Source organism: Crinia signifera, chromosome 11 (genome assembly GCF_055691185.1).
Source record: "Crinia signifera chromosome 11, ASM5569118v1, whole genome shotgun sequence".
NCBI lineage: Eukaryota > Metazoa > Chordata > Amphibia > Anura > Myobatrachidae > Crinia > Crinia signifera.
This window is the reverse complement of record NC_139227.1, coordinates 116320708-116456493: the sequence shown is the minus strand read 5'-3', so window position 1 is coordinate 116456493 and position 135786 is coordinate 116320708. Positions and strand designations below refer to the sequence as shown.

Genomic DNA, 135786 nt, shown 5'->3' with positions numbered 1-135786 from the left:
CTGTATCACAGTCCGCGGGGAGGGGACAGTCGGAGCTGGGGAGCACCACGTTTTATGGGCCTCGCCGTGAAACCGCTGAGCGTTTCCTGGAGGTGCAGGAAGGCGGAGGGCGGGCGGCTCACATCACATGACGTTAGTGCCCCCGCCCCCTCTTCGGCGAACTCCAATGGAAATAAAAGTCAGTTTAGACTGAATATTATTTCCGAAGGGGAGAGAAATCAATTGATGGTTGGTGACCATCGAATGATTTTTGTCCCCTTTGGCTGCATGCGTGGGGATGTGTTTGAACTTTCCCTCATGTGGTACCGAGGAGATTCGGTGGCGGAAGGGGGTGGCGAGCGTTTAAAGATCCTGGGTTATATAGAGAACAAAGTAAGTTCAAAGTTCTTGAAAAATGGGAAAAATATTGAGGCGAGAAGACGGCTAAAATGAGCTAAAAGTAGAATAAAGATTAAAATATATATATATATATTTAAACACCGCGTAAGAATAGTTGGATGTAATTTGTATCTAAATTCTAAGCACAAAGGCAATAGAGCAACAGATTGCGTTTTGCTACCTACTGAATGTAGTTTTCTGCAAATGTGAATAGGTGCCAAATGTGGATCGATACTTTGCATTTAACAGGCAGATGTGCCAGATTTACTACAAGACCCAAATATACAGCCCACGCGAATAAGCCTTCCCAGAGTAGAATCAAATATTCATTTTTTAAATGAGTGTCCAGTACACCGTAATCCTGCTATTAGATCAGGCACAGCAGTTATGTTATATTTGCATAATTGGGTGTGTCTTCGAGGCATCTGGGACCAGATTGGACAAGGGGACTGAGCACCACCAAGGACTATGTGAGCATAGTGTGAATGTGTACAATATTGTGTTTATATACACACTGAACAATATAATTAACGCTAGAGTACAGTAACGTCAGCTAAAAATCTCATCGCATCCCCCTGGAATATTGCGGCATGCGATGCGATGCAATCCGATTTTTAATTGTCATGCCATGAGATGTGATGGGTGCTTACAATGAGATGTAACCCCCAGTATCCACGCCATCCCAAAGTGTGGCGAGTGGCGGCGGTACGCGTCCTCCGACCTTTTCATAACCCCACTATCCACGTCAACGTGGAGTTGATTTTAGATAGTGTGGCGAGCCTGAAGCGTGGTGAGCGTAGCGAGCCCCATGAGGGGACGCGGAATACATGTGAAGTAATCTGCGTCCCCTTATGGGGCTCGCCACGCTTCGGGCTCAGTGGCTCGCTGCGCTCGCCACACTATCTAGAATCAACTCCATGCCGACGTGGATAGTGGGGGTATGAAAAGGTCGGAGGACGCGTACCGCCGCCGCTCGCCACGCTTCTGGATGACGTGGATACTCGGGGTTACATCTCATTATAAGCACCCATCACATCTCATGGCATGGGTGCTTGTACAATTAAAAATCGCATTGCATCCCAGTCGGTGGCTTGTGTTGCTATGCGATATTTAATTGTACAAGCATCGCACACCACTAAATAAGGTACACGATGGCATGCGATGGGCGCCGTGCTAGGAAACAAGTACCGAAAAATCTGCGGTATGTAATCTGTGCTTCTTTTTCTTTTATTAAATATAGTGTAATTTCCTCGTCAAAAGTGATGAAATATCACATTTATCAGCTTTGTTTCCTTCGATGACATTAGTGAGAATATATTTCATTACTTTAAAAGTTTTCCGAGGTCTTTCTGTTCTCCCAGCTGGTGAGGTCCCAGGAAGGATGAGTTACAGAAACAGCGCAGAAGGGTAACTAGCAGGTGTGCCACTCATTAAGGGAACCAATGTACAGCGCCTCGCTTCATTATGCCATGCTGTGGGTGAAATGCCAGCTCCGTGTGTGGGTGTTTGTTCCATCTTTGCATTTCTGTTGATGGACAGCTATTAATGAACTCAAGAATTTAATTAAAATGCTGGACCATTACAATGTGGCATAAAACCAGACACTTGTATGTACAGTACAAGAGGGACAGAGAAATTTGTGAATACTATCCTGTAACGTTTATTTTGGGGGTAACTTTTTAAGAAATTTCCCCGTGCTCTACCAGTGGCGTGCGGTGGGGGGCTGTATGTGCTCTTTACCAGGGCCTGGAGGGTCCCAGATCCCCGGGAGAATCAATGGTTTGTCATTACCCTTTAGGTACTTCTGTAAGACACAGCCACTATCATACCAACACTATCGGCAGCATGGTGGCTGAATGGTTAGCATTTCTCAGGTCGTGAGTTTAATTACCAAAGATCACGGTTGTGGAGTTTGTATGTTTTCCCCATGTTTACATGTATTTCCTTCAGGTGTTCCCACACTCTAAAACAATATACTGGTAAGATAACTGGGTATATGTGAGCTTGTAATGTTAGGGAATTTAGAATATAAACTCCAATATGGCAGGGACCGGGAAAAGAAAGAGAACACATTTGGTGGATAGTGATACAATAAACAAATTGAATGGCACAATGCCACCTGATCCACTTGTGCCAGGACTGATGTCCCTCATACTTGCCCAGCCCAGCTTCTACTGGCATTACCTCTGCCATCAGGACCACTTCTGCTAGTGCAACTTCTCCCTTGAACCGCCCGGCAGTTTCCCCGGTGTCTCGTAGGCAGTCCTTTTGCATATGATGTAATGTATGTGATCCCAGCCAAGCCAGCCAAAGGTTGCCCGATCAGACACATCTATTGCCCTTTCTGATCTTCAGGTTCGATTTCTAGGCATGATTAGTCAAAATTGAATGAGAAGAGCCCAAATCACACTATTGTATAGGCACCTTTAGAGCTACAATCTTTATCCCAGAGATGTATCTGCTCCGTGGGTGCTCAGTCCTGAGCATAGTTGCCTACCCTCCTGCATTCTGCAGGAGACTCCCTGAAATAACAGCAATCTCCCTCTCTCCCTCATTAGTCTATCAATCTCCCTCATTTTACCTGGCCCACACTACACTGTTACATTTTCGGGGGAAAAAGGAATGAGAGACAGATACATTTACATTGAGTCATCAGCACCATTTCCCAGCACTTTACCAAGTATAGTATCTCTTACTAACTGCTTTGGGCTCATCTACATTTGGATATAAGTCATTTTAAAAGATTCCTCTCAGATGTAGCAGTACACACCCACGCTTCTAGGTGCCACGTTCACAATCTCTACATATATGGAACTAGACACGCCTGTTGGGTGGAGCACAGATACCTCAACTGGGACAACCAAACCGGATCACAATATGGATCTCTCGACCGAGGATATCATTTTGAGGCTCAGCAAAATAAAAACTAACAAATCACCAGGGCCAGATGGTATACATCCTAGGGTACTAATGGAGTTAAGGGAGGAACTAGCGACCCCTCTTTATTGCATTTTTGAAAATTCACTATCAACAGGTATGGTACCAAAAGACTGGAGAATAGCAGAGGTAGTGCCAATATTTAAAAAAGGTAAAAGGGATGACCCTGCAAATTACAGGCCTGTGAGTTTAACATCAATAGTGGGTAAAATATTTGAAGGAATTTTAAGGGATGGTATCCTGGAATACTTAGACCTTCATAGTTTACTTAGTATTAACCAACATGGGTTTGTGAAAAATCGTTCCTGCCAGACAAATTTACTGGGCTTCTAAGAGGATGTCAGCAAAAACCTTGATAATGGAAACGCAGTAGATGTGGTCTTCCTTGATTTTGCAAAAGCTTTTGATACAGTACCACACAAGAGGTTGATAAATAAAATGGTGGACCTGGGACTAGGTGCAAATATCTGTAGATGGGTAGGGAACTGGCTGTGTAATAGAGAACAAAGAGTGGTTGTGAACAGTGCAGTATCAACTATGATACCAGTACTAAGTGGAGTGCCACAGGGTTCGGTACTGGGGCCCATCTTGTTTAACATTTATATTAACGATATCGGGATGGGGATTCTCAGCGATGTATCCATCTTTGCTGATGACACAAAACTGAGTAGAGTTATTGAATCAACAGAAGATGTGAACATACTTCAGAATGATCTTAACAAACTAGATGAGTGGGCTAAAAAGTGGAAGATGAGGTTCAATGTGGATAAATGCAAGGTTATGCATCTTGGGAGACGTAACCAGTGTGCAAGTTACAACCTAAGCGGGGAGGCATTAGGTACTTCAGCACTTGAAAAGGATCTAGGAGTCCATATAGATAATAAGCTGGGGTGCAGTGTTCAATGTCACATTGCAACAAAAAAGGCCAACAGAATTCTAGCATGTATTAAAAGGGGCATGGAAACTAGGGACTCAAAAGTAATTATGCCACTGTACAAGGCATTGGTTAGACCACACCTTGAATATGGAGTACAGTTCTGGGCCCCACACTATAAAAAGGACATCATGGAATTGGAAAAAAAACCAAAGAAGAGCAACAAAGCTTATTAGGGGAATGGAGAATTTAAGCTATGAGGAGAGATTAAGCAAGCTAGGACTATTTACACTAGAGAAGAGACGTTTAAGGGGGGACATGCTCAACATGTACAAATATATCAGGGGCCAATATAAGGAACTCTCAAGCACTCTTTTTACTGCAAGAAAGGAAACTAGGACACGAGGGCACGAATTTAGATTAGAGGAAAGAAAATTTCGTTCCCTCAAAAGAAAAAATTTCTTTACGGTCAGAGCAATCAAACTTTGAAACTCTCTTCCTGGAGAGGTGGTGTTGGCAGATACAATAAATACGTTCAAAATAAGGTTGGACAAGCATTTATTGGATAAAAATATCCAGGGGTACTAATAAGAACCATATTCTGTCTTTTACAAGGGATAAGCTATTAAAACGTAGGTTGAACTAGATGGACGCAAGTCTTTATTCAGCCTTATCTACTATGTAACTATATGTAACTATGACACGCCCCCTCAATGGGGTGCTTTGCAAAATTATATTACCAACTATAATCTCCCTGAAACTAGTTTTCAAAAGTAGGCAAGTATGGTCCTGATTACATTACTGGTCAACTCATGCCTCATCCTACCACTCTTAAGGAAATGGGCAAGCAGAACAAATTAGCCAAACCTTGGAGCAGTATCTCAGGACTTCTGCTAATCGTCAACAAGACAACTGGCTCGACGACTTATTTACTGCTACAAATTACTTGGAATTAGTCCGCCTACCAAATACATTGCTTTGCCAAATACATCCATGGGTTGCCCTACTTTCTGCACTGGATGTATTTAGCCAGCCATTGTGGAATCTCAGGGACTTCATGAGACGCATAGGACTACAAAAGCCCTCACATTCTTCTAAATCTCTTATGGGTAAGGTATAATCTGCTCCATATCTACCTCCATCGGCACATATACCTGCCCACCCCAGGATGGACTATTCAGAATCCTGCAAAGATAGATCTCCAACATTTCCTACTCGTTCAAAGATCTATTCTGAATGTCCAACTTCAACTATTGCCACATATCGGATCCATCCAGCTTTCCATGCATCCAACCAAAAAGTTCAGCACCAAGACCTCCAAAAGATCCACAATCCATTTCTGTCTGAGAACATCGTGAGTACACTGGGAAAGACGTCTTGGGTACCTGCAAAGTCAAGGTCCAGTTCCAACAATGGTTAAATGGAAAGGTTACAATCTATGATGTCCATGTTCCACCACTCACTGCAGCCATAATGCCCATTACACAGGTGGCATGGAGGAAGGGATCCACCAGTTCATTTTGTCGCAGCTTGGCCGATTACAAAATCTATGGGCAAAGTCTCCTAAAGACCCGCTGTTAGTCATGGTTTGGAAACGCTGAGGCCTTGTTCTTCTTTATAAGACAGCTTTCTAGTAGAATGTCTTTCCAGAACGACCTTCTATAGACCAGTATTCCTGTATCATTATATGTAATACCTGCATAGGTTTGCAGTGATTCTGGCGTATGGCCTTTTAGCTATGCACCGCTACCTTTCAGGCTGGTTAAATCTTTCACAGAACAATCATTCAGCGACATAGGGCCTGATTCAGGTTCACTCTCAAAGCACATTTTGTGGCTGATTCTGGTTCATACGCAGTGAACCAAATACGGCCCCTGACCCGATAGTCAGGGTTTGCGTATGCACAAGCCCCAACTGCTAACGGTTGCGGTTCGCAGCTGAAAGGGAGGGACAGGGGCAGTCTGGGGCAGTGGCGGTGCAGGGCCATGGGAACACCCAGGAAAACACTGGGCCAGCAGCCACATGACGTCAGCCACCTGCCCTGCCTTCTTCCCGGCGGCCACAAGTCTGCAACCATCAAATGATTTATCCTGCTGCGGGCACATGCGAGGGGATACGGCAGTGGCAGGGCGGCGTCAAGGGACTCAGTAAGCTGCGAGCACTGCAGGTGGGGCAGATGTAACATGTGCAGAGAGAGATTTGGGTGGAGTTTGTACTTCAAACTGATATCTATAAGGAAGTGTAGAAATAAAGCAGCCAGTATTTACTCTGCGCAGAAACAAAATAACTCACCCAAATCTTACTCTCTCTGCACATGTAACATCTGCCCCCCCCCCCCCTGCAGTGCACATGGTTTTGTCCATAAGCAAATAAAATGTGCTTTGCAGGTGAACCTGAATCACCCCCTAAGTATCGGTCTTCCCAGCTGTGAATCCTACAGTTCTCTGCAGCCACGTCCTCTACCACCACAGGTAATGATAATATAATTTATATTGCTTGACACTCGCTATAGATCTCTGTCTCATACTCGAGTGCACCAGTTTAATATCTTGGTACAAAATGTTCTCCGTATTTTTTTAATATCTGACAACGCAAATAATGAATCTTCTGCCGCGGTAGTTCACCAGTTTCTTTATTCCAGGATTTACGGTGTTGTCCGGCCTTGGCAGCTGTAGAGAAAGTTCCTGCGCTTGTTTAGATTATATATGGGAAACATTGGGAATTTACAGTCATTTTTGCGCTTTCTGTGAGGTAATTCACATTATATTCTATTACTTGCCTATGACATATTAGATTGAGCTTCATGTACAAGCAAAAGGGGGTTTGTAAATGACCAGCGGCCGCGCGTATCGTTAATGATATTGACCGTACACACAGGACGATATGCATGCAATATTGATATCATCAGTGTTCTCCATGGATGCCGGACGGCTCCCCGACAGTCAGTACTCCGACGTCAGAATCCCGACTGCTCCCTCGTGGGGTTCCATGACCCCTATAGAGGGAGAATACCGTGCCCGCAGAGTGGCGAGCGCAGCGAGCCTGCAAGGGGGCTTCATTGCGCTCCCCCCGCTGTGCAGTCGGGATTCCGATGTCGGAGAAATGACTGTCGGTGTGTCATACCACACCCGTTCTCTGCAGGGTTGAATTTTGCCCAGCAAGAGATGCCCTGCCACCCGGCACTCTCACCAATGAGACCTTGCTGCAGGTGGACGCTGATTCCGGACGGACCGCCCAATGGGAAGATCATGTGACTGTGACGGCCGAGCTAAGCCGACATCAGTGCCACATGATCTTTCAAAGGGTCTTGCAAGGTCAGTGTGGTGTGAGGCACGTGGCCTATCACAGAGCAGGGTTGTGTCAGAATGGAGGACGGTGATCCCTCCCCCCTGAGTAATAGCCAGGGTGTGCTGTTCAATTTTTGCAGATGGACAAAACCATGTGCACTGCAGGTGGGGCTGATGTAACATGTGCAGAGAGTTAAATTTGGGTGAGTTATTTTGATTCTGTGCAGAGTAAATACTGGCTGTATCCTTACACTGCAATTTAGATTTACTGCGGTCCATCAAGTCCCTGGTTCCTCTCCGTTATACAGAACTTGTTTGAACTTTATAAAACACAAACTCTCCCACGGCATAATACAGACATATATATACGGTGCTCGTGCTATTTCCTACATATAAATGATTAGCATAACACGTAGCGTGTTATGCTAATCATTTATATGTAGGAAATAGCATGTAGGAAACAGATGCCAGGCAATGTTATTATCAGTAGATTGGCTTATTACATAGTATTCTTCCCAGGAGGAAACACAAAATGTTGCACAAACTTATTTTGTACTCGGATCCTGACAGCTGGTTGTAATAATATTTAATTTCCTTTTAATGAAATCCTTAAAACCATCGCCCGCTCTATGGCGTGCTAACTTATCATGATCATAATATGGGAGGGGCTACATGTATGTGAGCCGGTGCTGCTGGATAAACGCAGCTCCGGACTTAAGCAAATAGTAACTATCTCACCTTACTACTGCCGAACAGAACCGGAGGCACAGGAGGGGTCATTCATGCGCGGTCATTCCTGTACTATTTTGCTCAAAGTACCAGTTATTGGTATTGTGCACATGCACAGGACCAGTTCCGGGCATGCGTGAACAGATTCTGCGATATCTGAAGCAGGATAGCGGCAGACTGTCAGTGACTGGCAGTCTGCGACCGGTGGGGACAGGCCACGGATCTCCATCATAGAACCGAGATTTCCTGGCCGCTGCGTCGAATGGTTTGGGCAGCACCATGGGTGCTGTAAGCAGGGCAGGCGACAGGGGGGGTCAAGGGGGACACCTGTACCGGGCCCCAAGCTTGTGAGGGGCCCAAAATTCTGAAGGGCTGTAAGCATAGCTGCGGCAGTGCAGTGCCTAGAAATGGTTTATAAAGGCACCCACCTGGGTTCCTTTAAGGGTACTTATCCAGACACCCCTCCAGTATTAGTGAATATTAATTGTGTCTTTTGTGATAATAAAAAACACATTCAATAAGCGGTATACTAAAAATGTTCTGCTCAAGGGGGCGTGGTTAGGGGGCCCCAGAGATATCAGTGTACCGGGCCCCAAGATTTCTGTTGCCGGCCCTGGCTGTAAGCCGTCCAATGGTGAGGAGCACGGATCTCCAATGAACAATAGATTTCCTGGTCACTGCGACGGATGGCTTGGGCAGCACCATGGGTGCTGTAAGCCGCCCAATGGGGACGAGCACAGATCTCCATCATAGGACCAAGATTTCCTGGCCGCTGTGACGGATGGCTTGAGCATAGGTGCTATACACCGTCCAATGGTGATTGACCTTGATGCTGTATCCTAAAACACAGGTGTGATCACTGCTGCTACAGGAGGCGCTTGCTTGAAATAGATGCCTCCTGCTGCATAACCCTACAGCGCTGCTACTGGACCGCACCTGAATTAGGCTAAGTATGTCCATTTTGCACACAGTGGAGCAATAATTTGCCACTAGACAACGCCGCGCTGAGCAATATCAGTAACTGGTTTGCAATCGCACACGCACAGAGGATTATTATGAGAAATGAGTGACAGGACATCAGCATTTGGGGGAGGTTACGGTTTATGGGCGTGGCCAAAGTTACCCATTGTAAATTTGCTCACAGCTGGAGAGCTGCTTTGTGTGCAATAGCACAGACTCCGGAAGCTGATAACCGACCAATCTGCATCCAATGTTTCTGCTTCTGTATGTGAGATGCCGGCGGTAGGCGTCAGTCATTAGTGTATTCTTGTAGTTGTACGGTGAGCTAAATCGGATCTGCGTGTGCAATTGCCTACAGCTCTCAATCAGGTGCAATGATCACAAGGCTGATCTCTCATCCAGCACATTACAGGTTTTAGTAGTAAACATATTAATATATATAATAAGACTGACCAATGAGGATGTAGCAGATGATCATGATTAAATCACAGTAGTGAATCTCCACCTCAACTCCCCCCCAGGATGCGGTCATTTGGTCTACAGCATGATGGTCGACAGTCATTAGGTCGACATGGGAAAAGGTCGACATGGTTCTAGGTCGAAAGTTCATTAGTTCGACAGGTTATTAGTTCAATATTGTCTAGGTCGACAGTCAAAAGGTCGACATTGGGTTTTTCACTAGTTTTTTTGAGCCAACTTGTGCCGACAGGTGGCATTTCATGCCCTACCATCCACTAGGGCATGGTGGGAGAATAAAATAGTGTGCTGAGCGCAGCGAGGCACCGTGCCCGATGCATTGCGAGCACTTTAAACTGTGTCCATCTCGACTTTGTTGACATTCAGGTAAACAGTGAAAAACCCCATGTCGACCTTTTCACTGTTGACTTAAACATTGTCGAACGAACGACCTGTCGAACTAATGACCTTTCCACCTAGAAACATGTCGACCGTTTCCCATGTCGACCTAATGGTGTCGACCTAATGACTGTAGACCATCATGCTGTAGACCAAATGATCCCAACCCCTCTTCCCCAACAGGTCATGTTTCAGAAGCAAGTCCAATAATTACTGACCCAGCAACATGGATTATCTCACCTGTGCATGATTAAAGCGATCTAAAAAACATGACCTGCTGCGGTTACTTGATCAGTGAAGTTGAGCAGCATTAACTGATGTGGACAAATCAAGCAGGAGAACCCCCATATTATTACCTAGCAACGCTGAAGACTAGAAGCTGTTTATACAGGACAATAGCGGAAGTCTGTCATCCAAACATGCGTTCCAACGGCCGGAAGTGGGGCGCGGCGTGCGTTCCAACGGCCGAAAGTGGGGCGCAATTTGCCGATAATCATATACTATGAAGAAGAATCTCCTTTGTATGTTAGGGAAATTAAATTCATATATTAAAAACTAGCTCTTATATTTCTAATTTATGTAAATATACAAATGATTAATATTCTGACTTTGACCAGTTGGGTAATTGAATGCTAACGTATGACGCACTTCCTGTTTGATGGTATATGAACAATGACCCTGCAACAAGTGCTATACCTTTGAAAAAGTTGTCAGCAGATGATGAAATGCGTCAGTAAGCAGCTTACACTACAGGACATTGGCCTTAATGATACCCGCATGGAACCAGCTCCCCATTGGATGAAAACAACTGCCATCACACTCCAAGACACTGGGACACCGGGACACCACCACCTGCTTATTATTTGGACCGTCTTCTGCCAAACAGGGACACACTACTCCTATGCGGCAAACCAAACCAAGACATGTTTCTGGATACCCACTTAAACCCCTTTTCCACTAGCCTAAATATCCCGGGTTTTTGCACGGGAGCGCACAAAACCCGGATTTTAGGCAGGTGGAAACGCTCATTAAAGAAATAACCCAGGTCATGAGACTTGGCATTTCTACCCAGGTAGCGACCAGGGTTGAACACAGGTTCAACCTGGGTCACCAGGGCCGGCGCCACCACTAGGCAAATCTAGGCATTTGCCTAGGGCGCTGGCCACTGGAGGGCACTGGTTCGCCCCCCCTTGCCGCCCGGGTACCTGTCCTGCGGCGTATATGTGCGTAAAAGCTGGCGGCGGGGGGTCCCTGCAGTCAATAAGAAATAACGCACTATCTGCCGGGCTATGCGGAAGCGCTTCTGTTTTGGAAACACTGGCCGCACGCTGATTGGCTGAGATTCAGCCAATCAGCGTGCGCCGTGCGGCCAGTGTTTCCAAAACAGAAGCGCTTCCGCATAGCCCAGCGGATAGCGCTCGTTATTTCTTATTGACTGCAGGCACAATAGGAACAATCAGGACACTCTGAGGGTAGCATTCAATGCCGAGGGGGCTAAACGGCGGGGATTGCAGAAAATCAGCGATCCTCGCTATTTAACCCCCTCGCTGGCTACTCACCCTATTATACATTCCCGGGAAATCCTCGCTGGATTCCCCCAAACAGCAAGACCCACGGCTAATGCAGGGAGCCCGCTGCATTTAGCCATGGGTCTCGCTGCTTCTGCGGCCGCATACAGAGATTCCAGCTCGCTCCAAAAACGGAGCAAGGGGGAATCAGCGTATGCAGGAGGGGGGGGGGGGGGGGGGGGTGTCAGGGGAATACTGACCAGACGAGCGGTGACAGCGAATAGGCAGCCCTGCTTGCGGTTACCGCTCACCCCCGGCATTGAATACTACCCTTTTACTGTCCTTGACAGTTTTTACTGCGTTTATTTAATATGCCTGAAATGCAATTATTCAAATTATAATAGTGATTTTATATTTGCATTTTAATTATATCTGATTTACTGTATACTAAATAAATACCATTTCTTATTTAATTGTAATACCCAATTGATCACATGAATTAATAGGGATACACCACTTTTTTCCCCACTTGTTTCTAACCTGATAGGGAACCGACCCTCCCTATTGTGTGCAGCTTCACAAAGCACCCAGCCAGGCAGGATTGATACGAAATCCCGACCGCCGGAATCCCGACAAGGGGGAGACGTGCTCGCCACGCAGCAGGCCCGGTGCCTCACTACGCTAATTTATTCTCCCTCTATGGGTGTCGCGGACATCCACAGAGAGAGAAAGTGTTGGTATTTCGGCGGTCGGGATTTTGAACGCCGGGAGTATAACTGCATCCCAGCCAGGCACCTGCTTTTACCACTCGGTAATGTTTCTTGCAAACTACAACAGGATCATGGGGAATCTGGTGCAAAGGGAGAGAGGTGTAAGTAAGGCAGGAAATGTGTACTTATTTAATACTAGTTAGCCAGCTCAAAGCTAATGCTTCGAAAGCTAGTCTGCTACCTTGTACAAACATGCAAACACTTGCCTCTGTATTTGTGCATGTGTGAGAGAAGGATGTAGTTTCACTCACTGCCAGCAGATGGCAGTGTTTCCCAGACACTAGACATATCTCCCTCTGTTTGCGTCAGCATGCCCATTATACTGTTCTAGGATTGAGGAATGACTTATAATAGATTCTTATACAGTAGCACCTGTCCCCATAGGAAGTGTTCCGGAGTCTGGAGCGCTGTCCAGCTAACTGCTCGATATCCATAAAAACTTCAGTTCCAGACAAGCAAATCAGCCTCCCTAGTCCTAATTGCCTAACCACATGCGACAGGACTACTGATCTGAGAGGCAGGAGGATAATGGTCTCTGGTCATTACCCAACCACACGAAGTACTAACCAGCCAGAGCTGTCCAATGTAGCCACAAATCCTATAGGAATACTTGAAACGTGAACAGCATCAATATTATGACTACAAAAACCGAGATCTATCCCAAATTGCTACCCGAAGGTATGGTCCAATTAGGCGTTTGCTTTCACTTTTTTTGACCTGCACTAAGAAAATTCCAATGGGTGACTGCATTATTCACCATCGCGTCACTCCCTTGCATGACCGTTCCCCAATGTGTAGAGCGCAGGTCTAGCTAGCTTAGCACATCGCTCTGTATAACTTACTTCCGTCTCAGGAGAGACAGGAGGCACGTACACAGAGACGGTAACCATGGGGGTGTATTATGCGATTGCCTAGCTGCTGCAAGATAAAATAAGTGCGTGTATTTCTGGGAAAAACAGTGGTATAAATATAAATGCAGAGTAGGACACACTCATTTACTGTAATGACAGTCAGTGTCTGCAGGGTTCTGATTATACAAGGGTGTTTTAATACAGCCTATGGGAATTCTAACTGCAGCTCCAGGCATCTCTCCAAGAGGGAGGGAGCCCATTGGAGTGAATGGAGCAGATCGGTTAATTTACAGTTTTGCTTCCAGCAACAGGAAATATAAACATTTTAAATGACTGCACATTTCGTTTTCCCTGTATCACGCCAATGTCTTGTCACTACAAGACAAGTATAGAAGCAGGTGGTGAGAGGGAGGGACACCTGTACAAATCAGCAGCGAGATGGTATAAGGCAGTGGGATTCAACATGTGACCCTCTAGCTGCTGTGGAACTACACATTCAAGCATGCCTTGACCTAATAGCAAAACCGTTACAGGGAACGATGGGGGATGTAGTTCTACCGCAGCTGGAGGGCCAATCAGAAATATAGCAGTTACTGTACATGACATTGGCCTGAATTCATCTGGTCTTTATCAAGGGAACAGTAGATACAACAGCAGGGTTCCCAAACTTTTCTGAATCCCAGCGCCTTGGAGCAGAAGTATTTTTGTTCATGCCTATGCCAAACATTTGACAATTATAATTTTTTTTAAATAAATGAAGTAAATTGCATTTATATGTCATCCCTAGGGTTCGTTATGTCGTGATGGTAAGGAAGGAAGCCACAAAGCACTGACTTGGTCTATTACATTCAGTAGCGTTTTTTACCTATGCGTAAGCCTATGACAGCCCTGCAGCCCTCCCTAAAATCCACCAGTGAGACTGCACTGGCCTCGCTGGGACGGGCAGTGACTTCCGACCTGACAGTCACCCAAGGTAGTCCCATAAAAATGGGTTGTGCCCCTTTCCACCGCCGAGGTTAAGAGCAGCCACTGATTACATTGACCATAAATTGTTTGAATTGGTCCTGGACCACCAACCCAGCGCACCCCCTGCAGGTGAAGTACCGCCTAGAGCCACGGTAGACAGTTTTGGAGCCACTGAACAACAGTTTTTCTAGCTTGCGCTTTTCCGCCATGTGTATACAGTATATCACACAGCAGAGCTTGATTTTATTTTTCTTCCTCTTTCCTGGGCCACCACACAGCTGTGTCCTCCATACTAGATTTGACATTGTATCCAGCTATGTATCAAATAGAAACTATGAGTGCGTGGCTGAGAACCCCAGAACGACACAAAGAAAGCGGAAATTTGCCGCAATTCTGTTAACAAGTAAATCAGGGGCATTTGACAGTGGAAAATAAAATTTGAAGTTTGTACAAAGAATCAGCAAAGGGAGCTAACTGAGGCCCTTCCTACAACGGGTATGGGTCATTAGGTCAACATGGACAGATGGATGGCGTGTGAAAAGGTTGACACAATGTCAACCTTTTTCATGCATCAACCTTTTCCATGTATCGACCAATAGTGGTTGAGGAAATGCAGTCTTCCCATACCTTCCCTCACTACAACATGCAGCCTTCCCCAGCTTTACCTCGCCTTCCCCCACTACACCATGCAGCCTTCCCCAGCTTTTCCTCGCCTTCCCCCACTACAACATGCAGCCTTCCCCAGCTTTCCCTCACCACAACATGCAGCCTTCCCCAGCTTTCCCTCACTACAAGTCAGCCTTCCCCAGCTTTCCCTCACCTTCCCCCACTACACCATGCAGCCTTCCGCAGCTTTCCATCACCTTCCCTCACTACACCATGCAGCCTTCCCCAGCTTCCCCCACTACACCATGCAGCCTTCCCCAGCTTTTCCTCACCTTCCCCCACTACAACATGCAGCCTTCCCCAGCTTTTCCTCACCTTCCCTCACTAAAATATGCAGCCTTCCCCAGCTTTCCCTCACATCACCATGCAGCCTTCCCCAACTTTTCCTCACCTTCCCCCACTACAACATGCAGCCTTCCCTCACTACAACATGCAGCCTTCCCCAGCTTTCCCTCACTACACCATGCAGCTTTTCCTCACCTTCCCCACTACACCATGCAGCCTTCCCCAGCTTTTCCTCACCTTCCCTCACTACAACACGCAGCCTTCTCCAGATTTTTCTCACCTTTCCCAACATGCAGCCTTCCCCAACTTCTCTTACCTTCCCTCACTACAACATGCAGCTTTTCCTCACCTTCCCTCACCACAACATGCAGCCTTCCCCAGCTTTCCCTTACCTTCCCTCACTACAACATGCAGCCTTCCCCAGCTTTTCATCACCTTCCATCACTACAACATGCAGCTTTCCCTCACCTTTCCCACTACAACATGCAGCCTTCCCCATCTTTCCCTTACCTTCCCTCACTACAACATGCAGCCTTCCCCAGCTTTTCATCACCTTCCCTCACTACAACATGCAGCTTTCCCTCACCTTTCCCACTACAACATGCAGCCTTCCCCATCTTTCCCTTACCTTCCCTCACTACAACATGCAGCCTTCCCCAGCTTTTCATCACCTTCCCTCACTACAACATGCAGCTTTCCCTCACCTTTCCCACTACAACATGCAGCCTTCCCCAGCTTTCCCTTACCTTCCCTCACTACAATATGCAGCCTTGCGTCACTGTCTAGAAGTTTAGGCAAGGTAACAGGCTGACTATGATTATACCAGTATCTTACACTCCTCACTCACAGAAAACATCCATTTTTATAAAACTATGAAGCCTTTTAACATAATGTGTTCTTTATATAAAGCAATTACATAGACTCCCACTCGAGAGGAAACAAAGACATTGCTCGGCACCCTGTAAAGGCCTGCACAAAATACAAAGGCAAGATCTCAGTTACACATATAGAAAATATACAGTAAGCTTCCCACCACGCCAAGAAGCCACTGCCCACCTGGTCCTGATACAATAACCCTCCATAAAAACACGCACCTATGGTAAGCTACCCGCATTGCATGTATCTTGTCAAGCAAAATAATGAAGCACAACCAAATCTGTCTGGGTTAATATAGAATTTGAGGGCAGATGAGCCTGTACTGCAATGAAGGCGAGATTACAAGCTGTCAGAACAAATAAAATAGGTGTCGTGTAATCCTATAAATCCAAGAACGTTACAACTGGATTACACACAGGTAGAAAATAATCAGAAAACTGAGTCTGCTGGTGGACATGGGTCCCCGAGATTGAAACCAGAGCAACAGATACGGACACCGTCACCTTTCCCCAAAAAATACCCTCAAGCAGGTGCAGTTTTCTAGCTATGAGACAGACATCTGATACAAAAGGAAGGTTTGCCAGACTAGTAATGAGGTTGTGAAAGGAACCCTACAGATCTATTTCAATATGCTGTGCTGAGCCTACATAACTATTTGCTGGGAGAGAATAATGACATTTGTATGAGCTTTAGGGGCTATTCTAGGGTAACAGATTATGGATTGGGTGGGATGTCCTCTGGCTTGCGGCTAGATTTAAAGTGGCAATCAGTTCTAGGGCTTGCTTTGTCTTCTAACAGATTGCGGCTTTAAAAACTTAACTGCAAACTCAAATCCTGCCTGTTCCATAACCTCGGAACCCATTACAAATACCTCTGGATCTCACATTCAATGACTTGTAGGCGTTTCACTGGTTACACAGACAATTCTTTCAATGATATTCACAACAACGACCATTGATAATGATATTTTAATGCATATCGTTCAGTGCAGTGGTTCTTAAACTGAGGGCCCCAAAGTGGATAGCGCCCTATTCAGAAGGGGGTCGCGACTCCCTGTTGCTGACCGTCAGGACGATGGCTTCTCTAACCTCTCATTCAGTGATCCAAGAAGTCTCCACACTGCTGCGGTACATGTGCCGTCTGCTGTCCACACATGTGGCGACCGTTCTGTGGTAACTTGCTGAGGTCCCGTCATATTTTCTTTAATTGTCTAACATGGTTCAAAAGCAAACTAGTTTGAGAACCCTGGGTTTAGTGTGTACACGCTATATCGTTCACAATTTGCGCTCCCATGGGTCATTAGCAACCCCCTCTGTCATCTGTACATGCAGATAAATCCTGACTATCAACGACAGCATGCTTCTTGACATGGCCAATGAACGATATCATTTGTAAAACTGTTTAGTGTGTATGTACTGTTTGTCTGGGAGGTCCAGCCAGTTCATGGGAATTCGTTGATATTTTTGGCAGTGTTGTCTAATATGTACCCAGCGTAGGACACTGACATGATAGTAGGCATCTTTCCGCTGTCACCCACGAAATTACAAAAAGCTTTGAAGCTAATGATTTTGACATACTCTGACAACCGGAGGCTGGCAATGAATGCTGGAACTTGTAGTTCCACAAGCTGTATACATCTGTTTAGGCAGGCGACCTATGGCGCTGCAGCTGCTGTGCAACTACACATCCCAGCATGCCCTGCTATAGTTTTGTAGCCCAATTATTCTAAAACGGAGTCAGGGCATCCACAGGTTGACCATCCCATCTATTATCATGAAAATTATTTTTCTTTTAGTATGTACAGCATTACATTGGTAGCAGACTAAAATTACAATATAATGTATTCTTAATATCAGTTCCTATACTAAATAAACACATTAAAAAAAGTGGTCCCTCTGCTGCTCCCAACGAGTTTGAAATTGAATGCGGCTCATGTGCCAAATCAAAGCAGCTGATTGGACAAGACAGCCAACCAATGACAGCCATCCACAGAGGAGCACAGTTGTGCTAATTAGGGGGGGTGGGGGTAATAACACTAAAAGTATATATTTGATGGCGATCTAATTTAATGCAAACAGAAGGATAATGGTAAGGTCGGTTTAAAACTGGGTAAAGCACTGATGAGAACTACAGTTACATTTCCATAGAATCCCAGTAAAATATTCCATGAGAAGAGTCTTGCTGGGCCCAGCTAATGTCCCATAGTAGAAACAACCGGGGACACACCATAGAAATTGACAAAAAGTGGTGTTTCTGGTATCACACTGGCCATGGAAAGAATCAATACATGAGTAAAACACTTCCTTTAGAAGCAAATACTCCAAGGTGAATGCATATTGTACAGTTAGAGCGGTCTGGTTTATTTCTTCCTGTAACATAAAGTGAATGGTCCATACACAACAAGCACTGATCGATGCCATTGCGGGGTCTACGCATAGTACTGCAAATTGGCCTTTTTCTTCGCTTGGACTTCTAATATGCCCTCCATGTAGTCCTCATGCGTCAGTTCAGTGGCCCCTCTGCGCAGAGCAATCATTCCCTGTAATGAATCAGAGACATGATGTTCAGAAACCAGTGACATACCGATAGACGCAGTGTGATCCTGCAACCTACACATCAATACGTCCCTGTCCCTGTGTGCCGACGGTCACAAACCGAGATCTAAACCACGCCAATTATTACACTGATTTGAGGGTAAAGAAAATGCTACTGGGTTTTCCTGCATCAGATGACAATTTCATTGGCTTGTAAATGCCCCAAAACCAACAAGGAGCAGTTGCAAGAGGATATCAACGATATAGAATGAAACAAAGGCTCATCTGAAGGTGGATCTGTCACTGAGGGGCAGATTTATTAAGCTTGGAGAAGAGATAACCTGGAGATAAAGCGGAGAAAAGGTAAAAGGAGATAAAGCACCAGCCAATCAACTCCCAACTGTCTTTTTGAAACACAGCTGATTGGCTGGTGCTTTATCTCCTTTTACCTTTTCTCCGCTTTATCTCCAGTTTATCTCTTCTCCAAGCTTAATAAATCTGCCCCACAGTCACATAAATGGGCGTAGCGGCCCTTATTTCCAAACAGCATATGCGATAAGAAAGATCAGGTAGTAAACGGAACCTGGACGAGTTACTAATCACATTGTGTACAGTATTATCTATCATTTTGTTGCTAAGGCCCCCCATACACTAGGGCGACTTGTCCTAAGGACAAGTCAGCCCCGATTTCCCCTGAGCTTCCCGGGCAGCTCTCCCACAGAGCTTGATAAGTTTTGGCACTTGATGTGCCATTTTTTACATGTGATAAATCGGATGCGATTTATCACATGTAAAAATCTGGGGGGAGGCATCAGGAGCAGGCTGGCAGTGGGTACCTGTCCGGGGAGCGGCAGGAGCAGGGACTAGTCCGGGGAGCGGCACAAGGTGTAGCGGGAGGCAGGGAGCGGGGACCGCGGCGCAGATGCTGAGCAGAGACCGGGGGCGCTGCGGGAGAATAGAAGGAAATCCTATTCAAAAGACCGGGCGGACGCTGATTGGCTGAGCTCCCCGGACAGGTACCCACTCTGGGAGTCAGGAGTCTGGGAGACCGGTACCCACAACCATCCGCTGCCTGCCGCTCCCCGGACCAGTCCCTGCTCCTGCCGCTCCCCGGACAGGTACCCACTCTGGGAGTCAGGAGTCTGGGAGACAGGTACCCACAACCATCTGCTGCCTGCCGCTACACCTTGTGCCGCTCCCCGGACCAGTCCCTGCTCCTGCCGCTCCCCGGACAGGTACCCACTCCCAGCCTGCTCCTGATGCCCCCCCCCCCAGACGACTGCACATGATTAATCTTATGTGCAGACCGTCAGACATCTGGATCTGATCCGATGCGCACGGGACCGCGCATCGGATCAGATCAGATGTCATACCCTACACAATTTGGCCAATTTCACCCGATTTCTCGGTCCAATCCTCCAGAATAGGGTGAAATCGGGGCCAAATCGCGTAGTGTATGGGGGCCTTAAGACAAAGAGCAGTGAAAGATTTAAGGCCCATACACACTGGGCGACTTTGAGCTGAAAGTCGCTCAAAACAACAAGTTTGAGCGGCTTTCAGCTCAAAGCCGCCCAGTGTGTATGGCTCCTGCATCATCGCCGCGAAAGCCGTTTATCTGCTGGTTATACCCCCAAAGTGGTTATACCAGCAGATGAGCGGCTTTCAGGAAGGCTTTGCATAGCGCTCCGCATCCTCCCCCCCTCCTCCATCGGTGCCGGGCAGGGGGAAAGCCGCTCAGTGTGTATGAGCTCAACGTCTTTCCCCGCAGCGATGAACGCTATCCATACACGTTGGGCATAGATGCCGGTGTGTATGGACCTTAAGAGACCCCCATAAAGAGAATGGCATATATACACTTTGAATGGAAATCACAAATATTTAATTGTATGCAGACCAACGTGGTCTCGCATCGCTTAGGAAAACCCCTGAAGACACGTACGGCAACACCTGACACAACCAAACGCTTTCAGAGAGATGCTGTCATGAAGATGTCAAATGTTCTTAACCCTCCAAGTGCCAATGGTGCTGTAAGCGATGCTCAAAATATCAGCTACAAATGCCAGCGGCGCGCACAGCGACTGGTCTTTAAGCATAAAATAATACAGCAATGCGAATTAAATGAAGCTTAGTTAAATATTACACGCAAATAAAACAAAGAACAGTCTCTGAGCGGCGCCTGCATATGTACTGGATATTTTGAGGATTTTGCAGCAATGTTGGACCTCAAAGGGTTAATATAAAGTGACAGCATGTCGGTGGTATGTAAAACATGTGCTCTAGTGATAGATAAGAGACCTATTTACAACTTCTACAGACACAAGTGACGGAGGGAGACGGAGGAAGAAGAGAGCAGTAACTGCAAAACCACACACGCAAACCAAACACCCGTTTCTGCGGGTATAAGTCGACAACAGGAAGGTAGTCATTCATTAGGTCGACGTGCATAAAGGTCGACACCTCTGAAGGTGGACATGGGTCAGGCCGACAGGGTCATTAGGTCAACACAAGCATTAGGTCGACAGTCAAAAGCTCGACATTGGGGTTTTCACTTTTTTTCGTTTCCCGAATGTCGACAAAGTCGAACTGGACACTAACGTTGCACTGCTGCGCTCTCCATGCTTTGGGCACGGTGCCTCGCTGCGCTCCGCACACTATTTTATTCTCGCACCACGCCGTAGTGGATGACAGGGCATGAAATACTGCCTGCCGGCTCAAAAAAAATAGTGAAAACCCCATGTCGACCTAATGACCCTGTCGACCTAACCCTATGTCGACTTTCAGAGGTGTCAACCTTCATGCACGTTGACCTTCCTCTTTTCGACATAGTGACCGTATACCGTTTCGGCATCATTTTTTACAAATGTACCTTCTATATAGCCCTTTAAAAACACGGTACTTGTGAGTTATCTGGGCGCCCGATTTCTAAATCGGGTCGGATCGGGCACATCGCATCGCATCGCATGCGACCATCGGATGCGATGCGATGACCCGATTTTTCCATAGGAATCAATGTTAAAATGGACTGAGTCCATTTTAACATGGAATTCAATGGGAAAAAGGGGTCCTTTTCATACCCCTACTATCCAAGTGGGCATGGAGTTGGATATAAACCTGTGGCGAGCGTAGCGAGCCACCGAAGCGTGGCGAGCGTAGCAAACCCCGCGAGGGGACACAGAATACGCTTCGCTCGCCACGCTTCGGGCTCGGTGGCTCGCTACGCTCGCCACAGGTTTATATCCAACTCCATGCCCACTTGGATAGTAGGGGTATGAAAAGGACCCCTTTTTCCCATTGAATTCCATGTTAAAATGGACTCCGTCCATTTTAACATTGATTCCTATGGAAAAATCGGGTCATCGCATCCGATGGTCGCATGCGATGCGATATCGCATCGCATCTGATTGTATGCCTTAACTTAAGGCATACAATCAAAAAATCGGGCACCCAGATAACTCATAAGTACCAAAAACACAGATGAGAGGCCACGTTCAACAAATGCTTAATCCGCTATTCACCACCATACTCACCGCCTCCACACATACGGCTTTACACTGCGCCCCGTTAAAGTCATCAGTGCAGCGAGCAAGCTCCTCATAGTTGACGTCAGGGCTGTAGGAGATAGAAAGAAATAGTTATATACGTCGCTGCTGTTTGAATTAAAGGATTTATCAGTATCGGAGTTCAAAGTATTCTGCTAAAGGAAGAAAACGCACACTTCAAAATGGAAACCAAATCACATCACACCTATCCTTTGCCAACCGGCTATGCCCCCCAAAGGCGTTATTATTGAATGTGAGGATCGCACATTGCAATTGGCACAGGACCTCTGGGAGGTGACAACGCCTTATGGTAGTGGTTCCCAAAAACCACTGCCATCTAAATAATCAGAGTTGGTCCTGGACCACCAACCCAAGAGGCACCCCCCTGCCAGTATCCGGGGGCACCCCAGGTGCCACGGCACACAATTTAGGAACCACTGCCTTATGGGGAAGAGATGACGAGGCTCAACATTCTACTCAGCAGCACCATACCTACACCTTGGTAAAGGCAGAATACACATTTTCTATAAACATCTTAGAATACTCATACTAGACACAAAACGTAGCTTACAGAAATCATACACAAACTACAATGTTGTCATATCAGGAAGAGCGTGAAAGATGACAGCGGTCAACAAGCCGCATCAACAACCAGCGCCACCACCTGGCCCAAGTAATCTGTTTCACAGCGTAACATACCTGACATTCATCTTGCGGGAGTGGATTTGCATGATCCGGGCTCGGGCCTCCTCATTGGGCATGGGGAATTCAATCTTACGATCCAGACGTCCTGAACGGAGCAGCGCAGGATCCAGAATGTCGACACGGTTTGTAGCAGCAATTACCTGCGCAACAAGACGGGAGGACAGGTAATGAACCCCTGATAGACCGGTCACTTATACAACAAAAAAAAAAATTAGAAGTGGTATAATGGACGAAGGTTAAAAAAAAAAAAATTCTGTACCTTAACTTGGGTGTTGGGCTGAAAGCCATCTAGCTGATTTAGAAGCTCCAACATAGTCCTCTGTACCTCCCTGTCTCCGGCCTTCTCACTGTCAAATCTGAAAGATAAAGTCGACCAAAATGAGTGCCAACATCTGAGAGAGATGTGCAAAAATATCAGCTAAAAACGCCAGCGGCGCTCACATTTGTTATATAAATTCAAATAAAAATTGTTGTGTAAAAAAAGATTAGATTTCCTATATAAAAGGTAACATTACAGGTCATTATGATGATTACAAATGTTTGCCTGGCAATTTTCACATCTATTTTTTTAAAATTCACTCGGCGCTCAGAGGGTTAAAGGAATGAAATTCTATCAGAGATAAAGTATATGCATTTTTGATGACATGAAGTGTTGTTCTCAGACAGTTGTTTGCTTCTATCACCCAAAGGCTCCCCCTTCCACTCGATCCGAAAAACTGACCTTTTTGTTCCAATGGCATCTAGTTCGTCAATAAAAATGATGGATGGCGCCTTCTCCTTGGCCAGTGCGAATGCGTCCCGGACAAGCTTGGCTCCGTCTCCGATGAACATCTGAACTAGCTGGGGTCCAGCAAGCTTCAGGAAAGTGGCCTGAAAGAAGATGCATTAATCTTCAACTATTCCTGCCCCCCCCATTGCTCACCCTCTCTCCACCCTCATGACCTACCTTCGTCTGTGCAGCACATGCTCTGGCCAAGAGCGTCTTCCCAGTCCCAGGAGGCCCATACATGAGGACACCTTTAGGGGGCTGAATTCCCAAATTCTCAAACTTCTCCTTGTGGTTCATGGGTAGAACAATGGCTTCTACCAGCTAAATGGAATCAAGAGTTTGGACACGATGAAACGATACAGAGAACATCAAAAACCCATCCATGTAATACAATATAAATGACCTAATTCCCACCTCCTGGATCTGTTTATCTAGACCTCCGATATCGCTGTACTGCTCAGTAGGCCTTTCATCCACCTCCATAGCCTTAACACGGGAATCATATTCTGTGGGAAGGGTCTCCAAAATCAGGTAGGAGTCCTTGTTCACACCCTGGCAGGGACAAAGGTCACAAGTTAGCATGATTTTCACATCACCATCGAGTCAACAAAAACACTTAGGGGTACCGCCGCTATTCCCGCCGGGCAGAACGAGCCAGACTTTAGAAGCTGTCGGGCCCGTTCTGCCGATAATGGCCGTGGATAGTCGCGATCCCGGCGCCGCAGATCGACAATCTACGTCCGTTTTCGTGGCCACGTCCCCTTTGTGCCGATCAGCAGGCAGAACATTGAATCCCACCTGTCGTTCAGCTGTTGATCAAAACGTAAACAGGCCAGGATTGCGGGAGGTATCGACAGCCGTGATCATAGGTTGAATACCCCCCTTAGGGCGGTATTAGCAGGTGCGCCTATTCAATGATGCCGTTTCCGTATTGAATGCCCCCTTAAATACGGGTCCTAAATATGGAATTTTCTACGTAGGCATGCATCTAGTTTTGGGTTTAATTGCAGTTTGCCTTTAGAACGGACACTATCAGTACTCACCACAAGATCACCGGGCTTCAGCTTTTCTGCATCAACCAAACCAATCACTGGCAGGAAGTATGTCTGGAGAGGAGAAAGGCATTACTGGAGTGCTCGGGTATGTAGCTAGGCAACTGCATAATCACAGGTCATAGTACGGAACGGCTACACTTGTATCACTTCATACAATAGCAACAATACCATGCCGGTTCTGTAGTAACAATGGCATAATCTAGAGATTACTCATGCGTGCCGACATAGGGCAAAAAGGAATATGGGTTCTGTTTTACGCTAATCCAAATTATGTGTCCCTGTGGCAGAATCCTTCAAGTATCTCAGCCCCTAATGGTATATAACCCATATTACACATGGAACGACATAAAACTAATGGGGCCTGCACACGTAGCGATACACCGGCATTTTCTAAGCGTTTTTTTACTTAACCACATCGCTCAGAAAATGCACTGACATCACTGTGTGTGTGTGTAGGGGTGATAGCGATGCGCGGCGCTATCTCCCGGTGATTAAAAGCCAGCATAGTGGTTATTAAATCGGTCGGGGACAGTTTTCTAACCGGAGAACACAGGCCCTGACAGATCGCTGGCACATCGATATGCAGCGCTGTGTGCTGATTGATCTGGCATCGCTTATCTGCACACATCGCTACGTGTGTAGGCTCCATAAGAAACCAGCACTGTTCGAGCACAGGTCAGATGAACCAATTAAAAACATCTGTAAAAAGAATAGACAACATGAAAGACCCAATCAAAAACCAGCTCTTTCCAGGAAAGGATAAATAACTGTATTTAAGTTTGCAATAATTATTAATACAAATAAAAGCAGGATTAGATTTTTTGTAAAGTACTACTTCCGTTCTCATTCCTATAGTACAAACACATGTGGAAATGTACGGAGCCTTGCATGGTATTACCTGTCGGGTGGATGTTTTTATAACGGCACATTTTCCTTTCCTCTGGGAGTCTAGGTCGATATTGGCGCCATCTTCCTCCTGGTCATTGGGATCGACATCTAGCAGCTGAAAAATGAAATGGGAAAATCAGCCCATGCCCCACTGGCTGATATGTAATGCTACAACTTGCTGCAGCCTATGGAATTACTGCTGAGCTGTTTGTAGTAGCCAAACAACATATCTCCAGATCTACAGCAGTCAGTGTAGAGCACAGGTTCTCAAAGTCGGTCCTCAGGACCCCACACGGTGCATGTTTTGCAGGTCTCCTCACAGAATCAAGTGAAATAATTAGCTCCCACTGTGGTTCTTTAAAAACGTGTCAGTGAGCAATGAATGCACCTGCCGGGTGACATGAAAAACGTGAATGTGTGGGATCCTGAGGACCGAGTGTGAGACTAATGAGTGACCAGTATTATTGTAGAGGTAAGTAAAAAACCAAACCCTACCCTAAACCTACAGAAGTACCATCACAGCTAAAAGGACACCTTCAAAGATCTCAAATGAAGGAGCTAAATAAATCATCTAGGAAACCGGCTTTAATACCTGCAACCCTATTTCCTGGAACTAGTCACCCATTCGGCCAAGTCTCTGGTCTTGGCTGAATGGGAGATTGCAGTTGTAGGTGTTGCACAATATTCCCAGCCAGGGCACTAGGATTATACTGCTGTACAAGCCTGGAAACAAACACTGACAAATGACATAATAATGCCCAATTCCGTTAGTACATAAACAATGGACACATTCTAGTTTATGTCAATCTCTGTCATTACTGTGTAGGACGGAATGCAGTATTTTACAGTGGAACTGAAAATAAGGGGTGATTCTGGCTGTTTTTCAAAAGCAAACTCCTTCTTTAATGGGCAAAACCATGTGCACTGCAGGTGGGGCAGATGTAACGTGCAGAGAGTTACATTTTGAGGGGGGGAGGTTATTTTGTTTCTGTGCAGAGTAAATGCTGGCTACTTTATTACAGTGCAATTAAGATTTCAGTTTGAACACACCCCACCTAAACCTACCTCTCTCTGCACATGTTACATCTGCCCCACCCGCTGTGCAGCATGGTTTTGTCCATTAAAGATGGAGTTTGCTTTTGCAAGCCAACCTGAATCATCCCCATACTGCATATTCCTAAAAGTCCAAAGCAATTCCCCCATTGGTTAAAGACTCACCACCGTTAAGAGCATGGGGGCAGATGTATTAAGCATGGAGTAGAGATAAAGTGGAAGGAGATAACACACCAGCCAATCAGCTGTGTTTGAAATATGACAGTTGGGAGTTGATTGGCTGGCGCATTATCTCCTTCCACTTTATCTCTTCGCCAGGCTTAATACATCTGCCCAATGTATAGAACACAAAACCTCCATATTTTCGAATACACATTGGGCCTGATTCAGTCGCCGACCATTGAATGGATTCTCTCCCCTTCGGAAATTAAACTCAGTCTAAACTGAGTTTTATTTCTGTTGGTGTCTGCCGAAGATGGGGATAGCGCCGTATGGCAGCAACTAATTTAATGCGGAGTTGTTCCTTAGTGACAAAAGGAATGACAATAAAACCGCTCAGCACATCTTACCTCTATGACGTTGGAAACCAGGTAGGGCAGAGTTTTATTCACTTTGATTTTCTCGCTGTTTTCCTTGATTTTATCTTTCATTGCCTGCAGCTCATGTGTCACCCGCAGAACCTCACTCTTCATGATCTGAAGTCACAAAACGCATGCAGACCTTTACAGTTATAACATTGTGACTGTATTGAGGGTAGATATACAATTATATGGGATTCACACAAACATTACAATTGTATGGGCCATCAAACGTGGACATAATTTAAAATATTACAGATGACATTAAGATTGGCTACATAGTGAAGGTTGTTGCACTTGATCACCTATTTCAGGCTAGAGAAGAGACTGCAGTGTCGTCCTATTGGGATTTCACAGAAAAAGGTCTCCCTCTACAATTATCACAGGTCTGCTTATTGATGGAGATGAACAGATTCATAGAACTTGTGTTACAACATGTAGATTATTTATAATCATTAGCATTTTACAGGGCATGAAGCTGGTTGGGGGCGTGTATGTGAATTTAATGTATTAGGAGACTACATTTAGCTCTCACCTTTATTTCACTGTCCAAGAGTCGGGTCCGTTGAATGATCTCTTCTGTGGACATCTTCAGGACTTCTTGTCCTACTCCATCCTGCTGTTTAATGATAGGCCAAGAGTAAACACCAAGTACAAACTGGTCTCACTTATCAAAATCAACCAACGTTACATCCTAATCATCTTCATTTGTTAGAAATACTAGAACAAATTACTTGCAGGAACAGAGTAACATCATTTACTCAGTAAGAAGTCGGACATTGAGATCATAATAATGTACAATACGTTGGGGATATTCAGCCAACCAAGCCTAGTGTTACGTTTGAACACTAGATAGGAATAATTTCCAGGTTACCCTCATAAGGCCAAGCTAAATTAGAGAGATATTTATTGAGTCCGTTTATTTATAAAGCCATAAAATACTGCATTGTGCGATGTTCTCAGGAATTAAGTCAGCAGCTTGGACCTCAAGTTCTAGTTCGGATTTAAGGCGCTCTCTACTTCAGCACAGGTGAGTTGCAAGCAAAGTGGCTAAAGTTACCAGCAGCCGCAGAGGACAGATCTACTGCCTTATAGATAGGGGAGACGGATGGGCTTAGGCAGCGGTGCGGAAGAATGTGCCACCCACTGATTTTACCCCAACTCATGGCTAGGTGCAAGAAACAGGCTTCCCTTCTCCAAACGCATCACTTAAGCTGCCCACACACAAATCCAAATCGGATCCAATCCGATATCCATCCAATTTCCTTTGAAATCCAAAACACTGCTGTCAGACAGAGAGAGAGAGGCCGGCGGCAGGCAGGCAGGAGATTTCAAATAAATAGGGCAGTCGCTGATTGGCTGAGAGAGCTCTGATCAGCGGCCACCCTACTCAGTTGAAATCTACTGCCCACTGCTGGCCTCTTTCTCTCTCTCTTTCTGTCATCCAGCGGAAAGATGGCCATCGACACTATTGCCAACGATGATGATAGTATACTGCCATCGATGGACGTTTGCACTATGTGGTGTATGACAGTCAATGGTTTAAACCAGGCATGTCCAACGTTGGCCCTCCAGATGTTTTGAAACTACACATCCCAGCATGCTTTGCAATAGTTTTAGCATTCTCTAATAGCAAAACTGTGGCAAAGCATGCTGGGATGTGTAGTTTCAAAACATCTGGAGGGCCAACGTTGGACATGCCTAGTTTAAACTATCGATGGTCATCCCTTTTATTTGAGTGACTGGCGTGTGTGCCAATCAGAACCTGGGGAAAAGGCTTTATGGGTGTCGGACGGAGCTATGTCTTGGTGAAGAAAAAAATGGCATTTCGGTTATGCTTGGACATCGACAGATGTCATAAACCATAATGATTTTGCGGTGGTGGGCATAAGTGCAGTGACGGGATGCGGTGCGGGGGGAGATGCCGGTGCCAGGGCATTGCCACATTGTTCATTGGGCCTACACATGGAAGGATGAGGCCATGATCCTGCACGACGGGTCATTCATCTTTCCGCCTGCTGAAGAGATCAGCAGGCTTGATGAACGACCTGCGGGCACCCACACCGGATCGTCATCAAGCCCACACATGGTAAGTTTTAAAACGATTGTTCATTCTGATCCATCAGAAAGAATCATATCGTTTAAAGAACACCTTACTGTGTGTGGAAACCTTAAGAATCGCACAGAGCTTTAGATGCATGCCCACAAGTCACGGTGGTTCCATGCAATGGAATTATCGCCACCCAAAACATCCAATTTCATGGAAAGACAGATCCGTCAAGTTCTGGCAGAAATGGATGCATATACACAATAATGTGTAAGGCCACATCTGTGCACGTGCTGTATGCAAAACGCACCATTTGCGCCATGCAGAGAGCAACGTCCGACTCAGACAGGCCCTAAATAAACACCTTAGTCATTTCAATTTAACCATGTGTTCAACATCAATAAAATCAGGACTGTCTGGAGGACAGAGCTTAAGAACCACTGAGTCAAGCAGCAGCAGGACACACATAAAAAATAAATAAAAAATAAATAAAAAGATGAATAATGTTCAAAATATTCAACAAAAACATGAAATAAATCATATTCTCACTTTATTTATAAAGTGCTACAAAATCCCATCTCCAGACCGTGTGCTACAAACCATACAAAACTAATGCTGTGTACACACGGGGGCGATAGGGGCTGAAATCGCTGGGAATATGGTCGCTGAGCGACCATATTGCCAGTGATTGGAGTGTGCACCAGCGATAAATTGCCGGGTGCGCGCTCCCGTTTTCAGCCCCTGAATGGTCGCTGGTCGGAGGAGCATGCTCCTCCGACCAGCGACATCCCCTGCCTCTTCACCCAGCAGTGTTTAAATTTTCATCTGCGACCATCTCTGGTCGCAGATGAAAACGGGACATGGGGCAATATGATTGCTGAGCAATATATTGCCAGCGAACATATTGCCCTGTGTGTACGCACCTTAACACACACACACACACTAGATTTTGCAGCACAGGAAGCCTGCGCAGGGATTATCAGAGCAGGGAGAAGGAAATAGTGGATAATTAAATCACCCACTCATTTTCTGAGTGTGGAAAGTTCTGTGGCACCCTCCACATCGGTGTTAACGCCCTGTATACACTATACGATATGCGGCAACACCGATATTGTAAATGATATTGACGATGCAGCGAAATGAACAACCCTCGGGGAAACACTGAGCGATATCGTTCAGCGATGTCACCGGGACCCCCGGCCGAACATGCAGTCACTGACAATACTGTTTGATTGAACTGCATGTTCGGACGATCGGGGTCACTGATGTAGTAGTGGGTACACACTGAATGATATGCATGATGATTTTGGTAATCATCTTGCATATCGTTAGTGAAACCCAGCTTTACATTATAAAAGGGGATATCTATAAGCCTTGGAGAGCGATAAAGTGGAGAGAGATAAAGTATCGCCCAGTCAGCACCTAACTCATGGTTGTGCTTGGAAAATGAGTCAGGACCTGATTGGTTGGTATTTTATCTCTCTCCCCAGATAGATAGATAGATAGATCAGCCAGTGTGTCTTTAAGTGACAGGCTCCTATAGTCTCCCATAGGGGCTGACCAGTACCACTTAACCCCCTGACCAGTAAGAGATCCCAGTCAATAGCAGGCAGCCCCAGTCCCCCCTGCACCCCGCATCCTCTGCCCCCAATCTCCCCGGTCATTGTCTCTCACCTCGGTCTCATCCCACACGGACGCCATGTTTATTCCCTCTCACACACAGGCCGGGTGAGTTCGCACTTCCACCGCCGGAAGCAGAGGGACTGACACATTCAGCGCTCGCCGGGCTTCCGGCCTCACCTGCAAAATCTTCCGCCGCCCTGTTGTGTGTGTGTCATACCGGAGCTTTGCTTCCCACGTGACCGGGACAATGCTGACGGCTGCTGTTGTCATGGCGGCCATTTTGAGTCAGGGCAAGAAGGCATGGTGGCGCTGTATTTAGTAGTGTATGTGAGTAGATAGGGGGCACAGTCAGGGTTGGCTACCTGACCCTCTCCTTTAGGGAGAAAATGCTCTGTTCCTGGGCTTCCCTGGTAATGTAGGATTGCCAGCACCTGTGGGGAGCTAGATAAGAAAGGTGTTTCACCACAGGTGATGCATGCCTCCCAACAGTCCCGAAAACCGCGGGAATGTCACGGTTTTCTGGGACATTCCCGCGTCACTCCTGCGTCCAGCAGTGTCCCGTGGGGTGGGGGGCTGTTGGGAGTCCCCCTGTCAGCTGCTGGGTAGCGGGGAATAAATACCTCCCAACATGACCCTCTCCAGGAGGGACAAAATGCTCTGCTTCTGGATTTAACTCTTCATATAGGATTGCCATCACCTGTGTAGAAACACCTTTCTTATCAATTAACCTGTTTAAAACAGGTGATAGCAATCATACATTAAGAGGGCAGTGCAGGAATAGAGCAATATGTCCCACCTGGAGAGGGTCATGTTGGGAGGTATGCATCTAATCCCGCAGCCAGGGGGGCTGAGGGCATGGCTAGAGGCCCCACGTGCCGCCCCCCCCCCCCCCCCCCCCCCCCCCGAAATTAGCTCCCCCTCCAAAAAAAATGGTACTTGTGAATTTTCACGGCGCCAGCATGGCGTCTGAGTCCCCTTGCGGGGCTCGCTTCGCTCGGCCACACTGCGGGCTCGGTGGCTCGCTACACTCGCCACGCTATTTAAGATCAAGGTACTCTTTACCTAGCACGGCGCCCACGATCTTGATCGTGGGCATCGTGAGGTAAAAAATCGCGTCGGTCGCGTCGTATGCGGGCTAAAGATGCCCGGACGCGACGCGACCGACGCGATGTCCACGATTTCCCCATTGAAAACCATGTTAAACATGGACATCGATGGCCCACGATTTGCCATAGGAATCAATGTTAAAAGGCCCGATGGACACGATTTTCATGTTAAATGGCTGAATGGACCCGATTTTACCATAGGAAACAATGTTAAATGGGCCTTAGAGCCCAAATAGTTACCCTGAACTCTAAAATGGCCCCCCCAATTGTTTACGCCACCCCACGATCAACGTCAACCCGAAGCGTGGCGAGCGGCGGCGGTACGCGTCCTCCGACCTTTTCATACCCCCACTATCCACGTCGGCGTGGAGTTGAGAATAGAATAGTGTGGCGAGCCACCGAGCCCGAAGCGTGGCGAGGGGACGCGGATACCTTCACAGGTAAACGCGTCCCTTCGCGGGCTGTACAGGTGTCCGCGTCGCCATGGACACCTGTGAAGCCCGCGAGGGGACGCGTATAGCTGTGAAGGTATCCGCGTCCCCTCGCGGGGCTCGCTGCGCTCGCCACACTATTCTATTCTCAACTCCACGCCGACGTGGATAGTGGGGGTATGAAAAGGTCGGAGGACGCGTACCGCCGCCCCTCGCGGGCTCGCTGCGCTCGCCACGCTTCGGGTTGACGTTGATCGTGGGGTGGCGTAAACAATTGGGGGGGCCATTTCAGAGTTCAGGGTAACTATTTGGGCTCTAAGGCCCATTTAACATTGTTTCCTATGGCCACATCGGGTCCATTGAGGCATTTAACAGTAAAATCGCGTCGGTCGGGCCATTTAACATTGATTGCTATGGGAAATCGGGAGCATCGCGTCGCGGGCATCGCGGGTACATTTATGGCCGGCCGCGACGCGACCGACGCGATTTACATGTTTAACATGGGTTTCAATGGGAAATCGCGGGCATCGCGTCGGTCGCGTCGCGGCCAGACATAAATGTACCCGCGATGCCTGCGATGGGCGCCGTGATAGGTAAAGAGTACCAAGATCAACTCCATGCCAACATGGATAGTGGAGGTATGAACTATCCATGTTGGCATGGAGTTAAGTTACTTTTTTTTTTGGACATATTTCGTGGCGAGCGTACACCCGGAAGTAGCGGCGCCGTGAAACTACACAAGTACCAAAAAAATTACTCTGGCACCAGTACTCAGGAACTCTGGAATTCTAATACCAGTACTCTGGAACTCTGGCACCGGTACTGTGAAACTCTGGCACCAGTACTCTGGAACCTTTACTCTGTAACTCTGGCACCAGTACTCTGTAACTCTGGCACCAGTACTCTGGAACTCTGGCACCAGTACTCTGGAACTCTGCCACCGGTACTCAGGAACTATGGAATTCTAATACCAGTACTCCTGCACCTGTACTCTGTAACTCTGGCACCGGTACTCTGGAACTCTGGCACCAGTACTCAGAAACTCTGACACCGGTACTCTGGAACTCTCGCGCCGGTACTCTGAAACTTTGGCGCCGGTACTCTGGGACTCTGACACCGGTACTCTGGAACTCTGGCATCGGTACTCAGGAACTCTGGAATTCTAATACCAGTACTCTCGAACTCTGGCACCGTAACTCTGGCAACGGTACTCTGGAACTCTGGCACCGGTATTCTGGCACTGGGACTCTGGAACTCTGGCATCGGTACTTCGGGAACTCTGGCATCGTTGCTCAGGAACTCTGGAATTCTAATCCCAGTACTCTGGAACTCTGGCACCAGTACTCTGGAACTCTGGCACCTGTACTCTGGAACTCTGGCACCTGTACTCTGGAACTCTGGCACCAGTACTCTGGAACTCTGACACCTGTACTCTGGAACTCTGGCACCAGTACACAGGAACTCTGGCACCGGTACTCTGGAACTCTGACACAAGACGCTTTACTGTTTCACAACACTGAGGTCATGGTGGGTTTGTTTCCCACCATGACCCTAAGGGCTATTTCACACAATCCGGCTCCTGCCAGGCGGCGAAACCCCGCACGGCCAAATGCTGTGCCGCACACAGTGGTTGTTAATGGGCACTATTGTGTCCATACATGCGGGATGGCCAGGGCCCGGCCGCCCCCGTTGCTGCCGGATCCCACCACTGGAAGGGTCGGCTGCCGGGCTGTGGCTAGCTCTACCATTGTAAACTACTGTGTGCTTCCTGGCTGTGCGGGGTTTCACCGCCCGTCAGGAGCCGGAGCGTGTGAAATAGCCCTAACTAAGGGCGTTTTACAAGCTATTGAAGCAGTAAATAGATGCTCTGCCTTTTTTAACCTGTCAGTTTACTATTTGTCCTATACTTCATTTTATGTAGTTCGATGTTAGGCAGCCATGAATGGAAATACTTGGCACTTGCCTGGTGATCGACATTTTTGGTTGACTGCGCTTCCCTGCCATGTACTTATATTTGGACGTTATACCACAATGTGGGAGTCATCTAGTAATATGCTGTCAGCTCAGACGTTCAGTAACGCATTACAGCAAACCGCGTATGACAGCCTCTGTAATGGACAACCTGGTACTTTTTAGGATGCCCACAAGGGGGCAGCACATTACTTTTGCAAAGTATCAGGACAATATTATTAGCTCTGAGCGAGTACATGGGCCTGATTCAGACCTGGTAGCACAAGTTACAGGGAGTACAGAGCACATGTTACATTACACATGCCGACCATCGGTTGATTTCTCCTGCCATCGGAAATAAGTCAGTCTCAACTGTCTTTTTTATTTCCTTCGGTGTCTGCCAAAGAGGTGGCGGGTGCTGACGTCCTGTGACATCATACACCCACCCCCGGCAGGCATCTGCCCGCCTGCGTTCCCATGGGCAGAATTAGCTCCGTTCCGAATGGTAATGAATCAGGCCCTTTATTTGTACAGAAGTTACTTAGAGTCATTTATTTTAAATATAGATATCTGAATAATTTAATTATTAGTAATATAATATTAAAGGGACCCAGGTCGCCTTAGAGTCTAGGCACTGCTCACCTTCATCACCCCCCTCCCCTGCTCTCTACCCCTCCCCATTGTTTTGTCCACAGTTACCGTGTTCCCAACAACACATTCCTCCTCCTCTGTCCCATCGAGCTAGCAGTGGCAGCCATTGGGATCTGCATGTTGAAGGGGCATAACTATTATTTTGAAACAAAGCAGATTTATTTTTAAAAAGCATCTTTCCAGGGAGTGTAGACATTTAGGCACCCAGACCTGTCCAGAAACAGGCATGGGTAAAAACCAGAACCAGACAGTACCCCAGAACGCCAGGGAGCGGAGGGGGGGAGAGAATAAAGCCTGCCTGCTTGGTCCCGGCATGTGGCAAAAACCGGAACGGTCCAGACCACATGGAATACGTCCTAACATTGATGAATGGGAAGGAGGGAAGCCTCCGGAGCATGTCTGAAATTTTGGGGTCGTGGCTTCGCGGCAAGGTCTATTGCCTGGAGGCCACACCCCTGTTTTTGCTGCTTTGGGGGCATAGCTAGTGGCTCTGGGAGCAGCTGGCCGTCGGGCTGCATGAATAGACGCATGCGCACAGCGCCTATTCACAGGAGACATGGGGGGACTCCCCCCTTGCCGCGGGACACTGCCAACCCCATGACGGACGCGGGAACTTTTTTTGGGACTCTTGTCCTTGTTCGGTTCCGGTTTTTACTACCATTGTTGCTGCAGTGTCAGTGGAGTCAGTGGCGGTTTACCCACAGGGCGATAAGGGTGGTCGCCCCAGGGCCCCACACCCACCACCCCACTGCTGCGGCAGTGGGGGGTGCCAGGCAGTGGGGCGGGCAGCGGGTCCCTGCGGTGTATGTGAAGTCCGTCATGGAGTCCCTGTGGCGGATGGGAACTAGTTGTTCTCATCCGCTGCAGGGGATCCCTGTGGTGGATATAAAGTCAGCGGTGGGGTCCCTGCGGCGGATGGGAACAAATAGTTCCTATCTGCTGCAGGGACCCCGCCACTGACTTCACATCTGCCGCAGGAACCCAGCGCAGCATGGACCACGCTGCCCCGATCCCGCAATACTAGGTACTGTCGGGGGATGGGCGGTGTGTGCTTGCAATCAGGCCAGGGGGTTGTCCAGGGCCCCAACAAACCTTAATCCAGCCCTGAGCAGAATTCTTATAAGATAGGAGGTACAACTATTATTCATGAAATTAATGTTACACAAGCAAAAAGCAAACTCCTTTAATGGACAAAACCTTGCTGCACTGCAGGTGGGGCAGATGTAACATGTGCACAGAGAGTTAGATTTGGGTGGAGTTTGTACATCAAACTGATATCTATATTGCAGTGTAAAAATAAAGCAGTCAGTATTTGCCCTGCACAGAAACAAAATAACTCACCCAAATCTAACTCTCTCTCTCTGCACGTGTTACATCAGCCCCCCTGCAGTGCAGCATGGTTTTGTCCATTAAAGAGTTTGCTTTTGCAAACCAACCAGAATCAGGTGCTATGTTTCTTGGCTCTGGGTCAAACGAAAAATATAAAAGATAAAAATAGTATCCGAAATTGGGCTAAATGTCCCACCTCCTATTATACCCATCTTCACTTTCCATGTCACTGCTCACCAATTAGTAGCCCACCCCCTGCTCCCACTATATAATGACAGGTAAAGAGAGATCAGATCATTATACTTCACCTATCCGCCACAATGGAACTGCCCCTCCTTCTGGTCAGTGTCACCCTTGCAGGGATGTGCGCAGCGAACCCTCACCAGGTATGGTGTCCTCTGCATTCTGAGTACAGAGACTCGTACCTGGGACAGGCTAGGAGGGTGGGCACTGGGCAGCCTCTGATAGGGTACGAGATGGTTTGGTGTCAAGGACTCATCAGTGAGATACTTTCTGCTGTGTACAGATAACGGACTTCTTCATTTTCTTTACATTACAGAACCTTCAGGAGAGAACCATTGGGTCAGGTTAGTGATGTTTCTTTTCTGTCTGGATTGTTAACATAACGTTGACGTCATTTAAACAATGTCTTCTGTATGACAGGTCGAGCAGATCCCAAAAATGATATCTTCAGTGACATATTATCTTCAAACCAAGGTATATACAGTAACACAAGATACAAATGTATTACTGTTATTGGAGAGGGGATTGCGGGCGTACAGTAAAAGTGTGTATATGCACCAGCTGTTTTCTTAAATGATATGATATGCGCGATAACAACATATCGTAACGTTATATGTCATTATATATATCGTTAATGGAGTTCTCTTACACAGATGCCCCCACCCTCCGGCATCAACAAGTGCGTATGCAATCGCCAATGCCGGCTACCCTGCAGGCAGTAACAATTTCCTGCTGGGTACACATCATCTAATGCAGTGGTTCCCAACCTGGGGGTACACAGCAGACCGGTCGGGGGTACTTGAAAATAACATTGGTAATGGAGGAAGTAGAGGGAGAAGTCTCCCGTTGCCATGGAGATGAACCACGTTGCATCAGCTTCGGTTCAGTCTTCAGCGTCTCCTCTTGCTTTTGCCTGACCAACAATCCACTGGGCGCTACCCGCGCTGCCCTCAGCAATCACCTGCCAACCATGTTGTACTGCAGATGGGGCTGATTAACATGTGCAAGGAAATTTACATTTTGGCGGATTATATATTTTCTGTGCAGGGTAAATACTGTCCACTTTTGCATGTAGCCCACAAATGTTAGAAAGCTGTATTTTTACACTGAAATTTATATTTAATACCCCCCCCCCCCCCCCCAATTCTAAATCCATCTGCACATGTTATATAATCATCCCCACCTGCAGTACAATATCGTATATCCCAGTTATCCCCTTTTTTTGCTTTCCTCTGAATCAGGTCTAATGTTCAGAGTTTCATATACATGGTCCTTTTAAACTTCAGCTTTTTTATTTTTGCAATTCTGAATCAGGCCCTCTGACCGCCTGCTTATAGTGTATGTAGACTAATTATTGTGTCGTGTTTTTTCTTTTCCAACCAGGCAGCTCCCGCTTTATGTTACAAGGAGACATTGCTGTCAAAAAGAACAGGAACGCTGTGGTCTGCAGGGGGAAATCTTGTCTCTGGCCGAAATCGGGAGATGGTGTGGTCCGTGTGCCTTACACCCTGTCTAACAACTACAGTATGTCCCTGTACATCCCTCCCAATCGCTGGGGAGGGAAATCCGTCAATCACATTGTGCAGGAGTGCTACTTACAAACTCATTACGCAGCGTTCCTTATTTTGGAAGCACTGCGGCACACATCACATGCTTACAGTGGCAATTATTTAAAAGACCAACCCGGTTACTATTACAGAGGAATTTCGCTTTAAAATATCTTTATCATTACACACAAATGGGGTAATTCAGGTTGGCTCATAAGCAGCGTAAATTTGCTGCTTCCGATCGGGTAAGCGCCTCCCGCCGGGCGAGGGAACGCCCGCCCCCCTGCGCCGAGCAAACAAAAACAGACAAAAAATCATTCGATGGTCACCGACCATCGAATGATTTTTCGTCTGCTTGTTATTGTAGGAACGCCCAGGAAACGCTGGGCACCCCCATGCGCCAGCCCCCTATCCGCCCACTGCATGCTCCCCTCTGTGCCAGCGCCTCGGCCACTGTGATAGTCCCCGAAGGCGTTCGCTCTGCCCTGCACATGCATATATTCGCCGATACGCATGCGCAGAGCCGCAACATCGGTCCCTGCAGCAAATTCGCTGCCGGTTGATTGATGCTGAATCAGGCCCAAAGAGTGACCCAATGGGCGCAGACTCAATGCTCTTTCTTTCTGGATAGCAATAACACTGTAGCTACAAGGGGCTTATTCAGATCTGATCACATGGCTATGGATTTGCTTGCCGGGGCGTTAATTGCACCACTGCGCATGTGTACAGCCCGCAGTAAGCCTGCTGGTGGCCGTCCTGCTATATAATCCAGCGTATTTTATCATCGCTGCCCATACGCAAGTTGAGTGACAGGAAGACGGCGTTTGTGGGTGGTAACCGGACCATTTTCTGGGAGATTTCACTGTGGCCGGGCGGGGACTCTGCATATTATCAGCCGTCTCATCAGGTCTGATTAACCCCCTAGGTACCGCAAGATTATGGACATTGGGCCTAGTTAATGTTGTATGACTGCGAGTTATTAGCCGCTGCCCAGACAGAAAGAAAACCCCGCCCCCTGTAAATTTGCAATGAAATGCGTACGGATCGCTAATCACCATCCACTCGCAGATCCATACACAATTCCTGAAACATCGAAAGGTTTTCTCAGTCTGTGCAACTGTGTCTTCCACTCATCCAGTAATCTACGACAGAGTCCGGCTGATCAAGGCCGGTGCTGACATCACAGATCCTCCCTTTAAATGATTGGGTTCCTCTGCGTTTTTTTCAGATATTCCCAGAAAAGGGGCGGTTACCACATTTTCCAGGGCACTCCAATTAAATGCCAGCATGCCACCTCCAAACGCCCGGAGACTTTCACTCAACTTGTGAACGGCCATCGCTGGCTGTGATCGCACCGTGCAAATGCTTAGGCCAATAGGAAAATAGTCAGTACAGATTCTCCCAAAACTGTGTGTTATAATCTGCCACAGCTATGCCCCCAAGACAGACAAGCCTGGAACCAGGTACCCACCAGCCTGTCCACCACTACCATCTGAACTTCTGGGCAGAAGAAGAAATCCAAAACTATGTCATGTGGTTAACAAAGAGCTCACTAATAATGCCACTTTACAGGTCATTGGTATGCCTCATCTGGAATACTGTGTCCAGTTCTGGAGACCATGGGGCCCATTTATCAAACCATTTTTGCGGCTAAATCCCCGAAAACGCACGTTTTCGGGGTTTAGCTGCAAATACTAAGTATCCCCTAAATGTATCATAGAGGGACTGCAGCAGAAATCTCCGATCCCTGCTGCGATCCTCCCTGCAGCGCCGCCGGCCGCAACCCCCCATAGGTTTCTATGGGGGATGCGAAGCTGCCCGATGTATCAACATCGGGCAGCCCGGCTTCGCACCCCTGGGCTATCGCCATTCTGGGATGGCGATAGCCCATTGTAGCCTATGGCTACACATCGCACTGCCGAGCAGGGCAGTGCGGTCACATGGGTCGCGGGGGGTCAGCGCATAACCGCGCATGCGCTGACCCGGCTTCCGGCTTAGCACTTCGCAGGGACAGGCTCCTTTCGGAGCCCTGTGCCCGTGCCAGGGATGATACATCCCAGTGATCTGATCGCATTTTACAATGCGATCCTGGGCGGTAATATTCCACCCAGATCGCATTGTAAATGCGATCATGATAAATGTGCCGTCCCCATATCTCCAGAAGGATATAAATACATTGGAGACTGTACAAAGAAGGGCAACTAAAATGGTGCATGGCCTACATCACAAAACGTACCAGGAAAGACTAAAAGATCTTAACATGTATAGTTTGGAGCAGAGAAGGGAAAGGGGGGAAATGATAGAAATCTTCAAACATATCAAGGGTTTTAAGATAGTAAGGGAGGGAAATTTTCTTCAAAGGAAAAGTAGTAATAGAACACGAGGACATGCACTGAAACTGGAGGGAGGAAGGTTCAGGGGAAATGTTAGAAAGAATTACTTCACAGAAAGGGTAGTGGATAAGTGGAATAGCCTCCCATCAGAGGTGGTAGAGGCTAAGACAGTAGAACAATTTAAACATGCTTGGGATAGGCATATGAATATCCTTACAAAGAAATAAGGATTAAAAAAGGGTTGAGATTACATGAAGGGTAAAAAAAGGGGCAGACTAGATGGGCCAAATGGTTCTTATCTGCCGTCACATTCTATGTTTCTATGAGACTACTACTGAGTCCGAGATCCAAACCCAGGAGGGACTGATGACCGTACCGTTAGTCCTGAGGTTTTTTTTTAAAGATAGGGTTGAATAACCTTGAGGAGCAGCTGCGCTTACCCTCTCTCCACGGTGGTCTGTGACTCAGGCGTAATTGTCCTGCCATCTGCATTCTTCTGGTAATGTCTGTAATTGGATTATGTAGCGTTACGCACTAACATTCCAAACATTAATATGACACATACTGTATATTCCAGGGATATAAGGGACCTTTATTAAGTCATATGGCAGGGAAGTGACATCCAAACATATGAGACACAACCCTGTAACAAACAAAAAAAAAATATCTAAGTACTGAATAGCAATCTCATAGCCTATGTGATAAAAATCTATCGCTGTTTCTCACCTCTACGGGGGGAATTCAGTTGTTGTGCACACCAATGGCCACTAGATGGCACCTGACAGAGCATTTCAGTGCTGCTCGGTTTGGGCATGCAGCCGCCGGCCATGACATTACCTGTATTTTGTGTTGCAGCATCTGAGGAAAAGGAGGTGATCCGAGCCGCCATGGAGGAGGTGAGCGCTCTGACGTGTATACGGTACATTCCACGCAACGCGGAACCCGATTACCTGAGGATCCAGCCCTTTCCTGGGTGAGTACATGGCTCATCACTGGAATCCTAATGATTCCAGTGATGTACAGATATCAGATGACCAGGAACTTGTCGCCATGGAGATAAATAATGACTGTTTTCTCAGATAAATAATTATGTATTCTCATAATGGCCCCGTTTACGAATGTGCGGGTCTGCGGGTCAAATATGCGTATAGACACACTTGTATCACACTCGCCGAGGCTCATGGCACGCTGCATTCCTACTGGACTAGACCACTGATTTTAGGCACCACTACTTGCATGAAAACTAACCAAAAGGAAACAGACGCTAAATCCGCATGCAAATATTTATATGTATTTAATTCACTGTAAATAAAATGCATTTGTCTATTAGGTCCTCGGTTTAGAATATTGCACTGTTACTATTTTAGCAAATGGTAGACACCTCTGCTGCCCCTTCTCCAATTAGTGACTGCAGGCTGCTTACTCCTTCATGTTAATGCAACTATCCACCCCCCTATATGAGTCCTGCCATTGGGCGGTAGGGCCTGGCCGCCCACTCTTTTTCTGTCCGCAGCTATCATCAATAGATTGTATCCTGACTACAAAAGATCTGCCTGAGACAGTTGTCCAATCTCCATCCGCACAACGGATTCACTACACTCCCACGGCACTCTTACTAGACTACTTCCATGGGGAACATCGATGGTTATTAACCATCGGCTACTGATGGCCGTCGTTGCCTTTGCCATCGATAATGTCACACTATTCACTGGATGACCATCAATGTTTTTACCTATCGATGGTCATCCATTGTCTTTCACTGATTGGCCTGTAGTCCAATCAAAACACAGGGACAGGGCTTCACGGGTGTCAGGGGAGGAGCTATGCTCTGCGTCCCAGCCCCTTAGCTATGCTCTGTGTACCATCTGGTTCTCCCCCATCGATGGCAAAGCTATTCTACATCGGCCATAAACCATCAATTATTTTGTATCATCGATGGTCGATGGCCATCCCTAATCTTAGGCTGAATAGCGTCTATAATGCTGGATTTCTGTTCATGCAGAAAGATGTGTAAATCGTTCATTAGTTAACTGGCGACAGTACTAGGGACAGATACATAATGACCATTCTTAGAGTTAACAGCTGAAAACATGAGTGCGCAGACTGCGTGTTCCCAGTGTGGGCAGTGATAGCGATGATGCCCAGCGATGACAAAGGCTCCTTCTCTCTAATTGGGTTCAGTACTCGGCCCTTTCATTCCGCGCGCTTCATTAAACACCATTCTACTTTCATAACAGTAAATTGGCCGCAGGCAATGGCGGGTAGATTATTTTAATCATTGTATCAAAGAGATGGATATCTGATGGCAGTGTGTCGCTGTAGTGCAGATAATATAGCCCAGTGTCTCTGCTTTATCACAATGACTACATACAATATGTCTCATCGTGACAAAGGCGTAATGCAGCACTCCAGTATGTTCTAACACAATCACCAACTGTCACTGTCGTCCGGGAACAATCCCAGCTTTTATACCGGATGGTTTTCAAATGTTCCTAATTGTTAATAATAACACAGTACAAACCCTAATAATCTGCAGCTAAGAAGGAAAATAATTATTTACTGTAAGCTGCGGCCGATTCAGACTCGTTCGTAGCGGGACAAATTCGTCCCCGTCCCTGGTGGTTGGGGTTTGCAAACCCTGAATGGCTTTGGCGAATTTCACACTCGCTGGGCTGTTTGCTCCATAGTGGGAGATATGGGGGGTGGACAGGGGAACACCCAGCGGTATTTTTTGGACCCGTGCGGACTCATGGGAGGGGATGTGTAAGCGTACGGACAATGCAGGTGTCTTCGGTCCATTTCCGGGGTGGTTCTCGGTGGCTGCATAACATCACTCGTCACGTGTTATCTGTATTGTTAATGTTATTGTTATATTATTATATGTATAGTTATCTGTGTTATTGTTCTATGTATATTTACAGTAGCTATGTTATTATTATATATATATATATAGTTAGTTATGTTTTTGTTCTATGTATTGTTAGCTTGTTACAAATTTTAAATGGTTCTCCAGATAATCAGTTTCATACTTCCCAACAGTCCCCTTTACAACAGGACCGTCCCAGTAATTGAAGACTGACCAGTGTGTAACTACCGAGGGTGCAGGGGGTGCAGCTGCTATGGGGCCCGGACTGTCCGGGGCATGAGGGTACTTTGCTATGGGGCCCATGAGGTTCTGGTTACACCCCTGCTGCTGACCCTCTTACACATCGCAGTGTTCCATGCAGGGCCGTCTTAACAATCTACTGGGCCCCTGGGCAAAATAATTTTTAGGGCCCCCCTCCACCCACCTATGTGCAGCAGCAGAGGAGGGCTGGGAGTTGTGTGGCGGGGATCCGGGCAGCAGCTGTCAGCGGCATCTGTCTAGGCGACTCATCGGTGGCGGCGGTGATCCAGGCAGCAGGGGGGGGGGGCTGGGAGCTTGATGTAGCGGTTGTCCGTCCAGGCAGCTCGCTAAGAACTTGATGTAGCGCTATTTGCTGCCGGGCAGGAAGCGCTGCAGATTTTGAAAAGACTGGCCGGACACTGATTGGCTGAGCATCCGGCCAATCAACGTCCGGCCAGAATTTTCAGAATCAGCAGCGCTTCCCGCCCGGCGGCAAATAGCGCTACAGCAAGGTCTGAGTCACCACTGCCTGTATGGACAACGCTGACAGCTGCTGCCCGGAGCATCCCCGACATATGCCGCCCAGATTGCTACATCAAGATCCCAGCCCCCCGCTGCCTGGATCACCGCCGCCACCGCTGAGTCGCCGCTGACAGCCGCTGACTGCATCCCAGCCGCCCACCGCCATTCCCCAGAGCAGTGCCGTCTTCCCCAGTGGGCTGGGCCCCTACAATCCTTGGGCCCCTGGGCAACTGCCCATTCAGCCCAATGGGAAAGACGGCCCTGGTTCCATGCAGTTCCTGTAATGTTTCACAAGACAGGAGGTGATTGGCTGGAGCATCGTTTAACATTTGTGACGAGTGGTAACAAGAATATAACTCATTGTTATATCTGCCCGATAGTTAGTGACTCTTGTAGCTCCTGATATAGGGGGTTATTTAGTAAGGATCTCAAAAGCAAGATCTCTCTTATTTGATGGGCAAAACCATGTGCACTGCAGGTGGGGCAGATGTAACACGTGCAGAGAGAGTTCAAATCTACTTGTGCGACTTTGGCCATTTCATCTAATTCCGAGGCATCGGGCAGAGGAATCAGATGAAAAGGGCCCAAATCCCATGTGCTTATCCCCCAATTCCGATACAATGTGCTGTGACTGTCGAAGCCAGTGACTGTCAGTGCTGCACCAAGGATATATCGGAGAAGTCGCAGTAGTGGATGTGGGGGGGGGGGGCTTTAGATTTGGGTGAGGTATTTTATTACTGTGCAGGGTAAATACTGACTGCTTTATTTATATTTCAGTTTGTAATTTAGATTTCAATTTGAACACACCCCACCCAAATCTAACTCTCTCTGCACATGTTACATCTGCCCCACCTGCGGTGCAGCATGGATTTGCCCATTAAAGGTTACTGAATCGCCTCCATAATCCGGACTGCTTTGTTCCCTGTGATAAATGAGGCTGTCTGGTAGACACGTGTAGCATCGGATCAGTAATAGGTGCACCTGGTGCTGGTATCACATTTATCTCTCATACATAGGTGCTGGTCGTACGTTGGACGTGTGGGGGGTGCACAGGACCTTTCCCTCATGAAAACAGGGTGCCTGCATTGGGGTATAATACAACATGAGCTTCTTCATGCCCTGGGATTCCAACACGAGCAGTGTCGCAGTGACCGAGACAAGTACATTCGCATTAACTGGGGAAACATCAGCCAAGGTGCAAACACACTTGTGTCATTACTGTCAGCTTGTAGGTTATTGTGCAGATATTCCTGCTCTGTGCTGCAATAATGCTGCTGAGACAGAACGCAAACTGTGTCGTGTATATGTTATGGTAGTTACTGTCAGCTTGTAGGTTCTTGTGCAGATATTCCTGCTCTGTGCTGTAATAATGCTGCTGAGACAGAACGCAAACTGTGTCGTGTATATGCTATGGTAGTTACTGTCAGCTTGTAGGTTATTGTGCAGATATTCCTGCTCTGTGCTGCAATAATGCTTCTGAGACAGAACGCAAACTGTGTCGTGTATATGCTATGGTAGTTACTGTCAGCTTGTAGGTTATTGTGCAGATATTCCTGCTCTGTGCTGCAATAATGCTTCTGAGACAGAACGCAAACTGTGTCGTGTATATGCTATGGTAGTTACTGTCAGCTTGTAGGTTATTGTGCAGATATTCCTGCTCTGTGCTGCAATAATGCTTCTGAGACAGAACGCAAACTGTGTTGTGTATATGCTATGGTAGTTACTGGCAGCTTGTAGGTTATTGTGCAGATATTCCTGCTCTGTGCTGCAATAATGCTTCTGAGACAGAACGCAAACTGTGTCGTGTATATGCTATGGTAGTTACTGTCAGCTTGTAGGTTATTGTGCAGATATTCCTGCTCTGTGCTGCAATAATGCTTCTGAGACAGAACGCAAACTGTGTCGTGTATATGTTATGGTAGTTACTGTCAGCTTGTAGGTTCTTGTGCAGATATTCCTGCTCTGTGCTGTAATAATGCTGCTGAGACAGAACGCAAACTGTGTCGTGTATATGTTATGGTAGTTACTGTCAGCTTGTAGGTTCTTGTGCAGATATTCCTGCTCTGTGCTGTAATAATGCTGCTGAGACAGAACGCAAACTGTGTCGTGTATATGCTATGGTAGTTACTGTCAGCTTGTAGGTTATTGTGCAGATATTCCTGCTCTGTGCTGCAATAATGCTTCTGAGACAGAACGCAAACTGTGTCGTGTATATGCTATGGTAGTTACTGTCAGCTTGTAGGTTATTGTGCAGATATTCCTGCTCTGTGCTGCAATAATGCTTCTGAGACAGAACGCAAACTGTGTCGTGTATATGCTATGGTAGTTACTGTCAGCTTGTAGGTTATTGTGCAGATATTCCTGCTCTGTGCTGCAATAATGCTTCTGAGACAGAACGCAAACTGTGTTGTGTATATGCTATGGTAGTTACTGGCAGCTTGTAGGTTATTGTGCAGATATTCCTGCTCTGTGCTGCAATAATGCTTCTGAGACAGAACACAAACGGTGTCGTGTATATGCTATGGTAGTTACTGGCAGCTTGTAGGTTCTTGTGCAGATATTCCTGCTCTGTGCTGCAATAATGCTGCTGAGACAGAACGCAAACTGTGTCGTGTATATGCTATGGTAGTTACTGGCAGCTTGTAGGTTCTTGTGCAGATATTCCTGCTCTGTGCTGTAATAATGCTGCTGAGACAGAACGCAAACTGTGTCGTGTATATGCTATGGTAGTTACTGTCAGCTTGTAGGTTCTTGTGCAGATATTCCTGCTCTGTGCTGCAATAATGCTTCTGAGACAGAACGCAAACTGTGTCGTGTATATGCTATGGTAGTTACTGTCAGCTTGTAGGTTCTTGTGCAGATATTCCTGCACTGTGCTGTAATAATGCTGCTGAGACAGAACGCAAACTGTGTCGTGTATATGCTATGGTAGTTACTGTCAGCTTGTAGGTTATTGTGCAGATATTCCTGCTCTGTGCTGCAATAATGCTTCTGAGACAGAACGCAAACTGTGTCGTGTATATGCTATGGTAGTTACTGGCAGCTTGTAGGTTCTTGTGCAGATATTCCTGCTCTGTGCTGTAATAATGCTGCTGAGACAGAACGCAAACTGTGTCGTGTATATGCTATGGTAGTTACTGTCAGCTTGTAGGTTCTTGTTCAGATATTCCTGCTCTGTGCTGTAATAATGCTGCTGAGACAGAACGCAAACGGTGTCGTGTATATGCTATGGTAGTTACTGGCAGCTTGTAAGTTCTTGTGCAGATATTCCTGCTCTGTGCTGCAATAATGCTTCTGAGACACAACGCAAACTGTGTCGTGTATATGCTATGGTAGTTACTGTCAGCTTGTAGGTTATTGTGCAGATATTCCTGCTCTGTGCTGCAATAATGCTTCTGAGACAGAACGCAAACTGTGTCGTGTATATGCTATGGTAGTTACTGTCAGCTTGTAGGTTCTTGTGCAGATATTCCTGCTCTGTGCTGCAATAATGCTGCTGAGACAGAACGCAAACTGTGTCGTGTATATGCTATGGTAGTTACTGGCAGCTTGTAGGTTATTGTGCAGATATTCCTGCTCTGTGCTGTAATAATGCTGCTGAGACAGAACGCAAACTGTGTCGTGTATATGCTATGGTAGTTACTGTCAGCTTGTAGGTTCTTGTGCAGATATTCCTGCTCTGTGCTGTAATAATGCTGCTGAGACAGAACGCAAACTGTGTCGTGTATATGCTATGGTAGTTACTGGCAGCTTGTAGGTTCTTGTGCAGATATTCCTGCTCTGTGCTGCAATAATGCTTCTGAGACAGAACGCAAACTGTGTCGTGTATATGCTATGGTAGTTACTGTCAGCTTGTAGGTTCTTGTGCAGATATTCCTGCTCTGTGCTGCAATAATGCTGCTGAGACAGAACGCAAACTGTGTCGTGTATATGTTATGGTAGTTACTGGCAGCTTGTAGGTTCCTGTGCAGATATTCCTGCTCTGTGCTGCAATAATGCTTCTGAGACAGAACGCAAACTGTGTCGTGTATATGCTATGGTAGTTACTGTCAGCTTGTAGGTTCTTGTGCAGATATTCCTGCTCTGTGCTGTAATAATGCTGCTGAGACAGAACGCAAACTGTGTCGTGTATATGCTATGGTAGTTACTGTCAGCTTGTAGGTTCTTGTGCAGATATTCCTGCTCTGTGCTGTAATAATGCTGCTGAGACAGAACGCAAACTGTGTCGTGTATATGCTATGGTAGTTACTGGCAGCTTGTAGGTTCTTGTGCAGATATTCCTGCTCTGTGCTGTAATAATGCTGCTGAGACAGAACGCAAACTGTGTCGTGTATATGCTATGGTAGTTACTGGCAGCTTGTAGGTTATTGTGCAGATATTCCTGCTCTGTGCTGTAATAATGCTGCTGAGACAGAACGCAAACTGTGTCGTGTATATGCTATGGTAGTTACTGGCAGCTTGTAGGTTCTTGTGCAGATATTCCTGCTCTGTGCTGTAATAATGCTGCTGAGACAGAACACAAACTGTGTCGTGTATATGCTATGGTAGTTACTGTCAGCTTGTAGGTTCTTGTGCAGATATTCCTGCTCTGTGCTGTAATAATGCTGCTGAGACAGAACGCAAACTGTGTCGTGTATATGCTATGGTAGTTACTGTCAGTTTGTAGGTTCTTGTGCAGATATTCCTGCTCTGTGCTGCAATAATGCTGCTGAGACAGAACGCAAACTGTGTCGTGTATATGCTATGGTAGTTACTGTCAGCTTGTAGGTTCTTGTGCAGATATTCCTGCTCTGTGCTGCAATAATGCTGCTGAGACAGAACGCAAACTGTGCCGTGTATATGCTATGGTAGTTACTGTCAGCTTGTAGGTTATTGTGCAGATATTCCTGCTCTGTGCTGTAATAATGCTGCTGAGACAGAACGCAAACTGTGTCGTGTATATGCTATGGTAGTTACTGGCAGCTTGTAGGTTCTTGTGCAGATATTCCTGCTCTGTGCTGCAATAATGCTGCTGAGACAGAACGCAAACTGTGTCGTGTATATGCTATGGTAGTTACTGTCAGCTTGTAGGTTCTTGTGCAGATATTCCTGCTCTGTGCTGCAATAATGCTGCTGAGACAGAACGCAAACTGTGTCGTGTATATGCTATGGTAGTTACTGTCAGCTTGTAGGTTCTTGTGCAGATATTCCTGCTCTGTGCTGCAATAATGCTGCTGAGACAGAATGCAAACTGTGTCGTGTATATGCTATGGTAGTTACTGGCAGCTTGTAGGTTCTTGTGCAGATATTCCTGATCTGTGCTGCAATAATGCTGCTGAGACAGAACGCAAACGGTGTCGTGTATATGCTATGGTAGTTACTGTCTGCCCATCGCAGCAGGTACCGTATGTAACCGGGTGTGCATCGTTTTATCGACCATACTTCGGTCGACAGTCATTAGGTCGACACTGTTGGGTCGACAGGTGGGAAGGTCGACAGGGTTCTAGGTCGACATGGGTCAAGGTCGACAGGTGTCTAGGTCGACATGAGACAAGGTCGACATGGGTTTAGGTCGACATATGCGTTAGGTTGACGTGGGTTAGGTCGACATGTTTTTTTCACTGTTTTTTTACCCGAATGTTGACACAGTCGACATGGACACAGTTGGAAGTCAACAGCAGCCCCTTCGGGCACAGTATTTTATTCTCCCACCGCACCCTAGTGGGCGTGTCGCACATGGACCTGTCGGCACTTGTCGGCTAAAAGAACTGTGAAAAAACCCATGTAGACCTAACGACACATCAACCTAACCCATGTCGACCTAACGCATATGGCGACCTAAACCCATGTCAACCTTGTCCCATGTCGACCTAGACACTTGTCGACTTTGACCCATGTCGACATATAACCCAGTCGACCTTCCCACATTTCGACCGTACGGTGTCGACCTAATGATTGTCCACCTAAATGCTGTCGACAATACGACCGTATGTCATGTAAACATGGGGGTAGATGTATGAAGCAGTGATAAGGGAGGAGAAGTGATAAAGTGCCTGGTACTGTATCACCGGCCAATCCGCTCCTGACTGTTAAGTTACTGGTTGAGTTTATAAAGGGACAGTCGGGAGCTGACTGGCCGGTAATAAAGTACCAGGCACTTTATCACTTCTCCTCCCTTATCACTGCTTCATACATCTACCCCCAAGATCCTGATTCAGCCCTGATTTGGCTGCAAATGACTGATGTTTTTTTTTTTATTGACAAGCTGCATATCTGCGGTGTTTTGGGGTCATGCCCAAACCAGCGTCTTCCTCTTCGGTGGCGGATTACTGGCTTCGGCAGCCTAGCTGTGGCAGTCACCCTGAGCTGCCAGATAGTTCCTCGGATGTCCGATGGTAACAGCCATCAGCGCCATGTTGATCCGATGCTGCGTCCTTAAACACGCGCAGCGGACCTGGGAAGTTAGCAGTGGTCGTCCTTTTGCAAAATAAACGCCATCTGCATCATTGGCCATGCACTCAGATCCACTCAGATCTACTTAGATCCACTGCTAGGGAAGACGCAGCACCAAGCAGGACTGCATGCGCCCCCTGTACCAGGCCCTCATCATTACTGTAAATCATTACAGCTAATGCCGGGATAGAGCAGATTATTAGAAGTGGATTGGCGCCTCTGTAATGTTTAGAGAAATAGACACAACATTATTTTTGTAATGACAAGCTGTATATGTATAGTATATGTATTAGTATATGTGCCGGCTTCCCCTTCCCCTCCCAAGCAGTCTTTATTTATGGGTGCCAGACGGGGTCCCGACAGGCATTTACCTAACACACAGACAGCCTGGTTCCCGACGGCCGTCGGCTATTTTCCCTCGTGGACCCCCATAGAGGGAGAATAGAATAGGTGGCTCGCGTAGCCTGCAAAGGGCTTAGTTGCACTCACCATGCTGTCTGAGTCCGGCCAGTCGGGATCCCGACTGTCGGACCCCTGTACCACACCCTTATTTATGTAATATGCCTGTGTACTGCAGTCCGAATCCCCTTGTATAACGCTGCCGCACCCATTCTAGGGGATTTACATAAATGGGCGTGCCTTCACCATTTGTGACCAATAGAGCGCAGCTTTTGTCATCAAACCTGTACTTACACAAGGCAACTAAGTCAGGCTTAAATGGCGTGTCTGGATCACATCGGGGCCTATTGGAGGGATGAGCGGATAATTGCCCACACAGACTGACTCGGGTCATCCAGTCATACCCAGACGTGACCCGAAGTTTAACCCTCTGAGTGCCAAGTGGATTTTTTTCAAAATAGGTGTGAAAATTGCCACGCAAACATATTTTATTCATCATAATAACATGTAATTACCTTATATAGGAAATATATTTTTTTTTACACAACATTTTTTTATTTGAATTGATATAATAAATGTGAGGGACGCTGACATTTTTAGCAGATAATTTGCTCAAAGAGATGTTGGCACTCAAAGGGTTAATCAGAAAATGCTTCATAACCGCTAGGGCCAAACAACGTGCCCCGATTTCTGGCCAATTACAGATATCAGTAAAGGTGGCCATACACACGCAGATTTATCTGCAGATCTGTCTGGTTGGACCAAAAACATGGTTATGGATGAGAGCAAATGACAGTTGACCATTTGCGTGGAAATGCTGGAAAACTGACAAACTGTCACTCATCCATAACCATGTTTTTGTTCCAACCAGTAAGATAAATCTTACTAGTGTATGGGCACCTTAAGTCTATGTTCCAGCACTGAATCTGTTCCAACGAAAATGATACACAATTATTCCAGTAGTCCGTTGTTGACGTCCGTTTTATCTGGTGATTATCATTCCTGGTATGGATGTCCCCTATACGTATAATAATAAACCACGTCTCTGTCATTTTCCATCATTTGTTTCCAATCGTTGTGATCTTTCCTCATAGACAAAGAACGGAATTTCTACAAAATGAGCACCCAAAACCTAGGAGTGCCCTATGATTACCTGTCGGTTTTGCACTACGGCAAGTAAGTTACTGATCTCCTATTGGTTCAATAATGGTCACTGGGCCTTTGTTAGCAAAGCAAAAACAAAAAAACACACAGACTTGGAAAAAAAAACGTGCTGCACTGCAGGTGGGGCAGATGTAACATGTGCAGAGAGAGACATATTTGGGTGTGTTCAAACTGAAATCTATAAAAATATAAAGCTGCCAGTATTTACCCTGCACAGAATCTGATAGGTTGCTATGGTTACATCACCACTTTTTAGATTTAGAAGCTTTAGTAAATGTATGCCTTATTGTCTATACCACTCAGCCATGTATCGGTCACAACCATTTTGCCGGGTTACACCGATTTGCCACGTTTCCCGGCTGGACACTGTTGTCATCGCTGCAATACACAGACCATCTCCATCTCTATATATTGTGCTTGCTGTAGATTCGCCTTCGCGAGTGACGCTGGGAAGCCGACCCTTGAGCCTACCGGGGACCCGCAGGCTGTGATTGGTCAGCGCGTTGGGTTAAGTTCTATGGATGTAGTGAAGATAAAGAAACTCTTCCAGTGCAGTTAAGTTGTGGGAGCATTTGTAATATTGTGTGATTACAGGCCCCATATACTATGCGATTTGGGCCTGATTTCACCCGATTCCGTCGGATCGGGCCGAGAAATTGTGCAAATTCACCCCTAATAGCACGTGTCCCGTGCGAATCGGAGCTGGAGATTATACATACTCCGGGTCGGACTTCTCCCGGTGGCGGGGAAAGGGGACCACATGCGATATATCACATGCAGAAGTATCGCGTTGGATCCTGCCGCCTGGGGCGGGTCCGGGAGGCTGAAGGGGGAATGGATGTTACTTCTCTGAGGAGAGAGGACGCATAGTGTATGGGCACCTTAAGACTTGTAATATATACCCGGGTGAATAGATCCCGCTAAATCCTACAACGCAAGTCACATGGTGTACAGAGGAGGTCTGAATCTTCTATCCTAATAGAAGATTACAGCTTGCACCAGTGGCGGAACTTGTGGGTGGTGAGCCCAGGTGCAAAAATATAATTTGGGCCCCTCCTCCACCCCAACCCAAGTTCACAATATGCAACACGGCAGTGGGTAGCAGGGGAGGCAGAGTGTGACAAGGAAAAACAGTGGGTGACAGGTGCAGCTGTGGGCCCTGGCGCAATGCACCCACTGCACCAATGATAGTTCCAACTCTGGCTTGCACTGTTGCCACCATGTGTGGCAATAAATTGTTATGATGTTGGAAGTCCCTACTTTTAATTCCCCATTTTCACTTTATAATCACCACTGTAAACATTTTGATCATGCCAACATGCTGTGTTTGGTGTCCGTGTAGGCAGGGCCACCCAGACTTTTGCCGTTCCCGTTACAGGAGAGGGGTGTGACCAGACAGGGAGCATGCCCACACCAGCTCAGGAAAGCATTTACTGTGAACATTTACCATGCAGCAGCAGCCGAGGATGGTGTGGCACTGCCCTGCCTCCATGACCAGCTGGGGTGGGTGCTTAATACTTGCCACACTGACCTCTCAGCAGCCGCACACACACACAGTGGCTGATGATGATAATTTACTGGCGAATCAGTGGTCAGATAATAAGAGAACATGTTTCCATCCAGATGTCTGCAGTTACCTGTTACCAGACGCTCAGGGCACATTCTCATGGGAGTCCAAACAGCATCCAAACATTTCCACATGTGTGTGGCTGATCCGTGTTCCGGAGGGCAAGGTACCGGGATATATGTTGGGGGGCGGGGGCAAGGGCTAGTGGAATTAAGGGCCTAATTCTAAATCACTTGGAACGGGGCAATTTTGGCCCCGTTCCGATGTGTTGGGGCTTGTGCATGCAACGAACAGCTTTGGCAAGTTACACACACACCGGGCCATTTGTTGTGGGGAGAGAGGGAGTGCCGGGGCCGGTGACGGTGCTGGACTATGAAAACGCTGGGAGTTCCCATGGGAGCTCAGATGGGCCGATGCCCGCCGGGGGCAAGTGGCTGACGTCAAAGGATGTCAGCCGCCCGGCCCATCTTCATCCTAGCGCTCGTAAATAAAAGTCAGTTGAGACGTAGCCTTCCTCTCATAGACCCTCCTCCTCCTCTTCAGGTCTTCCTGCAATTTGAATCGTTCGCTGTCCAGTCTTCTCCAGGCTGTGCGCAGGGTTCAGTTACTGTGTATGACGGAATTCGCACAAACTCCCCTGTTCTACTCCAGAAGACCTGCGGAAATGTGCGTCCACTGGGGCAAGTGGCCTCTGGGAACCTGCTGAGGCTAGAATTAGACAGCAGAGGGATTGGAATCGACTTTAAGGCCATATACAATTCCGGTGAGTACAAGCTGTGCCCCAATTGGCCTTATATCGCATAACTGTGTATCCCTATACTGGTAGTGATCCCTGCTGTGTTCATGTAAACCAGGCTTTAAAATGTTATCCGTTCACTGTAACATAAACCACCCTGACCCCCTATCACACTAATAGATTAAATGAAATCCACATAGTTGTAATTACATAATCCCCGGCAGGGCGGCCTAATTGAAGTTATTGGGCCAACTCCATCTTTGCGGATCTTCTTATATACAATCCCATAGAAAACTGGCATCCGGACTGCCTAACCCTCCCACAGCTTAACCCTAACCCTCCCCTCCCACAGCCTAACCCAGTGGTAGCCAACCCTAGCCCTCGAGAGCTAACAACAGGTCACATTTTTCAGACAACCTAGCTGCTGCACAGCTGCACTCATTAATCACTGACACATTTTAAAAGATACACAGATGGAGCTAATTAGCTCACTTGTGATTCTGTGAGGAGACCTGCAAAACATGCACTGTTGGTAGCTCTCGAGGACTAGGGTTGGCAACCTCAGGCCTAACCTTAACCCTCCCTCTTGCAGACTAAACTTAACCCTCCCCTCCCACATCCTAATCCCCCTGCATACAATTTATATTGCCAATTACTGCCAAGGTTTAGGCTTCAGGGCCACCTAGGAACCTGCCTAGGGCCCAGCAGGTTCCATGGGGCCTCATAAAGATATCCTGGTTATCCGAAACATTCCCAGAGGAGCATTGCGCCACTACGGTATGATGTCCTGACATCACACGGACCCGCCCACCCTCAAAAAGTCCCTTTGATGTTGTTTGATCTAGCAATCCCAGAATGCACCGCTGCTCCCACGCTTCCTAAGAGAGATTTCCCGAAACCTTACTTGGCGCCAACTCCAGCGGCACCAGGAAGGGCTTCCATCCCAGCACACTCTGTTGGGCCGGCGCTGTGTCCCTCTCCCAGCGCTCCAGGCAGCAGCCTATTGGTTAATTAGGCCCTGCACCTTTTATTATTATTAATTATATGTCTTTTCTCCATTCCAGTAAATTGTGGGACAACTTTAACCAACACAACTGGAAACTTCTCATCGCCAGGATTTCCTGCTAAATACCCCAACTCTGTTAACTGCGTCTGGGTCCTATCAGCACCTGCTAGGAACAAGGTAAGTACCAGGGAATTGCACGTGGTTCTTCGTAGAGCTTTAAATAGGGGATATAAATGGAGACTCACACAATGGTAAATGACGGCTTGCGGAGGATTACAGTTCTCCGAGAAGCAGGTCGATATGTATTATTGCACATACGGACATGGGGTATGCCCATATGTAAGTGATAGTGTTTATCAGATTTGGGATTTCAGTGTGACCTCTGTATAATGACCAGTGGTGTCAGGTGTGTAATAGTTGTGTATAGTATGTGACCTCTGTATAGTGATCATTGGAACTCAGATTTGTGAGATCAGTGTGACATGAGTATATTTGTAATTGCAAATCAGGATTGTTTGACCTGTGTATAGGGATACATGTGTATAACATGTGTGTGATATCAGTGTGACCTGTGTATAGTAATCAGTGTGTATCAGGTGTGTGATATCGGTGTGACCTGTGTATAGGGATCAGTGTGTACCAGGTGTGGGATATTGGTATGACCTGTGTATAGTGATCAGTGTGCACCAGGTGTGTGATATCGGTGTGACCTGTGTATAGTGATCAGTGTGTACCAGGTGTGGGATATTGGTGTGACCTGTGTATAGTGATCAGTGTGTATCAGGTGTGTGATATCGGTGTGACCTGTGTATAGTGATCAGTGTGTACCAGGTGTGTGATATCGGTGTGACCTGTGTATAGTGATCAGTGTGTACCAGGTGTGTGATATCGGTGTGACCTGTGTATAGTGATCAGTGTGTACCAGGTGTGGGATATTGGTGTGACCTGTGTATAGTGATCAGCGTGTGTATCAGGTAATAATGTTGTGGGTATGTATATAATAAATCCCCAGACCAGCATCCTGCCTAAGACTCTCTGTTACGGTGTCTGTGGTTCCAGATCAGGCTCCGCGTCACCCCGTTCCGCCTGGAATCGTCACCAAACTGCTCTTATGATTATTTTCTGCTTCGTGATGGTCACAGACAGAGGAAGAAATGTGGCCTTCTTCCCACACTGGATTTTACATCGACTTCCCGTTCCCTACTGGTGTATTTTCACAGTGACTCCTCCGTGCAGGAAAAGGGCTTCTTGGCCACTTACTCTTTCAGTAAGTTTCTTAGTCGCAGACAGAAGTATATTCGATGAGACACTGACAGGAGGACAAATTGTTTTGTTTCCTGGACCTCATAAACCACCCTAGGACAGGCAGCCTAAGGTTAGACTTACTGCAGTCGCAGAGGTGCATTCATCAATGCAATGTTCATGTGCAACTGCAAATCATGGCAGGGGTGGTATGCAGGCAAGGGTGTGGTATGCAGGCAAGGGTGTGGTATGCAGGCAAGGGTGTAGTAGGCAGGCGTGTGGTTGGCAGACAGGGGTGTGGTAGGCAGACAGGGGATTGGTATGCAGGCAGGGGATTGGTATGCAGGCAGGGGGTGGTATGCAGGCGGGGAGTGGTATGCAGGCAAGGGTGTGGTATGCAGGCAGGCAGGGGGGGTGGTATGCAGGCAGGGGAGGGGTGGTATTCAGGCGGGGGGGTGGGGGGGGTGGTATGCAGCCAGGGGATTGGAATGCAGCCAGGGGGTGGTATGCAGGCAGGGGGTGTCATGCAGGCAGGGGGTGGTATGCAGGCAGGGGGGTGGTATGCAGGAGGGAGGTGGTATGCAGTTGGGGGTGGCATGCAGGCAGGGGGTGGTATGCAGGCAGGGGGATGGTATGCAGCTGGGGGCGGTATGCAGGCAGGGGGTTGTATGCAGGCAGGGGGAGGTATGCAGAGAGGGGTGGTATGCAGGCGGGGGTTGGTATGCAGGCAGGGGGTTGTATGCAAGCAGGGGGTGGTATGCAGCTGGGGGGTTGTATGCAGACAGGGGGGTGGTATGCAGGCAGGGGGGTGGTATGCAGCTGGGGGGCGGTATGCAGCTGGGGGGCGGTATGCAGGCAGGGGGTTGTATGCAGGCAGGGGGAGGTATGCAGAGAGGGGTGGTATGCAGGCGGGGGTTGGTATGCAGGCAGGGGGTTGTATGCAAGCAGGGGGTGGTATGCAGCTGGGGGGTTGTATGCAGACAGGGGGGTGGTATGCAGGCAGGGGGGTGGTATGCAGGCAGGGGGGTGGCATGCAGGCAGGGGGGTGGCATGCAGGCAGGGGGGTGGTATGCAGGCAGGGGGTAGTATGCAGGCAGGGGGAGGTAAGCAGAGAGGGGGTGGTATGCAGGTGGGGGTTGGTATGCAGGCAGGGGGTTGTATGCAGGCAGGGGGTGGTATGTAGCTGGGGGGTTGTATGCAGACAGGGGGGTGGTATGGTGGTATGCAGGCAGGGGGGTGGTATGCAGGCAGGGGGTGGTATGCAGCTGGGGGGTGGTATGCAGGCAGGGGGGTGGTATGCAGCTGGGGGGCGGTATGCAGGCAGGGGGTTGTATGCAGGCAGGGGGAGGTATGCAGAGAGGGGTGGTATGCAGGCGGGGGTTGGTATGCAGGCAGGGGGTTGTATGCAAGCAGGGGGTGGTATGCAGCTGGGGGGTTGTATGCAGACAGGGGGGTGGTATGCAGGCAGGAGGTGGTATGCAGGCAGGGGGTGGTATGCAGGCAGGGGTGGTATGCAGGCAGGGGGTGGTATGCAGGCAGGGGGGTGGCATGCAGGCAGGGGGGTGGCATGCAGGCAGGGGGGTGGTATGCAGGCAGGGGGTAGTATGCAGGCAGGGGGAGGTAAGCAGAGAGGGGGTGGTATGCAGGTGGGGGTTGGTATGCAGGCAGGGGGTTGTATGCAGGCAGGGGGTGGTATGTAGCTGGGGGGTTGTATGCAGACAGGGGGGTGGTATGGTGGTATGCAGGCAGGGGGGTGGTATGCAGGCAGGGGGTGGTATGCAGCTGGGGGGTGGTATGCAGGCAGGGGGGTGGTATGCAGGCAGGGGGGTGGCATGCAGGCAGGGGGGGTGGCATGCAGGCCGGGGGTGGTATGCATCTCCTCCTGCATTTGCATTGTTAAGAATCGCATATGATAAGCTGCTGCGAGCATTGATGGCTATAGTGCAATTTTTATAGTAACATTATTTTGTACAAAGCCATTTTTGGGTTAGTTCTGCAGATATAATACACAGCAAGCGCTGTACACAGTATCTCATTTCCCCCTTTGATCACACAGGAACATAAATCACCAGCAGTAAAATAATGATAGATAATTGCATCATGGAATATTGCCAGTCCGACTACTGTCAGCTTAAAGTGGATGTGTCATGCAGTTCTGGAAAATGTAACATTAATAATACAGTCTGTGTAGAAGCCAATTGCAGCTATTAGCACACATACCGCCGTTCTCTCATGTCTGCTTCATTGTGCTATAAGACTCAGAGTCGTAGGAAAAGTGTCTGCAGCTCTGCTCTTTTTGCACTGTGCATGCGTCCGAAGCAAAAATGCCATCTATACGGAGCTGCAGAAATCTGCGGGTTCTTCAGGGTAGAATAGAACTCAGACAGCTAAATAATTGGCTAATTTAATGCTGGCGCAGAGGAAGCGATACAGCTGCGGAATGTATATAATTATCGGTGCAGCGGGCAGTGATGCACAGGTGACAGGCCTGCTTTGCAGCTATGTAATATTCCCGCTAAATCAATACCCCTCAAATAATAATAATATGCTTTGTACATTACTGCTATTAATTTTCACTTCATACTAGACTGACATTAACGGAGTTTAATGTCTACTCTTAGATGTTTTGTAAATGCACTTAGCACAAGAGATCGGGCACCAAACGGACAATAACAAGAAATCTGTCTCCTAACTGTCTGATACTGGTGCGACAGTCCTGACCCTTGGATCTCATAATGGTTATATAAGTATATACATATTCATAAGGGTCACAGGTTTTTATCAGGTAACTACAAAGTACAATTTAAGCTACAAGGGTGTAGCTACCATAGGTGCAGGGAGTGCAGCTGCTATGGGGCCCAGAGCTGAGAGGGGCCACCTTCCCTGTCACAGTTACATGTTTTATATACAGGGGTGCAGCTGCTATGGGCCCAGAGCTGAGAGGGGCCACCTTCCCTGTCACAGTTATATATGTTATATACAGGGGTATAGCTACCATAGGTGCAGGGGGTGCAGCTGCTATGGGGCCCAGAGCTGAGAGAGGCCACCTTCCCTGTCACAGTTACATGTGTTATATACAGGCTGTAGCTACCATAGGTGCAGGGGGTGCAGCTGCTATGGGGTCCAGAGCTCAGAGAAGCCACCTTCCCTGTCACAGTTACATGTGTTATATACAGGGGTGTAGCTACCATAGGTGCAGGGGGTGCAGCTGCTATGGGGCCCAGAGCTGGGAGGGGCCACCTTCCCTGTCACAGTTACATGTGTTATATACAGGGGTGTAACTACTATAAGTGTAGGGTGTGCAGCTGCTATAGGGCCCAGAGCTGAGAGGGGCCACCTTCCCTGTTACATGTGTTATATACAAGGGTGGAGCTACCATAGGGCCATTAAATGAGTATAGTTATACTGTATTACCCCCCCCCCCCCCCCCTTTTCAGGCATAAGCCTAAACACAGGTTTTTGTACGTGTATCAACCTTGGTCCGCCTTATGACTGAAAGGTACTAGCCAGGCTGACAGTCCTGCGTCCACGACCCGGCTTGATGACCCACCTCAGGTCTGAAAGGTGCAACCTAGGTCTTGATGATCAGGGTCTCACCTAAAAGGAATTGGATTGGCCGGGGACAGTAGCACTTGGAGATAGCACCATCTCCATGAGAGACCCAGGTCACTGGAAGACCAAAGTGCGGTAGGAAGTGTGACAACCCGATATAACATGGGTTGTCACCCATATGTAACTAGGGTAGCCCCGGGTTAACTCATGGTCTGTGTCCCGGGAACAAGCCGCATTGAAAACAATACAATAAAATATTTTAGAAGCTTATTAGACTAAAATATATTTGTAATAAATCTGTCTGTAGAAAACGTTCTAGTAACAAGGAATACTAAAACTCATGACAAATGTGAAATGGTGTCACACATGGTAAGTTATTGCAATATTTAGTTTCAAAGTGTTCCCCATTTCTATTCATTCAGTAATTATCGTGAGAAGCTGAAACACCCGTTTACCTGTCTTGTATCAATAGGGGCTGAGCTAACAATAAATATTCTATTTGATCCCTACAGCTCCCGTATCAGAAAGAGCCTCGGTGAATAAAGGCGTCCCACAATGACCTGCTTCAGTTCACCAGTGACAGCACATGTATTCTCCTCGCTGGTCAGCAGATGGCGCTATGGACTCTGCACATTGGCCTCAGTACAATAGGCAAATAATCAGATGTTACAGATGTTAATCTTGTCTGATCTGAACAGCCATTCAGTCTTATGTTACAATTCTCTCCTAACAAACTAACTAACCACGCTTGTAGAAAGTGAATACATGTAAACGGCAACATTGATCAGTGCGAAATAAAATTGAATTTAAATTCTATCTGTTATCATATAACTGGACATCATTATTTCAGCCAAATCTACTATTCTAGATATTCAAAAACAAGATATATTGAAATGTGAAGCTGGTGTCAAAACAACAGGGACTTGCACCAGTGAGTCATTGTAACAGAACACTAAACTGCGAGGACTGTACATACTGAGAGTAAGGGCTGGGGTTGCATAAAAACGTGCATTTCTGGTGGACCTCCACCATCGATGGCAGAGCGATATTTTCGTAGACATAGAAGTAACAATTCCTTTATCGGTGAACCTCCATCTCTGCAGGACAAACAGGAATATCCATCAACTAGTTAAAAGCCTGTCAAAATGACAGCTGCTGCCTGCCATGTAATTTCATTGTGAGCTGTGACAGTTTTTACTTTCACTTCAAGCTGTGACAGTTTTAGCCCACAAACTCTCTAACCCCCCCCCCCATCCCTATCTGCTCCTAGCTCCAGTCTCTGTCTTCACAGCTCCCTCGCTAGTTATCCAGCAAGTTTGAAACAGATTATTGTCAGTGCAATAATTGCTTTTACTTTCTGTTATGACATCTCAGCACACAGAGGAGTAATTTGGTTCATTGAGTGGCATCATATGGTCAGTGGCGAGACTTCATCTCATAGAGGAGAGGAGTAGATAGATAATTTATAGTCACTTGACATGCTATCATGTCATCGATGCTAAGTACCGATAACACCATCGATGGAGACCATCAAAGGTTAACTCATTGGTGGTCGTTCCTACCATTAGGTGAGACAGTATAAGGTCTGTGTGTGCTTTCCCAGTGGAGATTGACATGTGATTGGTCTATACGGGGACAGAGAGGTGGCAAGTGGGTACTAGTCACCTGGACCCGAGCTTGTTGGGTGGGTCTGGCAGGGGGAGACATTGTTTGAGAGGGATGAATGCCCCCCCCCCTCCCTCCTTCCCCCCTGTGCAGCCTCTGGTGCCCTTACGCATTTGTTTTTCTAGGAGCTGTGGCTACTTCCCCTAGACTTGGTCTTGCAGTACCCAGGCCCATGGCTGCTCTTGGCGGCCCTGCTGGTCTACAATGGATACACTCATTTGTGTGTTTTTCGACCCTTTAAGTAAACCCGTGAAAATAAACAAGAGAGCAATGAACATGCAGGCATGGAGCGCTGCTTTTATACAGAAACACCAAAACAAAACAAGTCGTACTGTATTTACAGAGGGAGGTAGGTTCATTGAAATGAAAGTCTCCTTGCAAGAGATCTGGATACACGGAACAGCCTCGCAGTAATGCGTGTGAGGACAACAAACAGTTATACCGTCCACAAACCCCGTAGTAGCATGGAATAAATCAGACATGAGCCAATCGTTTCTGTCCGTTTCAGGTTCCGTAGACATGTGGTCATCTGGCTGACCAGACTGTAATCCCTCCCCTTCCTAGGAGAAGCAGAGTCCATATTGATCCATTATGTAGGCAGGATAACACTGTTGTTACATAAAAGTAACAACAACGAGGACAGTTTACTGCAGCAACCACACATTACAGTGCAGAAGATTACTGAGAAATGAAGTGGTTGAAACAGAGAAAAATATTATACCAGTCATACCATACTAAGCTGGTTTTCCACGCACCTCATGCTGGGACTTGTAGTTCAACAGCAATAGGCACACCATGGACTAGCTAAGCCACATATATAGAACCGAGTTCTTGCATTTGGAAAGCAGAGTTTTATAAAAATGTAATCAAGCGCTTTCTCCATCCAGACGTTACTGTTATTAGACTGCCTTGAAGTATAAAATAGACTTAAAAAATTAAATGAAAATAAAATAATCTAGCCCTGCTCATACATGTTGCAGTGTATCCGACCACTTCCCATGTCACGTACATGTCACACGTGACAGAGCCATGTCAGCTGCAGTGAGCACCTAGCGTCTTAGTCCGTAGACCACACACGCCTGGGAACCAAGACCACTCATGAGAACATTTGTCCAGCTGCTCCTTTCCCAACTGGTCCTGGAATACAGGGCAATACTGTATCGCTTCCACCCGGAGCACCTGTCCCTCACACAAAGCCTGGTTTCACAGAAGAGCGTCGGCAGTTAGGACAACCGCGGGAGCCGTTGGTTTGGAGACACCTAGAATAGAATAGGGATAGGGATTATTCTAATAATAGTCCAAGGCATTTCCACCCTCGGGTTACTTTATTTGCTGCCCATCCATCTTGCAGCTTTTCCATAGTTTTACCACTCAATGGCGGCATTCCGATATTTTCCGCCATCGAATGGTAAACATTTGATGGTCCCGCCCCCTTGTGGCCATGCAGCAGTGATTTAGGCCCTTCCGGCCAGCCATGCTGAAGATATTTGCGCATACGCAAATCATATGAATACTTTTTTTTTCTATCGAATACTATTGATGCGATGGTCACTGATCATCGCATTGAAAGATTTGATGCTGGATGCCCAGCCATCATTTGATGGCGGTGGGCTTCCGATGTCCATCCCTAGTATGCTGCCCATGGCTTTATATCATCCTGCACTGCACAGTCATTCACTTTGGTTAACTGTCGGGGTCCGGGATCTGGGATCCTAGCAACAGCTGTATTAATACCGCTACTAGTTCCCATCCGCCGCAGGGACCCTGCTGCTGACCGCATATCCACTGCTGGGACCCCGCTGCCGTGGCCCATGCCGTGGGTGCTCCTTTACTAGTTTCCATGGGTGCTTGGGCCCCGGAGCACCCATGGTTTCTAGCAATATCTAAAGCCCTACACACACGGGGAGATTTCAGCCATTATCGCTGGCTAAAGGGTCAATGAACGACCATATCGCCAGTGTGTGTTTCTGTGTTGTGGGAGATACAGTAGATCACTATGAGCGCGCTCCCGCAGCCAGCCCTTAATGGTCGCTGGTCGCAGGAACACGCTCCTCCGATTATGGCTACAAATTGCTGGTCGCTGGTGCACAATGCACTGTGCAGCACCTGACTACACCTGTGCAGCACCTGACTACACCTGTGCACCACCTGACTACACCTGTGCACCACCTGACTACACCTGTGCACCACCTGACTACACCTGTGCACCACCTGACTACACCTGTGCACCACCTGACTATACCTGTGCACCACCTGACTATACCTGTGCACCACCTGACTATACCTGTGCACCACCTGACTACACCTGTGCACCACCTGACTATACCTGTGCACCACCTGACTATACCTGTGCACCACCTGACTACACCTGTGCACCACCTGACTATACCTGTGAACCACCTGACTATACCTGTGCACCACCTGACTACACCTGTGCACCACCTGACTACACCTGTGCACCACCTGACTACACCTGTGCACCACCTGACTACACCTGTGCACCACCTGACTATACCTGTGCACCACCTGACTACACCTGTGCACCACCTGACTACCTGTGAACCAGCGACCAACGACTTCTAGCCAAAATGAGGTAACGTAGAATTGCTTGCAATTTTCAGCCAAAATTGCTGGTCGCTGATGAAAACGATACACTGAGCAATATGTTACTGAGAGATATTAAGCCAAAATTGCACAGCGACCATATTGCACCATGTGTACGGATCTTTAGGTCTTGAGATCTGCTAACTAATTTTTTATTTGTTGCAGTTGGATGCAGTTGTGTGTTACGACTCATATAACCAAGGTTGTGGTCTATTTTGGTGGAGATAATGCCCTTTTTATTGTTTTATAAATCTCTCTAATGGTGTTAGAAGTGGGATTGAATTGACATGAGATGAATCTCTGTTACACTTGGACAGCTTCTGATTCTCATCTCTCTTTCTCTCTGGGGATTTAATAAACTGGAATAGATCTGGTTGTAGCAGTTTATAACCTCTTTTCAGAAATGTCTGTTTTTGAACAATTTATGAACTTATCTTTCTCATATCTTTCTACTATAGATAATATGGGGAGCAAATGTATAAAGTACTTTCATTGACGTTAGATAACGATGAGCCTTAGAAATGGGAAATGCTTAGGGAGCAATTGAAACAAAGTTTGTGAAAACTGAGTGGGGGGGGGGGGTCTGGTTTGTACCCATCCTCCTTCTAAGTTTTAATGTTGAAGTACAGGTATTTTAAAAGTGTTAACTGATCAACTTACTGCTTTTAAATCTTACGCTGGGCATACATTAAACAATTATCTGTGTGATCCTTGATATCGGTGGGTCACCAAGAAAATTGACCAGTGTGTTGACAACCGATCCAAACATGTGGATCGTCTGATCATGCCAACTCGCCCATCATGTCTGTCCAATGCAATATTTTTACATTGGAAATTGAGTGCATTGGGCAGTGTGTGTGCTACCGTGGCTGATGACCAAAGATTTACCATTTCTTTACATTGGAGGACAATGTGGGCGTTTCAGGTCAATGGGGACAACCAATCGTTCAGTGCATCGTTAAGGATGCGCGTACCCGCCGATTGTTAACGATGGTCTATGATCTTCCCTGTATGCAGGAAGATCATAGACCAATCTTTTATGAAGTGTATCAAATCGTTTCGAGTGTACAATTAATGATTTTATACACTCGTGAACGATGGCGGAACGCTTCCGGCATTGTTCCGTGTGTATGCACCTTTAGTCCGTCTGGGCTGACATTGACTTGCCGCGTCCTGGTCCGAGAACTGCACACACACGGAACGATGCCACAAGCGCTCCAACATCGTTGACGAGTGTATCAAATCATTCATCGCACACACGGAACGATTTGATACAGTTCACAAAAGATTGGTCTATGATCTTCCTGCATGCAGGAAGATCATAGACCATCGGTACGCGCATCATGAATGACGTTGAAACGCTTCCGGCATCGTTCCGCTTGTATGCACCTTTAGTCACTCTGGGCTGAATTAGATTTACGGCATCCTGGTCCAAGAACTGGGCAGACGGCAGGTGCCCGTCTGCGTTCCCATGGGGATGCCCAGTGTCCAGGGACCAATGAGATTACAATCAGGTCCATCATGTAGCCATACACTGTATTACAGAACCATAACTAAGGGTGGGCAACTGATGCCACCACAAAGCACAAGGGCTCTGTAGGCAGTACTGCCGCCATGCCACGGGCGTTGCTTCTGGCTGGCAGAGTGCAGGCAAGATCAATGCGGTCACCTTGCAGTCTGTGTAGCCCAGGGCTGGGCAATTGCGGCCCTCCAGATGTTGATGAACTACACATCCCAGCATGCCTTGCATGAGTTTCAGCATGGCCACATAGCAAAACTAATGCAAAGCATCCTGGGATGTGTAGTTCATCAACATCTGGAGGGCCGCAATTGCCCAGCCCTGGTGTAGCCAATCAGTGCTGAGCTTACCGGAGGTGGAAGACGTGCGAGCAGGGCAATGCCTGAAGCTGGCTATTCTTTTCTCCAATGGACTCTCCACACATCCCACAATACAACTCCATCTCCTCCACACACTCGTGGAATCGGACAACGTGCGCTCGCAGTTCACGTTGTTGCTGCCTTGTCCGATAGACAATCTCACTCAGACAGTGGACCTTCAACAGGCAGAGCTACGGAGAGATAGCAAAGAAGATAAGCGGCGCAACATCCCGGCCTCTGGGCTACATTATGTGACATGGCTCCACGGCGCCACACTGTGGCCACTGAGGATTACAGAATAGTTCTCAGATGTAGAGAGCAATCACCTGACACCTGCCGGGAAATAATTCTGCATTTCCAACAAAATAAGACAAACTGATAAGTAGGAGGTACACATGGCCGCCAATAGGGGGGTGCTGTGGGTACAGCTGACCCGGGCCCCGGCCTCTGGAAGGGCCTGGGCAGCTCATTTTGCCCACTGCAACTCCCCCGGATGCCTCCGCTGCACTGCACTCAGTGCATTGAACAAAGCAGGTCCCGGAGCGCAGGCTTATTTAACCCAGGACGCCAGTGGCCAATTAAAATGCTGCACTGGCTTTTGAGCCAATCAGAGCGGCTGCCGGTACGCGAGCTCTGATTGGCTCACCAGCAGGTGCTGCATTTTAATTGGTCACCGGCATCCTAAGTTGAAGAAACCTGCGCTCTGGGACCTCCGGGCTGCAACTCAGCGGAAGAGGAGATGGGGGAGCAGGAGATGGGATACGGTAAGTCATGAGGAGGGCGAGACTGGAAATGAGTCCCGGGCCCCAAAATTCCTGATGGCAGCCCTGGAGGTACAAGATACTGTATAGGGATGCAGTTTAAATCCCGGCGGTCGGCATCCCGGCGTTCAAAATCCCGACGCCGGAATCCCGAACGCCAAAATCCCGACACTTTCTCCCCCCGTGGGTGTCCACGACACCCTCGGAGGGAGAATAAATTAGTGTGCCGAGCGTAGCAAGGCACCGGGCCCGCTGCGTGGCGTGTGCAGCGAGCCCGCAGGGGGGGCGATCCACGTCCCCCCCTTGTCGGGATTTCGGCGTTCGGGATTCCGGCGTCGGGATTTTGAACGCCGGGATCCCGACCGCCGGCTTTTCATGCCGAATCCACTGTATAGAAGGGGGTAGAAGGGACGGTGAGAGGAAAAACAACACAAGGGACAGTGTGAGGCTGAAAATTTGCAGACTTGCGAGTCCATCAAACCCCGTCCGGGCCAGCCGCCCCCCCCCCCCTTCGCAGCGGAGGTGCACGCATATAAAAGTGACTTTCAAGTCACTTACATATGCGTGCATGCTGGGACGGAAATGGGCGGGCAGCTGACATCCAGTGATGTCAGCTGCCCGGTCCCCGCACCCGTGGCACGGCCTCATTACCATGAGAACGCCCATGAAATGCCGGGCATTCCCATATGGTGATGGGGCTGCACTGCACCCCACGCCCCTCTCCGCCACCTGCCCGCTATGTTTATTTATTTATTAACAGTTTCTTATATAGCGCAGCATATTCCGTTGCGCTTTACAAAGGGGACAGTGATACAACAAAACTGGGTATTTACAGACAGTCAAAATGTAGGAGGGCCCTGCTCGCAAGCTTACAATCTATAGGGAAATAGGCATTGATACATAAGGATAGATACTGTATTCTTTATTGCATCGATTCCACCAGAACGCAAGGTTCTATGACTGGTTCTGGAATTTGATAAGCTTGCCTGAAGAGATGAGTTTTTAGGGAACGCTTATAGGTTTGGAGACTGGGGGAGAGTCTTATTGTGCTTGGGAGGGCATTCCACAGAGTGGGTGCAGCCCGTAGAAAGTCCTGCAGTCGGGAATGGGAGCGAGTAATGAGTGTGGGTGCGTTTAATGCGTGCACGCACCCTGCACATGCACATATTCAGAAATGCACATGCGCACTAAAAAAATATCGGTTCCTGTGCAAGCGCATACTAGCTGCAAACGTACCAGAATAAGGTCCTAAGTGTATGATATAATAGACATTTTCAGTATATTTTTTCCGCTGCTGTATTTGTAGTTGAGCGGTGTAAGAAGCAGACGTCCTAGCACATGACTATAAAGTACTCTGATCACACATATAACGCATGCTGGGTTATGGACGTGGGCTTGGTAAAATCTCCTCTAATCCTTGTTGCCTCACTCACCTTATTGCCTATCTCTTCTGCCAGCTCCTGAGCTTTCTGGAGACCGTCCAGCGCCTGCAGATTAAACACATGTTAGGCAGATAACTGAGAGCAAAGGCTTATTATGCTGTACACAGAGCTGACCTGATTATACACAGAGCAGATGCAGGACGCGGCCGGCTGATCCCACCCTCCCCAGCACACAATTCTAGGGAATGGAAGCACAAACAGCAGGAGACATGTGCCAGGTCTGCCTGCATGCACATATGGGGCCTTATTCTGAATCGATTGCCCCCCCCCGCGCGCGTTCGCACAGGGGAGCAATGTTTTGTGCAGGCGTTGGGTGCGAGCGGGAACGGCAAACTGCTAGTTCGACTTCCTGTTTGCAACTAGCTGTGCAGGGGGAAGGGGGGGGTGTTTCCGAGTTGAGGTGGCGATGGGCTGTTGGTGTTCCCATGAAAATGCTGGGCTTCCTATGCTAATGCGGGCATGACGCGGATGCGCACGCGGTGGGGGGGGGGGTGTAGCTGACGTCATCGGATGCCTGCCCGCTCCCGTACAGGCAGTATGCATATCTAAGGTACCAGAGAATCTTAGATTTGCCTGCACCTTTGGCCCTGTACCCAAGGCCGCAAATGGATGTTTATGCAAAACATAGATTCACAGGTGCAGGGGGGGGGGGGGGGCGCGGGCGAGCGGCGTTTCATCCACACGCAACGCTGTGAATTTCGCAGCATGTTGTGTAACAGTATTATTGTATAATGGTAATGCCATACAGACCCGTATCATGTATATCAATGTAATTTACGGTACTCTTTACCTAGCAGCGCGCCCACGATTTTGATCGTGGGCATCGTTAGGAAAAAAAAAATTGCGTCGGTCGCATCGCATGCGACCAAAAAATCGCATGCGATGCGACCGACGCGATGACCGCGATTTCCCATAGGGAACAATGTTAAATGTCCCAATTGACCCGATTTCCCATAGGGAACAATGTTAAATGGCCCACAGAGGCCAAATAGGCACCCTGAAGTGCGAAATGCCCCCCCAATTGTTAACGCCACCCCACGATAAACGTCAACCCGAAGCATAGCGAGCGCAGCGAGCCCACGAGGGGCGGCGGTACGCGTCCTCCGACCTTTTCAGACCCCCACTATCCACGTCGGCGTGGAGTTGAGAATAGAAAGTGTGGCGAGCGCAGCGAGCCACAAGCGTGGCGAGGGGACGCGGACACCTGTGAAGACCGCGAGGGGACGCGTATACCTGTGAAGGTGTCCGCGTCCGCTCGCCACGCTTCGGGCTCGGTGGCTCGCTGCGCTCGCCACACTTTCTATTCTCAACTCCATGCCAACGTGGATAGTGGGGGTATGAAAAGGTCAGGGGACGCGTACCGCCGCCGCTCGCCACGCTTCGGGTTGACGTTGATCATGGGGTGGCGTTAACAATTGGGGGGGCTATTTCACACTTCAGGGTGCCTATTTGGCCTCTGTGGGCCATTTAACATTGTTCCCTATGGGAAATCGCGGTCATCGCATCGGTCGCATCGCATGCGATTTTTTAGTGCATGCAATGCCCGCGATGGCCGCGATGGGCGCCGTGCTAGGTAAAGAGTACCTAATTTACTTATTATTTATTCATCTTCATGGGTTCAGCGTATGCAACAGTACAAGGGCAAAGGTCAGTGGAACAGTAAACTAATTGTGCAACAAAATGAGACAGTTAATAATAGTAGCACTGAATGACCCATTGCCCTGGGACAGGCGGACAGAAGGAACGTGAGTCACTGTCACTTTAGAAATGTTGAGCTTAAGAAAGGGTTAATAGTTCAAGAAAGACATAGAAGATGAGAGAGATGACGATGAGGGGGGGGAGGGAGAGGACAGTGGGGGGAGAAATAGATTTGTGTCCCATCAGCATAAAGATGACATCATCGAGAGAGTAGGGGGGGGTGGGGGGGAGTGAGAAGACAATGGGACCAAAGAACACTGACAGATAGAAAGGGGGAGGTGCATACACACTGAGCAGTTTTCACCCGGGCAAAGCGATTTTCTAAGTGGTGGACCACTTTCCATATCAGGCCGACTGCCGACGATGCCGGAGCACGCAACAGCATTCTCCACTCATCTTCCGGCCATACACACTGGGAGATATTGAGCTCAAAATTTCCTATTGTGTATAGGTAGAGACAGATTGCCTTGGAGTGCCATGAGCGTATTTCGGCATGCGTCTGCATTCTCTCCGCGGCATTGCGGCCACAGTGGGAAGATTTTGAGCCAGGCGGGGCTGCTCGAGCAGTTGATGTTTTGAGCGATGGTGCACCGATGATGAGAACTCATATCCTTCAGTGCACTTGAGCATTGCTCAGATATAAAAAGTAAGTCTCGCAGGGTTTGCCAAGTCCATTGGGCGGTGGCCAACAAGGGGAACACTTAAACTGGCATTTGCATATTTCACACTTGAGAATCCGTGATGAATTGCAGCCACACGTGATCTGCAGTCAGCTCTGAATCGGGCCCCGAGAGAGGATAGAAGGGCGGCAATGAGAAAGCGGTGTCAGAGTCCAAAGGAGGGAAGGGGTGGGGAGAGGATACTCAACAGTGTCGAAGGCAACCGACTGGATATTCTACACCGCTGTCTTGTAACTCGTCTTGGTTACAGCAAGCAGTTGTCAGTGTCCTCTCTCTGGTCCGCCACAGTGCATGCAATCAGAATATACAGATGGGCGGGGCACTGACAACAATACAGGAATTCCTATTGGAAAACTCACAATACCTTGTCCATTTCCTTTTGGTGCAGCCAACATTTAGCAACTCCCAGCAGCACTTGGTTTTGGCCCAGGCGGTTCCCGATTTCTGTCATGATGCTCATGGAGGAATCGTATCGAGGTATGGCTTTCTGAGAACAAGAAACAAGAAACACAATCTTCCATAAGTCCCGAAGCCCAGAAACTAGAGACAGAGGTATGAGGCACTATGGCCCTCATTGTGATTGGACCGCGAGTGGATGTTTCATGTGAACACCCACTCGCTGGCCTGTGGGAACCTCCCCCATCCTCCGATGGTCACCGACCATCGAATGATGGACTGAGTGGTGAGGCAGCTCTGAGTGCTCCAGACCACTCGGACAGTTATCCGTGTGAAAGCAGGGATATGGGCGGGCAGATGGCATCCGGCTATGTCATATGTCCGCCCCCCACATGTGCGTCGCGGCCGGATTACCATATGCACGCCCAGCGTTTTCATGGTAACGCCCATGAAACGCGGGGCATACGCATATGGTAATGAGCCCAAACAGCCCTTCAGGCCCCTCTCCACCCCCTGCTCGGATGGTTCCGTCCGATCGTTTTCTGCACGAACCTCACTCCGTGTTCGGACGTGCGAGGCGTTTGCAAATGCGCAAACACAAAACATCAACCGTCTGTCTGCACACTGAGCTGTCCGACTCAATCAGAATAAGGGCCTATGAGTATTGCTTAATCATACAAATGGCACAGGTGACTTGTACAGTGTAAAAAGCGCGGTAAGCCTGCAGGGCGCCCCAAAAACAGATTCCACTAGTTACCCAAATACTAACCTCAATGTCTCCATGACTCCTGTGGATATCAGCGAAGCACAGAAGACAGAGCGCTTGAAGAGGGCGGTCTCCGTGCTGTAAAGCGATCTTCATCGATTCCTAGAACCCGGGAGATTATATTCAAAAATATAAAGCACATTAATGAGCGTCCTAGACTAATGAGGGAGAGAGGGAGATTGCTGCTATGTCAGGGAGTCTCCTGCAGAATGCAGGAGGGGAGGTAACTATGATGTAACAGTGTAATGTGGGCTAGGTGACATGAGGGAGATTGCTAGACTAATGAGGTAGAGAGGGAGATTGCTGCTATGTCAGGGAGTCTCCTGCAGAATGCAGGAGGGGAGGTAACTATGATGTAACAGTGTAATGTGTGGCTAGGTGACATGAGGGAGATTGCTAGACTAATGAGGGGGAGAGGGAGATTTCTGCTATGTCAGGGAGTCTCCTGGAGAATGCGGGAGGGGATGTAACTATGATGTAACAGTGTAATGTGGGCTAGGTGACATGAGGGAGATTGCTACACTAATGAGGGAGAGAGGGAGATTGCTGCTATTTCAGTGAGTCTCCTGCAGAATGCAGAAGGGGAAGTAACTATGAAGTAACAGTGTAATGTGGGCTAGGTGACATGAGGGAGATTGCTAGACTAATGAGGGAGAGAGGGAGATTGCTGCTATGTCAGGGAGCCTCCTGCAGAATGCAGGAGGGGAGGTAACTATGAAGTAACAGTGTAATGTGGGCTAGGTGACATGAGGGAGATTGCTAGACTAATGAGGGAGAGAGGGAGATTGCTGCTATTTCAGGGAGTCTCCTGCAGAATGCAGGAGGGGAGGTAACTATGATGTAACAGTGTAATGTGGGGTAGGTGACATGAGGGAGATTGCTAGACTAATGAGGGAGAGAGGGAGATTGCTGCTATTTCAGTGAGTCTCCTGCAGAATGCAGGAGGGGAGGTAACTATGAAGTAACCATGCAGGTCCTGGGACTTAGCTGGTGTTTGAGGCTTGTCACCTGATCCAGTGACTCTAGTTTCTTGTGGCCTAAGAGCCTGGGGAAGACTGAAAATACTCTGCAGCACTGAATGATTGTTAAGGCAGCTGTTGTGACAAGAAGTGTCAGCCGCCCAGCCAGCTGCACTGTTTAGTCTATGTACTTTTCTAGGACCTCATGCCTGGGAAAAAGGAAAGCATTGCCAGAACTGGAGCAGCAGCAAATTACACATGATTTGTGGACACCTACTAATTGGAAGAAACTGTAGTGCCTCATACCTCACAACACTCCATCGCATCCGTTAATCGAGCCAGCTTGCGGTACGCCACTGCCATGTGGTACTGGCTCATTGCTCTGTATTTGAGGCTCCAGCCTTTCCCATAGTCATTAACAAGCTCTGCCGCTTTGCATGGAAAGAAAAGTGCCTTTTCCAAGTCCTGCAGAAAAGATACCAGCGATTAAATGGGAGATTACAGTGCCACTAGCCAACCTTAGTAATTGGTTATAGATTGGTTATAGACAGAGCCGGCATTAGGCATAGACACACTGGGCTAATACAGAGGGGCATGAAGGTCATGCAAGTGAGCCAGCAGCAGCGGATGGAGGAGGAGCTTCTGGGGCTGAGCATGCACAGCAGAGCGCCTCCAAGGAAGGCGGCCATTTTTGTTACCGCGCGCCGCTGCCCCTACTGTCTCTGTGCCCCGCACTGGTGCTCCCACTGCTGCTGGCTCAGTTGTATGAGCTGCATACTAAATACCCCCTAGGCATTTGCCTAGTTTGACTACGCCTAGGGTTGGCTCTGGGAGCAAACACTGGATACGCCGGATACGCCGGTACTACATACAATGTGGCACAATTTATAACAAAAGCGATTGATTTTCAACTGTTTTTGTAAGTAACAAACAAATATACTGTAGGTGGAGCAATATTTATTGAAAATTAATTTATTTAGTAGCAGGGTTGCCTATCCTCCCGGAATGGCCGGGAGGCTCCCAAAAATTGGAAGGTGGCAATTCTGCCAGGCCTACCCCCCCCCCCCCCCCCCTCCCCAGACAGCCCTGGCGTCGGTGTTTGAATACAGCTATTTGAATCTTTTCGGAGAAGGGACAGGGCTAAAATTATGCAAATTGCATCAGTTTACCCCCGCTTCTCCTCGGAGACCAGCAAATCAATGTATTTGCGGTACTGGGCACGGGATATGTTGACATTGAAATAAAGCCCCGCGCCTCCCCCCTAAATGCTGATAGTCTCTAATGGGGCCTATGCACAGATCGATGCAGGGGCATTTTCGAAGCGATCTCTCTAGGGGCGAGATGTATCAAACGGAAAATGCGGTATGTATAAACGATACCGCATTGAAGGGTATCGCCACCTTTGTGTGGCGATACCCTATAGAAGCCTATGGGCTTCTTTTCGCCGCCCGCCGCCTCCGACGCAAACCCACCGCCTTGCTGACCCCCCCTCTGGCTTACCTTCCTGAAGGGTCCTCCTGGACCCCGGAAGGTAAACCCCTCCTCCCCCTAGTGAAGCAACCGGACATCCTTCTGGCTGCAGGGGGGAGGAGGAGGCGCCGGGGACAGCATGCTTAGCTGTCCCCGGCGTGTGGGGAGCAGGAGGCGGCAAGGAGGTGATGGAGACCCCCCGCACACCAGAGTACAGGTATCGCAGGGGGGCTCCGTCACCGCATCGCGATGCCAGCCGCATATGATAGTACATATGCGCTGGCATCGTGGCGGACAGCAGGTGAAGGGCGGCGGTGTATTTTAATACATCCCGCCCTAAATCCCTACATCGATCCGTGTGTAGGGGCCATAGGGATAACGACGCACAGCCTCACACGGCGCAATCGCCCGGCGATTAATATCCAGCATGCCAGATATTAATCGGTCAGGGCCGGTGTTCTCACCGGAGAACCTTGGCCCTGACAGATCGCTCAGCACACAGCTGCCACATCGCTGTGTGCTAAGCGTTCTGGCACCGCTCGGAACGCTCAGCAAATCTCTACATAAGACCCTTAAAAGTAGGTAAGCCTACTGGATAGTGATCTCTGCACGCACATACACACACGCACACGCACGCATAGACACACCCACAGACACACATGTGCAAGGAATAAACCAAACTGTATTTCTAGCTTGCTAACCTTCAGCTGTGTGTAGAGTCCCCCAAGGCTGCAGCAGACCCTACACTCCAGCATCTTGTCATCATTGTTATGAGCATATCTTAGCGCCTTCTCAAAGCATTCCAGGGCCTTCTGAAACACGCTGAGGCCGAGGTAAGCATTCCCCAGGCTCAGGGACACCTGTCCATTCAGCTGCAGACTGACAGATGTTCCCTGCATGTTCAGGCAAGTCTTGCAGTAGGAGATGGTCTTCTGGAACTCGCACAGCTTCTCGTTGCTGCGGGCCAGGTTAAGGTAGCTCTCCGTCAGGTAGTCCGGGTCCTCCAGCTCTCGGGCTGTGTCTATCTGGATCACTGCAAACTAAAATGACAGATTTATGTAGTGTGCTGTATGTGCGTTCTGTCATACACAGGACTGTCGGCTACAATGTGCTAAATCAGGGGTTCTCTACTCGGGTTCCCAAGTACCACCAACCGCTCCTGTTTCCAGCATCTCTAGGTAGGTTATTGACTGGTCCAGCAAAATAGTTTAACTGAACAGTGCATGATTAAAGAAGTCATGAAAACATGACCGGTTTGTGGTACTGGAAGACTGTAGTTGACATTCCAGGTACATGAGAGATAACAGTTGATGGAATAGTCCAAATTATACAGCAGCATGGGATGTCCCAATTCATTTTCAGGTACAGTTTGACTTTATTGCCTTGGAACCCACAACACACAGTTAAGCCCCATACACTTGGGGTGTCAGGAGCTTTGTGCTCAGCACACAGTGGCCCTTATTCAGAACTGATCGCGGGGCAAATGTGTCCTCAAAATGGGCAAAACCATGTGCACTGCAGGTGGGGCAGATGTAACATGTGCAGAGAGAGTTAGATTTGTGTGAGTTATTTTGTTTCTGTGCAGGGTAAATACTGGCTGCTTTATTTTTACACTGCAATTTACATTTCAGTTTGAACACACCCCACCCAAATTTTACTCTCTCTGCACATGTTACATCTGCCCCACCTGCAGTGCACATGGTTTTGCCCATTTTGAGACCAAATTTGTACTGCGATCAGATCTGAACAAGGGCTCATCGCATGCGGACAATTCAGGGCAAGAGGCAGTGGTGCTTTAAGAGAGGATGGGGCCCAATCAGAGCCTGCGCACGGGTGGTGCAGTAGACTCTGGCATTGCAAAGGTCTCCGGAAACATGGCGTCCATGCTGCGTTCCTGAATACACCTCTATTGAGCATGCACGAATCACAGGAAGATGGTCACAGCATCCAGTGATTTTTGCAGCTGCACTGTTGGCATCGGACTGACGGAGAGGTGAGTATGATTATATGGGTGCAGGGGCTCGTGTGCACCCCACACCTTGCATCCATATAACGCCAGTGGCAAGAAGGCACCTTGCCAGCATAAGTAGATAGAGACAATGGAAGGGGTGGGGAAGCGCTGCTGAGTGCTAGTAATGGGAATGGGAATAAAACTCCAAGCTTTTAAAAAGCTTTAAAAATATAACTCACACGTTGTACCGCGTCTCCCTGGCCTTAGAATGTATAGAACTGTATGGTACTGTCAGGAAACGTGGCACTGACACGCACGTTGATCTGTACTCTGCTGCAGATCCGTTGCTAGTGCCACGGGCTGGCATGATGTCCCACTGTCACCTCATATCTGTAGTGACGGCATGGCGTCCTGCACCAGTGTGCGGCTGCATGGGTGCCGCCATGACACCTTGGGTCAGATGACCCATGCACTCCAATCACCGGAGCTCAGTATGTGTCGTGTGACTCAGGTCCCATGGTCCAATCCCAGCCCCTGCTGGGACCCACCTGACGGCCCACCAATAAGCTACCACTGAGAGGGATAAAAGGAGTCAGTCTTGTTCAGTCCAGTGCATTGACCAATTGTCTTCTTCCTGAGAGAAATCCCAGAGGCTAAGCTCTAGGTTCCAGGTTACCTGACTCCTGTGTTACCTTGCCCTGCTACTGCTTTTCCCTGGCCCTTCCATCTGCCTGATATGCTGCCATAACATCTCTTGCATCCTGAGTTACCATCGGCCACCAGAGTGCTGCACAGGACACCAGTACCATCGGTTCCCAGACCAACCCTGACCCATCGGTTCCCAGCCCGACCCAGCACCATCGGTTCCCAGCCCGACCCAGCACCATCGGTTCCCAGACCGACCTTGAACCATTGGTTCTTGAGACCAACCCATCACTATCGATACCCTGAGTGACCTAGTACCATCGGTTCCCAGACCAACCCAGAACCATTGATACTCATATCATTGATACCTACCAAGTAGTCCCAGGTACAAATAGGTACATAGGACTCTGTCAGAGGGCTCTGATCTGCCCACCGGTTGCAGCAAAACCCATATCCCCTTGCCGGGGTCCCCGGAGAAGATCACCGTTGGGTATAGACTCTGATTAGAGTAATGTCAACACTCTCCCTAGCTGTGTCCTCAGTTCCAAGTGTCGATATATGCAACCCCACTACATCAAGCCCCCCAGTTTCAAACTCCCAAAATCCTCCACTGGCTCACTACTTCCACAGCAGGTGTCCACCTGTTACCTGAGCCCTGACAGGAAATACTCATCAGTATGACACTTATATATAAATACTGACCTCAATACCAAATGATGGTTTATACGCAGGGGTGGGGAACCTCAGGCCCGGGGGGCCGTATGCGGCCCCTGTAGCCGGTCTGAGTGGCCCTCCCACCCGCCTGGCAGCTTTGCTGGGAGTCATGTACAGGGGAATTCTCACTAGAGGTCGGTAGTTCTCGCGAGATTCCTCTTAATCAACAGTAGCCGGAGACTGTCAGTCCTATTCAGCGGGAGCCGCCGGAGCGTGGGACGGCTGCAGCAGGACAATGTATAAGAGAAATTTTTACATATGGCCCCGAAGGATTTTTTCCCCATACAAACGGCCCTTGGCACAAAAAAGGTTCCCCACCCCTGGTTTATAGTCTTAAAGGGAATAAAAGCAGCATTTTATAACAAGTCTTAGGTTTTTTTTTTTTGTTAGCAACTTATTTATGGGGAACAACTTAATTAAAACTGATGAAGGACCAAAACGGGACATACACAACATTTTGGTGTTTTGGGGGTTTTTTTTCCCCATTAAATGAGCATTCATTTTACATAAGGATCGATGACTGTTTGTTTGCCAACTGTCAGAGGAATTAAAGTGTTTAAAAGATGATAGAGGATGAGACGGTGATTACAATCAGGCCGAACAGCTGGATCGTAAAATGTCTGGCAACACATACACACTAGGGTACACATTAATGGACTATGGCCATCATTAACACTCACTAGCGGTGCCATCTCCTGGGGTAAACAATTGCACTTTTTACGCAGAACTTGTCAGTTTCACACTAGCCCAGAGATTTGCAGGCTCCTGCCTCAGTTGCTGCTTTCTGGTTGGCTAGTGTGAGATTGTGGGTGGTGGTGGTGCCCACAGACTGTAACTACCAATTTTCTGTGGAATCCTAGAAAATGACAGAAAGAATCTGATGGGAAGCAGGCAGCAGACTTTGCTGGCTGTTCGTCATAATTGCCTACCCTCCAGCATCTTGCGGGAGACACCAGGTTCAGTGTGGAGTCTCATTACAAAATATTACCATCGCATCGCAGAAATGCGAATGCTTTGCTATGCAGCATATAATTGTGAACAGCGAAAGATAGCAACAGCAATCGTGAGAAAACAACCACATCTGAATTAGGCCCAGTATCCATTACTCGCTGCCTGCTGAAAAAGGAGCAACAGTGAAAAAGAAAGAAACAGCTGCAAGTGCACAAATAAAACAGTAAGAACAGACTTTTCTGTACATATGCAGTACAATACCTGATGTTGTTTGACGAGATATACTAATTAATGTGCTTTATTTACAATACACATTGGGTGACCGTATCCCTTTAAGAACTTCCTTGCATAACAGAGATGCAGATCGCATAGCAGTCCTGGCACGTCTACTCATAGTGGAAGTTATTTCCGTTGCACCCCTTACTTTAAAAAAACCATCGGTTTAGGAAGTGAGTGCAAGCTGCAGGAGAGGAGTCAGAAGATCCCTCTCCTGTGAGGGAGGTGTTATGGCGACAGTCAGAATTCCGCCTGTACTCCGACAGGGGGGCGAGCACAATCAGGCCCGGCGACAGGGTGGGTCAAAGGGTACAGCTGTGACGGGCCCCGAGTATCAGAGGGGCCCCAAGTTCAGCCCCCGCTTGGCCGCCAGGCCACTCATCCTCTGACTGTTAGCGTGGCTGTGGTGCCGCTGAGACAATTGAGCCTGCAGTACATGGGGGCTGCCTGGGGACATTCGCCGGGACACGCAGCTCTTGGCTGCCGCGCAAACAGCCTGTGGACGGTACGCCGGGACACGCAGCTTCCGGCCGCCGGCGCTTACACACACTGACATGAGCCGGTGCTGTCAGTGTATCTAAGCAGCGGCCGGAAGCTGCGTGTCCCTGCGGAGCGTCCACAGGCTGTTTGCGCGGCAGCCAAGAGCTGCGTGTCCCGGATGTCCCCAGACCATTGTGGGTGCTCATTATAAACATCAGCATCTAAGGTGAGAAATCTTTATATGTGGGGTGCACTTTGGGTCTCTACTGCTGCTTCTCGGGGCCGTGTCTAGTGTTAGCTCAGGTCTGGATAGCAGTCTCTTGTCAATGCTTTGATTTAACATACTGCACTTGAATTGGTCTCTAAGGACGTATGGCTTCAAACTGGCAGTAAATATCTGAATTTGGTCACACACGTGTGTGTGTGTATATATATATATATATATATATATATATATATATATATACACACACATACACTCCACAAAGGCCGCACATGGATAAGAAAGAAGGAAATCATGCAGTTGAAGTTCAAATGTTTTCGATGTATTTTACCACATCGTCATCAGGATAATACACGGGTGAAAATCACATACCTTTATCATACCAGCACCAGTGAGAACACCGCCCCCGCATCATCCGTACAGAGTGGATGCGCCCGCTGATGACGTCATCCTACCCTGTCGGTTACTATGGAAACGCGTGTAACACCAAGCACCTTAACTCACGCCACTTGAAAGGTGATGCAACCCTGGTTAGCATCATCATCGTGCGGCGGTTGCCATGGTGCGTAACATCAATTGTCTAATGGGCATTAAGGTGTGTGGTATAATATGTAGTAGGCATCACGATTTGTGGCATAATGTGTATTAGTTGTCAATTCAGAAGTGAGACTATCTGCGCTGGGGCAGCAATTATATGGGACTCCTTGCCACCAATATGCCCACCATTCCTCCCTGCTCCACACAACTACTAGTGCTTGAGGGGGTGAGGGCCCCCAGATTAGTGTATGGGGCCCCAAGATTTCTGTTGCCGGCCCTGAGCACAATGAAGCCCCTTGTGGGAACGCCGCGCTCCCCACATTGCGGACTCGAACTTTGCTGTCCTCGCCACAGTTTCTATTCTCCCTCTATGGGGGTTATGGACCTCCACAAGGGAGAAAAGCCCGTCAGTTGGGATCCTGCGAGTATACCTCCTTAGGCGTAAAGTGTGGCATAAACTAACAGGGCCAAACTTCTACAAGCTTTGATAATAATGGTGCCTTTGGTTTGCATTGCTAATTATCCTCCCGCAGATCTCTCCTGCAGTACGATGTTAGTACATATCTACAATTTATAAAATAATTAATAAATAGCTTTTTCTACAATAGGAAAATACTCGATAAATAGGACCTTAGTCATAATTGATCTGATAATTGCACAGAAATCTGTGTGTGTGCAAATTGTCTATGTACTAAACTGTTATTGTATTATAGCTCTTTCAATGTATGTAGAGTGTCATAATGTATAATGCAAACACCAAGGTACTATTTACCTGCAGCCACAATTGGGGGAGCCCATCATGCACTGCACTGAGGTAATATTTACCTGCAGCCACAATTGGGGGAGCCCATCATGCACTGCACTGAGGTAATATTTACCTGCAGCCACAATTGGGGGAGCCCATCATGCACTGCACTGAGGTAATATTTACCTGCAGCCACAATTGGGGGGAGCCCATCATGCACTGCACTGAGGTATTATTTACCTGCAGCCACAATTGGGGGAGCCCATCATGCACTGCACTGAGGTAATATTTACCCGCAGCCACAATTGGGGGAGCCCATCATGCACTGCACTGAGGTAATATTTACCTGCAGCCACAATTGGGGGAGCCCATCATGCACTGCACTGAGGTAATATTTACCTGCAGCCACAATTGGGGGGAGCCCATCATGCACTGCACTGAGGTAATATTTACCTGCAGCCACAATTGGGGGGAGCCCATCATGCACTGCACTGAGGTATTATTTACCTGCAGCCACAATTGGGGGAGCCCATCATGCACTGCACTGAGGTAATATTTACCCGCAGCCACAATTGGAGGAGCCCATCATGCACTGCACCAAGGTATTATTTACCTGCAGCCACAATTGGGGGAGCCCATCATGCACTGCACTGAGGTAATATTTACCTGCAGCCACAATTGGGGGAAGCCCATCATGCACTGCACTGAGGTAATATTTACCTGCAGCCCCAATTGGGGGAGCTCATCATGCACTGCACTGAGGTAATATTTACCCGCAGCCACAATTGGGGGAGCTCATCATGCACTGCACTGAGGTAATATTTACCTGAGGCCACAATTGGCAGAAGCCCATCATGCACTGCACTGAGGTAATATTTACCTGCAGCCACAATTGGGGGGAGCCCATCATGCACTGCACTGAGGTATTATTTTCCACTGCACTGAGGTATTATTTTCCTGCAGCCACAATTGGGGGAGCCCATCATGCACTGCACTAAGGTAATATTTACCTGAGGCCACAATTGGCAGAAGCCCATCATGCACTGCACTGAGGTAATATTTACCTGCGGGCCCACAATTGGCAGAAGCCCATCATGCACTGCACTGAGGTAATATTTACCTGAGGCCACAATTGGCAGAAGCCCATCATGCACTGCACTGAGGTAATATTTACCTGCAGCCACAATTGGGGGAAGCCCATCGTGCACTGCACTGAGGTAATATTTACCTGAGGCCACAATTGGGGGAAGCCCATCATGCACTGCACCAAGGTAATATTTACCTCCAGCCACAATTGGGGGAGCCCATCATACACTGCACTAAGGTAATATTTATCTGCAGCCACAATTGGGGGAGCCCATCATGCACTGCACCAAGGTAATATTTACCTGCGGGCCCACAATTGGCAGAAGCCCATCATGCACTGTACCAAGGTAATATTTACCTCCAGGCCCACAATTGGCAGAAGCCCATCATGCACTGCACCAAGGTAATATTTACCTGCGGGCCCACTATTGGCAGAAGCCCATCATGCACTGCACTGAGGTAATATTTACCTGCGGGCCCACAATTAGCAGAAGCCCATCATGCACTTGTCATCTTACAGAAACCAATCTATGTGTATTTTCAGTCATGTCATTTTCTGGGCCCCATACAATCAATACGTATATGGTTTCTAATGAACAAGTCAGTCAGCGTGTAGTTACCTTTAGCATGTCCTTATACCTTCCCATCTCAGAGTGGGCTGTTATCAGGCACCCAAGGACCCGGAATTTGCCAGCAGCATCAGTGGTCTTCTCCAACACTTTAGTCCAAACCTGTAAAGCCTTTTCTGTCTGATTAGACTGATAGAGCTGTAGTCCTTTTTGGATCTGCTGTTTGGTTTGGTCCTGACCCATCTTCTTGTCACCCAGAAGGTTCATAAAATCCTGTGAATGCAAAACCACTAGTCTGGAACGCAAAAGCCAGATGACAGAACATGGATGATATTACAGGCCGGGGATGTCCATACTTTCCTACGGAGGGTGTAGAAACCACCCAGGTGGCATAAAAATCTCCAGAAGGGAACTTGTAATTTTGACGTGCAACTCAACAGGCGCGAGAACCGTAGTAAGAAGGCACACAGGTAGCTCAGCTTGGAAGTGAGAACGCACACGCCTTGGTTGTGAGAGGCAGCCAGAATTGTCCCCAGCCCCCACGGCTGGGCACAGCTGTTGCCTGCCAATCCCAGGCTTGTCTCTTCAAAGGAATGCCAGTGCTAGTGACTCAAGGTCAGCGAGGGAGAAAGCACCACAAAGCCCACCCCTCTACCCATTAACAGAAACATGCAGTAAGATCCAAATTTAAAAAAGGGCCTGTATCCCATCTCTACCACTACACCATGCCACAGACCACCCCTCCCCAAGGAGAGAAGCTGTATAAAAATATCCCCAAGACAGACAAATGATCAACCAGAGAGGCAGCAGGAATTTCACGGGCTAAGATGACAGATCACATTCATATCTTCCCAGCCCATTAACCGTCCTCTGTAACCGCCTGCTACATTTCTTTCTGCATCCAGACTACTGTGGAGACAATTAAGAGGCGTAGAGTAGACGCTATCCATATGATATTACGAAGAATGCAGTAGGTCGCCGTTATGGTCCCGATTCTGATCTGATTGCTCATCTGAAAATTTGCTGATGACTGCGAGTAGATAGCCGCCGCCCAGAAAAACCTAGAACACCCCCCCCCCCCCCCACGTGCAACTCTGCAAGTGAATTGCGAAAGGATCTGCATTCACCCGCAATTCTGTACGTATGTAATTCACGAACCATCAAATTATTTTCCTAGTCTTTGCAAAAGTCTGACCCTGCCGGTCATCTCGGCACGGACATCACAGACCCTCAACTGCACGGACTTAGAGGTTTATCAAGTGCATGCTGATAGACTGAGCAAACAATTTTTACAAAAAGGATATGACCAAGGGACTGGTTTCCAAGGCTAGGGCCAGTGGTTCATTCGCGATAACACAAAGACGAGTTACAGGAGGAGAAGTAGCCCAAACTAAACAGAAAGACTTGGGCGTCTGCTTTGTAACTAAATATACAAGTCAGTCAATGCAGATTGAACGTATTTTTAATAAACATTGGGGCATATTGAGGAGCGACCCAATACTAAATAAATATGTAAAAGAAAAGCCCACTTTCATTTATCGGAAAGCTCAAAATTTGAAAAATAAATTGGTGAGGAGTGCCATAAATACCCCCAATCCTCTTAACCAAATAAAACCAAAGGGCTTCTATCCCTGCGGAAGTTGCAGTATGTGCCGGGCCGTTAAAGGAAAATACAACAATACAAATCAGCACATAATAACCAAATGCATGATATTGAAGATGTTATTACCTGCAATTCCAAATACGGTGTATATTTGTTAGAATGATCCTGTAACAAACAGTATATAGGGAAGACAATCCGACAAATAAAAGTTAGATTGTCTGAACACTGTCGGAATATCGCAAAAGGAGTAGAATCACACAACGTATCCTTACACTTTAAGAAAATGCATGACGGGGATGTTAAACATATGGTTAATTTATGTGGTATAAAGCTGGTTCCTGGCAACTGGAGGGTGAATGATAGGGACAAAAGGTTGTCTCAACTTGAAATGCGTACTATCTGCACCCTTAAAACCATTGAACCCCACGGAATGAATGTGGGATTTGAACTTAAGTGTTTTTTGTAAAACTAGGTATTAAATACTTTTAACCATTTATTCTATCGTAGTTGTTTTTAAATAATTTTTTATGTTTTTGTTGTATGTCATTATCGCCTTTGATATGGAGTTCAAACCGGCCAAATAGAATTATTGAATAGAGCGGAACCATATATCGGCTACATAGTATAAGGGGACCGCAAATCTGAGCGGCCGGAAGCCACGTTCCGTAGGCCGGAAGTCACCTGCGTTCCACCATACCAGGATGTCCATTATGATGCGTCTCAGGACCCGGAAGTGAGAGAACGGGTTTCCTGAAACAGCGTAGCGAGGTCGCCGGGTGGTAATAGAAAACACCTGAGATATAGACACCTTGAAAAACCAGAATTATGAACGTGGAATGGCGCAACCATATATATATCTATATGCATATCTTTATTCTTGAATGGGTAATGTAAATGTATTTTATTGTACTTTGGACTATTGTATTTGTATTGGGTATGTATTGTATTATTTATGTATGACCAATCACGTATGTTACGGGAGACACTTTCTCCATGTTTTAGTATGGCCCATATACTGGACTATTAACCCCTTCCTGACAGAGCCAGTTTTTGCGTTCCTGACAGAGCCCTTTTTTTCAAATCTGACATGTCTCACTTAAGTGGGGATAACTTTTTTTTGCTTTTACTTATCCCAGTGATTTTGAGATTGTTTTTTCGTGACACATTGTACTTCAAATTAGTGGTAAATTTGGGTCGATACAGTCTGTGTTTTTTTGTGAAAAATACCAAAATATCGTGAAAAAATGGAAAATTTAGCGATTTGTAAAATGTTAAATTTTCTGCTTGTAAGACAAATAATCTTACCACTCAAAATAGTGAATAACTAACATAGACCATATGTCTACTTTATGTTGACATCATTATTTCAACTTCCTTTTAATTTTTTGGGACACTAGGAGGCTTACAATATGAATAGCAAATTCTCAAATTTTCAAGAAAATTTCAAACACTGATTTTTTTAGGGACCAGTTCAGTTCTGATGTGACTTTGAGGGACTTGTATGTGAGACACCCCCATAAATGATGCCATTTCAAAAACTGCACCCCTCACAGTATTCAAAACAGCATTTTGGAAGTTTGTTAACCCTTTAGGTGTTTCACAGGAATTAAAACAAAGTGTAGGTGAAATTTCAAAATTTCTTTTTTTTTGCAGATTTGCAATTTTAATACATTTTTCTAAGGAACACAGTACATTTTACTAGAGAAATGTGACTGAAAATTGATTCCCCCAATTCTTTTGTTTTCATAAATATCCTATATGTGGCCCTAGTGTGCACGGTGACCAAACCACAGGCTTCATAATAGAAGGAGCACCTACTTGATTTTGGAGCCTCCTTTTTATGAGATTATTTTTTAGGCACCATGTAGGTTTCTAGGCACCATAAGATGCTAAAAGTTAGGAACCCCCCCACAAGTGACCCCATTTTGCAAACTACACCCCTCAGGGAATTCATCTAGGGGTATAGTGTACATTTCAAACCCCCAGGGGTTTCACCAATTTTGATACAAGTGGGCAGTGAAAATGAAAAATTACATTTTTTTACACAAAAATGCAGTTCTGGCTCCAAATTTGTCATTTTCAGAAGGTATGAAGGAGACAAAGCACCCCAAAATCTGTGCCCCAATTTCTCCCGAGTACGGCAATGCCTCACATGTGACCAAAAAATACCAGTTGGGTGCATGGCAGGACTCAGAAGGGAAGGAGTGATTTTTGGATTTTGCAGCACAGATTCTGGTGGAATGAATGGTGGGTGCTATGTTGCACCAATACAGTGGAACCCCCCCACAAGTCACCCCATTTTGCAAAGTACACCCCTCAGGGAATTCATCTAGGGGTATAGTGTACATTTCAAACCCCCAGGGGTTTCACCAATTTTGATACAAGTGGGCAGTGAAAATGAAAAATTACATTTTTTTACACAAAAATGCAGTTCTGGCTCAAAATTTTTCATTTTCAGAAGGTATGAAGGAGAAAAAGCACCCCAAAATATGTGCCCCAATTTCTCCCGAGTACGGAAATGCCTCACATGTGACCAAAAAATACCAGTTGGGTGCATGGCAGGACTCAGAACGGAAGGAGTGATTTTTGGATTTTGCGGCTCAGATTCTGGTGGAATTTTGGTGGGTGCTATGTCGCATTAGCAAGACCCCCCAAGCACCAATACAGTGGAACCCCCCCACAAGTCACCCCATTTTGAAAACTACACCCCTCAGGGAATTCATCTAGGGGTATAGTGTACATTTCAAACCCCCAGGGGTTTCACCAATTTTGATACAAGTGGGCAGTGAAAATGAAAAATTACATTTTTTACACAAAAATGCAGTTCTGGCTCGAAATTTTTCATTTTCAGAAGGTATGAAGGAGAAAAAGCACCCCAAAATCTGTGCCCCAATTTCTCCCGAGTACGGCAATGCCTCACATGTGACCAAAAAATACCAGTTGGGTGCATGGCAGGACTCAGAACGGAAGGAGTGATTTTTGGATTTTGCAGCTCAGATTCTGGTGGAATTTTGGTGGGTGCTATGTCGCATTAGCAAGACCCCCCAAGCACCAATACAGTGGAACCCCCCCACAAGTCACCCCATTTTGAAAACTACACCCCTCAGGGAATTCATCTAGGGGTATAGTGTACATTTCAAACCCCCAGGGGTTTCACCAATTTTGATACAAGTGGGCAGTGAAAATGAAAAATTACATTTTTTTACACAAAAATGCAGTTCTGGCTCAAAATTTTTCATTTTCAGAAGGTATGAAGGAGAAAAAGCACCCCAAAATCTGTGCCCCAATTTCTCCCGAGTACGGAAATGCCTCACATGTGACCAAAAAATACCAGTTGGGTGCATGGCAGGACTCAGAACGGAAGGAGTGATTTTTGGATTTTGCAGCACAGATTTTGGTGGAATGAATGGTGGGTGCTATGTTGCACCAATACAGTGGAACCCCCCCACAAGTCACCCCATTTTGCAAAGTACACCCCTCAGGGAATTCATCTAGGGGTATAGTGTACATTTCAAACCCCCAGGGGTTTCACCAATTTTGATACAAGTGGGCAGTGAAAATGAAAAATTACATTTTTTTACACAAAAATGCAGTTCTGGCTCAAAATTTTTCATTTTCAGAAGGTATGAAGGAGACAAAGCACCCCAAAATCTGTGCCCCAATTTCTCCCGAGTACGGCAATGCCTCACATGTGACCAAAAAATACCATTTGGGTGCATGGCAGGACTCAGAAGGGAAGGAGTGATTTTTGGATTTTGCAGCTCAGATTCTGGTGGAATTTTGGTGGGTGCTATGTCGCATTAGCAAGACCCCCCAAGCACCAATACAGTGGAACCCCCCCACAAGTGACCCCATTTTGCAAACTACACCCCTCAGGGAATTCATCTAGGGGTATAGTGTACATTTCAAACCCCCAGGGGTTTCACCAATTTTGATACAAGTGGGCAGTGAACATGAAAAATTACATTTTTTACACAAAAATGCAGTTCTGGCTCAAAATTTTTCATTTTCAGAAGGTATGAAGGAGAAAAAGCACCCCAAAATCTGTGCCCCAATTTCTCCCGAGTACGGCAATGCCTCACATGTGACCAAAAAATACCAGTTGGGTGCATGGCAGGACTCAAAAGGGAAGGAGTGATTTTTGGATTTTGCAGCTCAGATTCTGGTGGAATTTTGGTGGGTGCTATGTCGCATTAGCAAGACCCCCCAAGCACCAATACAGTGGAACCCCCCCACAAGTGACCCCATTTTGCAAACTACACCCCTCAGGGAATTCATCTAGGGGTATAGTGTACATTTAAAACCCCCAGGGGTTTCACCAATTTTGATACAAGTGGGCAGTGAAAATGAAAAATTACATTTTTTACACAAAAATGCAGTTCTGGCTCAAAATTTTTCATTTTCAGAAGGTATGAAGGAGAAAAAGCACCCCAAAATCTGTGCCCCAATTTCTCCCGAGTACGGCAATGCCTCACATGTGACCAAAAAATACCAGTTGGGTGCATGGCAGGACTCAGAAGGGAAGGAGTGATTTTTGGATTTTGCAGCACAGATTCTGGTGGAATGAATGGTGGGTGCTATGTTGCACCAATACAGTGGAACCCCCCCACAAGTCACCCCATTTTGCAAACTACACCCCTCAGGGAATTCATCTAGGGGTATAGTGTACATTTCAAACCCCCAGGGGTTTCACCAATTTTGATACAAGTGGGCAGTGAAAATGAAAAATTACATTTTTTTACACAAAAATGCAGTTCTGGCTCAAAATTTTTCATTTTCAGAAGGTATGAAGGAGAAAAAGCACCCCAAAATCTGTGCCCCAATTTCTCCCGAGTACGGCAATGCCTCACATGTGACCAAAAAATACCAGTTGGGTGCATGGCAGGACTCAGAAGGGAAGGAGTGATTTTTGGATTTTGCAGCACAGATTCTGGTGGAATGAATGGTGGGTGCTATGTTGCACCAATACAGTGGAACCCCCCCACAAGTCACCCCATTTTGCAAACTACACCCCTCAGGGAATTCATCTAGGGGTATAGTGTACATTTCAAACCCCCAGGGGTTTCACCAATTTTGATACAAGTGGGCAGTGAAAATGAAAAATTACATTTTTTTACACAAAAATGCAGTTCTGGCTCAAAATTTTTCATTTTCAGAAGGAATGAAGGAGACAAAGCACCCCAAAATCTGTGCCCCAATTTCTCCCGAGTACGGCAATGCCTCATGTGTGACCAAAAAGTGGCAGGACTCAGAAGGGAAGGAGTGATATTTGGATTTTGCAGCACAAATTCTGGTGGAATGATGGTGGGTGCTATGTCGCATTAGCAAGACCCCCAAAGCACCAATACAGTGGAACCCCCCCACAAGTGACCCCATTTTGCAAACTACACCCCTCAGGGAATTCATCTAGGGGTATAGTGTACATTTCAAACCCCCAGGGGTTTCACCAATTTTTATAAAACTGGGCAGTGAACATGAAAAATTACATTTTTTTACACAAAAATGCAGTTCTGGCTCAAAATTTTTCATTTTCACAAGGAATGAAGGAGACAAAGCACCCCAAAATCTGTGCCCCAATTTCTCCCGAGTACGGCAATGCCTCACATGTGACCAAAAAATACCAGTTGGGTGCATGGCAGGACTCAGAAGGGAAGGAGTGATTTTTGGATTTTGCGGCTCAGATTCTGGTGGAATGAATGGTGGGTGCTATGTGGCATTAGCAAGACCCCCGAAGCACGGTGAAATTATGAACCTAATATTCCATAGATGTGTGGTATATTTTAAAACACTCCTTTATACATAGGCCGGGTTTGTCGGGGCAAGTGTCACACTGGAAAATAGTTTGCTTTCTTATTCCCTTTTTATAGCAAACTTTGCACCTTTTTTGTGTCCTGCCCTTTTTTCCAGAGGAGGGGATTTCATCAGGAAAATGCTGCCCTGGTACAATACGGGGGCCAGTACTAGAAGTACTGGGGCCCTCTGCCTGCTGGTTCCCAAATATTAGGCCCTTTATGACTTCCTCTTGAAAGTGCATAAATGTCCCCCTCTGGCCGGTAGAACGGAATAGCACGTAAGCGTTATACAGTGCCATCTGGATGATATACACGGCCACCTTCTTGTACCAGATTTTTGTTTTACGCAGGGCACTGTACGGCTTCAGTACCTGATCTGAAAGATCCACTCCGCCCATGTACCTATTGTAATCCAGGATACAATTAGGTTTTGAGGTGTGGGTACTGGTACCTCGTACAGGGACGGAGGTGGTACTGTCTCCGTGAATTGTTGTCAGTATAAGGACATCCCTCTTGTCCTTATATTTGACCAACAACATATTTTCGTTGCATATTCCCCTGCTTTCACCCCTTCTCATTACTTGGGCAATGTGCGTTTTTGGGAGGCCTCTTTGGTTCTTGCACACAGTACCGCAAGCTGCTGTACCTCTTGAACCAAGGGCCTTAAACAGGGGGATGCTAGTGTAAAAGTTATCCACATAGAGGTGATAACCTTTATCCAGGAAGGGGTGCACTAAATCCCAGACAATTTTCCCACTAACACCTACGAGGGAGGGGGGGCATTCTGGCGGTTGAATTCTTGAATCCTTCCCTTCATAAACCCTAAACCTGTGGGTGTACCCTGAGGTGCTTTCACACAGTTTATACATTTTTATGCCATACCTTGCCCTCTTACTGGGAAGGTACTGGCGGAATTTAACCCTTCCTTTAAAATGTATAAGGGACTCGTCGATACAAATAAATTTTTCAGGGATGTACACCTCTTCAAATTTGGCACTGAAATGATCAATGACCGGCCTGACTTTGAATAGCCGGTCAAAGGTGGGATCATCTCTGGGTGGGCACTGTGCATTATCGGTGTAATGTATAAATTTAAGAATTGTCTCAAATCGAGTCCGGGGCATGGCCATACGGTAAAATGGAGTACTGTACAGAACATCTGTACTCCAATATTGCCTAATTTCTGGCTTTTTTACTATGCCCATATGAAACACCAGACCCCAAAACGTCATCATCTCTACTGCATCTACAGGGGTCCACCTAGCAAATGATGACGTGGGGTTTTGAGCAATAAACTGCTGGGCATATAAATTAGTTTGGTCCACCATTAAATTTATAAAATCATCAGAGAAAAATAATTTGAAAAAGTCAATTTCTCTGAGACCTGTGGAATCAAATTGGATTCCTGGCATGGCCAAAAACTCAGGAACCTGGGGCTCAAAATTGTCTGGTGGTGGGGTCCATACTAGATCAATTATTGGGGGGGGAATCTCAGCTGATCTACGGGGGCGTCTTTGAGGGGGTCCCTCATCACCAGAGGAGGAAGAGGAGCTTAAGACGAATCCTTCAAATTCCCCGCTTGCATCACTGCCTGTGTCAGAGTCAGAGGCAAGCATGGCATATGCCTCCTCCACTGAATACATTCTCCTGGATGACTGGGAGGACATTTGGGAGGACATTTGGGAGGACATTTGGGATGCCATTTTTATTTTTGTGTTACTGGTAGTGAAATGTTTCAACACGTGTATAGTGTAGGGGGGGGTACAAACTTTATTTCAATCCGGGGGGTATGTAGTGTGTAGTGTGTATGTGGTGCAGAAAAAAAAAAATACTTTATACCAATAAAAAAAAAAAAAATGAAGGGGTTAAAAATAAAAAATTGAAGGGGTTAAAAAAAAAAAAAAAAAGGTCCTGCGCCAAAAATTGAGCACAGATGTTGGTCAGTAACGTCTGTCACTGAACAGCGCTCAAAGGCAACAGGAATCTGATCAAAAAAAAAAAAAAAATTGATCAACCCTGTGCCGAAAAAGCTGATCAGTGATGTACGTCACTGATCGGCGCACAGTGGCCACAGGACACCCACAAAATCAGTGTGTGTAAAAAAAAAATTAAAAAAAGACCCCACAGCACTCACAAAAAAAAAAAAAGGTGATCAGTGATGCGACACTGATTACCAGTGAGGGACAGCAGGTGCACAACCTTTGGTGCAACTGACAGTGCAACTGGCAGCAACTGACAGGTATATATATAAAAAAAAAACCTCTGCGCCCCCAAAAAGTTGCTGATCAGCACAGATATACTGATCAGCACAAAAGGGGGGGTAGCAGACACAAAATATACACTCTCTATCACTCTCTGTCACTATCTCTCTCTATCTCTCTATCTCTCACTATCTCTCACTATCTATCACTCTAGGACACTGCAGCAGCAGCACTGACAGTTATATGTATAAAAAAAAACTGCACCCCCAAAAAGGGGGGGTAGCAGACACAAAATATACACTCTCTATCACTCTCTGTCACTATCTCTCTCTATCTCTCTATCTCTCACTATCTATCACTATCTATCACTCTATGACACTGCAGCAGCAGCACTGACAGTTATATATATAAAATAAAACCCCTGCACCCCCAAAAAGGGGGGGTAGCAGACACAAATCTCTCTATCTCTCTACCTCTCACTATCTATCACTATCTATCACTATCTATCACTGTATGACACTGCAGCAGCAGCACTGACAGTTATTTATATATAGAAAACCCCTGCACCCCCAAAAAGGGGGGGTAGCAGACACAAAATATAGCTCTCTCTGTCACTATCTCTCTATCTCTCTCTATCTCTCTCTCTATCACACTGCAGCAGCAGCAGGAAGTCTCAGGAAGTCAGATCCAGGAAGCGTCCAGCACGCTACAAGCAGTGATAAGGTGATCAGGTAAGGTATTTGCAAGGATCAGGTAAGTATTAGCAAGGATCAGGTCGGTATTCACGGCAGGCAGGCACGGTGACCGTTCTGCACGCTATTCCAGACCGGAATGGCGTCTGCAGCGCAGTCACCGTCAGTTTAAATGTCGCGCCTTGGCTGTGATTGGTCCGTGGGTCCCACGGACCAATCACAGCCTTGGGGGCAGGTGGGGTGAGGGTGGGGTGAGGTGTCATCGTCACCGATGACCCCCTCATGCCCCCTGACGCCCGGCGGTGATTGACACCTGTGTTACCGAGCGTCTGATTCGCTGGTAACACAGGAAAACGCTGTGAATGGCTGTTCACACTGAACAGCCAATCACAGCGATCGCCGACGGGGGGGCGGCATCGCAGCCCCCCCTGGGCATGCAGGGACATGTCTGCTGTCAGGGACAGCAGACATCGTCCCTCTGTCACTGCGTCTCGAGACGCAGTGACAGTTTAAACTCATGACGTACATTTATGCCATGTGTCGGGAAGTACCTCCCGGCCATGACGTAAATGTACGTCAAATGTCGGGAAGGGGTTAAGAACCGGTATAAAAACCAGGTTAGAAGATGTAGCCTCCACACCTTGAAAAAGGGCTCATTTGTAGCCCGAAACGCGTTGGTGGTTGGAGGACAGGGAGCACCGGGGAGGATTGGCGATTGGCGCTGTGAGTCACCTTCAGCTGTTGGGGGATCCTCTCATCCGGATAGGGAGGTAACCCAGGCCACCACGAGCCCCAGGTGTAGTCCCTGTATTTTTACTTTGTTTTATGGAGTTTTTATGCTGTGGAAAATAAATCGATTTCTGGATTTACCATTGGAGTGAGCGAGTCCTGTATACCGTATGAGGGGGAGAGATACCTTTCCGTGAATATAGGGCACCGACTTCTGGTGAGTTCACATCCTAATGGTCACCTGCTGATGATCCCTGTTTTGGCTTGTACCCATCTGTATACTGTGAATAGAAGAAACTGCTACGTGCACATGGGGCACATCCCCAAGGTCAGTTCTACTAGTACAATAGGAACGACCAGACTGAGGGAGTGCAGACACTGAAAGATCCTAAGCTCAGTATCTAAGCAGTGTTGAGGAGAGGGGAACTTAGCGCCTGAAGATCACCATTTGTTTTGTTGTGTTATCACAGACCCTCAGTTCTGACACTCCCAGAAAACGGCCAGTTACCAGCCCCAAACGCCGGCTTCCTGTCAATCAAATTGTGGAGGGATTGCGGTTATCATCCATAAGCTATGTGTCGCTATTTGGTATTATGCATGTGCGTTCTGATCCGTACACGTACGCAGTCATTCGATACAACCTATTTTCATTTCCCTAACTGTACAGAACTTGGGCCATACTTGCCAACTTTTGAATTTACCTCTCTGGGAGAAGCCCGGGGACAAAGCTGACAACTCAAAGCCCGCCCCAATCCATGGAAACTCCGCGATTTGCGGGTCCGCAAGTAGGGGGTGGGGCTAATATGACACGATTTGCATCATTTTACTCCCGCCCCTCCCATGGACCTGCAAATTCCGGCATTTATTTCATTGGATCCGGGGGGGCATGCAGACTTGCCCACCTTCCAGGGGGGCTGGGAGGGGGACCAGATTTTTATGAGCCTCCCGGCCATTCCGGGAGGGTAGGCAAGTATGAATTGGGCAGAATATAATAAATCTTAAAATGTGATAGAAACAGAAAATGCAGTTTTTAAGGATTATACTGCATTTTTTTTATATGTAGGTAGCTTTGGTTGATGTGGTTAACACCATCATGGGTGGTGTTACCTAATCGAAGGCAATGGTCCCCCTGACTGGCCAGACCCAGACAGCATGGTGAGCGCAACTAAGCCCCTTGCGGGCTCGCTACGCTCGCCACCTATTCTATTCTATTCTCCCTCTATGGGGGTCTTGGACGAGGGAAAATAGCAGGTGGCCGTCGGGAACCCGACTGTGTTTTGACAGTCGGGATCCCGACGTCGGGTAAATGCCTGTCAGGACCCCGACCGGCACCCAGTGGCGGGATGTACCACATCACAAATGTGACCCAATGTCTTTTTTTTTGAATGACAGAGGTCTCATTAACTTTAGAGCAGTGGTTCCCAAACTCAGTCATCCAGCACTAACAGTCCAGGTTTTAAAGACATATGTGGCTCAGCCCAGATTGTTAAATCAAATTGACTGAGGAACTAATGAAGGGGTATGAAGCCATGAAAAAGAGTAGTTAAGAGAGCTAGGAGAGAAGTTGCCCATGGCAACCAATCAACTTTGAGGTAACATTTATCAAATGCATTCTATAGAATAAGAAGCAGCCGATTGGTTGCATTAGTTCCACTCTGCTCTTTTCACTGCTTCACACATCCCTCAGTAGGTCACATAATGCCCCCTGCAGTAGTAGTAGTAGTAGTACGTTTATTTATAAGGCGCCGCAAAGTGTCCGCAGCGCCGTACATAGCAAACAAAAAAATTACGAGGTAACGTACAGGGTGTGTTGAAAAATACAGTATAAATAGGGGTATAGCTGGTAGAACTAAAATCAGCATCAGTTCAGAAGTAGGTGTCAAAATTGTCGAGGAGACTGAAGATGAAGTAGAGGAAGGGAAGAACAGGACAGGAGCACAGGTGAGGTAAAGAGGTAGGGTGAGTACGTGAGGAAGGAGGGCCCTACTCATAAGAGTTAACATACTAAAAATAGGTGGGTGGACGAACGAAAAACAATAGGATAAGTAGGAACGGAGGGGAATGGAGGCAGGATAAGAGGATCAAAAGAGGTTAGGAGGAGGGATAGGCTAGTCGAAAAAAGTGGGTTTTGAGGGAGCGCTTGAAGAAGGTAAGGGAATCAGAAAGCCTGATGGGTGGCGGGAGGTTGTTCCAGTGCAGGGGGGCAGCGCGAGAGAAGTCTTGGACACGGGAGTGGGAGGAGGTGATTAGGTGAGAGGTCAGTCGGCGGTCAGTGATGGAGCGAAGAGGACGGGATGGAGTGTGGATAGAGATCAGTGAAAAGAGGTAAGGAGCGGTGGAGGAGGAGAGAGCCTTGTAGGTGGTGGTGAGGAGTTTAAAGAGAACTCGGAAAGGAATGGGGAGCCAGTGAAGAGATAGACAGAGGGGGGAGGCGGAGGTAGAGCGGCGGGAGAGGAAGATGAGCCTAGCAGCAGCGTTGAGAATGGATTGGAGAGGTGCGAGGCGGGTGAGAGGTAGCCCAGAGAGAAGGATGTTGCAGTAGTCAAGGCGGGAGATGACAAGAGAGTGAATGAGAATTTTGGTCGCGTCAGTGGAGAGGAATGGTCTGATGCGTGAGATGTTGCGTAGGTGAAAGCGGCAAGACTGTGAGAGAGCACGAATGTGGGGGGTGAAAGAGAGGGAGAAGTCAATGATGACACCGAGCGTTTGGTCGGTGGAGGTGATCTCGGTTTCACCAATACTGATGGAGATAGTGGGAGAAGAGGGGATGTTCGGGGGATGGAAGATTAGAAGTTCAGTTTTAGCCATGTTTAGCTTCAGGAAGCGTTGGGTCATCCAGGCTGAGATGGCCGTGAGGCATTCAGAGACCTTGGACAGGAGTGATGGGGATAGGTCGGGGGAAGATAGATTAGGGTATCATCAGCATAAAGGTGGTAATGAAAACCATAGGAGCTGATGAGGGTGCCCAGAGAGGTGGTGTAGAGAGAGAAGAGGAGAGGGCCAAGGACAGACCCTTGGGGAACACCGACTGGCTGCGGGGTAGTAGGAGAGGAGGAGCTCGGAGTGGAGACGGAGAAGGAGCGATCGGAGAGGTATGAGGTGAACCAGGAGAATACCGTGCCAGTGATGCCAAAGGAGCGGAGGGTGTTGAGCAGGAGAGGGTGGTCAACAGTGTCAAAGGCAGCTGACAGATCAAGCTGGATGAGGATAGAGAAGAGGCCTTTGGATTTAGCCGATATTAGATGGTTAGTGACTTTGGTCAGGGCAGTTTCAGTGCTGCTTACACACATAATACCCTCATTAGTGTCACTTAAACATAATGCCCCCTAGTAGGATTTACTGCCTTACATGCTCGTTGCCAGAGGATTATAGGCACCTTGCCCGGAGGGGGTACATGCTCCTTGCCAGGCGATTATAGGCACCTTGCCATGGGGGTTACATGCTCCTTGCCAGATTATAGGCACCATGCCATGGGGGTTACATGCTCCATGCCAGGAGATTATAGGCACCTTGCCATGGGGGTTACATGCTCATTGCCTTGCACTTCAATTCCAGGCTTCGTTAAGCATGCTGTACCCCCAACAGACATTAGAGGTCAAATAGGACTGATCTCCTCCAAGGAAGCGGCTATTTTTAGAGGGGTGCAGGGTCTCGGTCTATGAGGCTGGAGATTCTGAGCCACTGCCTCCCAGCACCTGTCTTCCCTACACTGGTGGAACAGGTACCAGCAAAATAAAACCTAATAGTACCCCAAACCACCACATTTGCACAACCGGACAAGAGCAAGACTGGAAATCTTACAGACCGCAATGTCAAACCATTCACGTCAATTGCCTTAAAGTGGTCAGAATGTTTTTTTTTAAGATTTATTCGTGCTGTACAATACTCTCTTTATGATCCTGTATTTAGTGTGCTACTCTGCTACAATGCGTACAACACGTGGGAAAGACAGACGGAATAGAGGCTTTTTCATACTATACTCAATACGAATCACTTTCTTTGCTACTCCCCAATGTTTCTACCCTCTGTGTCTAAATATTGGAGTCATTTAGGCTTGGTCAAAGGCTATGGCAACATCACTGGCCTTAAATATGCCCTTTTGTAGTGTGTACTTTTCCCTTGAGAAAAATTGTATGAAAATACACTTCAACCGCACTCAGGGATGGGTGTGGTATGACTGCCCGACAATCGGCATCCCAAAAGGCAGTATACTGACATCGGAATCCCGACTGCCAGTTCTCCGACAGGGTGGCGATTGCAAAGAAGCCCCTTGATTCTATTGTCCCTCTATGGGGGTCATGGACCCCCACAGAGAATAGCCCGTCAGTCAGGATCCCCCTGTTGGAGCACCGGCAGTCGGGATTCCGATGTCAGTATACTATCAGGATACAGATTGTCGGGCAGTCATCCCGCACCCCACAGGGACATACTAGCATTTCTTTGGTATCATAGTGAATATCAATGGTGAATTGTGGCTGCACAGGGGTAGATGTATGTAGAAGTGATAAAGTGCCTGGTGCTTTATCACCGGCCAATCAGCTCTTAATTGCCACAGTCTGTTACCTATCGCAGGGATGTTATGATCCTGCACACAAAGGACCTGTCCCTGCAATGCACATGGGGTGGGGGGGGGGGGGGGCGGTTAATACATCGGGCAGCTTCAAATCCCCCATAGTAACCTTCGGGGGTGCGGTGGTGCAGGAGGGGTCGCAGCATGGATCGTAGATTCCTGCTGCAGTCCTTCCTGACACATTTGCGGCGAGCCCCCAACAAACACCTGGGGATTTAGCTGCAAATGATAAATTAGCTCCTATAAACCTGTAAATTACCGCAAATACCAAAGACATTTTGCTCATGACCACTTCAGTGGAGAACGTGCATCTGTAAAATAAACCATATCTGCCCCATACATAACTTCCTTTGAATTAATTTTCCTGCTCTGTTATCTGAGTAAAAAGGGATTTTTGTAAGAACTTACCGTTCGAATCCCTTTCTCTGATATGGTCCTGGTGACACAGCTCAACACTGGGATGTAGGAGGGTCCGAAGGAGCCAGGCACCTATCCTAAAGTTTTCAGAGGGTAGGCTCCTCCCCTACTGCATCCCGGACTCTTCAGTTCAATCTTTCAAAGCTACTGGAATACATTAACTCAGTACAAACGCCTGCACACATTGGTACTTATGTAATATCTGGGCTCCCGTTTTTCTTATGAGACCGCATGCGCTCGCCACACTATATAAAATCAACTCCATGCGTAGTTGGATAGTAGGGGGTATGAAAAAATGGGGTGCATTTAACATGGGTGCCCAGATAATACATAAGTACCCACACATTATATGCACATTTTTTAAACAATAACTGTTTATTAACCATTTCAACATGAACATCATGACTACTGGCATACTTACTGAGCGTAAGGGAGGGATCGCTGTGTCACCAGGACCATATCAGAGAAAGGGATTCGAACGGTAAGTTCTTACAAAAATCCCTTTTTCTCTTTCAATGGTCCTGGTGACACAGCTCAACACTGGGACGTTCCAGAGCCGGTCCTTTGGGTGGGTACGCTCAGGTCTGCAGTTCTCATCACTGCACGCCCGAATGATGCGTCCTCCGACGCGAACTCATGGAACCTATAGAATTTGGCAAAAGTATAAACAGATGACCAAGTGGCAACCCTGCAAACCTGCTCAGCTGTTGCCCCATGTCGAACCGCCCAAGAGGTGGCGACTGACCTGGTGGTGTGCGCATTAATTCTGGCCGGAACAGGCCTACCAACTTTAGTGTATGCAAACGCTATAACAGAGCGCAACCACCTAGCAATGGTCTGCTTAGATGCAGGCCAACCAATCTTGTGTATGTCATACAATACTAACAAGGTGTCAGTCTTTCTGACACTCTTAACTCTGTCCACATAAATGCGTAAAGCACGCACAACATCCAAATTCCTCAATTTGTCCCTTTTTCTAGAACCCTCTGGGGGTTGAAACACAGGCAGAACTATCTCCTGATTTAGATGGAAAGCCGAGACTACTTTAGGCAAAAATTTAGGTACCGTCCGAAGAACTGCCCTATCATCGTGAAATATCAGGAAAGGAGACTTGCATGACAATGCTCCCAACTCTGACACCCTCTTTGCCGATGCCACTGCCAACAAGAATACCAGCTTCCATGTGAGAAACTTAAGGTCCGCCGACCTTAAAGGCTCAAAGGGTGCCTTCTGAAGGCATTCCAAAACCAGTGATAAGTCCCAAGGCGCTACTGGTTGTTTGTAGGGAGGTTTCAACCGAGACACCCCCTGTAGAAAAGTCTGGATTTCCGGTAAAATAGCAATCTTTTCTGGAAGTAGATGGACAAGGCCAAGATCTGCACCTTTAAGGATTGAAGGCTTAACCCAGAAGAAAAGCCATCCTGCAAAAATTCCATCATTTTTGTCAGCTTAAAACGTGATGTATGTGACTTCCGTCTCTCACACCATCGAATGTAGGTCTTCCAGACCCTATAATAATTTGCCGAAGACACTGACTTTCTGGCTTTTATCATGGTGTTAACCACTGCCTCTGAGAAACCTTTATTCCTTAGAATGGCGGTCTCAAAAGCCAGGCCGTCAAAATTAATCGAGCTGAATCCAGATGACTGAACGGTCCTTGTCTTAGAAGGTCTGGTCTCAGAGGCAGACGCCACGAGTCCACAGACAATCTCTGAAGCCTCGAGTACCAGGACCTCCTTGGTCAATCTGGGGCCACTAAGATCACCGGAATTGCCTGAGCCTGTATCCTTTTCAACAGTCTCGCCAGCATTGGGACTGGCGGAAAAACATACAAGAGATTCCCCTCCCAGGGGATAGTGATGGCATCCACTGCTTCTGCCAGTGGATCCCTCGTTCTGGCATAAAACCTGGGCACCTGATGGTTGAACCTGGATGCCATCAGGTCCACATCCGGAGTTCCCCACCTCAGGGTAATCTGATGAAATATTTGAGGATTTAGACTCCATTCTCCTTCCTTCAGCTCCTCCCTGCTCAGGAAGTCGGCCTCTATATTCTCCACTCCTGGTATGAATATAGCTGACACTGCTGGAACATTCTGTTCCGCCCACAGGAGGATTCTGGACACCTCCCACATGGCTAATTTGCTGCGTGTACCTCCCTGATGATTCAGATATGCCACAGCTGTGGCGTTGTCGGTCTGAATCCTTAAAGGGAGTCTCTGTAGCCTGTCTCCCGCCAGAGAAATCACTTTCCAGACAGCTCTCAGTTCCAAGATGTTGATCGGAAGAGCAGACTCCTCTGGAGTCCACAAGCCCTGCAGCCGCAGGTCCAAGACTACTGCCCCCCAGCCCCTGAGACTGGCGTCGGTAGTTACCACCAACCAGCTCCAGGACTGCAGTGACCGACCCCACTGAAGGGAATCCACGTCTGTCCACCATTTCAGGGAGGCTCGAGTTTCCGACGACAGCACTATTTGCTCTGTCTTCATGGTCTGAGTGTCTCCTGACCAAGCCGTTAAGATGTTCCACTGGAACACCCGAGAGTGGAACCTGGCAAACTGCAGCGTCTCGAACGACGCCACCATTTTCCCCAGCAGCTTGAGGCACCTCCACACTGATGTGCTCCGAGAGCTGAGAATCTCCTGGACTAAAGCAACCAGATCCCTGGCCTTTGTCTCCGGTAAAAATACCCGGTGTAAATGGGTATCCAGAATGACTCCCAAGAATTGGAGTCTCTGTGACGGCACCAACTGAGACTTTTGTAAATTTAAAAGCCAGCCGTGAGCCTGTAAAAAATTGATGGCTTCTGCCAAATGACTCTGCAACCTGTCTGCTGACTCTGCTTTGAACAGCAGGTCGTCCAAATAAGGTATCACTGTGATTCCCCTCAGCCGAAGCACAGCCGCCATTACAGACATTATCTTGGTGAATACCCTCGGCGCAGTGGCCAGACCAAAGGGCAACGCCTGGAACTGTAAATGCAGGTCTCCTATTGCAAACCTCAACAAGGCCTGATGTTCTGGGTGTATAGGAACATGAAGATATGCGTCCTGGACATCCATGGACGCCAAAAATTCTCCCTGGTCCAGGCTTAGCAGCACTGACTGTAGAGACTCCATTTTGAAATGGTCCACCCACAAATGGACATTTAGAGACTTTAAATTTAGTATTGGTCTGAAAGACCCGTCTGGTTTGGGCACCAGAAACAGAGTGGAATAAAAGCCTTTCTTCCACTCCGCCCTGGGAACCGGAATTACCACCCCCTTTTCCAACAGAGAGTAAGCTGCTTTTAAAAGAGCTGAACGGAGCCGAGCTTCCTTTGGCAAAGATGTGGGAATAAATCTTCTCAGAGGAAGACCTTTGAAGGGAATTTTGTAGCCCTGGGCTATAATGTCTAAACACCCAGGAATCCTGGTCTAGAGAAGCCCATGCGTCCTTGAAATGTGATAGATGCCCCCCCACCTTTACCACTGCCGGGCAAATCCCCTGACAGTCATGCGGAGGGTTTGTCCTCTCCTTTGGTGACAGGCTTCTTGTGAAAGGAGCCACATTTTGACTTCGGGGCCTTACCCCTGGCTGACTGAAACTTTCCCCTAAAAGACTGTCCTCGAAAGGACGCACCACCTCTAGGGGAGGGCCGAAAGGACGGCCTAAAAGCAGAGAATCTGGATGTCTGCTTTGCCGCGGGAGCAGGCAGGAAGGTGCTCTTGCCACCCGTGGCCTGCTTAATAATCTCTTCTAATTCAGAACCAAATAATAACTTTCCTTTGAAAGCTAATGTTTCTAAGGCCTTCTTAGACTCATTGTCTGCTTCCCAGGCCTTAAGCCAGAGTACTCTCCTGGCATTGATACATACTGTGGAAACTCTGGTCGCCATTTTGAGCGCTTCCTCCTCCGCTTCCAACACATACTCAGCTGCTGCCTTAAGTTTCTTCGCCAGCAGCAATACACCAGGATCAGCATGTAAAATGGTGCATAAATCATTAGCCCACTCAATCATGGCCTTAGAGACCCAGGCTGAAGCAATAAGAGGACGTAGGGTGAATCCCACCCCTTCAAATATAGCCTTGAGGTTACCCTCCAGCTTTTTGTCCACAGGATCTTTAAAGGCTGCGCCCCCTTGTACTGGCAATACAGTAGCTTTAGACAGACGCGCCACAGAAGCATCCACAACTGGCACTTTTTCCCAGAGCTCCGCATGAGACTTTGGCATGGGTACAGACTTAGGAATCTCTTTGGCATCTGAAGCCTTTTATCAGGGGTTTTCCAAGCCCCTTCTAACAATTCCTGTAATCCCTCATCAGAAGAAAATGTAACAGCCTCCTTTCGCTGTCGTTTAAACAAACCTTTAGCAGGAGTTTTATCCTCCACTAAAAGTTTTAAAGCTTGTTTTACAGCCGTAATAAGATCCTCCACCCCTGCAGCTGAGGAATCTTCCAAATCATCTCCCTGATCCCAGGGGATATCTGTATATGCTCCCTCCTCTTCATCTACCAATACAGGTACCGAATAAGACCTCTTAGGGGTCCCTACAGCATCAACATCAATTTTGTCTAGCAAGTCACTAAACCTGTTGATCCCCTTTGCAGTATCCTGCATCACCTGTATTAAGGCAGGATCTGCCTGGGTAAGAGGCAAGGAGCCAGAGGACTGCTGGGATGATGACATAGGTCTCTGAGATTCTACCAAGACATCTCCCTGTCTGTCCAACAATTGCACTAAGGCATTAACTGACCTGCCCAGGGCACTAGCCCACGCGGGTTCAATCTGCTCTGCCCTCTGGGGTTCACTCCCCATGGGTCTCACAGCAGCACAAGCAATACACAAGCCCCCCTTGGCCATCTGCTCAGGTATAAATTTCTGTGTACACACATTACAAGCGCTCAGTGTAATAAGGGCTCCCTCCCCCAAAACCACAGCTTGTTGCTCAGACATGATGTAAAGTAACCCACACAGTGCATACAATATACAACAGCGCTTATACAGGGTTAATGCACGCAGTCACTTATCTGTCTGTAGGTTTCAGATGCGGGGAAACGATGCCCAGGAAATCCAAACACTCTGTCAGGATCTGTAAGCCAGCTCAGCTCCGCTGCAAGCGTTCTGAAAGGCGCCAAAAACAGAGTGAGGGAAGGGACCAAGTCCCTGCTGCTGCGGGGTCCGTGACTTGGTGCCAAACACCCCCAGTCAGCCGCTCCCTTAGTGGGATTTCCTAGTTCCAGTATCTCCCCCTCGGCTGGGGACCACTTGGAACATGCCTGTAACAACACTGCTGTCCTCTCATAACAGGAGCTCAGTGTGTAAGCTCCACAGAAAATGGCCGCCGCCATCACGGAGCGCCTGTCCCCCATGATCCCCACCTAAGCGTGAAGCCGGTTTCAGGACGCTCCGGAGCCCAGGCAGCTTCTTAAAAGAAGCTGTAAGCGCTGCACAGGGAGGCCAGACAGCGTCTCCCTTGTGCACAGTGAGCTGACAGGACGCGCTTCTGTCAGCTTCTGCTGCGCTAGCAGTGTGAGGATTCACTAGTAAGAATCCTCACACTGTGCCTACCTAGCTAGAGAGAAAGTTAATAAAATAATAAAAATCCCCTAACTACTCTATTTCTTCAGCTGCTCCTGCAGCCCTTTAGAATAGCACCCACTCCAGTGGGCACCTAACACGAACTGAAGAGTCCGGGATGCAGTAGGGGAGGAGCCTACCCTCTGAAAACTTTAGGATAGGTGCCTGGCTCCTTCGGACCCTCCTACATCCCAGTGTTGAGCTGTGTCACCAGGACCATTGAAAGAGAAAAGATTTTGCACAAATCCCTGAAACGCGCGGGATGGTGAATTATTATTTCTGCTCCTCCAATTTATTTAGGTTGAAAAGGATATCCGTGGTTGTGCTCAGACTGTATAATCAAACCGACTGAGGTACTAATTAAGTCACTTGTGCCTAGAAATGAAAGAATCACCTTAAGAACCAGAATATCTGGGTACCTTGAATAGTGTTTGGTGATTGTGTCGATGTGGAAATGTATGTTCTATACCAGTAATGGCTAACCTTGACACTCCAGCTGTTGTTGAACTACACATCCCAGCATAGCCTGCGTCAGTTTTAGCATGGTCAAATAGTAATACTGTAGCAGGGCATGCTGGGATGTGTAGTTCAACAACAGTTGAACAATGACATCCCCTAAAATGCTTGCGATTGACAACTTCACCACTGGCCCTAAAGGTTTGGGACAAAAACACTGTTCTCAACAAAGTCTGAGCTTGATGGGAGGCACTTATAGAAGTACATATATACTAGTAATCAGCTCAAATCCAAGGTGCATATCAGGAATATGTAACACGGGGGGGGGTCAGGGGCCTTCAGCTGCGGTACAACTACACAGCCCAGACAGTTTTGCCAACAGGGCATGCTAAAACAATGCATGGCATGCAGACATATGTAGTTCCATGGCAGCTAAAGGGCCATATGTTCAGTACACCTGGTCTATGAAAATTGTAAATTTAAGTAAAATTAGAATTCTGCTCCAAACAAAACCCTATGATAATTGCCAGCCACTTTTAACCGATAACCCTAATCCTTTCCATTTTAGCTTTTTTATTTATTTATAATTTAGAAGGCATTTATAACCACCAATATCAATGGATGGGTCAGGTCCTCTAAGTAGGAAATTTTCAATTACAAAAATAAAAAAAACAGTAATTTTAGGTTGTCATCTGCAATTTGCTAGTGATTGAACTGACCTCAAAGTGTTCAGATGCCCACACAGGGTGCGATATGTGCATTTTGTACTCGATTCCACTGCATCTAGCGCAATCGCATGCGATACTCTAAACACAGCGCGATTTGAACTACATGCAATGTGTTTTGAACTAACAGTTAACGGAGGGGACCATCGGCACCATGTATGTAGTGTTTTCCTTTAAGCTTCTTTTGCAGGGTGCTGCATCCTGCCCATTTTTAAATGCACCTGCCCTTTTTGTGCACGGCACTGTGGGCCCTTACGCTGCCCCCCCACCGTGCCAACATGCTGCTGACAACTTTTGGTGCGTGACATCATGTGTAATGGGCATTACAGTGTATGTCATCATGTGTAATGGGCAATATGGTATAATGTGTAAGAGGAATTATAGTGTGTGCCATAATGTGTAATTGTCATTACGACAGAATATGTAATGGGCATAACAGAGTATGACAGTGTTTAATGGCCGTAATCCTAGTGCAGTGTGTGTGTGTGTGTGTGTGTGTGTGTGTGTGTGTGTGTGTGTGTGTGTGTGTGTGTGTGTGTGTGTGTGTCAAAAAAGAGGACAGGAGGGGCGCTCCATAGTGCATAAATGACAGTTTTATTAAAATGATCATAAAACCACTTTCAAAAAAAGAGACAAACAATTGCTTGTACCATAAAAAAGAACGCTGTGGGCTGGGTACCACAAGGCTTTTGTATATACAACACGACCCGGCAAACTCCTACCAGCCGTCCGGAGCACTATCGCCAACCAGGATCACCCACTGGGAACACCGATGGTGAGAACAGCGTGTCGTTGGAAGCCGTAGGAACAGAGGCGTGCAGGGGAGCCGGGTACACACACAGCAGACGTCACAGGCCTCACCCTAACTAGTTTCGTAGTAAAACTTCGTCAGAGGGCGCCCTCTGACGAAGTTTTACTACGAAACTAGTTAGGGTGAGGCCTGTGACGTCTGCTGTGTGTGTACCCGGCTCCCCTGCACGCCTCTGTTCCTACGGCTTCCAACGACACGCTGTTCTCACCATCGGTGTTCCCAGTGGGTGATCCTGGTTGGCGATAGTGCTCCGGGCGGCTGGTAGGAGTTTGCCGGGTCGTGTTGTATATACAAAAGCCTTGTGGTACCCAGCCCACAGCGTTCTTTTTTATGGTACAAGCAATTGTTTGTCTCTTTTTTTTTAAAGTGGTTTTATGATCATTTTAATAAAACTGTCATTTATGCACTATGGAGCGCCCCTCCTGTCCTCTTTTTTGACAGATCTATTGCTTACTCCCAGAGTCCAGGGAGTTTGGAGGAGGCTGCAGTCCTAAAAATTGGATTTAGTGCTGACTTGCTAAATCAACCTGATTACCAAGTTCTTCTAAATTGGCTGGAGTAGTTGCACCTGTCAGCGCCGTTGGTCCACTACCTGATGTTATATATATATATATTTTGTATTTCTAATATAAAAAGTGTGCCCTCCCTGGTGGTCAGTGCCCTGCCCTAAAAAAAATCCTAGAGTAAACACTATGTATGGGCACAATTCCTTCCAGGGAGATGTACTGGCCCTTAGGGCTATTTCACACACTCCGGCTCCTGCCGGACAGCAAAATCCTGCACGGCCAAAATCTGTGCCTCACACAGTAGTTGTTAATGGACACTATTGTGTCCATTCACACGGGACGGACACAGCCCGGCTACCGGTTGCAGCCGGATCCCACCACTGAAAGGGACGGCTGCCAGGCTGTGGCCATCCCTACCATTGCTACTGTGTGCGGCAAGTCTTCCTGGCCGCCCAGCAGGAGCCGGAGTGTGTTAAATAGCCCTTACGGAATTATCCGTTATTCAGTGAAAGACTTCCTTTAACTCCTATGTTGCGAAAATAAACAGACTACACTAGGTCTTCTCAAACAATTTAATAGCAAACAAACAAAGAAAGGTACCACACTTTGTTTACAAAATGACTTCTAGTCAGAACGGTGTGTGTGTTTGTGTGTGCACAATTAAAACATTGGTAAATACCCAGGGTGGGAGAGGGCAGGAGGGATAAGAAAGAAAAGGTTACAAAGGGTTAATCAATTTAACAGACACGCTGGCTTCAAACTTAGATTTCTTTTAACCCACAAACTCAGCGATCAGCTACGCAGTAGTGGTTACCTCATTTTTATTTTTTTATTTTATTTTTTTTTCCTCTTAAACCATTAAAGAAAATTCATATTTTCTACATTTTACAACACAATTTCACACAGAAAAGAAAAACAAACACAAAAAAACAGAACACTAAATTTTGCTTTGCAAATCAAGAAAAAAAAATTAAAATGAAAACAAATTCAAGACAATTAAGAAAAGCGTCTGTGAGGAAGGGAAAAGTGAAGATTTAATGAGTCCTGTTCACGGCAGCACAGAAGGACGACTTGGTCAAATAGTGGCAACTTTTTTTTTCTCTTGACTTCACATTGTGAAATAAATCACTTTACATTGTTTTCTAGTAGAAAAAGGCAAAAAACTGTACAAAATCCTAGTGTTAACTACAATCAGTTTGTACCAATATAAAAGCCCACAGGTTTGTCTCCAAAAGGTTTTTTTTTTTTTTTCTTTTTTTTTTAAACTTGATATAGAATTATTCACAAAAAAGCAGGCAGATATTAGGAAGGCGGAGGTAACATTATGTCAATGCATAAAATCACCACAAAACTTTTTAAATTCATCTTCGTTGTTTAAAAAGTAGTCAGAAGACAGCCGTTTTGGCATTTTGTTTGACCAGGAGAGCACGCGCTCTCCCGTTTTTTTTGTTGGTTTTTTTTTTTTTTGTATTAAGAGCTTCTCATTCAAGACGTAGGTTGTGAGGAAGAGGAGTCACTCCCTTCTCAGCGGGCTTATAAACGGATCAGCCCTGGTTGGAGCTGTGTGCAGAGACTGTGCTGGGCGATTCCTGCCTCCAAATACAAAGAAATATATAAAAAAACAAAAAAAAAAACACGCACTTAATGGCGTAACACTAGGGGATGGAGAGTTTGGGTTATACCCTGCAGACAAAGGCACCCCAAGAGGGAGCACAAAGAGGTTACCTTGCACAGGAACGCTCGGCCGACTTGGTAAAACTTTAGTGGCTATCATTCCCAGAATGCTTCAAGACGGAAGCAATATAACAGCTGACTCGGCCTGTAACTGGATACCATCAGGTGGGCATACACACAGCGGCAGCACAGTTTTAACTACCAGTGTGTAGTCAAGAGCAAGATTCTTGCAGTGCATCATGTAAGAAAGTTGCATTCTTTTGTCCATTTTCGTTTTACGCTACGAGTCAAGAGGATCTCCTATTGGCTGGTCACTGAAAACAGCCAGCGTAAGAAGCAATCCCCAAGAAATAGGCTCAGAATCAGCACTGAGCTCTAGGGACTACTTATTTTGTCACCGTCACTGGACAGTGAAATCACCCTGTCATTTCGGAGGTAAGAAGGCGCAGCCCAGTCTGAGCACACAGCAGAGATACCTTGTACTGCACATCTATTCAAACAAGAAAAAATGCAAAATTAAAAAGACACACAAAGTAAATGTTCTAAAAAGATGTTTTACACCCCTGCTTTGCATTTTACCTCTAAAACAGAAAAATAAATGAAGTTCAGTGATCCCGCCCCCAGAGGGGTGTTCTATACTCTGAGCGGCAAAGAAATAGACATTTAGAGGACAAGGCATAATAATTTTTTTTTTTTCTTTTGGCACAATTAGTTTAATGAGAAAACAAATCTGGTCACATTTTGCTGAAGGGATGGCTTCTTTAAGAATAGTCACAGCACCCCCAAATAAAAAAAAATAAAAAAAAAATTGGACAGATCTGCTGGGCCAAGCATAAGATCTGGGCAGTTTGGGTCTGTGCATGTTTGGGTGGGGGAAATACGCACAAGCATTATTACACAATATGAAGAGTTACAACACTCCATACTAAAAATAATAATTTCCAAAACACAAAAAGCCATTTCATTTTGTAGACAGCAAAATGTGACCTCTTATTAGATTCCAATGACAACGTTTAGTTAAAAAATAAAAACACCAAAATAAAGCCCCCTACCCCAATCCCCCCACTAGCTCAAGTAAAGAGGGAGGTACAGATTGAATTTGGTTGGTAGAAACACACACACAAAAATAAAATAAAAAGACAAATATTAAACAAAGTGTGCCAGCTAGGCCTGCTCAAAAGATTAGGTACAAATTATCATCCCAAAATTAAGTGGTTACTTTATGAATTTCTAGAAAAATAGATTTATATAATTTTTTTTTTTGTTAATAATAATAATCAAATGCGAGATTTAAATATTGTGTCCCTCTTCGCAGTCTTTGTAGCAAAGCCAATTTGGCAACACGCAAGAAAAACTTAGAGAAAAAGAGAAAACAAAAAAACACAACAACATGGTAAAAAATACACATTAGCATCAAAAAAAGGTCAACACAAGTTCAGAGGTGAGAGTTCAAGCATCAAAGAAGCTGAAGAAACAAGGATTTGGACGATGTACTTGAACGCCACACCGACATGCTTTAGAGGCACAATGATGGACAAATGGCAGGAAGGGATCTAGAAAACAAAAACAAACCGGAGAAAACAGGGAGAAGCACTGAGTTACACAACGCAATACATCAAATCACAGAGAGAAAGACACAGCTAGACACAGGGGCCTAGCTCAGTAAGAACATGCAGAGACACCGGGGACCACAGTACACTTCTATAAAAAGGTCCTCGGTGTCTTGAAGGGGACACAACATAATGTCACACGCATGTACACGGAACTGTGAGAGGGTCTGGGAGGGACAACACACACCCAACAGACATAAAATTAGAGAGACTAGAATCACCATGCAAAAAAAAAAAAAGAACCCAATAGTTGGAGCCAGCCCAGCACCCCACATGGACACAATGGGAAAGGAGCGGCAGCATGAAGACCAACAGAAACCAAACCGCTCCATGTAAACTCTGGACTTTTGTGGTCAGCTTGTGGAGCAGTGACTTTCTCTGCTGAGTTCTCCTCGAGGCTGTGGAGCCCAACTAGAATGATGGTAAAACCAGCAGCAGCCCTAAAAAAAAAAAAAAGGACCACTGCCCGTCTTCCCAGCATGCATTGATAAGCGGAAGCCATGATGGAGACACTATTCTCAGAAGTTTCAGTGAGAATCCCATGGCTTTCATTATAACCGAAGTGTGTTTACTCCACTTTTTTTTCTTTTTTGGCAACATTTAATGGATATTTAAAAAAAAAAAAAATTTCAGTTAAAAAATAATTTTTAAAAAAAGGACAGCCCACGTCTCGACTCTGGTCTTCAGTCTCCATCTGCATGACAGGCTTTGGGCAAACAGTGGCCCTTTAGCTGGTGGATCCCTGCCCCTACTTGTTACATTGCCTGTATCAGTTTATAGTTCGCTGCAGCCTCTATGAGCTAATCAAGCTTCCTTGTGAAATTGTTTTGCAGTCATAGGGATCAATGGAAGATAAATGGAAAGATATATGTTACGTAACTCAAGAGGGAAGTTGCCTGCTGAACGCAACATTGTGGTTTCCTACTCCGCAACATTGAGGGATATGTAACCAGCTATTGATGATCTAAGAATTTTAAACAGCAAAAAAAAAAAAACAACAGCGCACTATTGCTATATTATGCACACATGCAATGTGTCACATGTAAGGCTTTCAATGGGGGAGGCTCGGCCACTTTTGACATCATTAAGCAATCTGGGAAAGCAAGCATTACAAGGAGGAAAATACCACAACGCCACTATAAATATTATATCGTTTACAAAACTAAATAAATTCTTCCAGATCTTTTACAGCCGCCGCTACCTCTTAATACAATGTGCCGCATTGTCTCACCCGTGACAGATGACGCACAAACCCTTATACAGCAGTCTGCTTACCCATATGATGGATATTAAAATAAGTTTGGCACTGTGGTTCAAGTCTGTATATAGCTGAACTGGTATTTGCACAGAAAGGTTTCTGGTCACAAAGCGCTTGCTTGAATCAGTCACTAAACGATCACATGACTGAAATGTGCACCTTTCCGTTAAGAATTCAGCACGGTCTATACGAACCCACCTGCTTCACCCCTGAAAACACTGCTGGTAGTCTGTTCCTCCCCCTTCCAGCATTTTGCAGCTAATATTTTAACAGCGCTAGTTATTGCAGGGGAGGGACACAAGCATCTGGAAAGCCAACAAAGTCTACAGACAAGGTGACATTAGCTGGATGTGATGCGGTGCGAGTCCAGCTGTGGAGCAGGTCGAACAGAGGTTTTTTTTTTTTTTTTTTTTTTTTTTTTTAAAGGACATAACCATGCCTTATAAAGGACTGCCCCTTAAAAATAAAATAAAAATCAACCTCTGAGTTCAGCTGGCATCCTGCACAACACTGGACTGCCACAATAAATCCGTCCCAATACGTTTCTCACTAAATTGAAGTTGTCTACACTTGTCTAGCGCTGTTAAGCAGGTAGGAGGCTGAAATACCAGAGACGAGCTGTGGAGGGTTTAAATACTGACAAATCAGGAAGAGACGCGTTTAACATTTATAACTCGGTCAGCCTCTTCCGTCGGGCATGATTTGTGCCCCTCCGCACACATCGTAAAAAGGTTTTAATAAACACGATGTAGAGTAATCTGTACAAACACACAAAATAAAATCTTCCGAATTCTACAAAATCTCTTCCCAAGTGAAATAATTTAGGCAATAAATATTGCTCACTCGTCCGAGCTGTATAAAACCTTTATAAAAATAGAAATGACATTCTAACAGGCTTGTTTTTCCTTCAATTGTCTTTTTCCGCTTGATTTGTTTTTTTTTTTTTATACACTTGTAGAAAAGATTCTATCAGGAGCCTAGAAGCCTCAACACCTTTCACATTATACCAAATCAAAACTTTGAAAACACATTTTTCTCTGAGTTATACATTATTCAAGTTTTAGCAGATTTTCTTCAGCATGTATGTCACGAGACATGTATGTAGGTATGCACAGGAGAGTACATACACACACAGACAGGCGCATGAAATACGTTTCTATACTACTACGCAACAACGGACGCCAGTCCGTCAGTGTTTGAGAGAATCGGTCCTTTTAAAAACGGTTTAGACCCTGTGCCCGCTTGGCCATCTACAGCGAAGGGAATGGGCCTTCGTAAACATGTTCAGCCTGGTGAAAAAGACCGGCTGGGTTTTTATGTTAGAAAGTTTTAAAAAGTTTAATATATTGCATTGTGCTTTACCATTGCTGCATCACACGTTGGAGGAAAAAAAAAAAAAAAGACAAAAACAAAAAAGGGAACACCTGAAATAATAAGCTAATGTTTGGCTCTTACACTCTGCAAATACAAGGTGCAATTCATGTGTTGGGACCTCGAGTAGATCCGTTACTCACACGCAAACATGGGAGTGGCAGCCTTTTGGTGGGCGGAGCTAATGCAGATCAAAAGGTGGCCCCTGTCAAATCACTAGGAATTACCGTTGTCACAATTTCAACACCGCATTGGTACGGTCCACAAAATAGCAGGCCTGCTTTACATGGCTGATCTCTTCGCTCTAACTGTGTTCTGAAAACAGAGTTACGGTGTTTTCAGTATAGGAAGAGCGTAACAATGGGGGAAGGCGTGATAATCGCAGCAACGTAATGTTTACACATCTGAAATGGGACATTCCAACTACTTAGATCATGTACCGCAAAATAATGTGAAAAATATTTTAAAAAGTGTATTAAAAAAATAAAATATATTAAGTGACCCTATCAAGCTCTAGACCATAGGGTCAGCGGCCTCAGGCTGTCTAATCGCAGGGTAACAGCAGGTGAAGCAGACAAATGAGTTTTCTAAGGCTGTTTTGTGCCAGAAATACGGCCGCTCGTTCTCTCCCTTTCCAACGGTTCTGGCACTGGGGACTCGTCACACATTTATACAAACACAGCAAAAGTCCAAATAATAATTAAGCATAAAAACCACTGATATGGCACCTAAACTCCAAAATAAAAACACTTGGAACAAGTAGTACAAGCTTTTCTTCCATATGAAGCAAAAATTCACAACAAAAAGTTGTACCCAGAGTCTTTAGGAGGGAAAGAGGCTTCTGGCTTTTTAGGACATGAAGATGCGTCGGGGCTGCTGTGAGACAGCATAGTCTGTGTGTTCCTACCAAGTGCGCTCTCTTCCAGCCACACATCCTGGTTTTGGCCTCTCCATCACACACTTACCAGAACATCCTTCTCGCTCACTTCCCGGGGCAGTACAGTTCAGTATGGTTTGCTGTCATTCTTCGAGCGTTTAAGCTGAACTTTCAGACGTTTCATTCCGATCTGAAAGCCGTTCATGGACTGGATAGCAGCCTGAGCGGAAACTGGATTGTCATAGCTCACGAAACCTGACAGACATGCACATGGTTAATTAAAGGGGCGACAAAACAATAAAAAACACGACAGACTGAAACGAGGACAACAGAAGCGTAAACGCCGCATCGGGTGAAAAGACTCACCAAAACACTTGCTGAGGTTTGTTTGTTTATCGATGAAAACTTTGGCGGACACGACATTTCCAAACGGCATGAACATTTGCAGGATGTCTTGGTCACCGAACTCCTGGGGCAAGTGGTATATGAAGAGGTTCGCTCCCTCTGGGCCTAAGAGATACAGAGACCCATCTGTTAGACATGAAACAGCAACAACGTGAATCAAAAATAAATCAAACAAGCATCATATCCCCTCCCTACCAAATCGGCCTAGGAGGGGAGCATCAGGCTTACAGAGGTGGGGTAAAAACAGGCACCCATGAAGAGGAAAGTGGGTAATATATCGCTCAGGCACTATCCCAGGAAGTGTAGGAGTGGGGACCTGCCATAGTGGGGTGAATGTCCTGGATGTGTACTAAGAGGGAAATGTACCCGGTTTACATGGGTGTGTGGTTCATAGGGTCCACAGTAATTACGTCAGAGTCTAGGCTGACGTTCAAAAAAATAAAAAAAAGGTTGACATAAGCAAAATGTCAACACGTAAAAAAGATTGACCTGAGGTTGTTTTTTCACTTTTTTGGGGGCGTCAGTTTTTATTTTGTAGCACATGGACTAACAATTAGTGTACAGATACCCTTGCTACACTTTACACAAGGTGACTGGTTATAGCAACACCCACTTGGACTATGAATGGGAAAGTATGAAAAAAGCTAAACAAAAATGATGTTTGCCATACGCTGCGTCAACCTAAAGTCCTGGGACCGTTTACACCTAATCCCCTACCTCTGATAAAACGTGAAAGGTATCTGTTGCTAGAGTTTCTCCACTTGTATAAATACGGATAGTTGTGTACAAGCCAACGGTTCAATGTCCTATCTGACAATTATGCTGGATCACAGATATGCCATATGCCTTTCTATTTAAATACCCATTAGAAAAAAAAGAAAATATGAAATGTGCTCGCGCTCACCTTCCTTCTGACTTCCTGCAGCACCCAGGCCCTGCTGTGATAACAGGCTCTGGTTGTAGAGGGAGGGCAGAGCAGCGGCTGCGTACTGCTGAATGCCAGAGTAAGCTTGACTCAAGGCCTCCATTGTACTACCAGTGCCGTTGGAGAGGCCGCTGCCACCCAGACCACCATTTAAAGCAGCCATACCTGCGGAGAAGAGATTTGCATTAAATACAATAAATATTGTAAATAAAACAAACGATTGGGATAAAATGATGAAAGTTGATCACTGATGTACTATAGGCTACAGTGTAGGATACTATTTAAGCTGAATTCCGCACCTGCTAAAGAACCAACATTGAGCCCGGCGGTAGCACCAGCCAGAGTCTGCAGAGCACCAAGAGATGTCATGGGGTTGATGGATGAGCTGTTATTGGAACTTGGGGATGAACCTGAGATAGGGAAAAATTGGGGGGAGGGACAACAAAACACATAAGTAACACTCAAACACACCATGTAAAGGGTAGTTCTACCAAACACGACTAAGATTTGCCTAATCTGTTTTAGTGTTCTTTCTAGCACTCTACATCTTTCATAACCCATGCAGTTCCTCTTCCCCATCTTAGGGGGGGGTCGCTGTCTGCCGTGGTGCTTGTAGCACAGGTGTAGTCTGTATATCAATGCTGAAATACAGACCACACCGTGCTAGAAGCATCACAACAGAGAGAATGAACATGATCTCTTTTAGTACATCGATTTCTAAAACAAACACGGATTGCCAAATTATTGTTCCTGTATCTTTCTATAAGAAACCAGATATGTGGAAAGGATAAAGTCAAGGACCTTATCCACAGCCCACCCTTTCCTTCCAATAGATGGGAATGTCTGCAGAATAAATATTTGCACAGGACTCCTTAGCGTAAAACGGGGACAATTCTAAGCTAAATCGGGACCTGGGCTATATTAGAACTATCCAACTCCTATAGAAATCTTATGGGGAGGGGTATTATTCGCACCATTCCGTGTATGGTGTACGTGTCATAAAATAATATAAAATGTGTATATATAGTGGGCGCTGCTGATACCACTGGTGGTGGGGGGAACCGGTTACATGATCAGTGTGTAACAAGTAATTACATTTGGGAACAATTAGTAGCAGTATTTTTGCAGGGCACATGCCAATACTGAGGGCAATTTAATGCAAACATCTGAAGAGGTGATCACGTGACCCAAGGAACTGATGGTGACCAAAAATGGCATTTGGTGACATGGGAAATAAGAAAAATGTCTTTCAGTTCCAACTGAAGATGTTCTGAATGCAGTACTACAACATAGGGGAACCAAATGATTTAACCAAGACAAGAAGCTTCAAGTAGCAATTATTATACAAAATGTTCTGAATTAATGACGGCTATTGGTTGCTAGGGACAACCTATGGAGGGACATTTCTCTTTGGATGGTGTGTTACAACTCTTCGACCAAGTAACAGTAGGACAAGATAACGGGCTACCATTATATTGATTATTTTTGACTGAAATCTATAACACACGTTTAATTACTATATTATATTTTTGTGTATGGATAGATCGATTTCTATATCCCAGTGGGTATGGAAAGTGCTGGAATAGAAGTGAGGATCCCTGAATTTATCCTTTATAGCCCCATTGTTCTCTCCAGTTCCATTAGATACAAAGTCCTTCCATATTCAAGACATGACTATAAAGCTGGCCATACACTTATACAATTTGGACTCTCTTCACCTGATTCTGACGAATCGGGTCGAAAAATCTAGTGAAAAGCGCCCAAATCGTATGTGCCTAACCTCTGATTCACAGGGGACCAGAGATAGTAAGTGCTGCACATGACATATTTTGGATCTGGCAGTACTTGATGGGGTCTCATACGACAAATGTAGCGTATGTGGTCCAGCCGGCGGACAGTTGCCACGGTATCGCATGTGATACCTCAGTTAGTGTATTGGGTGGGTGGTCAGCCTTCCAGGAAATCATGGACCCGTGTCCCAAACAAAGACAATCAAAATATTTATAGTGCCCGGAGAATGGGCAGAATTGCCTGGTACAGATTTCTCTGGAACAGCAGTTAGCCCAGACCTAGACGGTGTTATCCCCCAAAACATGAGAAAATCAGACACTTCATGCATAAAGCATACAAAAAATCCCATTTAGTATAAGCATAGCCGGAACCAATTGCAGGCCAGATCTTAATGTACACCCGCTTCCGGGGAATATAAAAAGTTAGGAAGATCTGAATAAAAAGGTTGCTCCTAACTCTGCATAGAGGGGCGTTCAAAAACGTGAGACGGTAAAAGGGAGGGTTGCTGAAGAGGTTTAACTTTTTCCTAGCAGTCATTACTAGATGGCACCAAAAAGGGAGCAATTCAATTGTTGCTTTATGAAGACGTGATTAGCTGTGGGGGACACATTTTGGCTAACCAGCCAAAGTGGCGGCTAGCTGAAATAGGATTCATTTTGCTTAGTTCCCATTAGTTTATTTGGGTTTAGCCCTTTAGATGGGATGCAAGAAAACAATTAAAGTGCCCCCTTAGGCAACAAAGAGTGGATCTTTAGATTCTTGCTCTAAGGGGGCCCATACACTAGTAAGATTTATCTTCAGATCTGGCTGGTTGGAACAAACACATGGTTATGGATGAGTGACAGTTTGTCCGTTTTCCAGCATTTCCAAGCAAATGGTCAACTGTCATTTGCTCTCATCCATAACCATGTTTTTGTTCCAACCAGACAGATCTGCAGATAAATCTGCGTGTGTATGGCCACCTTTAAGGCGCAACCTCTCATTACTTGCACTGTATGGTTAGACAGTCAGTAAGATGGTGTCGATTTCGCCTGCAAAGGATTCCGATATCACAGCCGAGAACTAACTGAGCCGCTTACAGTTAAAAAGCAAAAGCAAATTATACTCAAAATCACGGCTTTCAATATGAACGGTTATTAATACTACTCAATGCAGAGGGAGCCATCGTGTAGCATGGCCGCAGACCTCCCGAGAGGTTCAATGAACAGATCGCCGATACCAATTACAATCCCAGTATATAGAACAGTTTCTGTAAATGAATACTAACAAAAAAGGTCTTCATTTTTCTGTGTATGCATTCCATATGGGCCTGCAATAGAGAAAAATGATTTATCATTTATCATTTATTTTGATTAGCTTAAAAAAACAACAGATAAATCACAATGAAAAAGTATATGCCCCCATTACATAGGTATTATTAATCTTTCCCCAAATATAATGCAGATCTCTTGCTCAATGGCTACATTCTGATGCGTACGAGTTCAATGGCTCATGCTTACGGCAACAGGCATACTATGTCCATTTTAATGATTAGACACTGTCCAAAGACTCCTACAGAACAGTGACACCTACTGGACAAAATCGGATATTGCTAGCACACACATACTTTATCATGTAATAGCAGTTTAACAGTACATTCCTTGAATGGGTATGGATCATTAGATTGACCAAATTAAGGTCGACATTAGGAACGTCGACTGTCAAATGGTCGACATGGGTTTTTCACATTTTATTTGTTCCGAATGTCAACATAGTCACTGTATTGGTGCACTCGCCAAGCTTCAAACACGGTGCCTCGCTACGCCGGGCACGCTACAATTGGACGGTAGGGCATGAAATACTTCCTGCCGTCTCAAAAAAAAAAAAAAAAAAAAAACACCACGTTGACCTTTTAACTGTCAACCTTCCCAATGTTGACATAATGCTCATGTCGACCTTTTGAACTTGCCAAACGTAGGTGTGTCAACATTAGGCCTGTCTACCTTAATAGTGTCAACCTAATGACCGTTCCCCCCTCCTTGAACAGAACGGTTAAATAATTACAAAGGAAATAAAACATGCCATTACAAATACTACACTATGGGTATAATTTCCCCTTTACGAAAATACTGAGTGCTCCCGGTTCACAAGTCCAGTCACCCGAGACCGGGTGTGGACCCTAGACCTCTATCTTGGGCTGGAACCGGTACCTGCCCCTGAAATAAGGCGACTTTAGTAGCATGTCCTGCAAATGGACAGACAGTTGGCAGAAAACATGTGCAGCTCACCAGAACTGGTCAGGATGCTGAGGGGGCTGCTGGAAGAAGTGAGTGCCGAGCCTGCACTGGTTGGATTCTGTGCAACGCTGGCAGCTGCTGCTAAAGCTGCCAAGTTCTGTATCTGCATGGCACTGAGTCCTGTAACACGCAACACAGGCATGAGAACGCCACGTGCATCAAGCCCATCAGCTCAAGTCCGATCAATGGCTAAAATCGCTAGTATATTTTGTGTTTTTTGGGGGTATAACAGAATTAGAGGGTTGATTGTGACTGGTAATGAGGTGAAATCCTTTACATTTAAACTAGAAAAAAAAAAAAGACAGAACGTGTAAAAAAAAAAAAAAAACGAATAAATAAAAAAAAGCACACACACCTGTTGTCCTCCCCGTGGAGTACTCACCTCCCATGGGGTGGAGGCCACTTAGGGAGTTGAGGTTGCCGGAGGAGGCTGTCTGCTGGAGGAGCTGCAAATAAAGCTAGACATTACACCAAAACAAAACAAGAAGGAGAGTGAGGGTTTGTTTCCGGTTCTGGGGTGAAACTGTAACACACCACAGATAGCCACAGGGTGGTACAAGGATGGGAGAAGAGTGAGTGGGAAGGGACTGGGTGAATTAGAACAAAAATCAACCACTGCAAAAATAAAAAGTTATATCCCAACGGACACTTATAATCTTTTCACTGCAAAAAAAAAAAAGGGTTAGGCAACATCAATCCACCACAAAGCCAATAAACACTTGTGGACTCCTGCACAGCAGCCGGGCATGTAGAAATGGCATAAGACAAGGATATCGGAAGTCCTGTACACACTAGGCAATTAGCGGCACCGCCGATGTAGCTGACTATCAGCGGTGCCGCAGCTCAAATTATATCTATTAACGATACTGCGCGGATGACTGGGGGAGGGGTAAACAACATAGCTCAGAGGGGGCCTTCTGAGCGAAAGCTTTCAAAAAAACGTGTGTATGGCAGCGTTGGTCAACCACTGCGCCGTATGCTGTTCTCAAGTGTGCCAACAGAGCTATAGATGTTCACACCAGTTTACAGCCGCTGCCGCCACCACAACCAGTCAATTGTTATTCACTGGTGTCTTGTGTAAACGTGTGGGCCAATGTATTTTATCCTGTGGGGATCGGGGTGGTTTTTTTTTTTTTCAAAATGAGGCCAATGGGTTGGTATTTTTTTCCCTGTGGGGGCCATATGCTTTTCCCTGTGGGGGTCGGATGGTGTGCCTTAGCAATTTTAAAATCTTGTTTGGTGTGCCGTGAGTCAAAAAAGGAATTTACTGGTGTTCGGGGCTTAACTCTATAATGGACATAGAGAAGACATAGAGATGCCCACCATCCGAAGAGTCTCCCGAGGAGCCTGTGCAGGGTCCATTCTCAAAAAACAATATACAGAACAGGACGTTCTCTCTACTACCGATGTTTCTGGAAACCGCAGAGAGGGAAGCGGAAGAGAAACGCCGCTACACTTACTGCTAAATATTGTGGTGCCAGACTGTTGAGTCCTGCCAGGTTCCCCCACACAGAGGCGGCGTTAATCTGCTGCATTTGTTGCTGGAGTTGCTGTGTCATTCGCTTCTGTTCTTTGTCCTTCTGGGTGTCTGCAAACTTGACAACGATGGGAGAGGAGCAACCCTGCATACAAAACATCCCAATAAGAGCTCGGCAGCCGTCTTAAGTAAACACTAATTAAACAATGCCCGTTTGTACGAGAACGCAGCACAGTATGCTCTAATTACCCCACAGGACAGGACTCACCTCCATGGTTTGTGCTTGGTGCATGGATTTGATTGCCGTCTGTGCCATAGACCTGCTTGTAAAGGTGATAAATGCACAACCTGCAGAGGACAGGAGAGGACAGCTGTTGTTAAGCAGCCACTGCATACACTGGTACAAGCAACACGTAACATTACAGAGGCACAATCGCTTCCGGCCAATGCTTACTCTCACCTCTGCTCAGTCCGTCTGGTCCCCGCAGGATTCTGCATTCTTCTATCGCGCCAAACTGAGAGAACATGACCCGGATGTCGTTCTCGTTACACTTCTTGGACACCATCCCAATGAACAACTTTCTATCTTCAACAGCTATATGGCAAAGTGCGGAATGAGACAGAGTCCAAATAGGGATGAAGCAGAACACGTCCAATATTGGTCATCAAAAGGGTTATGAAGGGAGGGAGCCTTTGATCTGAATGGTCCCGCTGCTATTGGGGGGGAGGCTGAGCGATCTGCCAGGGTTCTCCGGTGAGAACACTGGTCCAGACCCATTAATAACCACCGTTTTGAATGCCAAGGGAATGTGATAAAATAGGTGTGAAAATTGCCGCGCAAACATTTGTATTCATCATAACCTGTAAAATATATATATATATATATATATATATATATATATATATATATATATATATATATATATATATATATATATATATATATATATATATATATATATATATATATATATATATATTTTTTTTTTTTTTATTATACATTTTTTTAAATTTATATAACAAATGTGCGAGCGGAGCAAAGACGCCATTTTTAGCAGATATTTTGCGCGTCTCTCACAGATGTTGGCACTCAAAAGGGTTAAATCAGTGGGAGATAGCCCCCATATCTAGTGATAAAGAAAAAAAAAAAAAACACATAACTGGGGGAAAAACCTGCTTAGCATTTTGGTCTCATTAAGTGACAAGACTGCGAAAAGGACCATGACTAATCCGCTGGCACTAAGTTTGCGTTGAACAGGAAGGAAGAGCAGGGAGCAAACGGTGGATGACACCTTGGTCAGCCTCTAAGTGTTAAGAGCTCAGTCACACCTGCTAGAAGACCCCTGAAAAGCTCTTAGAACTACGTCACCTACCGTTATTCTTCTCACTGTCAGCTGGCTTCATTTGTATGGGGTGATGCATCTGGAGACAAAACAAGGGAAATCAGGCCAGTTAGGAGCTGCCGTTGTCTCCTCCTAACGCCAAGCGTGCACCGCACATAGTTAGAACAAGCGTATGCACGGAGTTTGTACTGCGTTTACTTACTCCAGGAAGAATCTTCATGTTATGAAGAGCGTTCTGTGCTTCTAACGCAGCCTTACGTGTGTAGAAAGTAATAAAACAGCATCCTTCAATGGGGGAATAAAGCAAGTCAAAATCACAGAAGACAGATGTCTGTAATAAATCCTGACTACAGGGCTTCCCCACACCATGTCATATCTAAACTAAGCAAACTGGTTGTGCAACAAACCTAAAAAGGAGACTGCTACTACCAGGCCCACCCCGGATCTGCCCAGAGCATCTAACTTAAACATTTAAAAAGTAGGGACAGCACCAGGATCTATTGGAAACAACCACTGTGGAGGGGAGGTTCACCTTTACTCTGGGGAGGAGTTTGGCCTCTGTCTCGCAGGACATTAATTTCATAGACAGCACCGTACTGTTCGAACAGCTCCCTCAGCTCTTTTTCTGACCAGCTGCGAGGAATCTGTCCCACAAACATCTTAATGGAATCTGTATCCGGATGGTCTGGGTGATCCATGGTTCCGTTCATCTTCTTGGATCTACAGAAATAATGCATAGGTGATGGCTTTAATAAAAAAGAAACACAAAGGCGACACATACAGACTACAAAATGCAAGACCAGATTAAAACACTTTCCACAAGTGAACAGTACACGGAGAGTTAACAAAGCTCCACATCAGGAGTTAATCCGGTGTTATGTACAACATGATTAGAATACACACACACACACACACACACATCAGCACTATCCAAAAACAAAAAATATGGCTGCCTCGTCATCAAGTTCTGCACTGAATCAGGACACCGAGCACTCACACATAGGATGACCTCAGACAGGTGGAGGTGAGTTATCTGCTCCAAGGTGAAAAAAATCACAATAAAATCAGTGACAACGAGCAGATTCCACAAAAACGGCACGAAAACAACTGAAAGCGGAGATACCTCTCAGATCTACGGAAGGAGAGATGGCCCAAAAAACACTTACACGGGGCTGGAATTCAAAGAGCAATGATCCACCATCATCTCGGGCAGGAAATCAAGTTTAAATGCAGCCATGGTTCTGTCTACTTAGCCCCCCTGGAATAAACACAAGCAGACAGAGCTCAACTCCGCCCAGACAAGCTCCGAGAACAAATGTAGACACTACAAAGAGAGCAAGGCAGGAGAAACATAGCACGGCGTCCCGGAGGACAGACACTATGAGGGAGATACGACAAGCGGAGTCCTCAATGAACCCAGCATTGGACAAAACGGACAGACAGAATGGACTGGGAGGGCAATAAAAGTTTATGTTCAATTTGAAAGGGGATGTTACCATGTGAAGGGAGGCTCAGCTCAGGGCACAATAAAAGTGCTGATGCGCCAGCTTGTTTTGTGTGTTTTTCCCTGGCGAAGCATTACTGAGTGCAGCATCAGATAAACAGAACGTCAGATCAATAGAGATAGGGGCGAGTGACAGAGCGGAATGAAATAAAACACCCACTGGTTTATGCCTGGGTGTTGGAAGCATCACCCAACTGCATAACATGTACCCCTCACCCCGCTTCTGGTCTTTCAGAAAGTCTAGAATAGCCCACAACCGTGCAGGATTTCAGGATTTCCTCCATCTTTCCAGCCTTTCAGGCTCACACGGTGGTCAAGTGACAAGATTTAAAGTCTTTTGTTGCTTGTGACAAGGGGATATTAAAAAATACTATTTTGCATCCACCTCTTAGGCGAAGGAGAAAACGATTTGCCCCAATATTGCTCTGTTCATCTATCCCCAATGTATCTACTCAATATTGCTTTACTCTTGTATATTATAGTAAATACAGCGAATGGCGTGCTAAAATGCTTTAGGCCACAGAAGGTATTAAATAGCATAGTCAGACAAGGCTTTAGATAACATATAGTTGTATAACACAGCTAAAGGTGCACACACACGGAACGATGCCAGTTACGACTGTATCAAATTGTTCATGGTGCGTACACACGGAATGATTTTGATACACTACACAAAACATTGTTCTATGATCTTCCTGCATGCTGGGAAGATTCTAGACCATCGTTCAGGATCGGCAGGTACGCGCATCCATAACGAAGCACGGAACAATTGGTCGTTCCCATCCATCAGGAACGCCCACACTGTCCTTCAAATCGTTCCATGTGTACGCACCTGGAGCTTGTTGTTTCTCAGCCGGTACAATACTGATTACAAGGGGTGCAACACTTTCCATAAATTAGCACTCAGTGGCTACATTCAATTAGCTGCAGTAATCAGAATATTTACTGACAGGTTAATTGTGTTAAGTAAAGGGAAATGACCCTGTAAAAACTGGAAACCACTGGACAACACTATATTGGTTATAAGTGTCCATAAGGCAAGTATATACAAGTGATCTCGTCACTTTTAATTCTTCCAATCTGTAGCTTAATCTACACAACATAGGACTACCCCTACACCACCACTTATACTAGATCTGGGAATGTTCTGTGCACCGCAGCACTACTCGTGTAGTGCATCTCTCCATAGTAGGTAATGAGGATACGGCTAGGTGTTACACTGCCGGGAAAGTAGTGTTTCCACAGATCTATTTCTAATGATCGCTGGTACATTGGAAACAACCAGTTGCATCAGATTGTCTGGGTGACAGTTATGTCCCGGAGGCAAAAGGCAGCGCTCGGCACGCTGCCACCCCGCAAATCATTACGTCGTCAGCAACATCCGCATGTGATATTAGAAAATAGATAAACAAATTACACAGGTTAATATGCCGGCAGCTGCCAAACACAGAAGAGGAAAATCGATTTTAACCGCGGCCTTGCCTACTACGTACAACCAAGACTTTCTAGATTATCCGCACAGCTTCCTACCAAACAGAGCAAAATCTCTGCAGACACAGAGCAATGGTAATGTTACTTATACTACAGGGCTGGACAAGTTATCACTGACATGTAACCTGAAACATAACTTCTGTGACACCTTAAGGGAGAGCGTTAAATGAGATTCATGATCATTCATTGGGTTGTAAGCTCCACCACTTTCCATCACCTCGCCCTCCACCAGCACCACTTGCCCTCACCTCTACCCGCCCTCCACCAGCACCACTTGCCCTCACCTCTACCCACCCTCCACCAGCACCACTTGCCCTCACCTCTACCCACACCACTAGCCTTCACCTCTACCCGCCCTCCACCAGCACCACTTGCCCTCACCTCTACCCGCCCTCCACCAGCACCACTTCCCCTCACCTCTACCCGCCCTCCACCAGCACCACTTCCCCTCACCTCTACCCGCCCTCCACCAACAGGTGAGAGACAACCAGCCCCTGCTAATAGCTAGAAGTAGAAAATTATAGATATACTAGTTAAAAGTCTGTCAACATGACGGCTTCTGCAATGTACTTTCACTTTGAGCTGTGACAGTTATTAGCCTACAAACTCTCCACCCTCCCCAAGTCCCTATCTGCTCCTACTTCCAATCCCTGTGTCCACAGCTCTGTCTCTACATATCCAGCAAGTTTGAAACAGATCGGTGTCCCTGCACAGATTGCTTTCACTTTCTGTTACGACATATTTTAGCACACAAAGGAGTAATTTGCTCGGTCAAGTGGCCTCTAATGGTCTACTTCACCTCATACAGGTGAGGAGTAGATAGCCATGTATAAGATTTGGTAATGTGCAACTACTTGTGTTAAATTACCGTATGTAATGTTCTTGCTGGAAGCTATCCCATTAGTCACAATAAAACTGCAATCGGCGAAAAACACAGGTTTTTTCCCCCCCAAACCAGTATTTTCATGAAAATGTATTTTCTTTTTAAAAAGGCAATCTAATTGGATAGCCATTAAAAAAAAAAAAAAAAAAAAAAAAACATTGGGTGCAGAAATCGCAAATTTTCCCACCTGATTGTGCTTAATTGGAACCACCACCCCCCCCCCCCCCCCCCCCCCCCCCCCCCCCCCAGTTATCTTTTTTTGTATGTTCAGACTCCAGCTTTAGAGAATTTACATTTTAGGTAAAAGACGCAAACCAGATGACCAGCGCCCAAGAAGCTCAGTATCTAAGGATGTTTGTCACGGCACTAGCCGAAAGAGACCAGGTATGAGATTGTTGCTGCTGTTTGTGGGGTCTGGGGAGCTTCACAGCCACACGCAAAAAAATTTGAAGGAACAAAAAAAAAAATCTCAGCGTGAACACTATAAAGAAAAAATATTCAACCACCGTTTCCATGCCAACCAGAGCCTTCAGTCTATTTTTGCCTCTACGCGTAGAATTGATGCTACACTGCAGGGTATAACTACAGCACATTGCCCAGCTGAACTGAATACAGACCCCGGGTACAAAAATTGTTTTATCTTGTGGGTACAGATGGCAAAGGTTTATATGGTAACATGGCGTTGGAGCCTGCGCGATGCTCCCATAACCTGATTCTTATCGGAGTAGTTCCCCTTATCGACAGAACTAGCACAAAGCTAAAGTTCTAGTCAACCTAGTAACCTCTATTACCAAGATATTATGGGAGAAGTTACCCATAGCAACCAGCACTGAGGTTGCATTTATAATGTACATTCTATAAAAGGGTGGGTAAAAGTTTTGGTTGCTAACGGAAACTTCTCTTCACTGCCGATACATTGCCCACTATATCAGAAGTTCGTAGCTGTGCTAGCCATAATGTCCCTTTATTCCAGGACACCTGAACCTTTGCTCTTGGGAAAGTAAAAGTGTACTGCGTCCCCTTGGTGCGCTCGCTATGCTTCGGGCACGGTGCCTTGCTACATTCAGCACATTATTTTATTCTCCAACCACACTCTAGTGGATGGTAGGGCATGAAATACCGCCTGTCGCCACATGTCGACTTAAAAATAAAATATAAACTTGACAAACCGGTGCAGACTTTACGCATGTCGACCTAGAAACCGCATACCAGTTCTTCACTCTTTTGGGTGTCAATGTCGACACCTGGCCATGTGGACTTCCAATTAGTGTAGTGCTTCCCTCTGCTACCACTGTTCCCGATCAGAGTCCACTAGGATGGTAAAGGCCCCAAAAATATACAATGTGTCGACCTATTTATGCGTCGATCAGGTTGTGACTACCTTTTATTCATGTCAACCTTGATCACGTTGAACATATGTGTTGAATAATCAAATGTAGACAAACACTGTTGACCCATTGACAGGATAGGTATGAGGGAATAAAAGTTTGGGTAGGACTGAACTAATAACCCAGCAGGGAGTGCTGTGCAATGGGCAGGTCTTCTTGTGTATCTTGTTCTATTACAAAAAGAAAAAAATCATACCCATAGAATAACGAAACGAACCAGTGTTTTACTTACTTCCCTTTTGACCGGTTTTAAAAATGTATTTTATTAAGCTTAAGAGGATAGAGCGTGTTATATAGATGGGGAAATAAGTAAGCCAGTGGCATACTAAACAAAAACACAGTGAAGAGACCAACAAACGCATTCCGACATGTGTCATTGATGACACACACATCAGTTTGCTCATAACGACTGGAAATGCCGCATACAAGTGATCACCGTAAACGGATACCTTTGTTGTGTACAGGGACGTTAGCCTCTGGCCCAGTGGTTTTACATTACACTTCCAACGCTACTACTACACATGTAAAGACATCGGTCAATGGAAGCAACTGCCTGTACTGTATTTTTAAACACTTCTTGCGCCATTTAACATGTTGAGCAGAGACCAGTCACATGGAGGTCACCAAGGAGACCTTTAATAACCTTCAAATAGCAAATAAAAATGCTAGTTGACAACTGCATGTCCATTAGACATCAATCTTCGTTAACGAGGACCATCCTTAAAGGTATGGAGTTAAAAGCCCTTTCTGAACTATATATTTTACTATATTCTCTAACGAGTATGAGGCTTTACTGTCGTATCGGCAATGACAAATGACCAAAGAGTGGCATCTGAAATGCTGGCTTGGTGTTACTACATGCTCAAGTTTTAGAAAATGAAATAAATCACAAAATGATACAAGTTAATCAATTGCCTAATGTGATCTATACAGAGACTGATTGCTGCAATTCCACCACCAGATTTTTTACATTTAGAATTTCTGACAGGTCGCCACCGATTGGTGTTTTAGAGAATACCCTGATGTATGGCCTGTATTACTACATGTAAACATTGACAAAGTCAGTGCAACTTGCAAAGAACAAAAAAAAATATAGGACTTCAATGTTTAAGTGTCATTCTACACAATGGATGCAGGCAATTTGTGGGTAAAGCAATATCAGAATACAAACAACCATGGACACATCAAATATCTCAGGGATGGGGAACCTTCAGCCCTCCAGCTGTTGTTGAACTACACATCTCAGAATGCTTTGCATTTAGCATGGCCAAATAGCAAAACTGTAGCAGTGCATGCTGGGATGTGTAGTTCAGCAACAGCTGGAGGGTCAAAGGTTGCCCATCCCTGCAACATCTGGTGGCTAGAGAAAGCCACACTTACACAGACAAATAGGGGTGACCTATTGTCTATCCAATTAACCACGATGAGCTGGCACGTGCCACATGACCAGCACATGCATTTCCTGAACCAGGGGTAGATGGACAAATACTTGCTAAGAGCGTACAAGATATAGCAATCTAGCCATCTTGTATTAAAGACATTCTATAACATGTTAAGTAGAAGCAAGGTCTAAAGCAGGCATGTCCAACGTTGGCCCTCCAGATGTTGTGAAACTACACATCCCAGCATGCTTTGCCACAGTTTTGCTATTAGAGAATGGTAAAACTATTGCAAAGCATGCTGGGATGTGTAGTTTCAAAACATCTGGAGGGCCAACATTGGACATGCCTGGTCTAAAGCTTCACTTGTCTCTTCCGAAGACTTGCTACCCCCCTCCCACTATTGCCGAGACCTTCTGGCAACCCTAGTCAAATAACCTAGACCAGACATGTCCAAACTGTGGCCCTCCAGCTGTTGTGAAACTACACATCCCAGCACGCCTTGCCATAGTTTCAGCATTACCTAATAGCAAAGCTGTGGCAAGGCATGATGGGACTTGTAGTTTCATAGTTTGGACATGCCTGATCTTGACACATCTCAGTTGAACAGACAATGCCTGAATGAAGAGTTCTGACACAGATCAAACACCGTACACCACAGATCTGTGCTTTATGTTTGTGAAATAGTAAGTAACTAGTAAGACCTGATCTACAAGTTACAATTACAATAAGGCCCGTTGCACTTTATACATTTACTCTATACAAAGATTTTAACAGACATTACAATTCAGAATAGGTTCTCTTTACACGCTGGTGTATCAGATGAGCTACATGTTGCTTCAGCCCTTTCAATGCCAAATGTGCCTAAACACACATGAATGGTAAGGAATACAATAGGTGTGGTAACCCTAGCTAATCTAGCCTACAATATATTGCAGAAAGGAATATGCAGCATGATGTAAAGCCTTTACTGCAGGTATGTCCAAACTGTGGCCCTCCAGCTGTTGTGAAACTACACATCCCAGCATGCCTAGTTTTCGCATTCCCTAATAGCAAAACTGTGGCAAGGCATGATGGGACTTGTAGTTTTCACCACAGCTGGAGGGCCATTGTTTGGACATGCCTGCTTTACTGGGATACATCTACATGCAGCGTACAACAGCACAGAGCCAAGTGGGTGCGCAAACTGAGGGACCCATATCGGGGAGGTGGGTTTTCATGCAATGTGTTGTGCCATTACCGAGCAGCACACTCTGTCCATATCGCATCCCACAAAAAACGTACACAGGAACTTACTGTGTTGTTAGCTACACCATAAATGCTGGGGCACATAGCTAGTAACGGAATCCCTCCTCAATTTTGAGAAAACCATGGGAGAAACGTAGTAGTCCATGAGCCACAGTAAAGCTCAGTGATAGTTATCCTCAGCGGTTCCCTGGAATCGAGGTATCAGCGCATACACACTGAATATCGTTCCGTGGGGTCACCTGCTCCCCCCCGCCGTACATGCAGTTGAATACAATGTATACTATTGTAAAGCGCAACGGAATCTGCTGCGCTATATAAGAGACTGTAAATAAATAAAATAAATAGTCAAGATTAACCTGCGTGTACACACGACAGCATCAACCCTTGAGTCGACCACTGATGGTCGACAATTAGCATCAGGTCGGCAATGGTATTGTCAACCGTCAAATGGTCGACATGATTTTTTGCACAGGGTTTTTTTTTTGTCCCGAATGTTGACACAGACACCGTCAAAGTGTTCTCCCACCCCTTTTAGGGGGATATTCAATCCTCCCACAGTCATTCTTAACGGGGGGAGATGGCTGCGGAGCCCTATTCAATGCTGTCTCCCCGACAGCATTTCAACAGGGGAGCTCGGCAGAGCGAGCCCAACTTCACGAGGGAATCGACAAGCTCCCGGTCGCAGCTCGCCAATTCCCGGACGCTTCTTGAGGCCACGCCCCCTTCTCGATCCGCGGCTGCAAATTCTCGGTTGATCAGACCGAGAATGTCCAAGAGTAATAAATAGGTAAATTATGAAGCAATATGGCTTAAACAGAAAGCTTAGTATACAGTTCCTAAAGTGGTACAGGAACAAGCTTTTAGTTGGTAGGACAACCCAGGCATGTCCAAACTGTGGCCCTCCAGCTGTTGTGAAACTACACATCCCAGCATGCCTTGCCATAGTTTCTCCATTCCCTGATAGTAAAACTGAGGCAAGGCAAGTTGGAGGGCCGTAGTTCGGACATGCCTGGTTAAGCCATTATGCATTCTGTTACCTGGGAATCACACTGCTAAGAGGTTCCGGCACTGCATGACCACCAGCTTGGATGTGAAGCTTAGCAATGAAAGCAGAACCTGACTATGTAACCTCACTGCTTGTATCAGGTACAAGAGGGATTCCTGGTAAGGGAGAGCAGAAACATTTTCCTCAGCATTACTGAAGGGCTGAGGTGGATTCTGTGAATGGACAGCTACTTTAATAGTAGTAAAAACAAGAGAGAAACACTCTTGAAACACAAGCAATACAGTAAATACGGGTGCTATTAACACGAAAAGACTTACATTAGCGTTCTCTAAAGCTTCAAAGGACTGCAAGTGGCCCGGAGTTCTGGAGACCCTGATATTCCAAATTGTGCCTAAAAAGTTCAAAACACAAAATGTATCAATTTAAAAGACAAAGTAAAAAAAAACAAATGAAATAGTATAGAGAACAGCAAACGCTCAATGTTCGCGGGGATAATTCAGCAATTCGGATACTATGGAGTCATAGCCAGGTACAAACCAATCCTAAGGGCTGGGCTCAGGAGATTACACTTCAAGTAGCAAACAGTGTTTGGGGTCCATGAACTGCTGTAAAGGTGGCCTTGCATTTGCAGGATTTTGACAATGGCGACACGTCAGGCCGTCGAATGGGTTGAAAAGTGGCAATTTGCGTGTGTTTTACATCTAATCCAATACACGGTTCCCTAGATCGCAAGTGTTGCGCTATAGATTTATCGGACCCACTGCCCTTGCTGGGACCGTATATGATATATCGCATGAGATTCAGCTGCCGGGACACTTGCTGCAGCACGCAATATCTCACACAAGTGTATGGGGGAGGCTTCAAGCCTTGGGGAAAGTAAAAGTATCAGCCAATCAGCTCCAGTCAGCCTCTAACATGGCAGTTGGACCAAGTACCGGCCAAGCCGTTTCCTATCACAAAGGCTTAGTACATAGTGTCCTATATGTATGAAAGGAAGCACGGCTCATCATGACATCACCAGCATGAAGTTGTCACCAAATCGACAGGGCTGTCTCATGGAGACATGATCAGCACATGACTTATGACGACACATGGAATGTGTCAACCTTCCAACCTAAGCATTAGGTTGACAATGGCAAGGTCGTCATGAGTTTTTCACTTGTCCTTTCTGCCGACATGTACCAACAGGCGGTGTTTCATGCCCTACCACCCACTAGGGCTTGGAGGGGAAATAATGTGTCAAGCGCAGCGATGCACCGTGCCCGAAGCATGGCGAGCAGACGAGGTACACTGTGACGGTGTCCATGTCGACATGCAAGACAAGAAAAGTGAAAGCACGTCGACCTCTTGAATGTCGACCTTTCAACCCTGTTGACATATTTAATGTGTCAACCTAAGCCATGTTGACCTTCAGTCGTTGACCCAATGCATCGACCCATCAGCACACAGGTACTGAGAGAGAGGAGAGCAGAGATTGTTGTGCCCAAGCTGTGGCCTGGATAAAGGTTATGGGCATACTCCGTATACCTCAGTGCCAAGGTGGAGATGAGGAGCAGAATGAGGGACAAGCAGGTGGCTCTATAGTTATATATACACATACACACACACACACACACACACACACAGAGAGAGCAAGCCCGGGTACAGCAAGATGTAGTATATCTGTTCACGTTCATTATTCATTTGTACAGCACCACATCCTCAGTACAGGCTGAGCCTCACATCCCTCCATACATTCCAACAGTAAGCATACTTCACCAAACAGAAGTCAGAACGACCCTCCACAGAGCAGGCAGCCCCCCCCCCCCTATACACAGAGCAGGCAACTACCCCCCCATATACACAGAGCAGGCAGCTACCCCCCCCCCAATATACACAGAGCAGGCAGCTACCCCCCCCCCCCCCCCCAATATACACAGAGCAGGCAGCTACCCCCCCCCCCCCAATATACACAGAGCAGGCCGAACACATACAGCAGACACATTTCCTCACTGCCTCGATATACACAGAGCATGCAGAATCTATCCCCCCCCCCCATCCATATACACAGAGCAGGCCGCCCCCCGTCCTCATACACAGTGCAGGCAGATTCCCCCCCCCCCATCCAAATACACAGAGCAGGCAGACCCCACCCTCCCTCCCTCATATACACAGAGCAGGCAGATCCCCCCCATATACACAGAGCAGGCAGATGATCCCCCCCATCGTCCACATACACAGAGCAGGCAGATCCCCCCTCGTCCATATACACAGAGCAGGCAGATCCCCCCTCGTCCATATACACAGAGCAGGCAGATTCCCCCCCCCTCGTCCATATACACAGAGCAGGCAGATTCCCCCCCCCTCGTCCATATACACAGAGCAGGCAGATTCCCCCCCCCCCTGTCCATATACACAGAGCAGGCAGATTCCCCCCCCCCCCTGTCCATATACACAGAGCAGGCAGATTCCCCCCCCCCCTGTCCATATACACAGAGCAGGCAGATTCCCCCCCCCCCTGTCCATATACACAGAGCAGGCAGATTCCCCCCCCCCCCCCTGTCCATATACACAGAGCAGGCAGATTCACCCCCCCCCTGTCCATATACACAGAGCAGGCAGATTCACCCCCCCCCTGTCCATATACACAGAGCAGGCAGATTCACCCCCCCCCCCCCCCCCTCATCCATATACACAGAGCAGGCAGATTCACCCCCCCCCCCCCCCCCCCATCCATATACACAGAGCAGGCAGATCCCCCCCCCCCCCTCATCCATATACACAGAGCAGGCAGATTCCCCCCCCCCTCGTCCATATACACAGAGCAGGCAGATTCCCCCCCCCATATACACAGAGCAGGCAGATTCCCCCCCCCATATACACAGAGCAGGCAGATTCCCCCCCCCATATACACAGAGCAGGCAGATTCCCCCCCCCATATACACAGAGCAGGCAGATTCCCCCCCCCCCCTCGTCCATATACACAGAGCAGGCAGATTCCCCCCCCCCCTCGTCCATATACACAGAGCAGGCAGATCCCCCCCCCCCCCCTCGTCCATATACAGAGCAGGCAGATTCCCCCCCTCGTCCATATACACAGAGCAGGCAGACTCCCCCCTCGTCCATATACACAGAGCAGGCAAATCCCCCCATATACACAGAGCAGGCAGATGATCCCCCGTTAGAAGTAGCGGGGGTTGCCCTCACCGTGCCCCGGGGCTGTGTAGCGGGAAAGGCCCGGGAATTAGGAGGAGGCGCCGTTATAGTCCCGGGATAGAGGACGGAGGCGCCGCCATGCTCGGCCCGGGCCAGAGAACACCGCTCCGGGGCTCAGGGAGTGGCCGTGTCCCCGTGGTGAGCTAGGCCGGAGGGGCGGGCACGGCAGACGGAGAGCCCGGCTAGATGGCCAGCACGGAGCCCGGGTCTCGGCAGAGCCAGGCTGGGCCGGGCGGGTGTCGGAGGGGTGGGGCGCCTGCAGGGATCCCGTTACCCGGGGGTGGGAGGGTAACATACCATAACGGGGCTCATGGCGCGGCTTGGCTGCGCTGCGGGGGCCCGGAGAGGACCCGGGGCCCGGCCGTGACTCCCCCACTTACCACTCGCGGTCTCCGGGTCACGCTCCTCTCGCCGTCTGTACGCGCAGAGGATCCAAAATGGCGGCACTTCCGGGCGGATCCACCAGGCGGTCTCAGGGGGGGGGAGTGGGGGGCAGTATGAGGCGACCAATAATGGGCCGGCCCCAATGCTGGGGGTGTATCACTCCGCCAGCAGGTGGTGGTGGTGGGGACTGGCACAGGCAGGGGGCCAGGGGGGGGGAGCTGCTGTGCTCAGCCCATATGGTACCCTCTGCTCTATGCCAAATCATTGTGAGACACATAGCTGCAGGTCATAATGGGACTTGTAGTTCCCCAGCACTGCTCTGATCATGGCCAGCTTGCCTTGCAGGTCCTATGCTACTAATAGTTACATTTAGGAAAGTGCCCGGGGTGCCAATATTCAATTTACAGCAGAATCACATATGTAACATCCATGTGCCGGTGATTTTCCCCTATACATTGATAATGTGGCGCTTCGCTGTTTTTGCGGGGCCAGCCCCACACTCCCACCTGCGATAATACCTGTGTGCCCCCCTAACCCGATTTGGAAACTTTGCGGCATGTTTATCAAACAATATTTGCCGCTACTTCCACAAAAACACCAGCTTTCTGGGGTTAGCCGCAAATATTAAGTATCCCCTGAATGTGATAGACCGCAGCAGATAGCGCCGATAACTGCTGCAATTCCCCAACCGCAGCGCATCCCTGGGCTACTGATATTCTGCGGGGTCTTTCGGAGCCCTGTCCCTGCGAGCGGGGGATGATACATCCCGCTGTTATTTTACAATGCGATCCTGGACAATAATATTCCACCCAGATTGCATTGTAAATGCGATCATAGATAAATGGACCCCACAGTGTGCTGAGTTAAGCAGCAAGCCTCCACCAATGCAAGTTTACCCCTACACTAATTGCTTCCCATGTCGGCAAATGTCAACATTGACAGGAAAAAAAATAAAAGGGAAAAACTCATGTCTACCTTTTCCTGTGTCGACCATTTCCATGTTGACCTATAGCTTGTGATAGACTTTTGTCCATGTCGACCTACTGCAAGTCGACCGTTTCCATTTGTCAACCTTTTCACAGTCGAACAATAGTGGTCGGCCTAATGACTGTCGACCTAATAATCCATACCCATAAAATTGCCCTCCACGGCTGCCCCCATCTAAAGATGGTAGTAGCCTATGTGCTACATACCGCATTCCCTGTCGGCAGAGGGTTCCCCCAGAATTATTAAGTTAAGGACATCTATTGAAAAGTTATCCAACAGTTTTGTAAAAAAAAAAAAAAACAACCATACCATTAGTTTCGATGAGCAAAATTTTAGAACATCGATAATCAGAACATCACGACATCACAGATTACCATTTCCCAGTGGCGACTCTTAAATGCTGCCGCCGCCGCCACGTCTATGCAGGGAGGGCTGCTTCGTTTACTTTATCCTATTGGCTGCTTTTCTCTGCAACCGCTGGGTAGAGGGTTCCGCTGGGCTGCCCGCTCAGCAGTGATCAACTCCACGGCAATCACTAGGGGAATGGAACAAGGCAGAGGGACCAGGAGGCATTTCTGACTGGTTGCATTATTTTTTATGTTTTTTTTTGTCAAACGATTGCTGGGGTGTTGTGTCGCCTCAAGTGCACCTGCCTGGACTCCTGTAGAAAATCTTTGATGCAAAAAGAATCTTTGGTAATCTTGTCAGG

The 135786-nt window shown here is 46.9% G+C and overlaps 4 protein-coding genes across 19 annotated transcripts; 1 reads left to right on the top strand and 3 right to left on the bottom strand.

Annotated features, from left to right (window-relative positions):
* Positions 1 to 17990: 17990 nt before the first annotated feature.
* Positions 17991 to 30960, bottom strand: PSMC3 (proteasome 26S subunit, ATPase 3). The gene is made up of 12 exons (XM_083164381.1): positions 30785 to 30960; positions 27599 to 27682; positions 27055 to 27180; positions 25443 to 25547; positions 24533 to 24595; positions 23904 to 24041; positions 23667 to 23810; positions 23442 to 23590; positions 22980 to 23076; positions 22715 to 22860; positions 22004 to 22085; positions 17991 to 18481 (listed from the first exon to the last, which is right to left on the bottom strand). Exons 1-12 carry the CDS (start codon positions 30809 to 30811, stop codon positions 18371 to 18373), a joined length of 1272 nt encoding a protein of 423 aa, XP_083020507.1. The 5' UTR covers positions 30812 to 30960; the 3' UTR covers positions 17991 to 18370.
* LOC146045509 (hatching enzyme 1.2-like) lies at positions 30689 to 60835 on the top strand. Of its 2 annotated transcripts, XM_083164379.1 has the most exons (13): positions 30697 to 31060; positions 36760 to 36787; positions 36864 to 36917; positions 37827 to 37967; positions 41179 to 41296; positions 44968 to 45146; positions 51877 to 51958; positions 52373 to 52500; positions 53570 to 53679; positions 54057 to 54276; positions 55314 to 55432; positions 56315 to 56522; positions 60562 to 60835. In XM_083164379.1, the coding sequence occupies exons 1-13, from the start codon at positions 31034 to 31036 to the stop codon at positions 60606 to 60608; spliced, it is 1461 nt and encodes a 486-aa protein (XP_083020505.1). In that variant the 5' UTR covers positions 30697 to 31033; the 3' UTR covers positions 60609 to 60835. The 2 variants fall into 2 exon arrangements, with proteins under 2 accessions (XP_083020506.1, XP_083020505.1); XM_083164380.1 differs by lacking the exon at positions 56315 to 56522 and having other exon boundaries at positions 30689 to 31060.
* Positions 60836 to 61982: 1147 nt separating this feature from the next.
* On the bottom strand, positions 61983 to 83453 carry RAPSN (receptor associated protein of the synapse). The gene is made up of 8 exons (XM_083164378.1): positions 82597 to 83453; positions 75070 to 75408; positions 73205 to 73363; positions 71943 to 72041; positions 71142 to 71264; positions 68391 to 68444; positions 66188 to 66387; positions 61983 to 62973 (listed from the first exon to the last, which is right to left on the bottom strand). The coding sequence occupies exons 1-8, from the start codon at positions 82810 to 82812 to the stop codon at positions 62901 to 62903; spliced, it is 1263 nt and encodes a 420-aa protein (XP_083020504.1). The 5' UTR covers positions 82813 to 83453; the 3' UTR covers positions 61983 to 62900.
* A 23710-nt stretch (positions 83454 to 107163) lies between these two features.
* Positions 107164 to 134232, bottom strand: CELF1 (CUGBP Elav-like family member 1). 15 transcript variants are annotated; one of them, XM_083164368.1, is made up of 16 exons: positions 134087 to 134232; positions 130829 to 130902; positions 122145 to 122332; positions 121815 to 121897; positions 121643 to 121691; positions 120730 to 120864; positions 120538 to 120617; positions 120253 to 120414; positions 119148 to 119250; positions 118784 to 118912; positions 117784 to 117825; positions 115025 to 115135; positions 114705 to 114890; positions 113762 to 113926; positions 113484 to 113650; positions 107164 to 109832 (listed from the first exon to the last, which is right to left on the bottom strand). In XM_083164368.1, the coding sequence occupies exons 3-15, from the start codon at positions 122320 to 122322 to the stop codon at positions 113523 to 113525; spliced, it is 1551 nt and encodes a 516-aa protein (XP_083020494.1). In that variant the 5' UTR covers positions 122323 to 122332; positions 130829 to 130902; positions 134087 to 134232; the 3' UTR covers positions 107164 to 109832; positions 113484 to 113522. The 15 variants fall into 15 exon arrangements, with proteins under 15 accessions (XP_083020494.1, XP_083020495.1, XP_083020496.1 ...); XM_083164369.1 differs by having other exon boundaries at positions 134004 to 134126; XM_083164370.1 differs by lacking the exon at positions 134087 to 134232 and adding an exon at positions 133698 to 133717.
* Between the last annotated feature and the right edge of the window lie 1554 nt (positions 134233 to 135786).

Coding starts and splice junctions, on each gene's coding strand:
- PSMC3 (XM_083164381.1), bottom strand. CDS start 30,811: ATGGCGTCCGTGTGGGATGAGACCGAG. Junction 23,811..23,903: donor TAGATAAACAGATCCAGGAG/GTGGGAATTAGG, acceptor GATTCCATTTAG/CTGGTAGAAGCCATTGTTCT. Junction 22,086..22,714: donor TCCCGCAAGATGAATGTCAG/GTATGTTACGCT, acceptor TATCTCCTACAG/CCCTGACGTCAACTATGAGG.
- LOC146045509 (XM_083164379.1), top strand. CDS start 31,034: ATGGTGGCGCTGTATTTAGTAGTGTAT. Junction 36,918..37,826: donor CATATTATCTTCAAACCAAG/GTATATACAGTA, acceptor TTTTCCAACCAG/GCAGCTCCCGCTTTATGTTA. Junction 37,968..41,178: donor CACCCTGTCTAACAACTACA/GTATGTCCCTGT, acceptor TTTGTGTTGCAG/CATCTGAGGAAAAGGAGGTG.
- RAPSN (XM_083164378.1), bottom strand. CDS start 82,812: ATGAACCTTCTGGGTGACAAGAAGATGGGTCAGGACCAAACCAAACAG. Junction 75,409..82,596: donor GGTATAAGGACATGCTAAAG/GTAACTACACGC, acceptor CTGTCATTTTAG/TTTGCAGTGATCCAGATAGA. Junction 68,445..71,141: donor ACCAAAAGGAAATGGACAAG/GTATTGTGAGTT, acceptor TTTAATCTGCAG/GCGCTGGACGGTCTCCAGAA.
- CELF1 (XM_083164363.1), bottom strand. CDS start 122,849: ATGGCTGCATTTAAACTTGATTTCCTGCCCGAGATGATGGTGGATCAT. Junction 122,333..122,778: donor TCTTTGAATTCCAGCCCCGT/GTAAGTGTTTTT, acceptor TTATTTCTGTAG/ATCCAAGAAGATGAACGGAA. Junction 113,651..113,761: donor AAACCTCAGCAAGTGTTTTG/GTGAGTCTTTTC, acceptor CATGTCTGTCAG/GTTTCGTGAGCTATGACAAT.